Source organism: Rosa chinensis, chromosome 5, assembly GCF_002994745.2.
Source record: "Rosa chinensis cultivar Old Blush chromosome 5, RchiOBHm-V2, whole genome shotgun sequence".
Classification (NCBI taxonomy): domain Eukaryota; kingdom Viridiplantae; phylum Streptophyta; class Magnoliopsida; order Rosales; family Rosaceae; genus Rosa; species Rosa chinensis.
In genome coordinates, this window is record NC_037092.1 from 13338047 (window position 1) to 13481279 (window position 143233).

The 143233-nt window shown below is 38.2% G+C and overlaps 10 protein-coding genes and 3 long non-coding RNA genes across 15 annotated transcripts; 11 read left to right on the forward strand and 2 right to left on the reverse strand.

Annotated features, from left to right (window-relative positions):
* The first annotated feature begins 6273 nt into the window (after positions 1-6273).
* Positions 6274-8127, forward strand: LOC112168043. Its single transcript, XR_002924044.2, has 6 exons — positions 6274-6288; positions 6408-6501; positions 6581-6687; positions 7215-7272; positions 7524-7907; positions 7988-8127. It is a non-coding gene; the product is annotated as an uncharacterized LOC112168043 (long non-coding RNA).
* Positions 8128-8316: 189 nt separating this feature from the next.
* On the forward strand, positions 8317-9424 carry LOC121049435. The gene is made up of 3 exons (XR_005800227.1): positions 8317-8487; positions 8642-8765; positions 9250-9424. It is a non-coding gene; the product is annotated as an uncharacterized LOC121049435 (long non-coding RNA).
* Positions 9425-18360: 8936 nt separating this feature from the next.
* On the forward strand, positions 18361-29662 carry LOC112168041 (probable LRR receptor-like serine/threonine-protein kinase At1g56140). Of its 3 annotated transcripts, none has more exons than XM_024305159.2 (24): positions 18361-18904; positions 18991-19159; positions 19276-19347; positions 19507-19578; positions 19837-19908; positions 20159-20230; positions 20325-20396; positions 20492-20563; positions 20656-20727; positions 20905-20976; positions 21094-21165; positions 21250-21324; positions 21510-21575; positions 21665-21727; positions 22356-22400; positions 25255-25313; positions 26458-26822; positions 26931-27126; positions 27284-27448; positions 27692-27819; positions 27937-28147; positions 28364-28595; positions 28922-29072; positions 29153-29662. In XM_024305159.2, exons 1-24 carry the CDS (start codon positions 18790-18792, stop codon positions 29555-29557), a joined length of 3093 nt encoding a protein of 1030 aa, XP_024160927.1. In that variant the 5' UTR covers positions 18361-18789; the 3' UTR covers positions 29558-29662. The 3 variants fall into 3 exon arrangements, with proteins under 3 accessions (XP_024160927.1, XP_024160928.1, XP_040362904.1); XM_024305160.2 differs by having other exon boundaries at positions 27701-27819; XM_040506970.1 differs by lacking the exon at positions 20656-20727.
* A 7272-nt stretch (positions 29663-36934) lies between these two features.
* LOC112165724 (probable LRR receptor-like serine/threonine-protein kinase At1g56130) lies at positions 36935-45190 on the forward strand. The gene is made up of 24 exons (XM_024302348.2): positions 36935-37165; positions 37274-37457; positions 37563-37634; positions 37759-37830; positions 38137-38208; positions 38633-38704; positions 38815-38886; positions 38996-39067; positions 39142-39213; positions 39299-39370; positions 39494-39565; positions 39665-39736; positions 39913-39978; positions 40453-40515; positions 40761-40802; positions 40955-41013; positions 41464-41849; positions 41945-42140; positions 42239-42403; positions 42616-42734; positions 43070-43280; positions 43759-43987; positions 44269-44419; positions 44504-45190. Exons 1-24 carry the CDS (start codon positions 37033-37035, stop codon positions 44903-44905), a joined length of 3126 nt encoding a protein of 1041 aa, XP_024158116.1. The 5' UTR covers positions 36935-37032; the 3' UTR covers positions 44906-45190.
* Positions 45191-46611: 1421 nt separating this feature from the next.
* LOC112202701 (probable LRR receptor-like serine/threonine-protein kinase At1g56130) lies at positions 46612-53218 on the forward strand. Its single transcript, XM_024343710.2, has 19 exons — positions 46612-46819; positions 46932-47115; positions 47206-47277; positions 47760-47831; positions 48075-48146; positions 48685-48756; positions 48904-48975; positions 49074-49145; positions 49252-49323; positions 49412-49483; positions 49610-49681; positions 49774-49845; positions 50171-50236; positions 50664-50726; positions 51287-51331; positions 51525-51583; positions 52031-52416; positions 52526-52721; positions 52845-53218. Exons 1-19 carry the CDS (start codon positions 46666-46668, stop codon positions 52958-52960), a joined length of 1989 nt encoding a protein of 662 aa, XP_024199478.1. The 5' UTR covers positions 46612-46665; the 3' UTR covers positions 52961-53218.
* A 2109-nt stretch (positions 53219-55327) lies between these two features.
* Positions 55328-63071, forward strand: LOC112203196 (probable LRR receptor-like serine/threonine-protein kinase At1g56140). Its single transcript, XM_024344194.2, has 22 exons — positions 55328-55576; positions 55728-55835; positions 56191-56260; positions 56671-56728; positions 56839-57022; positions 57113-57184; positions 57655-57726; positions 57970-58041; positions 58584-58655; positions 58803-58874; positions 58970-59041; positions 59148-59219; positions 59308-59379; positions 59506-59577; positions 59670-59741; positions 60069-60134; positions 60623-60685; positions 61237-61281; positions 61475-61533; positions 61980-62365; positions 62475-62670; positions 62794-63071. The coding sequence occupies exons 7-22, from the start codon at positions 57707-57709 to the stop codon at positions 62907-62909; spliced, it is 1527 nt and encodes a 508-aa protein (XP_024199962.2). The 5' UTR covers positions 55328-55576; positions 55728-55835; positions 56191-56260; positions 56671-56728; positions 56839-57022; positions 57113-57184; positions 57655-57706; the 3' UTR covers positions 62910-63071.
* A 13259-nt stretch (positions 63072-76330) lies between these two features.
* Positions 76331-76931, forward strand: LOC112167044. Its single transcript, XM_024304000.2, has one exon. The coding sequence runs from the start codon at positions 76491-76493 to the stop codon at positions 76710-76712; it is 222 nt and encodes a 73-aa protein (XP_024159768.1). The 5' UTR covers positions 76331-76490; the 3' UTR covers positions 76713-76931.
* Positions 76932-78869: 1938 nt separating this feature from the next.
* Positions 78870-79520, forward strand: LOC112201379 (pathogenesis-related protein 1). Its single transcript, XM_024342262.2, has one exon. It carries the CDS (start codon positions 78896-78898, stop codon positions 79424-79426), a length of 531 nt encoding a protein of 176 aa, XP_024198030.1. The 5' UTR covers positions 78870-78895; the 3' UTR covers positions 79427-79520.
* A 3399-nt stretch (positions 79521-82919) lies between these two features.
* Positions 82920-87868, forward strand: LOC112166928. The gene is made up of 8 exons (XM_040505726.1): positions 82920-83192; positions 83406-83671; positions 83789-83926; positions 84064-84182; positions 85786-85836; positions 86396-86415; positions 86761-86820; positions 87633-87868. Exons 4-8 carry the CDS (start codon positions 84121-84123, stop codon positions 87866-87868), a joined length of 429 nt encoding a protein of 142 aa, XP_040361660.1. The 5' UTR covers positions 82920-83192; positions 83406-83671; positions 83789-83926; positions 84064-84120.
* Positions 87869-94083: 6215 nt separating this feature from the next.
* Positions 94084-95199, reverse strand: LOC112165923. The gene is made up of 2 exons (XR_002923064.2): positions 94660-95199; positions 94084-94482 (listed from the first exon to the last, which is right to left on the reverse strand). It is a non-coding gene; the product is annotated as an uncharacterized LOC112165923 (long non-coding RNA).
* Positions 95200-101919: 6720 nt separating this feature from the next.
* LOC112167625 (E3 ubiquitin-protein ligase WAV3) lies at positions 101920-111975 on the forward strand. Its single transcript, XM_024304667.2, has 2 exons — positions 101920-102245; positions 109643-111975. Exon 2 carries the CDS (start codon positions 110282-110284, stop codon positions 111407-111409), a length of 1128 nt encoding a protein of 375 aa, XP_024160435.1. The 5' UTR covers positions 101920-102245; positions 109643-110281; the 3' UTR covers positions 111410-111975.
* On the forward strand, positions 103008-105514 carry LOC121049149. Its single transcript, XM_040505727.1, has 3 exons — positions 103008-103152; positions 103217-103271; positions 103325-105514. Exons 1-3 carry the CDS (start codon positions 103008-103010, stop codon positions 104304-104306), a joined length of 1182 nt encoding a protein of 393 aa, XP_040361661.1. The 3' UTR covers positions 104307-105514.
* Positions 111976-120625: 8650 nt separating the features above from the next.
* LOC112167199 (wall-associated receptor kinase 2) lies at positions 120626-123776 on the reverse strand. Its single transcript, XM_024304179.2, has 3 exons — positions 122849-123776; positions 122588-122755; positions 120626-121990 (listed from the first exon to the last, which is right to left on the reverse strand). The coding sequence occupies exons 1-3, from the start codon at positions 123774-123776 to the stop codon at positions 120762-120764; spliced, it is 2325 nt and encodes a 774-aa protein (XP_024159947.1). The 3' UTR covers positions 120626-120761.
* Positions 123777-143233: the final 19457 nt, after the last annotated feature.

The following is a 143233-nucleotide window of genomic DNA, read 5'->3' on the forward strand; positions in this document are numbered from 1 at the left end:
GCAGCACCATAGGTCATTTAGGATCGGGAAGATTTGAATGGTATAAAGGTTGTGTAATTTCGCTTTGCTTCAAAAGAGATTGTTAAATTGCATGACTAGTTGGTTTCTTGGTAGCTTCACCAAAGCACTAAGGGGAAATTTATTAAAGCATGTTGTTACATTAATTTGGGGTTATATTGTGTGCGTGAGTAAGGTTAGGTGTGATGCCTAAGTCTCTATTTCTCTCTTACATCAAAGTCTCTATTTTTATTTGCTTACTTTATTTTAGTGCAACTTAATTTACTTCTTAATAATTAAAATCAACAAAGCCGATTTACTACTTGACCGTTGTAAATATCATTATTGATAGTTTTGGTTTCCAAAGGGCCGAGACTATTAATTTGTAAAAAGATAGACTCGCATGTGTTTTCTAGGTTTTATTTTCGCGGTAATCTAGCTTAGGATAGAGTTACTCAATCCCTTGGGTACGATACTCTTACTTTTCCCCTTTACTAAAACTTGACCTCCTAATCTTGGGAGTAGGTAACATCACACAAATTTGCACATATTTTCGTACTCATGATGTCTCCAACATCTGCAGGCGTAGAACATGGGGAGCTCCTCCTGGACCTCTAGCCGGACAATGGCGCAGCTTACCGCTGACTGAGATACCGCTAGGTATAGGTACACTGTCTCTCCGTGCACTGGAATGGAAAGCAGAGGGACTGCCGCCAAGTAGTCCTTCAAGCTCTGGAATGCCGCCTCACATTCTGGGTTCCAGTCGATTACTTTTTTGTGGGTTGTTTTCAATACTTTGAAGAATGGGAGGCACCTATCAGTGAGTCTGGAGATGAACCGGGAGAGAGCGGTTAGCTTGCCTTGGAGGCTTTGAACGTCCACCTTCTATTCCGGAGTCTTCATGTTGAGGATGGCCTGTACCTGGTCAGGATTTGCCTCTATACCTCGCTCACTGACGATATAGCCCAGGAATTTGCTGGCAGTGATGCCAAAGAAGCACTTTTCTAGGTTGAGTCGCATGCCATATGTCAATAGGATGGTGAATATGATGCGAAGGTTTGCAACGTGTCCGCTGGCCTTAATGCTTTTGACAAGCATGTCGTCCACGTATACCTCGATAATTTTTCCGAGATGCTCAGTGAACATGGCATTCATTAACAGCTGATATGTTGCCCCGACGTTCTTCAAACTGAAGGGCATGACATTGTAACAATATAGGCCCTTGTCAGTTGTGAAGGTGGTTCATTCTTGGTCGCCGGGGTGCATTTTGATCTGGTTGTAGCCGGAGAAAGCATCCATCATGCTGAGCAGCTCGTGTCCAGTGGTTGCATCGACCAGTTGGTCTATGCGAGGTAGCAGGAAACTATCCTTGGGACATGCCTTGTTTAGGTTCTTGAAGTCTATGCACATCCGCCACCTTCCGCTGGGCTTTTTGACCATGACCAAGTTGGAAATCCATTGTGGGTAGTTGACTTGGCAGATGAACCCAATGTTCTGGAGCTTGGTGACCTCTTCCCCAATTGCACGATATCTTTCCTTGTCAAAGGCCCTTCGCCGCTGTTTGACTAGATAGAACGATGGTTTGATGCTCAACTTGTGTGTGATGATGTCAGGGGAGATGCCTGACATGTCAACATAGGACCATGCAAAGACGATGGCGTTGTCACGTAGAAACTGAGTGAATTCTGCCACTATCTCTGGTTCTAGTTGAGCGCCTGTGAGGACTGTCCGCTCAGGATGTTCGTCGGAGATGCTGACAACCGCCAGGGAAGTTTCTGGGTTGACAGGCTCCTTTTTTACATACTTTTTCTCCTTGTCCTTGGGGTCTTCAAAAATGTTTGGCGCTGGTGCAAGGCCGCCCACTGTCAAGATCTCATAGCGGCGTGCTGACCGTACCATAGTCGTTGAATAGCATTCGTGTGCCAACTGCTGGCTTCCCTTGACACATCATGTCCCGTTGGGTGTGGGGAACTTCATGAGAAGCATGTATCTGGCTATGATGCATTTGAGTTTGTTGAGTGTCGGCCGCCCAATGATGGCGTTGTATGAACTGAAACAATCGACCACGATGAATTCGGTGTGTACCTCCGCTGTGCGTGGACTAGTGCCGATAACTAGCCACATATAGTCAGAACCGAGTGGCTGTGTTATGTCGCCGGAGAAACTGAGGAGCGGCTCATGGTCCTGAACTAATTTTCTGTTCCGCTGGAGTTTGTTGTAGCAATTATTGAATATGACATTGACGGCGGACCCAGTATCAATAAGGACCCTTCCCACTGACCATTTATCGAGTATGGCGTCGATTAATAATGGATCGTCGTGGGGTAAGTGCACTCCGCGTTCCTCTTCTTCCGAGAAGGTGATGGACTCCCAACCTGATTTTGGGAGTTTAGCGAGGCGGTGAGGACCATGAACACTGCCTACCGCTGGGAGGACTCCGTCCGTTTGTCACGGTTATCCCTCTGGGACGAGCGGTTACCCTTGTAATAGTTTTGGTCCTTCTCCCGCTTACTGTGACAATTGCCCTGTTGCCATTCCCTCTTCTTATCTGTTGACGGCGTAGCAGGGGTTTTGTTAGCGGTCTCTTGGTGGCTGGTGGAGGGTTGATTGGGCTTTGCTGGTATTGGTGGTGGCGGCGGGGTCTCCCCATATGTGATGAACTCCGCCTGTGCGTGAATGACAGCTTCGCTCATGACGTGGTCATATGCGGCATTTGGATGATTGTAGTTGAGGTGGTATAGAAATGGACCCTTTAACAGTCCCTTCTTGAAAGCTGCCAATGCCATTGACTTATCCAGATCCCGGCATTGAGATACTGTCGCCCGCCATCTGGTGACAAAAGACTTTAGCGGTTCCTCTGTTCCCTGTATGACGTTGAACAGCTGAGTTGTGTTGTGATGTCCGGCGGCCAACAGGATGAACCGAGAAAGGAAAGCGTTTGATAATGCCTGGAACAAATCGATGGATCCTGGCGGGCACTCAAAGAACCAGCTCATTGCCTCACTGTCCAGCGTCTCGTTAAACAAGTGGCAGACTATAGCGTCATCGAATCCCTTGTTGTTGGTGACCTTTTTGAATGTGTCCATGTGGATGAAGGGATCTGATACGCCGCTGTAATGTGGCATTTTTGGAGTCTTTACGTATGCTGGTCGGACAGCCTGCAAAATCCTGGAGGTGAATGGCCCTGGTCTGGATGCGAAGAACGGATTTGGAGTCGGCGCTGGGGCGCCTGCCTCTGCCGGGATTAGCCTTTGCTCCAATTGTTGCATCCTTTCCAAAATTAGAGCGGTTGCATCTCTAGTAGATCCTGCCTGGAGGTTCTGCTGCGCCAGTTCCCGCCTAGGGGCTGGCTGGTGGCCCTCAGTTCTCGCCCTGGTTGCGGAGCGGCTGGCGTGCGGCTGTGACTCCGCCTCTTGCTCTATCATAAGGCGGGGCGGAGGAGGCGGACCCATTCCCAATAACTCTGGCGAGTTCGGCGGTACTTGCATATGTACAACTGATACTGGTACCAGTCCGCCTGGGTTGGGTGGACTACGCCTGGTGCTCCACGATTGCTCCCTCTGTGCTGGGTTGGCATTTGCCTCCAGCGCCCTCTTTAATTAGTCGAATTTGGACATTAGCGTGGCCACTTGCTTTTGGGCCTCAGCCTTCTCTCTGCTCTCTTGTTCGCACTCTCTGTTTGCCTTGTGGAGGTCCGCCAATGCCAACTCATACATGGCGGCGAGGTCTTAGACCGGTGGGAGGCTGCCGCCTGGTCGGGTTTCCGCTGCAGTTTGGGTTAGCGGGACCTGGGATGACCCCTAGGGTTCCGCACTGGGGTTGGCCAGGGTGTTGAATAGTGCACGGTTAACATTAACCGCTGGGTTAATGTTAGCCGCGGGGTTGGTAGATTGTTCCGCCTGCTCCTCAGCGTTTCCCCCGCTATAGTTAGTCATGGTAGTTGTGGAATGACCTTTTGTTCAAAGGTTCCCACAGACGGCGCCAATGTTGATGTCTGAAGTTCAGCAGTAGCTAAACTTCTGATTAACACTGGTCTGAAGGGTGGACCGCTACTTCTGATATTCTTGATACCTCTGCTACCTGTCAAGTAAAATACAAAGGGAGTCAGAGGGAGACCACGTTGGGCGGTCTTCTCTTCTCCGATGCCTAAATTAGCCAATGTATTTATGTTGACATAATAACAGTGGGCAAGTAGTGAATGTGTAACCTTTTATAGATGATGAGAGGATTGATCTTCTCCATGTTTTCGATGTGGGACTGATATGCATCAGTCTCCAGTTTCTGGAGCTTCTAATGCTGTCTTGGAGCGGCGCGTGGCGTCGCGTCAGCAGAGATCTGGGGTGATCCGGGGCTTAGGCGGTAGCCTGCTTAGTGGTGTTTCTGTAGGTCACACCATTGGCGGTAGTTGGTACCACTGGCGGTAGCATGAGCATGGCTCATTATAGCTGATTATGCTTGCAAATGCCTATGTAAGTACACTTCCATAGAAGTTAAATTAGCTCTACATGTTGATAGATCAAGCATGCTTCTTGACTTCAGAAATATAAAGATTCGACAATAAGATTCTATTAGAAACAAGGCTTATTTATAAATTTGGGAAGCAATAAGCTAGATATTCTTCCAGCAGTTTAATATTATACTTGTGATTGACGATCTTCTCGTAGAAGCATGTCTTCATAGTAATAATATATATACTTGGTGAAGCTTTTCAGGTCTTATACTTATTATACTCTATTATGTTTCTTGTTTTGCTATTTTGACAGGATAAAACTTCAGGCTTCCCAGGGGCTTCATCTGCTCAGGTACATGTTTGAGCTCTGAGAAAAATGTAGGACTAGAATAAGATACAGAAACAAAACTCAAATTTTGCTTTGTTGGTCTTCATGAAACGAAATTGACATATGATTCATGAACTCCAAATCTCGTTTTCCTTCAACTACCAGACCTTAACCTTTGTTTGGAACTTCGTTGCTGAGAAATTGAAATGTTAGTGGAAATCAGATTTAAATTTTGATTCTTGGAATCTTAAGTTGGGCTTAATCATTCAAATTTTCAACCCATGATTTGCAATTTTTTAGATTATCTATCAAGTTTGGCTGTGTCATGTGATCTGCACTGTAACTCTGTTAGAGGACATTATTGTTGATGTCTTTATAACATGATAATGATTTCGAAATAATAGTTAACGTGTAAGAGAGGTACATTAATTTTTGTCTTTCACTAGTTACCCCAAAATGATGTCGTTCAATCATATTCTAGCTCTTATTCTAGCTTTGGCGGCAGCAGCAGCAGCAGTATATACTTGCACCTTTTTTTTCAAAGTGTTGTTGGGTGTATGTTAAGTTTTGTTATTGTGTTACTCATGTATAATCTATAATGTATTTATGTGTTTCTGCTTCTACTAATGGAGATTCTGAAACACATGCACCTTGATCCCTACTACTAGCTACTACTTATAAGGTCCTGGAAGAAACTTTTATTTGTTTTTAGTTTGGTATTGCTCTCGTACTATTTCTATTGTTATGGATGATGCTATTTTTCCTATGTATTAAGACTATGCAGTTTGAATTTAATAAATTACTCAAATCTTCACTTTGTATCTATTTGGTGAGAAAATTTAATTTGTGAGAAAATTCTAATATTTAAAATTGAATGTAATTGCATTTACTATATTTATTCCGATTGTCGGTGAGCCATTTCCGACAACATTTTATGAATAAACCATATTCGTTGGTAAAAGTTATCTGTATAGACGGAAATATCCCACAAAGTAAATATGTCATTGAAAATACTCAAATTATGATTCCCGCCAAAATTCGTTAGTCGGAAATATTTATTCCGACGAAGGTATTGGTCGCAAATATGTTGTAGGAAAAAGTTTTCCGACAACTCTTGCACTACTAGTAGCAAACTTCTCCATACTTCTCCATACTTCGCTGCCCCGCCGAATTTTTTTTGCACTACTACTAGACAAGAAAAAACCAACTCTTGCACTACTACTAGACAAGAAAAAACAGGAGCAAACTTCTCCATACTTCGCTGCCCCGCCGAATTTTTTTTGCCAAAAGTTAAATTTCCCACTTTTTTTTTCCCACACCAATTCGCACTTTAGGTTGGCCGATAAAATTGGCCTCTATCATTTTAGTTGACCTCTCTCTCTCTCTCTCTCTCTCTCTCTCTCTCTCTCTCTCTCTCTCTCTCTCTCGTCTGCATCTCTTCCTCGTCGAAGAAAACAAATTCGAGCTCAGATTCTTTTGCTCTGAGCAAACCAAATTTACTCACCACGGATGGGTAATTATCCCTCCTTCCCGATCTGTCTATGGCTTTTTCTTCTTCTCGTCAAATCTGTTTGGTTCTGGGTAATAGTTATGGGTACTGGTTCATGATTTTTTGTCGGGTTCTTTCACCAGGATGTACGAGCTCTCTCCATTGCCTCTAACGAGGATCGATCTAAGAGCATTGACTGGCGGTGGCTTTGTTCTCTATCTAGATCTGAATCAGATGGTATGCTGGAGGGTTCATTCAGAATCCTTAATTGTGTGCGTTTCAGTAATTTTATCCTTAATTTTATTCTTCTATTCAGTAATTGAACAGATCTAGAAGTCTCTCAGTCTGCCTATGGCTCTCTTAGACCAACATCATGGATCCTGATTCCCGACCTATGCCGCTAAAGCTACAGACTTGAATCAAGTAATTTTTTCTCTCCAATATCAATTTAGGGCTTTTGAGTTTTATGAAATTAAGGATCTTTAATTCTGGGCTTTCGAGTTTTATGAAATTGGGGATTTTGAAAGCTCGTTCTCGTTCACCCATCGAAGATGAGATTTTGCGGGGACAATATTTTCAGATCTGGATATTTATTTATGTTTTCATTTTCTCATTTGCAATATGGAATTAGGTAGGAATATTGAAAATATCAATTTAGGGCTTTTGATTTTCTATGTAATTTGGGATTTCTGATTCTGTTTCTCAACCCCAAATCGAAATCGAAACTGGGAGATTATCTACTCATCCTGTTCAGGTAAGATTATCCAAGGGTTTCTCAGATTCTGCTGTTCTGTTTCTCTTCAACTTCTTCATTATTAGATATATATAAATTAATTGGTTGGATGTATATTCAAGTTTGTTTGAAATTTTACTTTGAGGAAGGTGTTTCGTTTTATCATATGTAGCTGTTGATTTTGGTATTTCTATTTTTCTCGCTTTCATTTATTTAGGTGCTGGTTTGGTTGCCAAGATGAGCAGAGGCACCCTCTTCTCTCATCTGTTTATCAGGTATAATCTTCAAACTGTATCATTTTCTAGGTTGTATTTCATATAGATTTGGATATTGAAGGAATTTTGAATGAAGACTTGATTGTGCAACAGATTGGAACCTAATAATGAGTAGCTTGATACTTGAGATTGTTAGTTAATCAAGGCATGGTAACTTTTTTCATTATCAATTTATATTCACTAGGAATCTCAAGTAGATGAACTGTAATAGCTAGTCTAATTGTTTTTTTTATTCTCTTGTCATTCCACAGGACCCAACAATGTTTGAAGCAACGACTAGAGCAATATTCTGAAAGTGATGTTTGAGAGGTAATTATTTTTATCAAATAAGCAGTTTCTGAAATGGGCTGCCCAAGAAATTAAAAACCTTTGAATGTAATTTTGAAAGTAGGAGAAACATTTTAACATGTGTTCTATATCTATCCTTGGTACAGATGATATATCCTCGTTTGAGAGGTAGACTACATGTCATACATCCTTTACATGGCCTGGTGAGTGATGTTGGGTATAATTTTTTCTTTTCTCTGTTTTTTTTTTTTTTTTGGTTAGTGGATTTTTTAACAGATGAATCTCAGGATAATGATCTATGATTTAAGAGGTGGAATTTAAATGGGTATTGTTGCATTTACAGTATTGTGAAGGTTATCGATCTTCAAGAAGTTTTTGATGAGGAGGAGGTGATTATGCCTGAGCTTAATTAGAAAGATGATTCAAGGTGAGCCTTGACATGTTTACCTTTTGAAACAAAACTAAAGTTTACCTTCTGCGCAATTTCACAAAGAGAAGACAAGCTACAATCGTGTATACTTACGTGTGTGTGTGTCCTTTATATTCCATTAATATCAGAAAAATGATTAAAAAAAGGCCTTCTTCATGGCCTTTTAGGATCTGGAGCAAATACTATCTTTAACCAGTTACAGCCTTATATTATAACTGATGTCTTCAAATATTGTCTAATGTGTTCATCTACTTGTTTCTTTGCAACTTGAAATCTTAATTTTCCTTTAATGAGTCATTTCAAAATTTAGTGTTGTAATGCACATTCCTCATTGGTTGTAAAAGGTCAGGACTTGCCATCTTAATGGTAAAGTATGAATACTTATTGTTTCATGGAGAGTTGCCATCATGTATTAACATACATTTCTCATTGGTTGTAGTTATGTTGCAGTGGAGATATGTGGGCTGCTATTGATGGTGTATCAAAGGCTTCTCAAGGTAAGTTATTTCCAGTTTTTGTCTTTCTTTTCTTTGGTATTGTAGCAGATCAGGCATGCAACATTAACTTGATACCATGATGCATAATATACCTGTCTTAAAGAATGACTTCATTTGAATATTGAAATACTTGGCCTTTTGGCAATTGTATCAGGTAGTGAATATTGGCAATCAGTCCCAGTTTTGCATGTCTGCACAGTACTGTACGATGAAGCATTACCTACATTTCTACCTTTTACACAGTACTGTACGATGAAGCATTGCCTGCTATTTTACAGGTACCCACAACGTCTCTCTGTTTTTTTTTTTCTTTTCCTTTTTTTGGTATACCATAGAGGTGTAGTCGTATAGATTGACAGGTTTACAAGTGACACTTTCCAATGCAAGTGGATATGCTTTTCATCTTGATCTAAAGATGATTTGATGTTCCATTTATATTATGAATAATAAATTCTATGTCATCTCTCTACACTTATGCAGGTCTATTTGATATGCTTTGATATTAGCTTTTAATTTTTGGTTGCTGATGAGTTTGTTTGTGTAGTTTGCAAGTACTGAGTAATTGATTTTTATTTTTCATACTTCTGTTGCAATTGTATATGAAATTAGACGTTGTAATACAGACTAATTTGAATTATATATTGTTGGTTGGAAGACCTGTTGATAAGCCCTGTGGTTGGATTCTAGTCTTGGCTCAATCTAATTGTTGAATTTCAGGAGTGTTAATATGTACTTGATATTGGTTTGTGCTATATTTATCAGGTTATGATTGAAGATATTGGGAAGCAGATTAAGTAACTATAAACCTACAAGGTGCAGGACATTGATTTACTTGACTAGAATTGTTGAACTGTAATTTGTTATACTTTATAAATTTGTTTGCATATGGTGTATTTTGATTCAGTTAATATTGCATTTGGTGGTGTATTTTGAGGGGTGTACAATTAGAGAAAGCTTCCTTTTATTATTAATTAATTTTTTTTTTGGGTTTTTTACAAGTTTTAAGGACACGTTTTGAACGTCCTCTATGACTCTTTTAAGTGTCCTGTTTTAGTTTTAAGGACACATATGAGTGTATTTTTTGTGTCCTCTTATGGTTTTAAGGACTCCATTTTCAGAGCTTTTAGGACACAGTTTGTGTGTCCTAGTATAGAATAGAGGACACCTATTAGAAGATGTAAGGATGCAATTTAGGTGTCCTCTTATGGATTTAAGGACACTGCATCTAGAGCTTTAAGGACACACAAACTGTGTCCTCATATAGAAAAGAGGACACGTTTTCAGTGTCCTTGTTTGAGACTTATAATGACTGCTGGATAGAGGACTCTTTTTTAAAGAGTCCTTGTATGTATTTAAGGACACAGTTTCAGTGTCCTTAAATGGTGTTTTTCTAGTAGTGTTGGGGTCTGAAAAAATGCGTCGGAAAATATTATTGCGACCAAACGAGTAGTCGAAACTAAGTTGTCGGAAATAGTTATTCTGACGAAAAATATGGTCGCAACTAATTCGTCGGAAATACAATTATTTCCGACGGAAAACTTTAATTGCGTCGATTTTTTTTTGGAAGAAACAAACATTACTTCCGACCAAAATCCGACGGCCGTTTCCGTCAGAAATGTCCAAGAATTTCCGACAGTTGATCGGAAAAACCTTTTTTCCGACCAAGGCATTTCTGACGACTTCCGACGACACCTTGTTCGTCGGAAAAACGTATTTCCGACTAAAAGATCCCATTTCTGACCATTTTTCGTGGTCGGAAATTACTATCTGTGTTGTAGTGAGGGTCATAGGTGAACCAACGGGTTTGGGCTGCGAACGCGGGAGTGGCTAGCTTCGTTAGGAGGCGGCGGAGGATCTCGGCAGCATATGGATGTTCAAATCTAAGAAGAGCGCCGTGGCGGATGCCGGTAAGGAGCAGCCGTCGGCATCGGAGGTGACAATGGCACGCGGTAATTTGGAACATAAAAAATAAAGGTCTTTCTAAATGTAACCAGCAAATTTTTTACACCCAGCAAAATTATAAAATCTCTCAGTACACCCAACCAATTTTTCAATAATATCCTTTATTTAATAAAACTTTGCAAAACCTATATGGACTAAAAAAAATTTGCGAACCAAGCAAACCTAAACTTTCTTCACGATATCCTTAACGGCACCCAGAAGTTTTTTCTTTCTTTGACATTAAAAAAACCCTTCTTCTCTACAAATTAGTTTTATTCGGTGGTTTCTTGCCGAATAAAGTAGTTTTATTGGTGGTTTCTTGCTAAACAAAGAAGTTTTATTCAGTGCTTGTTGATCGAACAAATAATGTTCCTTCGGTCATTTACTACTAAATCAAGTAACTTTTTAATGTTAAATGATAAATAAAAATATACATACCTTATTAGAAGCCTCCGAAATCATGATTGCACTCACAATTATGTGTATTAAACCTAATAGATGAAGTAATTATAATGAAAAGTGAAATTTGAGTTCAAGATTTTTGCTGGAAGAAAACGATGTTGTTACATGAACACTATGAAGTATGTGAACTACTGGGTACAAATAGAAAACATGATTTCAAATTTTATGTTTTTTTTATTATCATATTTTAATACCATGACTTTTAACGTCATTTGTTACAAGAAGCATAAATGTCTTTTCATACAAAATTGATTTGTTGGAAATAGTTAGATATTTGTTGGATAAGTGGCATTTAGAAAGACCATAAAATAATTACTTTGAAAAGGAGTGGATCATTTGAAATGACTTTTTACAATAAAAACCAAAACAGTTACCATCCCTCTTATTCTCTTTCGTTTGGAATATTGACCAGTCGACAGGCTTGTTAGTCAAGTCGTCCAACTGAGACCTTCTCATCACTCCATATTTCCTTTTTTAATATCTTAAATTTTGTCTTTTTGTAATGCGGATTGTAAAAATGTGATGTCAAGATATTATAAGAAGAAACATTGGGTGTGAATTGTAAAATGGAGAGTGTAAAATAGTATTGATAGCTAGCGTTTTATCTTTCTTTACAAGAAAGATAGCCCATTAAAACTGAATTTGTTTGATACGTTTTACCTTTTATATAGGCAAAATTGTGAAAAGATTCTCGCTCTAAATCTCTAGTACTCCAAATCAACCAGATATATCCAAACTATTTGGTGCATATTTCTCTCCTAGCGTGGAATAAAATTTTGAACCATTCAGATCCACTGATTTCTAATTATGAATTAACGTACTAATCGTTGCTTCTCTAGTCGTGCTAAAAGTAGGGTTTGCATAGAAAATGCTAGCGTAGCGGTACTAGCTAGTCACTTGCCCTAAGCTCTGGTTCCATCACTCTCAAACATGTTTCCAAACCTATATTTGAGTCTATCAATATAATTAGATAGTTTTTTAGATAAACTGTTTGGACCAAGTCTCAGGCATTTGGTTCTCGTTATTTAGGTCACGATCAGCAACTACTGCAATTTGCCCAACTTATGTTATGAAGTCCTCCTTCCACAAGTGTGTTTGGATGAGGGAAAAAATAATGGAATTTAATTGAAATTGAGGATTTCATAATTCGTAAAAGTCAATTCCCTCATTTAGCATTATCAGATTGGAAATTTTAAATTTTCTCTGTGAAAAAAAAAATGAAGGAATTCATTATTTAAATTCTCTACTTCAATTTCCACCAAAATATGTGTCATTTATAAATTCATTTGCAGTATTCAATTTTTGTTTCCAAAACAAGGCTTTTTTCTATTTTATTTTTTTATTTGTTTTAAATTTTCTTAATTTATTACACATTACAACTAAACAATAGAAATTGCAATTAATGAAATTTTATATTGATAGAGTTAAAGATTCCATTATTTATAAATTTTAAATTATTTTATAATTTCCTCATCCAAACGCACTCAAGAATAGGCGTGTGGAAATAAATGATCAAATAGACGAATTGTTTCACTTTGGATTCTATAAATTCAAAATCATGTGAGCTACAAAATTGATAAGTCAATATGTCAATGTAGTCTCTGTCTTTTATATGCAAGTATGTACCGTCTGTGTTTTTTTTTTTTTTTTTTTGGAGAAGATATATTATCTGTGCTTAGAGAATAAAAGATATAAAAATATAATGGAACTGGTGTTAATGAAAAAACAATACATCATATTTGTGATGCTACCCCAACAAGTTAATTACAGATGTAATTATTCAATATATCAGTTTTTTTTTTCAGGTACATGGGGCGGCAGCAAGCCCGAAGTAACAAAAACTACAAGAAGTCAGCCAAGATGGCTGCAGATGACCTTTCTAGGACGAGGAATCTTCATAATATCATCTAAAAGGGCTTCAATCACCAAAGCAGAAAGATCATGCAATTTTACTACTATTTATGTTTTTTCTATGTATGTCAGCTATAATTTAACTACTGGCTGCCCGAATTCAATTAGTTACACCGGCCCAATTATGCGATCAGATATTACCTTCTTTTGTTTTTTTTTTTTTTTTTTTGAGTCGTTGTTGTGCATTGTTTGAGAGTTATTTTACTTGAATAACTTCCAGTGGGTAACTTTTTTAACTTTTTGATTAGTAAATGATTGTATTAAAAAAAAAAACCAATGTTCCCTGCCGATAATCACTTTGCAATTTGGCGCCTGCATTGCTTCCAGAAACGCGATGATCAAGTAATTTGATCAGATTATCCCTTGGTTGGTGTTTGTTGATGCATTACCATCGCAATAAGCTAGTTGTAACTTCTTTAATTACATCATCAGGATTCAGCAACCATGCATGCATGCCGGACCAAAAACAAAATGCATGCATCAACCCAATTGATGCAAGGGCTAGTGCAGAATAGCAGTTCAATTCAAAAAGATAATTAAATAGACACATCTGTCGTAGCTCTCCGTCTGAAATTAACTAATAAGATCAACTCTGTAAAACCCCTCTGTCCGTATTGTCTTAATACCATAACTTTTGACGTCATTTGTTATAAGAAGCATAACTGTCTTTTCATACAAAATTGATTTGTTGGAAATAGTTAGATATTTGTTGGGTACGTGGCATTTAGAAAGACCATTAAATAATTATTCTGAAAATGAGTGGATCATTCGAAAAAACTTTCTACAATAAAAACCAAAACAGTTACCATCCCTCATAATTGTCTTTCGTTTAGAATATTGATCGACCAGTCGACAGGCCTGTTAGTCAAGTCGTCCAACCGAAGACCTTCTTATCTAGAGATGACGAGAGCTACATCGAGTCACAGTAAAACTACAACTTGACTCAATTTACAATGATCGCAAACTAAGCCTTAAAAGCAAAGTCCCCGCTCCGACTGCGGTTTTGTCAGTATTTAGCATGTACACAGGGCCGGCCCGTGACGAAGGCAGACAAGGCGGTGGCCTTGGGCCTCAGTTTGGGGAAGGCCTCGAATCAAAATGCTCATCATATATACATATCTTTTTATTTTGGAGGGTCGGCCAAGCGTGAAGTCCCTGCACTCCTGCAGGCATGCAGTGGTCTTGTCGTCTTGATATCCATGCAGGCATGTGGTGCTCACCAATCAAGGGTGAGATTGTGAGAATGTCTTGATATATATATACAGATCCTATCTAGAGCGATGCCTCGCTTTGAAATTTCAGAGCGAGGTTAGGGTTGAGGGTCACTTTTTGGTCTCATATCCACATCTCGACCGTTCAGTTTTTAGGTACTAATGTATAGATCATTTATACAAAATTTCAGACAAATTGATGATGTTTAAGGTATCTAACTCACTTAAACCAGTGGACGAACTGAATCTGTCCAACCTAAACCGTATTAGCTTTAAGACAGTTTTCAATGCCTTAACGACCATCAATTTGGTTAAAATTTTGCAGAGATGATCTATACATTAGTAGCTAAAAACTGAACGGTCAAGATGTGGATATGAGACCAAAAAGTGACCATAAACCCTAACCTCGCTCTGAAATTTCAAAGCGAGGCATCGCTCTAGATAGGATCTGTATATATATATATATATATATATATATATATATATATATATATATTAAAAAGAAAAATTCAAAACCTGCGTCTTACAATTGCACTGCATTCTTCTGGACTGTGGGACTGAATACACTCCTTGAGGGCTTGAGGCCTCAAAATTTCCTCCTCTTATTTTGTACTGGTAAAACAATAAACACCCAAAAGTCTCCCCTTTCTTCATCACTCTGCTAATTGTATTGTTCTTTATCTTTTTGGAAAGGTTGAATACTTGAATTGTTCTCTTTGTTTTTAGTTGGAATTTGCTTGTTTTTTGTTGGAATATGAAATTCTTGTTCCTTTTTTTTTTTTTTTTTATTAGTTTAGACTTTAGAAAAGCCTCTCTAACCTACGCCTTAGGCCTCACTTTGTCACGGGACGGCCCTGCATGTACATGTACAATCCGAAAAGCCTTTTTCTTAGGTAAATAACTCTTCAGGTTAAGGTGAACCTTCTAATCTTCCAAGTTGCACACATACGAAAATAGAAGATTGAAGTTGGGATATAGGGTGCTTTTGATTCTTTTCTCTGGTTCCTGTCCTGGAATTACCATTTTCTTCATCTTCTTCAGACAATTGCTGCCTCGTATTTCATTTTTCATTTTAAAAAAAAAAATCTTAGAAAATCTGAATTTTCAGTTTCTAGAAAAAGAATACATGCTGTTGTACACCCTCTTCCCTTTGCCAAAGTTGGCCAGCCACTCAATTTCCAGCAACATCCTTCTATAATCTTTATCCAGCCAGTCCAAACTACCTTTCTAGAACTTGCTTAATCAGTTAATTACCATGTAAGAAACTTGTGTACGTATGTTGGTTCCAATCTTGAAGCCTCCTTATTAGAGCTAAGAGAACTTGTGGATGGACACCATTTCGGTTCTATTTAAACCGTCCTGCGCATGTGTTTTCAAAACACCCAAAACTGCTGCAGTCGACCTCTGCAGATTCACTTCATGCTTAATCTAAATTCCAAGTAAGGACCAAAATATCGAGTTTTGAGAAAATATCAATGGTCCCGGAAATGGAAATTTCGACGGAAATATTGAGGATATATCGATTTCGGTAAATAATCAAGAAAAATGATAGAAATTTGAAGAAAAACATGAAAATTTTAAGTGAAACTTTTAGATATGTTTATTTTATCAATTGTCTACTTTATATAGAAAGAAAACCTTAAATAAACATTATTATATAGTAATTTGTAATCATTTAAGATAAAACGGTAAATGTTGAATCGCCGATAACTCTGAAATTTTTTGAAATAAATATTTAATTTTTTTTATGGAAGGAAACCCAATGGGAGGCTAGGCCATCACGCCTTATATACATTTTTTGTACATATCATACATTACACATTGAATTACATGAGTAACTTAGAACCATTTAGCAGACCTATGAGGTACAAAATCTTCAGTATCTTCATCATCTCTATCTGTAGAGTCTTGAATGTATTGTGAAGAATAGTCATTAAATGATACCTCCCCTTTGTAGATTTGCATGTATTGACTTACATGCCAACCATATGGGTCCGAGGGGATTGGCTATGGGTTTTGGTGCTGGTAGTTATAGCAGGGATCATGCATTGCTCGACTTTCTTATCAAAATATCTTGCATGTAAATTAAGTAAAGTTAAACCCTAAACCCAAAATGCTAAAAACTATATTATTATAAATATAAAAATATCCTCCATGTATTCATAAGTCAACCTTAAGTTTGCGTCTTGAGATAACAGATATGCATGGACTTGGATTAACTTATTTTTGTTAATATCTAAATACTTTACTAATCTCCTATATAATGTAGGAGTGTATTGAGATAATGTAGGAGTTTATTAATTTAAGACACCAAATATTAAAAGCAGTAAATGTCATTAATTAGAACAATAAAATAAACAATAAGAACTAAATGGTTAATAATATTAACTTATTACTTACAAGAGAAAAATTCATTGGAAAACTTGGAAAGCGTTGTGTGATCCTAAGGAAGAAGGTGGTTTAGGGTTCAGAAGTTTGTCCAATTTTAACTCTACAAAACAGGCTTGGCGTGTTGTGAATAATCCAAACTATTTAGTTGCTCGAATTTTCAAGGCCAAATATTTTCCGGATACTTCTTTCTGGTTGGCTAATTCTCATGTTACTCCTTCTTTTTCATGGAGAAGTTTATTTTCCACAAGAGAGCTTTTACGGCAGGCCTCTTATTGGCAGGTCGGTGATGGAACTAATGTGAATATATGGTCTAATTGTTGGCTGCCAGGGGTGCTAGATTACAAACCAATGGAGAATATTGTGGTGGCTGATGAGGTTAGATAGGTCAGTGACCTTATTGCTCCTGCAGGGTTGTGGAATGTCACCTTGGTTAGACAAATTTTTCCTTTAGCCGAGGCAGAAGCTATCTTGAGCCTTCCCTTAAGCACAAGAGTTGCTGAAGATAGAGTTGTGTGGAGGTTGGAGAAAAATAGTAAGTTTACTGTTAAATCAGCTTACCGCTTTGATCGCTAGCTCTAATGTTAGAAGGCCTTTCCAATTATCTGTTGGAATGAGTTTTTAGAAAAAGTTATGGAAGGTCCATATACCTAACTCTGCCAAGGTTCATATCTAGTGAGTTTGTCATAATATCTTACCTTCATTGGAGAGGCTTGCTTCAAAAAGGGTTATACTGGACTCCTTAGTGTGTGTTCTATGTTCTTCTTCGTTGGAGACTACATTGCATATATGTAGGGATTGCCCCTACACTAAGCAGTTGATTCAGGCTAATGGAGTCTTGGCTCAGGTGTGTTTTAATCCTCATACAGCTCATTGTGATTTACTGGAATGGTGTAGCTATTGTGTCTATGACCTAGCTTTGAAAGATTTGGGTGCCTTGATTTATATTCTTTGGGGAATATGGAAGGAACGAAACAATAGAGTTTGGGAAAATAAAAGTCTTCCTGCATGTGATGTTCTGCTCAAGTCTATGACTCAGTTGCATGCATACAAATTTTATAACTTGAAGGTGGGAATTGGACGTTCTGTGAGGGTTGTTCGATGGTCTGCACCACCTTTGGGTTGGTGCAAGATCAATGTAGATGGATCCTATGATCAATGTAGATGGATCCTATAATCACACAACAAAGAATGGAGGTATTGGTTTTGTTATTAGAGACTATCAGGGTGTGTTACTTGCTGGTGGAGTACAACCACTACATGGTCTTCTTTCGCCTGAACATGCAGAAGTGCTTGCTTGTAGTATGGCAATGCATTTTACTGTAGAAAATGCTTTTGTTCCAGCCATTTTGGAAACAGACTCTCAACTTGTGCAGAGGCAGTTGATAGTGCTAGATGGGATTAATACTTCTATCTTGGGTCGAGTTTATGAGGACCTGAGGCTAGCTTTGGAAGGTCAGAATAATATGTAGATTGTTCATATCAATAAGAGCGCAAATAAGGTTGCACACCTTATGGCAGCAAGAGCTTGTTTTGAGCTGCAAGAGTTTTTTTACTTTTCATCTTCCCCTTCATTTTTGTTAGCTGCATTAGTAGTTGAATCCAACTCTTTGTAACTTCCTAAAGTTCAATAAAAGTTCTGACCTATTTTCTCTCAAAAAAAAAAAAAACTTATTACTTACCATAATATTAGAGTGAAGAAGTAGTATCCATAAGAAATGAAGAAAGAAACTAATAGTTTTCTTTGGTGCAAGGAATGAATGAAATTTTGAGCCATTTATAGAAGTTATAATTTGAAACGTTGTTGTAAAATTTTTGAACATTTGGTAAAAATAATTCAATATAGTAATTGAGTGTTCTAAGTTAGTTATTGATTGGACATGCCTAAGTTTTCAGATTTGTAGGCAAATGAATATATATTAGAAAGTTGTGAACGATACATAAAGGTATATGCAATAGAGTTGGTCAAGGCTCTCAAAGAGCAATTGGCTGACCAAGGTTCGAGCCTTGGTGTCGTTGTTGGTCTTTTGGATTGAATTTCATGTCAACATTCATCCATCACGTGTTGGGCCCATTAAGTTTGACTTTGCATGTCAGAATGGATGGTGGTTCTGGTAACGGAAATATCGGGCCTTAAAAAAAACGAAAATTTCATCGAAATTTCGCCCATTTTTCGATTTTTTAGTCCTTGATTCCAAGTCATCATGTGAACATTGAAATTTCGAAATTGGCAGCCACACCCGTCGACCGTCGTTGTATTGCAAGTTTGCAATCTTTGAATTTTGAAGCTGACCCGCCCCCACGTTTTGGTTTAAATGCCAGCTAGCTAGCTGCTTCTTCTTCAGAGCATGTACTTGGTTACTATTCATCATCAACATTAAGCTTGAGGATGAAGCAATCTTCTCTTTCATTACTATGCTTCTGCCTAGGCTATCTGGGTTGTTTCTGGTTTCACATTTCCATGGCTCAAAATGCAACTAATGCTACTACGGACCCATCTGAAGGTAGTATATAACTATATATCCTCTTTGCTTCGGTTTTAGTCAATAAAAGTGATGAACTTTGAGCCTTAATATGTGTTATTTTTCAGTGTCCGCTTTGAACTCGATCTTCCAACAGTGGGGAGCACAGTCAGTGGCGCTGTGGAATATCAGTGGAGAGCCATGCAGTGGATCAGCCATCAATAGAACTAATACTTACCCTGACATTAAATGTGATTGTACCTTTGACAATGGTACCACCTGCCATATTACCCAACTGTATGTTACCTACTGTGCCAAAGCACTCTCTGACTCTGTTCATTAAGCTAGTGAAGTATATACTATACCCTTAGCTTGATGCACCTGAAATCTTCGATCTTTTTCTTTCTTTTCAGGAGAGTTTATGCTCTAAACCTAACAGGACGGTTTCCAGAAGAGCTTCTGGCTTTGAAATATCTGAACGTTTTGTACGAGTTCTAATTTTCATTTCCTTCTTTGGTTTGTTTGTTCAAAAGTGAAGCATATATATAAGCCTTTTTCACTTACCTGTGTAAATTGTCACATGTGTTCATGATGCTAAGAGTTTAAGAGTTGGTAATTACATCTTTGTTTTAATTTTTTTGTAGGAAAATAGATAAGAACTTTTTCACAGGTCCCTTACCCGCATGGATTGGCAATATGTCTGCATTGACGTTGTTGTAAGTTGTCAAAAGCTATCTGTTTTTAAGTTTAGTACATCCTTGTTAACTGTCTAGCACTGCTGCTTTTTTCTTCAACCCTTGTTCATTTTCTTTCCTCAGTGAGTTCTGCTGCTTCCTTTTAGATAAGCTAGGTATCCTTCTAATCATGGCACAGCGATTCTCCTGCTTCACCAATTTTGCTGATTTAATACCATCCCAGTATTTCCTGGATTATAAAGGATATGCTACTATCTTTACTTTGATAATTTGTTTCAGGTCAATTGCCATCAATGCATTCTCTGGGCCGATCCCCAAGGAACTCGGAAATCTGAAGAACCTAAATATTCTGTAAGACATTAATAACTGTGTTGTAGAAAAATGAGAAAATCTGATAAAAGTATGCATTAGATCTCAAGGGCAAATAAACTCTCTCTCACTAATTAGTTAACAGACTCACTCCTCCTTTCACACATAACATATATACATGCCTGTGTTTGTGCAGACACATGCCAACACATTAGTTATACCGAGATCGCTTCTGATAATAATCATTTTCGAGTAATTTGATACCTACCTATGTATCATGAGTTACATGCAGGTCCTTTGGATCAAATAATTTCTCTGGAACACTCCCTCCAGAACTTGGTAATCTAATCAATCTCCAGCGACTGTAAGTTTTTGTTTACTTAATTGAAGTTTATAACGTGGGGAGAACGATTATTTGGATGACTAAGAAAGGTGAACCATGTACGTGATTTTTTCAGTTACGTAGACAGCTGTGGACTTACTGGTGAAATTCCTTCAACATTTGCTAAACTTCGTAACATGGAAGTCCTGTAAGGATGTCTCTAAGATTATTGTGTTTAAGAGTTATATTTTCCTAAGTACTTTAAGATTATGAGCTCACCATAGCTATAATTTGTGATTTTAGTTGGGCATCTGACACTCCTTTCTCCGGAAAGATACCTGATTTCATTGGGAATTGGACGAAGCTAAACGAACTGTAAGTATATAAAACTTTGATTTTGTGAAGTTTAGGTGAACAGACCAGACCAGCATGGCTGAGATTATCAAGCCCTTTACATGTTACTTTAGGAGACTTCAAGGGAACTCTTTTGAAGGCCCAATACCAACCAATTTTTCCCAGTTGACCTCATTGAATTCTCTGTAAGTAGAAATACTTAACACGCAGGCGCACACACACACACACACACTCTCTCTCTCTGGAAGCAATTACCCCATTCCACTCGAATTTGCCAAGGCACCAAATTGGGTGATTTAAGAAAATGAAGAACTAGAGTTGAGTCAACTAGCTCCAGTTATGTATGTATTTTAATGATGCAGGCGAATCAGTGATATATACAATGGGAGCTCCTCTCTTGGTTTCATAAAAAATTTGAAGAACTTGACTGATTTGTAAGTTGACTTACTCATCCATTCAACATTGAAATCTAACTTCGTCCTTTTCTAATTGAAATCTAAGTCCATTTACTGGTGCATTTTTTGTATTTGTTCTAATTTTGTTGTGCACAGAGTTCTACGAAATGCATTGATTACTGGTAGCCTACCTTCTGATATTGCAGAATATCCAAGTTTATGGATACTGTACGTTCTTACGACATAGAAAAGAATATGAATTACTTTTCTTTCATTTTAGTTTTTCCTCTGAACTCATCATTCATGTTTCAGGGATTTGGGTTTCAACAATTTGACAGGCCAACTCCCATATGGCTTGTTCACCATGAGTGCTTCTCTTACACACTTGTAATAACACCTGCCTTCATTATTATTATTTTCTTGCCATAGCATGGTTTAAGTTATTAAATTTATAGCCTTCTCCAATCCAAGCTGTCCTTTACCACCTAAATCCAAGGTGTATGGGCGGTCATTCATCTGACCTTTTTCTTGTTCCTTTTTGGGGTTCCTTGCACTATCACTTGAATGACCAGATTTCTGGGGAACAATAGTCTGTCTGGATCACTTCCTAACCAAACGACCAGTATACTTCAGAACGTGTAAGTCCTAAAATCCTAATGTTACAGTAAGCTATTTTGATATTGACTGGAAACTCAATTTCTCACTCTCTAGTTTTATATATCTGCAGAGACTTGTCTTACAACTATTTATCAGGGAGTCTTCCTCCATGGGTAACCTCAACAGCGCAACTGTATGTCTCTTTTAAACATTTCATCTCTCTCTCTCTCTCTCTCTCTCTCTCTCTCTCTCTCTCTCTCTCTCTCTCTCTCTCAAGTCAATCTATAATTCTATATTAGTTCCCTGAATAAACAGAATTCTTTCCTTGTATCATAAAAACATACGAATTAATCTTGAGAACTAGTAATAACGTGTATGAAAGTTGATTTATAATCAGAAGGGATTGAATTATAGAGCTGAACATGAAACTTTCATTTAATTTCTGTGTCTTTGCCTTGGCCTACTGGTTACCAACCTACTTCAGATGAAAAGATTATTAAATATAACCATACAACGAACACATGGCGGTGCAAGTGCATAGGCAGAACACACTATAGTTAACCAAATAGAGGTATCATCTCCCAAAATCATATCCATAGGGTAGCACCCTGAAAGTCTCCCTTTTAAAACTAAATTTATACAGGCATGAAAAATCTAAGGTTGGCTGCCGATGGAAATATTGGGCAATAAACTTCTGTATGGTTGATTCTTTGGTTCCTAAACTTATTCCCCTGCCGCTCATATTGTTATCTTTCTCTTATTCTTGCATTCTGATAGCACTATCAAAGACTAATATGTGACTGGTTAATCAACTTATGCAGGAACCTAGTGGTGAACAACTTCATCTTTGACAGTTCAAACACAACGTACGTTGAGGTTACTCTTACTCTTCTATTGACAACTACTACTAGTATCAATGAGAAGTAAAACTTTTTTTTTTTTGAAATAGAAGTTGAATTCATTAGATCAACAGCCAAAAGGCTAGAGTTTACCATAACTTACATAAACAAAACTCGGCAAGAAAAACCGAACTAAACTATCTAAGCTAGAGCAGATAATTAAAATCTCTGGAACGCTCACATTTGAGCGAGCCTATACAAGAATGAAAAAACATCACCTCCTACAAAAAAGAAATCATTCAACTAGTCCCCACTTACTAATCACGCAATTGTGGTAAAAGCAAGACACTAGAAACGTCATAGAAAACTCATAGAAGTTAATCCAACCTCACACAGGCTCAATACCCTAATACATTAGGGCTTAGATTGACTTAACCTGAGCTCAAGCCCGTAGGCCCAAGCCCAAATCAAGTCCTGCCTAGCAGGAATACTCCCCTGCCCCATCAGCCCAAGGTTGAGCCCAGGCCGAGAGACTTAGGCCCAAACCCAAGCCAGCAGAGGAGGAGGATCACTGCATCGCTGCTCCATTTTTTCCACTGCCGTCATGTGACATGACTCATGTCCTCCAGGGGCAAGCTGTTCAACCACAGCTCTGGCGGCCGGCTATTCCAATTTCCAACTGTGCATCAACATCGAAGACCTGTTGCTCCAAGCCAACCAGTCCACCGTCGCAACAGGCAACAGATCAAATTGGCAACAATCGAAGTCTGGGCCGCTCTGCTCAGTGGCTAATCAGCAACACTATCCAAGCCGGTAACAAAACACAACTAGCCGGAACCAGAAACCTAAGCGCTGCGAAGGAGATGTAGACGTCGACGCCGACGCCGACGCCCTAGCTTCTGCCGCCGACGCCGACCCGCGATCCTCCGAGATCTGATCACCTTCAATCAACACAACCGCAGCCTCTCGTCGTGACCACAAAACCACTGCAGTCACACCTCTGGGCACGGTGCAATCCCACCCAAACGAGGGGTGCTGCCGTAAAACTCGGTTTATGTCGATTTCTTGGTCTAGGTTTATTTGTGATATTTCAATATTAATATGAGAAGTAAATTTTTTTTTTTTTTTTAGGGCAACGGAAGACTAATCCATTGATCGAAATCATGACGACCTCACTCGGTCAAGCATGAGGGGTACAAACACCCCCCATATTACAATGCGAGCTCATAAGAGTTCTGAAACCAAAAGGAAATCCAAAAAAACTAAAATTCAAAAGAAAACTACTAGCCAAAGCAAATAAAGAACAAAACAAAACTGCGAGAGCCTACATCATCGAGCACGAGACACTTCCTTGACCGCTTTGACACCTAAGACCTACTTGGTGTACATCGCCGCCATCAAGCAAGACACGTCACTCGCCCGAAGATGGAAGGGCTCGTCTCCTACCCGGACTGGGAAACAGGCTCAGCCAGCCCATTAGGCTTCTCAGGCATGCCAACAGAACCACCATCAAAGGGCCCCGACTCCCATAGACCCAGAGTCATCCACGGTGGCTGACACCAATGCCGCTTTGACTTTGTTTCGCGAACCCCGAGGCCTACCCTTCTTCTTGTAGACCTTAGGGCCTTGAGACAGCTTCCCACCTACCAAACCTGCATCAGAAAACTCGAACCCAAGATTTTCCGGTTGCAGGGTTACCGGCGCCAAAGCCAAGCCATGCTTGGCTCGCTTACCGTCCGCAGGAGCATCCTCAGCCCTGGGCCGGCGCATCCCCACCACTTGAGTTTGGGTGGAGGTACCCTCAGTACCAGACAACGCAAGCGCAGGAAGCTCACGAATCTGTACCGGTTTCTTCTTCGACAAGCCAGGGACCTTGAAAGTAGAGATCAATGGAGAAGAGATAGAGGGCTGAACGTTTGCCCTAAAGACAAGGGCTGGAATGATCGGTCCACCAGCCGTTTGTGATCCCTGCTCCGCCCCAGCATCAGCTGCCAACTCGTCCACCCTAAGGCATCGTTGGCCACCATGATTCAGCATAGCACAGGAGTGGCAGCGCCCAAGGAGCCTTTCATACCTGAATCTTAGGGTTAGGACGTCAGAGGGAGAAACCCTAACCCTACGATCGAGATGCACCGGATCATGGATAGATAGAACAAGCCTAACTCGAGCATCGCCCCTACGCAGCGCCGGACGATCCACCTCTAGCACCTCGCCAATTGTCCCACCAACCAACCGGACGGTAGGTTCTGTCAAAATACCCGGAGTATGCCATCAAGTGTAACCCATATCCAAACAAAATCCAACCTCACTACAGAGAGCTCCGAAAACCCATCGTAGTCATTCAGGAGAATCATGGCACGTTGGAAGCCCCACGGTCCTCCCTTCTTTACTCTAGCAACATCCCTGTCATGGGTGAATGTAAACAGAAAACGGTCACCCCTTGGTTGTACCTCCACGACTCCAGTCAACCTCCACATAGATCTTACAGCGCTCCGGAATGAATCCAGCATCAGCCCCCTGCAAGTATTGAGCCTTCCTACCAAATAGAAATTCCGAGCCAAAAACTCTTTCCCCGGAACTCGGAGATTCCCCAAATCAACTGGTTCTTCTCCCTCCTTGAGCGACAGTTTAGTCGCAAGTCTGGCAGTCATGGATGCGATCGCTGCAGCCATGAAGGTAAGACGCCGCACAACGTTGTATACTCGAAACCCTAACCATAGCAGAGCAGAGAGAGAGGAGAGTAAAAGTCGCGGTATTATGTGTGCACTAAAAAATGAGAAGTAAAACTATTGATATCACACTTCTGTATTTTAATAAATTCTTTCATTATATCTTTCTATCCTGGATTTGCAAGTATGTAACAATGTTTCTGTTTTTGCAGTCTTCCTGGGCTGAATTGCCTTCAGAGAAATTTTCCATGCAATAGAATTGCCCCACGATGTAATCTGCTATTATATTTAACTAATGATTATAACTTGATGCTATATATTGAATGCTACAGAAAAATGCATAGCCCCTCATAAGAAAGTTGGGTAAAACCCTCATATAGTACCCGAATTATCAGAAAATGCACTTTTTGGTACCTATAAATTTTCAGGGAGTCTAGTGGTACATGTATTATCCCTTCGTTAACCCTTATAGTACCTCCGTCCATTATTCCGTTAAAAATGCCTATGTGGCGGTCATGTGATACTCATGTGAGTAAAATAATAAGGGTAAGATAGTATATTCATTCATAATTCAAATTATAAAATTTAATATCTTAAATATCTATAATTAAAAAATATTTTGACATATAAAAAAAAGATAAATAATACTCAATTTATTCTTCATTGTTATGGAGACACTTCGGTCAATTAATTTAAGTACTTTTATTTTTGTTTAAATTTTTTTTTATTTTATGAAAATTTAATATATACTAATTTAGAGATAACTTTTGTTCGAACAATTAATAGGATTAATCAATAGAGATGGTAGGTAAATCTAGATATTCACTAAATTCAATTCTAGGTCTTTCTTTTAACCTAGTCTAATTTAGTTTAATAAAAAAATTGTAAAAGAAATATGAAAAATAGGTGTTTTACGATTTTACCCATACTTTAACGGAATAATTGACGGAAGTACTAAAATGGCTAACGAATGGATAATATATGTACCACTAGACTCCCTAAAAATTTGTAGGTACCAAAAAGTGCATTCGTGATAGTTCAGGTACTATATAAAGATTTTACCCTAAGAAAGTATGTGTGAATATATTAATGTGTGTGTGTGTGGGCGCGAGCTTCACTGTGGGTGTGAAGGAATGTCATGATAAGAAACTTGAAGCTACGAAAAACTGAAAAAGAAGCAGGACAGGTCTTTTATTCTGATAAAAGCCGACTCAAGTTAGATATATATCATAAAGTGTTCTACCAGCATGAGTCTGCTAAACCTATATTGCAACAAATTGTATCAGCTTTAATAGGGAAATATTGAGTAAGAAAAAATGGTTAGCAAAATGTGATTCAAAAACATTAATGTGAGTTTTCGAGTTGAAGTTAGTTATCCTTGGTCATGACATCTGCTATTTCATTAAATTTTACAGATGCAAATTTTTCAATCAAGTGTGGTGGACAAGAACTTAGAGGAAGTGATGGTATATTGTATGAGGCAGAAAACTCAACTCTTGGCCCAGCTACATTTAATGTAACCAGTACAGAGAAATGGGCGGTAAGCAATGCGGGTATGTTTGCTGACAGAAATATTACAGACTATGTGGTGAATACAGATGTGACCCCAGAGCTTTTCCAGACCTCAAGATTGTCTCCCGGATCGTTGAGGTACTTCGGCTTGGGTCTGGAGAATGGGCCTTATACTGTAACATTGCAATTTGCAGAAACGGTTTTTTTAGATCGTGCCTTGCAAACATGGGGAAGTCTTGGAAGGCGCCTATTTGATATCTATATTCAGGTAACATTACTAGGAAAGAAAAATGTTTAAGATATTTGAACTGAAGACAACCTCAGCAATGATTGTCAATAGACTAGAATATTAACTATCTCCTCATTTTCTTTCTAGGGTGATCTAAAATGGAAGGACTTCGACATCTCGAAGGAAGCAGGTGGAGTTTTCAGAGCTGTTGCTAGAAACTTCAATGTTAATGTGTCAGAAAATTATCTTGACATTCATCTGTTCTGGGCTGGTAAGGGGACCTGCTGCATACCCGAACAAGGTCATTACGGTCCTCTAATATCAGCGGTTAAACTTGTTCCAGGTACACTATTATGTCTAGTAACAAAGATTTTATATATATATATATATATATATATACATACACTGACAAAGAAGTTACAAAGATTTGATATGACTGTTTTAGATTTAGTATCAGCTGCTAATTGACACTGAACAAAAAATTATATTTTATTGGTCAGAATTTACTCCAACTGTTTCTGGGATTCCACCAACTACTCCAGGAAAGAAGAGCAAGACAGGACTGATAGTTGGTATTGCAGTCTCTCTTGGAGTTGTGGGCTTGCTGTTAATATTTTCAGTTCTATATTTGAGGAGGAAAAAAGCAGAGAAATATGACGATGAAGGTAATAAGATATTTATCTGGTATTGTAAGTAACTTGCTCCCGGTTGTTCAAACACTTGAGGTGTTTTGTATCATTCAATCAGTTTTGCATGTGGTTCTGCCCTTCTAGGTCGTTTCTGTTGTTTGAGAAACATGGGACCTTGTTATGTAGTGCAGAGAAAATACTTATTATGTGTTGTGACACTAGCAGTCTTTTGCAATAGCATCTATATATCGTTTCTAAATTATTGTTCTCTCTTATTAGAATATGCAGACCTTCTAGCACTAGAGAACAGACCAAATACTTTCAGTTATTCCCAGTTGAAAGAAGCAACCGAAGATTTTAATCCTTCAAATAAGCTAGGAGAGGGAGGATATGGCCCTGTTTACAAGGTAAAACCTATTTGCATCATTACCATATATTTGAAGCTTTGAACCAGTGGTTTTCACTTTTTACAGCAAAAGAAAAGAGAGAAACCCTCTGATGTCATAAAGGTGTATTTTGTATAGGGTACACTTTCCGATGGGAGGGCAGTGGCTGTGAAGCAACTTTCAGTAGCATCTCACCAAGGGAAGAGTCAATTTGCTGCGGAAATTGCTACCATATCTGCAGTGCAACATCGAAATCTAGTGAAACTGTATGGATGCTGTATCGAAGGAAGCCAGCGAATTTTGGTTTATGAATATCTTGAAAACAAGAGCCTTGATCAAGCACTTTTTGGTATGAAGTAATGAATCTATTTTCTACGTACCATACCATCTACATCTAGGTTACATACACTTAGAACTCCACAGATGCAAGTACTGGAAAATTACATCCAACATTTTTGTTCAATCTAAACTGTGTTCTTTGTGCCAGTATCTGAGTGCTATTCCACATATAACAGTTTTTCATTGGATATGTAATTATGTAGTCACAACTGTAGTAATGTTTCAGGAACAAATGACTTGCACCTTGACTGGCTTACCCGCTTCAATATATTGTTGGGAACAGCAAGAGGACTTGCTTATCTTCATGAGGAGTCAAGCCCAAGGGTTGTGCATAGAGATGTCAAAGCCAGTAATATTTTGCTCGATGCAGAACTCTCCCCAAAAATATCTGATTTTGGATTAGCAAAGCTCTATCATGATGACAAAACCCATATAAGTACCCGAGTTGCAGGGACAATGTGAGCACTCTTTTATTTTTCTAGTCACCTACTGGGCCTTGCATATATAATGTACTCGGAACTGTTTTATGCTTTATATGTAACTAGCTTGTTGATCACTTGACCGGAAGACTGTTTTTGTGAAATCTACAATGCAGTCTTTAGAATGTTACTGAATTCATGTCGTTATAGAATATGTTATTCCCAATTATTGATACGTTTACCATTCACACCGAGTTAGAGATTTTCAATGAATGACAGATTCAGGGCATATACTGATAGGTAGATCAGGGCTTGGATATGATCCAATCAACATTCATGAGTAACCCAACTTGATTGTCTTGTAGAGGCTATTTGGCACCAGAGTATGCAATGCGTGGACATCTGACTGAAAAGGCTGATGTTTTCGGTTTTGGAGTTGTTCTTTTGGAGATTCTCAGTGGAAGACCAAATGCTGACAATGATTTGGATGCCGGAAAGACTTATCTCCTTGAATGGGTGAGAAAACAATTTTATTACTTTTGCTTCAGCATTATTGTGAAAATTAAATTACCTTAACTGTGCCATAATGTTTTCAGGCATGGACTCTACATGAAAATAACAGGACTCTGGAGTTGGTGGATCCAAGATTGACAGAGTTTGATGAAGAAGAAGCCATTAGGTTCATAAGAGTAGCTTTCCAATGCACACAGGGACCGCCAATGACGCGGCCATCTATGTCACGCGTGGTTGGCATGCTTTCTGGAGATATTGAAATAGGCAGCACTATCATGTCAAAGCCAAGTTATTTGACAGATTGGGACTATAAAGATGTAACAACAAGTAGCTTTTTGATTGATCGCGATACACCATCAACTGATGATAGGAGTGAGCTCCTTCAGCCCGACAGCACAACTGGTGCTAGCACCGATATTGACCTTGCGCCATCTCCTGTGGAGGTTAATCGATCAATGGTCACTGACATTATAAGAGAAGGAAGGTAAGAAGTACCTTCTCTTGTTCTTGTTGTATTATGTCACTCTTCCTACTGTAGTGTGCCTTCTTGTCTCTAGTTTCTTAGCACTGGACCAATGGATCGGAGATAAATATAAACAAGTACATGAGATATAATATATAGTTCATTTGTGTTTACTTACTTTTCGATAAATAAGTAAATTTATAAGAGAAACAACTTCACATTTATTACTATGAATTAACAATATTACAGATCTTGGATCGTTATACTGTATCAACGAGTCTTGGCTTATGTGATACAGATCTTCGATGGTTTGACAAATTATTTAAATCACAATCTTCTGCAGAATCGATACTCCGATTAGGACTGAACTCAAGTAATAAAGGACTCATGAACTTATATATATATATATATATATATAGAGGGCCCTTCCACTAAGGGATTCCTTTTTTTAGTCTTTTATAGGGATAGAGTATTAGACTAAGTTTTCGATCACATTTCGACATCTCAACCGTTCAGTTTTTAGGTCCTAATGTGTAAAACATTTTTGCAAATTTTCAGACAAATCGGTGATCGTAAAGGTATCAAACTAGATTAAATCAATGGACGAACCAAATCTGTCAAATTTGAACCGTTCATACTTACAATCTTAAGTCGCCGTTTTGAATGCCTTAATGATAATCAATTTGGCTGAAAATTTGCAGAAGTGCACATTATGACCTAAAAACTGAACAGTTGAGATGCCGAAATGTGATCGAAAAGTTGGTCTAATGCCCTATCCCTAGAAAAGACCAAAAAAATAATCTCTCACTAGAAGGGCTATATATATATATATATATATGATCATATACTTGTTTTTCTTATTATTGTTGGTCTACGTACTGTCACAATCCCATTAATGTTTTTGATGCATAAAACCGTGTCTTTCAGAACCTTGTGTGCTATGGGATTAGAGGGGCTATCTTAGCCGGGTTTAACTTTTTCTGATTAAAAACTAGAATTCTCATTAGTGCTAATAATATATATATATAAACACCAAATCACTAAGAGAAAATTTTAATACACCTTCTCAATTACTTAATACACATCTCTTATATTTTTTTGGGTTTTTGTCCATTTACCCCATTTCTAAGGGTTTTTTTCTCACTTACCCCATTAAGTTTTCCCTAATATCTAAAACACTCTAATGAAGTCTTCCCTAATATCTTATTAAGTTTTTTTTTGTTATTTTTGAGACTATTTTACCCTCACCCCTTTGTTACTTAGAGAGAGAGAGAAACCATAGGAGACTTCGTCGAAGCCCGGTCACCGGCCAACTTTCGCCGGAATCCTGTCACTGGCTGCCGGATTCCGGCCAACTTTGGCCCGAATCCGTAATCGGCCACCGCCCATCAAACTATTCTGAAAACCTCGCCGGAGGTCTCCAAAGAGGTCGTCGGAAATTTCATAGGTCGCCGGAAAGGTTTATTGCCCCAAAAGACGTCTATTGCCCCCTAATAGAACTTTCGGTCGCCGGAATGAGAAATAATTTTCCTAAAATTAGACAAATAAAACTTTGATTAAAGAAAAAAACGAAGAGATTATATCAATTCAAAACGTCTATTGCCCCCTAGTAGACGTTCAATTTTTTTTTTCTTTCCTTCTGTCCCATTACTTAAAAAAAATCTGATTTTGGCACCTGGAAAATGCTCTGGGCACCCAAGTCAAGAGTCTGACCAAAAATCACCGATCGAATCACCTTCGGAGCTCACCGCCGACCTCTCTCACCTCTCCGAACCTCTAATCCTCGTCGAAGTAGCCACTGGCACTTTTCTCTTCCTCGCCGACTTCGCTCGCCACATCCATCTCGTCACACTGAATCGTATGGCTCCGGCACCGAAGCTCGACGTTGATTTCTTCCGACTTGAAGCTCGACGTAACCGGCCGACACTTTTTCCTGGTACGGCGAGTCACCTGACCTCGATATGAAGCGAGAGAGAGAGAGAGAGAGAGAGAGAGAGAGAGAGAGAGAGAGAGAGAGAGAGAGAGAGAGAGAGAGAGAGAGAGAGAGAGTGGCAGTGCTGTAATTATTAATTAGGCTTAGGGCAAAATGGTCATTTAGCATTAAATTGTGTAGGTGGGAACAAAAATCTGTTGTTGGGGTAAGTAGGCTAATCTTTTCTTATTTTGGTGCTTTGGGTCAAGGACCTTATTTTTCTTGTCACATTTATTCACCAAACTTCTATCTATGCCCCTCCTCATTAAATAAATAGGAGATTCTATTCATACCTCCAAATTTGGCATTTGGACCTCCCTACTTAATAGACCTCCAACTTACTTTTACAAATAACCAATTTGCTATCTACACCTCTCTAATTTTCCTATAATGCCCATTGTCCAATAAAATCAATAAAAGTCCTTTTTTTTTTTTTTAGATTCTATTCATACTTTCAAAAATCAGTAGTTGGATCTCCTTCAGTTTTTGAAGATTTGAAATTGAGATTTTTTTTTTTTTCTGAAGTTCATCCTCCATATACGAGTAATAGAGGTGCTAGCACTTTTTCAATGAATTGTCGGCTCTTGGTTATCGTAGGCAACAATACCATGTTTGCTCATCATCTCGTACAAATATGTTTTCCAAGTATTATTTTCATTGCATTTAGGTGTCATTGTCCCTAAACTGATTATCTCCTACTTGTTTCCATAGCAACTTGAAATGAACATGCAATTGTCACATAATGTCAAATGGGCAGCAATTGTCAAATGGGCAGCAATTGCCTAAAAGACGTAAAAAATTTAAATTTCTCACTTAATTGAAAATGCGACAACTTTGTGTTGTCGCAACCAATTGTGGCCTAATGTGTTTTACTGATTGTCAAAAGTGATGAAATTACACGGTTGTCGCTTTTTCAATATGCGACACAATTGGTTCCTTGACGAAATTATATGAGACAAACAAGGAGTCTAGCATTTAATTTTCTGCAACAAATGTATATGTGTCACATATTAATATATGCAACAAAAATGAAACCTCACAGTTATTTTTTGCAACAAAAATAAATCTCACATATAAATTTTTGGTCAAACATACAAGCCTTGCAAACAAAATATGCAATGTAAATGAAGCCTCGTATATGAGAAATTGTAACAAACATGAAGTCTCACATATAGTATCCTATAACATACTTATGTGTGTCGCAAGATGTCATATGTGAGGAACGAATTGTGTCGCTTATTGAAAATGCGACAAATATACAAGCCCCGCATATGGAATATGCAATGTAAACGAAGCCTCATATATTAAAAATAGTAACAAATATAAAGTCCCGCATATAGTTTTTGGTAACACACTTGTGTGTCTGATAATTTGTGATATGTGAGGAACCAATTGCGTCGCATATTGAAAAAGTGACAACCGTGTAATTTCGTCGCTTTTGATAATCAGTAAAACACAAAAGGCGACAACTGGTTGCGACAACCCAAAGTCGTCTTGGAGGGTTGGCGATGTGGAGGGGATTCGTGGGTTTGGAGGCGGACTGGAGGTGATAAAATCGTGGCGGCGTGGCTTGGAGGTCTGACTGACCCAATATGGGTTCGATATGATTGGTGTGGTCCGATCTGGGTTGCAACGCATGATCGATCTGGTGAAGGGAAGGTTTGGAAAGGAGCGCGACTCTCCACGGCACTACAGGGAGGGAGTGATGTGGACGGCGGTCTGGAGGAGGTGGCTCTGTGGCGCTGATGGTGGTCCATCAGAGGTGGTGGGGATGGGCCAGGCTGGCTTAGCAGTCTCCAATCTGCTTGCATCATGGATTTCTGCTTGGTGGGCCAGTCCCACATTCTTGAACGAATCTTGGGCCTGGGCTCTGGTGTCGGGCTCAATCTGGGTTGGGTTGCTTTTAATTTTCAGCTACTTTGGTTTTTCAGTTCTCATTTATTTTAGGCTTTCAATAATTCCCGACCATTTTTTGGTTTGGAGATGCGGGCTTTGTCTCGACATGCGCATCTTGCATACCATGTTTGCTCTAGGTAGGCAGCGAGTTCCTTACTTTGTCAAATGGTCGCAACGTCCTAGTGGCAGAATGAAACTTAGTGCGCCTGGCTATATTTCCGGTGGCAACATACTGAGAAATCTGATAGTATTAGTAACTTATGGCTCTGCGTGAGCATTATCTTTCCAGTTTGTCACCACATTTGTAAAGTGAATAGAGTAGCCTGTAGAGCACTCTTCGCTAAATGATGCATGATAGAATGCATATTCTTAGGTGAGACACCTGTTATCATCTTGGGTGGTTCTCTTGTTGCTTATTGCAATTTGGGGTTAAGGTATTATGTCCCCCCCCCATGTATTCTATAGTTTCATTAATGGATAAGGTGTAAGGGCAGCTACACTAGTCATTTTTCAAATTTTTTTTCTTTCTATTTTAGCTGTGAAAAAAAATATATGAAGAAATCATTTGTTTTTATTCTATAAAAAATCATTCGTTTTTTAATGTTTTTTTTTCTGTATTTTTTGTACCACATGATTAATTATTTAAATATTTTTTTACTTTATATATATATATATATATATATATATTTTGCAAATATAATGGATTGACTTAGATTTAGGTCATAAATCATATGAGGATTTATTTTGTTTTCCCTCACCAATATACGTTCAACATATATATCATACATTTTTATTTCACATGATCTTAATCATATTTTTAATTCTTATTAAATATATATGAATGTTCTAATGAGTATATAGTGAAATTGGAAAATAAAAATAGATAAGGAAATAATAAAGAATACAATCTAATAATATAATATTTTTGAATTGGAAAGTCTACATAAAATAAATATAATATTTTTTTAGTATAATTATTGTCCTTAATAGTCATTTTATAGTAGGTTATATATGTCATTTAATAATTCATAATATAGTGAGGATCAAGTGAGCAGATTTGGAGGTTATAATAGAAACTTTCGTTTCCTATTCCACCTCATGTGTGTTTTCTAAATTAATTGAGCTTGCAGTTGTTTGGAGCCTCGAATAGATCATCAAACCCTATCGTCCCCCTCATTGTCCAAATCAAACAAGAACCAAGAACCAAAATCCCTCTCCCCCAATCCCAGTCTTTTTCTTCATCAAATGACAAAAAATCAAGAAGCCCATATTGGGTTTTTGGGGTTTCTTGATTGTAATTGGTGACATGCACCATGTGCTTACTACTTTCACGCAAGTAGAGTGCTCTGTTCTCAGTGGGCTTTAGGAGAAGATAATGATGACGACTAGCAGCAACCTGCGCCGGTTATGAAAGTGAAGAGAGAGAAATTTTTTTTTTTTGTCAAAATAACTTCATTCATGGAAACCGAAGAATACAATGGAGAAGAACAGAACTTGAGGCATGCATGACATGCGGCATATGCAATGAACTATTCAGGAGAAGCCACAAGTCCCACAGCTATTTCTGAATGTACGTCTTCATACATGTAAGTCTTTCTCTCTTTTCATCTCTGCTTTTGAGATCTAATCTTCATCGTCAGGCACTTTTGTGAGGTTTATTTTTAATTTGTTCCATGGAAAATTGCTGGATGTTTGGTATTCTTCGTCAAAGTGTAGAGGTTTGTTGGGTGTACAAGTTTGCTGGGTTTAATTGGCTAGGTGTGGTTGAAGATTTTATAAATTTGCTGAGTGTACATAGATATTTACTGGGTACATTTACAAAGACCCCACATTTAATCATATCTTGCTTAAAATTTAAGCCATTGCAAGGACAAAGTAGGGCAGTGGGTATTGCAATTCTTTTGTTCCAGAAATTTGAAAATATCCATACCAGCTCCTATTTGAAAAGTCTCAGACATTTAATTCGCTGTTATCTGGATTATTTGACAGTTCAACTCTTGAAAATTCCTGATTCCAACAACATTTGGAATATACCACCATTACTTTCCACAAAATTGAAGTCTAATTACTGTCAGAAACTGATAATTTGATTGCGATGCAAATGCAATGCACTGGGCATTTGCCCTCCTAATTTAATGTCACTAGCTAAAGTTTACGATTAGAAAAATGGTTAAGGCTGCAATACACCAGAGATATATCGCACCAGAGGGGAAGATGCGGATGTAGCACATTCTTGTCCAAGAATTTGGACACCCTTTTAGTTGGTTTGTTTTTGTTTTGCTTTCTGCATGTGGTGGGGCGTTATTATTATTGAAAGAAGAATTGGGAATAATTAGGACCCATGACTCCATGAGCCCTATGGTAGCGTTTGTATATTATATGGATTAGATGATGATAATCTAATCTGGTGTTCAGTGATCCAGAGGTCTTTGCAAGTGGCATGGTAAAAGCATCAATGCTATATAGTATATTAGCTTTCTTGCACGTGCGTTGTAACTCTTTTTATTGTTTACATGTTTTTGATATAATTTTTATTTTATTACAATTTATACACTTATACTTCATTTAGTTAATTTTAATAAAAAACTTTGCTTGTTATAATTCTACTACTTGCAATTTTTTTTCTCATGGTGAAAAAAAATTTATAAACAAAATAACTGTATTTATTTTTGTGCCATCTCAATTTCTTTCAGTAGTCTTTTCGTTGAAATTTATTTAAAATTAAAAAAATAATGACCCTAGCAGCAATTTTTTTTTTTTTGGGGGTGTGATGATTTGTTGGGCAAGAAAATTGATCATGACCAATTTGAAAATTTAAAAAAAACACCAAAAATAATACAACAAAGAGAGCCCAATGGCTTAAAAAAAAATTCATAAAAAAAAAAAAAAAGAGACTAGATAGTTTGTTGGGTATTATTCAAATTGGCTAGAGCCAAAATCAGAGGTTCAAAAATTTGACCAAATACTGTTCATGAGTTTGCTTTATTTTGTTAATAGAGATAAGTACGGTGTAGGGCCCCTGTCGAGCTTCTGTAATCGTGCACAATGGTCATTGGTTTTGGTTATATTTGTCAAAGTTTTTGGCGGGTTGTAATGATTTGTACGGCCTCAGATTTCCAGTCAAAACGGCAAAGCCTTTTGGACTAGCAACGTATACTTCCGAAGGCATTTTGGAATTTGGAGAGATCAATGGGGTAATGAAAGGTCTTCTTCAACCGATCATGCAATGCGTTGGATGGGTCTTAACTAAACAGAAGCTAATGCAAAATTATTGATATGTTTTCTTAATTAATTGTCTTAATTTATCTTTTTTCTCTAATTACCAACTAAAGTTATCAGATTTGTTTTCGACCGTTCAATTGTATCGAGGTAGCCTCTTTTTCTCTAGTGACCATGACATGATTGAGCTGCATGCATAATGCATTGATGCATTTTTATTTTTATTTATTTTTTTTTTTTTTGAGAATTGGAATGAACATTTATATGCATTTAATAATTTCCATTGATGCATATATAGTTATATACATTGCAAACAGCTTCTTTTTTATTGACTGCCTCCCAGTTCTCTATGTTTATCGTCATTCTTCGTTTATATACGTTCGCGCGAAAGGCCACTACCTACGAATTTGAGGATGAAGCAAGTAGCTAGCTTCTCTTTCGGTAGAACATGTGATGACTACTTCTTCTTCTGTCTTATCTTCTTCCTGGGTTGCTTCTGGTTCCATGCTTCCACTGCCCAAAATGCTACTACGGACCCAACCGAAGGTACTCCCTCTACTAAATTTAGTCCATATTTAACGGCATAAATTTTGGGGATAATTTGTGTATACGGCTTATATATATGATATGTATGTATTACTTGGTGGTGTTCAGTGGCGGCGTTGAACTCTATATTACTACAATGGGACGCGCCAGCGGTGCCTCTGTGGAACATCAGTGGAGAGCCATGCAGTGGATCGGCCATCAATGGCACCGCCTTCGAAGACGGCCTCAATAACCCAGCCATCACTTGCGACTGTAGTTTTGAAAGTAACACCACCTGCCATATCACTCAATTGTATGTTACCCTCTCTAACTGTGTTGTTGCAACTTGATTCTAAAGGCTGGTGAACAAGTAGTCTTTACTTAATGCAGTTTCGATCTGTTTCTTGTGTCTTTGCAGGAGAGTTTATGCTTTGGACAAAACAGGAGTGTTACCTGAAGAACTTGTGGCTTTGAAATATCTTACTCTTTTGTATGCATTACTCGCTTCTTTGTTGTCTGGTGTATTGAAGATTTGAAATTGACGATCATATATAATGATGGCTGCATTTCAGTTTCGAATTAAAATTGTTGTCGACAAATTCAATTTTTTGTAGCAAAATCGATCAGAACTTTTTCACCGGTCCCCTCCCAGCATGGATTGGCAATATGTCTGAGTTGAAGGAGTTGTAAGTTTATTAGAACCTTTGTTACTTCCCTAGTTCCCTTTGATTTTTCAAATTTTCAGTTCCTCTGTCAGTGTGCTGGACTTTGCTTTCATATAAGGGCAGTCAGCCGTCTAATAAAAAGACGGCCATTTTCCCACTTGAGCTTTGTTGATTTTAGACCAAATTATAGACCAATATATTCTGTCCGTCTTCAATCCAAAGAGCAAAAATTATCTGTCACCAGAATCTATTGCGTTTGTGTGTACTCTTTTTACAGAACAATGATGCCAATATGGCAATAGCTTAAATTGATATTATTTCTTACAGGTCGATTGCCCACAATGACTTCTTTGGACCCATCCCCAAGGAGCTTGGAAACCTTCAGAAACTAAATCTGCTGTAAGATCTGATCAAAACCACTGTATAATTGAGCATCAACTTTGTCGCTTAATTTTGGGATAGCATAGCATTGAATAGATACTGTGATGTAGAAAACTGAGGAAACCTTATGATATAGAAACACGCATTAGAATGTAACATAAATTAGAGACTAGCGTACGTATATATCCATCTGTAACAATTTTGGCTATTCTGTTTTCAAGAACTGTTCTGTTGGGGAAATAATTATCAAGAAGAATTACAGATTGAAAGTTTATGTTGGGAAGGACGACTGTCTGTGAAAACTACATGATTAACACAACACCTAGTGACACACTCACAATTTGTTAGGAGAATACAGTAGAGCATACTATATATGGATCTCCCCCATATCATCTCTGATTGCTTTCAAGTAATTTTATGCCTTTTTATCATGACTTTGAAGGTCCTTTGGAATAAATAATTTCTCTGGAACACTGCCTCCAGAACTTGGTAATTTAGCCAATCTCGAAGAGCTGTAAGTTCTTTGCTTGGTTAATCATAGTTCATTTATGTGTTTCTAATACGTACTTTTGATGAGCAGTGTGTTCACATGAAATGGTGGTAATTCAATTTTGATTGTCACAGTTACATAAACAGCTGTGGACTTGGTGGTGAAATTCCTACAACATTTGCTAAACTTAAAAAAATGCGAATCCTGTAAGAATATTGTGTTTTTATGGGTAAATTGTTCCTCCAGAACTTTTATATACATATGTATATATCTATTATGAACTGATCTTACCATATTCAATGGGTGGAATTTTAGAGGGGCATCAGACAGTCCTTTCTCAGGAAAGATACCAGATTTCATAGGGAATTGGACAAAGTTAACCTCCTTGTAAGTGTGAAAACCTTTTTCTTTGTGAAGGCAGAATTAGTATTTTGCTCACAAGCCTCTTAAATGTTTTTTAGGAGATTTGAAGGGAATTCTTTTGAAGGCCCAATACCAAGCAGTTTTTCTCAGTTGACCACAATGAATTCTCTGTAAGTACAAATGCTTACTATAATTCTTTCATTCTCTTTATCAAGACTTAACTTCAGTTATGTGTTCACATAATTAATGATGCAGACGAATCAGTGATATCTATAATGTGAGCTCCTCTCTTGACTTCATAAAGAATTTGAAGAAATTGACTGATTTGTAAGTGGTGCACATACTTATCCCCTCATATATTGCAAACAGTTCTTTTCGTTTTCAAACCTGCTATCTAACTCCATATGCTCGTCCACTTTTTTATTTACTATTTTATTTGTGGCCTGTCAGAGCTCTTCGAAATGCCTTAGTCACTGGCCGCATCCCTTCTGATATTAGAGAATATCAAAGTTTAAATATACTGTATGTTCCAAAAGACAGAATTTTTGGTCTCAAGTATGTATATGAATTAGTTTCTTTCTTTCTAACTGTTCCGCTTGGTCTCCAAAATTCATGTTTCAGGGATTTGGGTTTCAACAATATAACAGGTCAACTCCCAAGTGACTTGTTCAACATGAGTTCTCTCACATCCTTGTAAGAAGCCCTACCTTCATTATCACTATTCTTTTTCTTTATTTTGTAGATCTATATTTTCCGGTTTGATTGAGATCTTAACTAAAGCCATAAGATTTCTGCCCACAGACTTGGTGACATTTAACATCTGACCTTTTTCTTTCTGGGATGCTTTCAACTATCATTGAAATTGCCAGATTTCTTGGAAATAATAGTTTGTCTGGAGTTCTGCCTAGCCAAAAGAGTGATCGTCTTCAAACCATGTAAGTCATGATTAATATCATAAAAGCATGTTCTATTGAATCCATCAGAAATTTAAACTTGTGTCAGTGTGTGCATCTGCTTGTGAAGTAATGCATGAAGATTGAAGAGTTTCTATTACGTGAAGATTTTTTTATATTTCTTTACAATAGCATATTTGAGCTTGCATAGAAACTTCTTTTCAAATGTCTCTTTAAAGCACATTCTATTCTTAGAAGTATGGTTTCTTCTGATCACTGGGATGGCAATTTTTTTTTTTTCCAAATCTTGAAGATTTTTACTAGAACTAGAGGCAAAGATAGTGTATATATATTCAGCACTTGACCCAATCATAGCCATATTAATGGGATGCAATAAAATCTGAGTCAGGAACTTTTCAATTTCCAATTGACTGATGAAAGCAATACATTCCTTTTTCTTATTCAAACTCTACTTCCATACATTTTGCAACTCCTCATTCTTGCTCTTATGTGCAGAGATTTATCTTATAACTATTTATCAGGAAGTCTTCCCCCATGGGTAACCACAATATCGCAACTGTATGTCTCTTTTATCTTCATCTCCATTTTACAGTATAAAATCACCAGATTGTACTTCCACAAAGTGTCTTGCCTTGTATTATTGTGTGTGTAAGACACATGAATGAATTTGAGGAAACAGTAAGTGAATAATGACCCCTAAACCACCCATTCCCTCCCAGTCCTTATTTTAAATGTCTCTCATTCTAGTATCCTGGTAAGTACCATCAAATTTTTTATGTGATTGGTTAATAAACTCAATGCAGGAACTTGGTGGTCAACAACTTCACTTTTAACGAAAGTTCAATGTGAGTTGAGGTTCCTCTTACCCACTGTTAGAGCAATAATACCATCACACGTCAAACACATCACTTCTAGGATATATGATAAGCAATTGATTGATGTCACAATTCTGCAGTTCAGTGGATACATAAGTAACAATAGTTCTCTGTGTTTGCAGGTTTCCCGGATTGAATTGCCTTCAAAGAAATTTTCCTTGCAATAGATATCCCCCGCGCTGTAATATGCTTTTATTTGACTCATACTTTAGTTTAATTTCATTTTATCACGCGATAGAAATGGATTGCTTGCCTAAGTATATGAGCAAGCAATGCATTTTAAGAGAGAGCATACTTAAAAGTAATGACACCCTTACCCCGGCTTGATTGGGAAGCTATATATGGCTCGATAAAAACTTAAAACTAATAAGTAAGCAAAGCAAGGCCTGCTTAATACTACTGGAGATATAGTACTTAAAATGAAACTTTTTGAGATTAGAGGGTTCTTTGTGAGTTCTGAACCATTTTCATTTCTGATATCAGCTGGCTTGAACTTCAGCATTTATAGGAAAAAATGAGTAAACAAACCTGGCTATAAAAAAAAAAAAAAAAAAAACCCATTAATATGAGTCTTCTCCCTTTAGTTTGTGTTATTCTTGTGACTTGTGCTATTATATATATCAAATTACAGATGCAAACTTCTCAATCAACTGTGGAGGACCAGACATGAGAGGAAGTGATGGCATATTATATGAGGCAGAAAACTCAACTCTTGGCCCAGCAACATATAATGTAACCAGTACAGAGAAATGGGCTGTTAGCAATGTGGGTTTGTTTGCTGAGAGGAAGAATCCAAGCTATTTGCTAACCTCCTTGGCACAGGTTACTGGGTCGGATGTGACCCCAGAGCTTTTCCAGACTGCAAGATTATCTGCAGGATCACTGAGATACTACGGCTTGGGTCTCCAGAATGGGCCTTATACAGTAAAATTACAATTTGCAGAAATGGTTTTTGATGATCGTGCATCACAAACTTGGAAAAGTTTAGGAAGGCGAGTATTTGATATCTATATTCAGGTAGGATTAGTGGAGAAGAAAACTTTAGGCTGCTATGTACTATCCATTATTTCGTAAGACCCAAATTATGTTACATCTCTTCATTTTCATCCTAGGGGCATCTAGTAGTGAAGGACTTTGACATATCCAAGGAGGCAGGTGGTGTTTTAAGAGTAGCAGCGAAAAACTTCAATGTAAATGTGTCGGACAATTATGTTGAAATTCATTTGTTCTGGGCTGGTAAGGGGACCTGCTGCATACCTAATCAAGGTGATTATGGTCCACTAATATCAACTGTCAATGCTGTTCCAGGTATAGTATGTGATGTTAAGTTACAAATATTTCGTATGCATGCCTGGTGTGGTGTAAATGTACTTGTGCAGGCACTGAAATTCTGTTTTCTTTCTCAGATTTTAAACCAACTGTTTCTGGGATTCCACCAACCACTCCAGGAAAGAAGAGCATGACAGGGGTGATTGTTGGCGTTGCAGTCTCTGTCGGAGTTGTGAGCTTGCTATTAATATTTGCAGTTTTATATTTGAGGAGAAAAATACCAGACAAAGATGACGATGAAGGTAAGAGCACAATATAAGTATAGTTGCATGCGGTTCAAGGTTCTTCTGATATTTGAGAATCATGCATGGAACCTTGGTAGTTGATATGATGTGCAACAAGTGCAGATGACCATTTCTGAGAAAGTACTTACATATTTTGACATTAACCTTAGTTTCGCAATAGCATGTATTTATGGTTTCTGAATTTTGATTCTCCCTTGTTGCATATGTAGAACTTCAAGGATTAGACCCGCGACCAAATACATTCAGTTATAGTGAGTTAAAAGCTGCAACAGGAGATTTTAATCTTTCAAATAAACTAGGGGAGGGAGGATATGGCGCCGTTTACAAGGTAAATCTATATAGTTTTACATCATTATGATGGGGTGTGTCTATAATGCTGAATGTTTCGACACATCAAGTAGACCAGTTTGATAAAGAGGAGATCGGGTCCATTCATTGGTAAGTTAACTCAGCATGATCACGTGCTAGTATCCAACTGTAGTGAGCTGGTCTACTGTTGTAAGGAGTTATTCTACATTTGATGCACTGATTCGTTAATGTACTTTAGACTTATTCCGTTATCATGTTCTATTGAAATAAGTCAGTCACATCTACAGAAAAAAAGTGAGCAAATATTGCTTCTATTTTCACTCTGTTCATGTCATTATATGGTATACTGTATAGGGCATACTTTCTGAAGCAAGGTTAGTGGCTGTGAAGCAACTTTCAGTAGCATCTCACCAAGGGAAGAGTCAATTTGCAGCAGAAATTGCTGCCATATCTGCAGTGCAACATCGCAATCTAGTGAAACTGTTTGGATGCTGTGTCGAAGGAAACCAGCGAATTTTGGTTTATGAATATCTTGAAAACAAGAGCCTTGATCAGGCACTTTTTGGTACGTATAATCCTATCTTCTACCAACCGTACACTCTGTGCCTTTTACTTTTATATTGCATACAAAAAATACTCTGCAGCTGCAACTACTCCACATTCTACATCTTACATTTTTTATGCAGTCCTTTCTCTCTTTGCAGAAGAGTGAAGACTAAAGAAAACAAAAGGCAATTATGTGAATATTAAGAAATTGCAAACCTGCTCGGAGGTTTTTCAAACAAAAAAGAAAATTACTGCTAATTAAATTTTACATGTGCTGTGTGTAAATCAATTATTTGTAGAACAATTAATATAAGAGTCCAATTTGGATTTTCAACATCAAAAGCAATTTTGAACTAGTCCAAGTCTCATTTTCTTTTTCTTTCTCTCTGATTTTCTTATTAAATCTTAACATGCATTGCATTTCCCAGACTTAATTTGATGTTCTTGTATTTGTCACATAATAAAAGTTTGTTACTGGAATAATGGATGTACTTCAGGAAACAACATGCATCTTGACTGGCATACCAGATTCAATATCTTGTTGGGAACAGCAAGAGGACTTGCCTATCTTCATGAGGAGTCGAGGCCAAGGATAGTACATAGAGATGTCAAAGCCAGTAATATTTTGCTTGATGCAGACCTCTCCCCAAAAATATCAGATTTTGGACTGGCAAAGCTTTATGATGATGAGAAAACCCACATCAGCACCCGAGTTGCAGGGACAATGTAAGCCACTGTTACTTTTATAGATCCGTCCTTGTACATTTTACTCTCTAAATATTCTAATATTTCCGTTCTATATATGTACCATGTTATTAATATCTTGTTCTGTTGGAAGACTATTTACATATACCAAAATATTCTTCCACATTGTTAATGATGGAATTGAGTTCATATTCGTACTAGCTGATGAATTTTCGATGCACATATAGTATATGGCATGTTATAATGTAAATAATGGCTAAACCAAAACTACATTTTCAGTAATCAACTTGATAATCATGTAGAGGCTATTTGGCACCGGAGTATGCAATGCGAGGACATCTGACTGAAAAGGCTGATGTATTCGGTTTTGGAGTTGTCATTTTGGAGACGCTTAGTGGGAGACCAAACACTGACAATGACTTGGATGCCGGAGAGATTTATCTCCTTGATTGGGTTGGATTTTTATTCTATTTTGTTATTTCTTTATTGCAAAAGTCCTTCTTCTCTCCCTTTTAACCTTGTCATAACATTTTTTAGGCATGGACTCTACATGAAAAAAATGAGCGTTTGGGGCTTGTGGATCTGAGACTGACCGACTTTGATGAAGAAGAAGCAAATAGATTGATAAGATTAGCTTTCCTGTGTACTCAGGCATCCCCATTGATGCGGCCATCTATGTCTCGTGTGGTGGCCATGCTTGCTGGAGATATTGAAGTAGGTAATGTTATGGCAAAGCCAAGTTATTTGACAGACTGGGATTTCAAAGATGTAACAGGGAGCTTCTTGATTGATGGTGATACCCCCTCAACTGGGATGACTCACTCCAACAATCAGTCTACTGGCATCACAACCGGTGCTAACAGCAGAATTGACCTGATGCAGTCTCCTGTGAATCCTAATCATTCATTGCTCACTGGGACTATAGGAGAAGGAAGGTGATCCAAGTATATTTCTTCTTCTAGCTGGTAATATTGTACCCTTGCTGGTTTGATCTTCTTTGGCTCAGGTCACACTATCCATCCTAAGCCATGTATTACTCTTTGTATCTTTCTGTCTAGTAATGATGCTGTATAAGTAAAATGAGAAACAATTTTAGATAGGATCCGGTTGTTTTCACCGCGCATAATGGTAAGTTCTATACATCTGTTAATAGTGGCACTTACACCGTTGAATATATGAATCCCACATGAGAAAATGAGGACCTTGCTTATGGGTTTGTGATCAGATTATTAATTATTTTATCATACATATGCTTAAGTTCATTTAGTGACTTTGATGATTCACAGGGCAACTTTTGTGTCATTTTGTGCAAGATTTTGTCTATGAAAACTTTTCTTCTATGATGCAGCATCCCTTTTATTTCTGTTTACATTGTGATTCAAACTCGTACCATCTCCTACGATTTTTCTACTTTCATTCACCACTTGGACTGACTTCACAAGGTTCAGTATTATCTGTCAAATGCTCTGTTTTTCGAGAGATGGACATTGATATTACATGGTTTGCTAAATCCTAAATAAAGGCTAGAAATGTAAAGAAAGTAACAAAATTTGACAGACAACTTAACTGACCACAAACATAGAATGAAATTCAAATCCGGAAGGATTGAGAATCTCTCTCTCTCTCTCTCTCTCGTTTTCCCTCTCGAAACCCTGATAGTGCCGTCTTCCTTTGGAGCCGTCAAGCATGGAGGCAACGGACTAGTGGATGGCCTCGTGGCTACCTCAGCGTAGGGAAGTCTTCGAAGCTTAATAAAATTGTCTAACAAATGATCCAACCATTACTCGAACCCATGACCTCTTGGACACAAGTCACAACGCATAGAGAAGTATTAGAAGCTTTATATATAAATAAATTGGGATTTGAACTTGGCCTGGTCCGATTCACTTCATTGGTAGTGTCAAAGTTACTTGGTTTACACCGATGTCTAAGGTGTCCTTACTTAGAGTTCTAGACTTTCTACATCTTTAGGCAGTAGTTTGATTCTGACGAGCATAATATGAGTGAGTAAAGTTACAGTTACTGTGTATTGTATACCTCTTTCTCTTATTTATTTTAATAAATAGACACCCTTTTAATAAAAATAAATAAAAATAAGAATAAGAATAAAGAAAGAAGGAAAAGAGCCTCCATCAAACTTTTCTTTCCACTTGCAGGTTCAAACGGCTTGATTAGATTAAGTCAGCCAATTGCAACGACACAATGTGGGTAGTAATTTGGGCGTGCATTGACAATTCATCAGTTATTGTCATATAAAAATTCCAACTTTTGAAAACTCACTTTTGGAAACTTCACGTTCTTTTCAGTCTTTACATAGTCATGCAGTTTATGGTTCTGTCTCGTTTTTAAGAAAGACTTTCATGTTGGTGTCAGACCCGCCACATTTGACTGAAAAAACATCCGACTTTGCTATTCCATCGCTGTCGCATTGTCTTGTTAGATTTTTTTTTTTTTAACTCGACATCAAGGTAGTCTTTAGTAAGATAATTGGATCATTAGATTTGTTTGACCGTCTAATAAAATGTCTCACGACTTCTAATGTACGATGTACAATGTACGACGTAGGAAAAGAAAATTTTATTTACCACTGAAAATTAACCATCCAAGTTTGATATATATTATATCCCAATTCATTCACAATTTTTCTCTATGGTGCCTTGGTGGTCCATCGCACTCACGCGCACTGGATTCTTGCTTAAATGGCTATACGTTTTCCCAGTTGGCAACTACCTATGAATTTGAGAATGAAGCAGCAAACATCTCTTTCAGTCTTCTTGTTCTGCCTCTGCTTCCTGGGTTCCACTTGGTTTCAAGTTTCCACGGCTGAAAATGCCACTACTGACCCATCTGAAGGTACTCTACTCACACATGAATTTCAACTCTTTTAGCCCATGAAGTTGAGTCCTGGACTCTTGAACTGTCTCTGTATCTGTACATGAATTTGTTCTTGTTATTGTTTTCTCAGTTCGAGCGTTGAACTCAATATTCTCACAATGGGATACTCAAGCGGTGGCGCTGTGGAATATCAGTGGAGAGCCATGCAGTGGATCAGCCATCAATGGAACCGAATTTGAGAGCCCTCCTAATAACCCAGCCATCATTTGCGACTGTACTTATGACAGTGGCACCACCTGCCATATTACCCAACTGTATGTTCTTCACTTGCTGCTAATACTGAATTTATTAACATTACCTTTACTGAAAGCACACTAAGTGTTCCCATCTTTTTTGTACTTCAGGAGAGTCTATGCTCTAAACAAACGAGGAGTGTTTGCAAAGGAACTTTTGGCTTTGAGATACCTGACCTTCTTGTATGCTTTTCTATTTTGTTTTTTCTACTCTGCTGTTTCTTTTATCAAGTTTTGATATTGCATATAAAGATGTGAACTTTTTAACTTCAGTTGAAATAATCTTACTGCATACTTGGGTTCTGGATAGCCAGTGATTGGAGCCTCTTTATTGACCTCATAATGGCTTGGGATTATGGGTTCAGATTGCTTGAAATTAATATAGACTCTGTCAAGTTTTTCCTCAATCCTATTGACTCTTGTGATCCTCCTTTACAGCCTGGTTTCAGTTTGCAAGGAGTTTTAGAAAAATACCGTTTGTTGTGGATGTTGTTTTGGCTACTAATTTCAATTTGCAATTGATTTGTTATGCTTTTCTCTAGCCTCCTAGAGAGTTAGGCTGTTTAATTCCTAAAGCAGAATTTCTATTGAAAATTATCGCAAGTATTCATGACATACTGAGAGGTTAAGAGTTGATTATTACACTATTTGTTTCAATTTTTTAGGAAAATCGATCAGAATTATTTCACAGGTCCTCTACCAGCATGGATCGGCAATATGACTGCATTGACATTATTGTAAGTAATGAGACAACATCTGTTAAACTTTAGTATAATGTTTGAAGTGTCTAATACTTCGCTACTTTCCTTGGTTCATAGTATTATTCAATTTCTCTGTCAGCTTGTGCTCCTTGCTTTCTTATACTGGTCTCATTCTAATAAGAGAGGCATACTCTTACTTTAGCAATCTGTTGATCAAGACCATCCCAGCCCGGTATTTTACAATCAATTACATCTTCAATTGATGATGTTTCCTTTCAGGTCAATTGCTCACAATGCATTCTCTGGGCCCATCCCCAAGGAGCTTGGAAACCTCAAGGACTTAAATATGCTGTAAGACATAAACAATAGTGCAACTACCTTCAACTATTTAGTCTATCTTGTTTGAAAGCATCAATAGTGATTAATCAAGTTACATATTGTGGGAAAATGAGTAAACTGATAACAATGGATATGCATTAGAATCTATAGAAACTTAGCACAATTGTTTTTGCAGTTGTGAAATAGATATCTACTCATTGCCAAACTGCCCAAGTGGTGACTAATGCATGATCCGAGGAGCTTAAACATGATAAACAACTTTATATCCATTGGAAAATCGTGAAACACAATCAAAACCATTGGTATATGTTACTGGGTTGTCTTATGAGCCTTCTTGAAACATGTCATTCTTACAAGGTTGTTATAAGATGGATTAGTTAGTTAACTGATTACTTTTCACATCTACTATTGCATTCCCAAATGCACATGGGCTGCAAACCCAAAGTATTCATTTATCAATTGTGATTTAGTGCCAGTATCTGCACACATGTACTAATGTTTCACATAATTGCTTTAAAGTAATTCTATGGCTATTCATCATGGCTTGCAGGTCCTTTGGAATAAATAACTTCTCCGGAACACTCCCTCCCGAACTTGGTAATTTGGTCAAGCTTCAACAACTGTAAGTTCTTTGTTTAGTACATTGAAGCTTAATTCTGCATAAAAGTGTGGTTTTCCTTAAGGATCTTTCTTTCATAATTTATTTTTGATTCTTAAGGAATATGTTTATAACAAGAAATAGATGATAATAAGTTTTTGATCATCACAGTTACATAAACAGCTGCGGACTCGGTGGTGAAATTCCTTCAACATTTGCTAACCTCCGCAATATGCAAGTCCTGTAAGAAGGCTCAATTGTGTTTTAATTTCTGTTTCCTTCAGTACTTTTAGATTCCTATATTGGGCTGAACTCACAAGGGTCAATGTGTTAAATTTAAGATGGGCATCAGACAGTTCCTTCTCAGGAAGGATACCTGATTTCATTGGGAATTGGACAAAGATAAACTCTCTGTAAGCAAGAAAAGCTCTCTTATTCTTTTTTTTTTCCCTGAAATTTTTGAAGGCAGACCAGCATGGCTGAGGTCCTTGCTCACAGTTCTCTTAAATGTTTTTGTAGGCGATTTCAAGGGAACTCTTTTAGAGGTCCAATACCGACCAGTTTTTCTCAACTAACTGCCTTGAATTCTTTGTGAGTACAAATTCTTAACACAACGTAGATTCTCTCTCTCGTTCTTTCTCAAGACTAGTTTCATTTATGTTTGTACATAATGACGTAGGCGAATCAGTGATATCTACAATGTAAGCTCCTCTCTTGATTTCATAAAGAATTTGAAGAACTTGACTGATTTGTAAGTGGGCATGCTCATCCATTCATATAATTGCTATCAACCTTTTTTTTTCCTTTTCAAATTTCATATCTAACTCATTTACTTGGGCACCTTTTGTCGTGTTTTCTAAATCTTGTGGTCTAACAGAGCGCTACGAAATGCATTAATTACTGGTAGCATCCCTTCTGATATTGGAGAATACCAAAATTTACAGATACTGTATGTTCTGGAAAACATATATATAAGCTTCAATTCCATGAATATGAATATTCTTTTTCTAACTATTCCACAACTTATCATTCATGTTTCAGGGATTTGAGTTTCAACAATTTAACAGGTCAACTTCCAGGTGGCTTGTTCAACATGAGTTCTCTAACATACTTGTAATAAGCCATTCTTTCATTTCATTTTTTTTTGTTGATATAATGATTAGTATTATTATGATCACTGTTCTTATTATTATTTGCTGTTAGCATAACTAAATCTATATCAGACCAAGAAAAAAGTTTAGAAACCTCAAAACTTCCCCAATTCAACCGGAACTTACCACTAGCCCAATCTGTATGGGTGTATTACCCAGTCTGATTGAATATATGGACTAATGCCATAGATTTCTGGCTCAGGAGATTAGTCATATTTATCTAACCTTTTTCTCTCTCTCTCTCTCTCTCTTTTTGGGGGGTGCTTTCCACTCAATGAAATGGGAAGATTTCTTGGAAACAATAGCTTGCAGGGAGCTCTTCCTAGCCAAAAGAGTGATATTCTTCACACTATGTAAGTCTTATTTTATAAAGGTACTATATAAGTCTTATTTTATAAAGGTTTATTTTATTAAATGCTCTCTCTCTCTCTCTCTCTCCTTGGGATATGGCAGTGACAGTGTTTCTAAAGATTACTGTGCTATTTAAGGGATGACAGAAACTTGTTCTGAATCCTAATCGAGAAATTTTTCACAGTACACTGCTGGTCCACAACTGTGAATCATGACTATTGTAAACATTCTAGGTCCAATATGAAGCCAATCCGTACTAGTATTTTGATCAGTTAAGCTTAGACACACTAGGTTCAGTCAGGATCTTTTCCATTTCAGATTGATGAAACAAATATGTACCTGTTCCATGTGTATTTGTGCATCTTCGAGAAGAAAATTGTTAAATATTCATGTGCTTTCCCCCTCCTCACTCTGGACTTTTATGTGCAGAGATTTGTCTTACAACTATTTATCAGGAAGTCTTCCCCCATGGGTAACCTCAATATCACAGCTGTATGTGTGGTTTTTTCATCTTTCAGCTTTTTACAATTTAGATCACCTGCATTTGATTTGCCAGAGCTTCTTGCATTGTTTATTGTGTATATCTAATAATACATGTATGAATGAACATCAAGGAATAAGTAATAAGAAATCTGTGTTTGGCTAGCTAATGAACAATCAGAGTTCCAGAGTTTGAAACCGTGTCTAGAACTTGAACATAGATTTCTTTTCTTGGTGAGGCTATATATCTTGGCCATAGATGAAAGAAATATAAAATGCACCACACTATGAACACTAAATTTTCGTAAGAATCATTGCTCAAATTCATATCCATGAAGCTAGCACTCATAATTTTCCGTTCTGATGGTATATAAATACATGCATGAAAATCTAAGGTTTGTTTCCCTATGCAAAAATTCTTTGATGTAAAACTTCTTTGTGATCAATCTTCTTGATATCAGTATGTCAAGATCCCTAAATGTATTCCCTTTCGAGTCAATTATTCTTGCATCTTTGTTAGATACTAATACTGTCAATGATTTTCATACGTGATCGGTTAATGACTTATGCAGGAACTTAGTGGTGAACAACTTCACATTGGACAGTTCAAACATAAAGTGAGTGTGAGGTTTCTGTTACAACTTTTTCTGACAATTATATTTTCATTGGCAAAAGATGAAATAAACAATACTATCTGTAGTCCTAATATGCATGTGAAACAAAGTGCTTCATATTCCACTTCTGTAGTTTGATGGATTCTGTCATTATATGTTTCTGTGGATAAGTAACAATGGTTCATTGTTCTTGCAGTCTTCCTGGATTAAATTGCCTTCAAAGAAATTTTCCATGCAATAGAAATACCCCAAAATGTAATGTGCTTTTGTTTGACTAATAGCTTATTCGTTTAATGCCATCATGCTACAGAAAAGGCATTGCTTGTCTACTTGATAAAATATATACAGAGATACATGCATGTGCATCTATGTGTGTGCGTGTTTGATAAGAAACTTAAACTTAAGTAAAAGAAGCAGGGGACACTTTATATAACATTAAGAGTTACTGTTATAACAGAACTTAAAAAGAAATTATATGTGCTCTGGGGAAGGTCTGAGTGATTTTCATTTCCTTTCATTCTTATTTTAGCTGACTTGGATTCATCCCAATAGAATCCTACCGGCCTAGTAAACTATTTTTGAAATATAATTAGGAAACATTGAGTAAGCAAAGCTTGAAGCAAATACATTAGTTTGAGTCTGTCTTTGGTTTATGTTTTTATAATTGATCATAACTTTGTGCTATTATATCAAATTTCACAGATGCAAAATTCTCAATCAACTGTGGTGGACTAGAACTGAGAGGGAGTGATGACATATTGTATGAGACTGAAGACTCAGCTATTGGCCCAGCAACGTTTAATGTAACAAGTTCAGAGAAATGGGCTGTTAGCAATGTGGGTTTGTTTGCTGACAGAAAGAATCCGAGCTTTGTTGTAAATACCCTGGCACAAGTCACTGGGACAGATGTGACCCCAGAGCTTTTCCAGACCTCAAGGTTGTCTCCAGGATCACTGAGATACTATGGCCTGGGTCTCGAGAATGGGCCTTATACTGTAAAATTGCAATTTGCAGAAACAGTTTACGATGATCGTGCCTTGCAAACTTGGAAAAGTCTAGGACGGCGTATGTTTGATATCTATATTCAGGTAAGAATACTAACAAAGAAAGAACCTCATTAGACAGGTTTTCAACAGCTAGTTTTCAACCAATTTCAGCTGACTACAACTGCTAACTATCTCTTCATTTTGTTCCTAGGGGAACCTTGTATTGAAGGACTTTGACATATCAAAGGAGGCAGGAGGGGTTTTAAGAGCTGTTGTGAAAACCTTCAGTGTTAATGTTTCAGAGAATTATCTTGAAATTCATTTATTCTGGGCTGGTAAGGGGACCTGCTGCACACCTGATCAAGGTCATTACGGCCCACTAATAGCTGCTGTGCATGCTGCTTCAGGTGCGTATTAGTTAACTTATATAGATTTCATATTAATGGTCTAAACGTACTTGCTGCTGCTAATCGGCACTGAACAATTATTCTGGTTTACATTACCCTAACACATTCCGTTTTCTTTCTCAGATTTTACACCTACTGTTTCTGGTGTTCCACCAACTACTGTAGGAATGAAGAGCAGGACAGGGCTGATGGGTATTCTGGTTCCTGTTGGAGTTTTGGTGTTGCTAGTTATAATTTGATGTAGAACATGTGGATGGATTGTTTATGGTTAATGGAACCGCCATAATTCGAATCAGAAATGATGATGGTTGATTGTATAATGAAGATTCATTATGCATTACTTCATTTTTGATGAAGAAAGTGTATTAGTCGTTTAAGATATTGGTTACATTTAGTCATTTAGATTAAGGGGATGAACCTAAAGTTTAATTCCTACAATAAGTTTACGTACTGATCAGTTCTAGTTTTACCCTGATCACTCTCTACGTAATTCTCTCTGTCACAGTTTCTCCATGCAGTTTTATATGTGGGGAAAAATTGGGAAAAAGATGACGGAAGGTAAGATGGAATTGGGTTCTGTGAGAGTGTGTAGCAGTGTGGGTTGTTACCCAACATGTTACATGTCGCTCCGACATTTGAGTCTGGATTGTTACATTGAAAAATGAAGCCTTTCTTAAGAGTTCATAAGGTCTCAGGCCTCCCAATCTATAACTAATTGGTTTTGAGTCGGATATTCTAATTCCTTCAAGATTTTCTGTAGTACTCTGTCCCAAGATACTTAGGGTAGAACTAAAAAGACAATACTCGTTTGTGTGGCGATATTAGCAAGCATCTATGGACAATGTACTTAGCTCTGCTGAGTTGACAACTGCAACAGGAATCTGTAATGCTTCAAATAAAAGCTAGGAGAGGGAGGATTGAAAATTAATACATTAACTGCAGGCATTTCCTGGGAACCTCTTCAGGGAACCAGGTGCCAACATAACATCACATTCAAGCCAAAAACCACAATCAAGGGCCAGGTCCTAGCTGATTTTGTAGCAGAGTTCACCACGCCTGAAGAAGGGGTGGAAAAGTCGAACGAAAAGGTGGCATCCCAGGATCCTGAGCAGTGGACCGATGGATCTTCAATTCTAAGAAAAATGGCGTTGGAGCAGGACTCGTGCTGATCACCCCAGATGGAACCATAATGGAGCAAGCCTTAACATTAGGGTTCAAGGCGTGCAAGCAACAACGAAGCTGAGTACGAGGCACTACTGGCAAGATTAAGACTTGCAGCAGAATTGAGGGTTCGAAAGCTGAGTGTATACTCTGACTCATTGCTCATCGCCAACCAGTTACTGGGAGAGTATGCTGCACACCACCCGGTCATGGCAGCATACTTAGTCCAAGCACAATCCATGACCGAGGAATTCTACGAGTTTAGTATATAGCAACTCCCTAGAGCTGAGAATACGCATGATGATGCACTGGCCAACAGAGCAATCCTCTATCGACTACCAGTTGACCTGGGTCCTTCTTGGATGGATGAGATTCTAGCTAACTCCGACAGATAGAATGGAAGCGAAGAAGCTAATCAACAAGGCGTCGAGGTATACTGTCAAAACTGTGGGGCAGGCATGGGGCATTGACTCAGTCTCTGACTATGTCTACATACAGTTGAGAGCTGGCTGGCTGGCTGGCTAGCTACATGAGAATCGTCAAGTTTCGAACAAAGTCTCCTCTATGTTTTAAATTTTTCGCTATAATCCCACATCGAAAAAGAATCGTTGTGTTTGTTCTGTTTAAGCACTTACACTCGTACAGTATACTTTGTTATTGCTGAGCCTAGTAGCGTGGGCTTATCACTAAGCAGAGCATTAAAGTGATTGGTTAATTGAGTGAAACTTAGTCTTAGAAGCTCAATGTAGGGAAGTCTTAGAAGCTTTATATTTTGATTTGAACTTAGCCCGGTTTGATTCATTTCCCTATATTTTGATTTTTTTCTACTTTAGAGAAAAATAAGTCTCTTTTGCTCCAATAGATTCTCTATAACTATCTCTATTTTAGAGAAAGTGAGGAAAGAGAAAACCAAAATCCCTATATTTATAGCAACTCTAAAATTTTAAGGAAGAATATGGAGATTTTAGGGATTGTTGTAAAATAGGGAATCTGTTGAAGTTGGAGAAGAAAAAGAGACTAAAGTTTTGATTTTTGCTGTTGGAGTTGCTCTTAGAGTTCTAGACTTTCTACATCTTTAGGCAGTAGCTTGATTTAAGGAAGTCTTATAAGCTTTATATATGAATAAATTGGGATTTGAACTTGGCCTGGTCTGATAGTGATACTACCGGGAAGTGAGTCAAAGTTACTTGGTTTACATTAATGTCTAAGACGTCCTTACTTAGGGTTCTAGACTTTCTACATCTTTAAGCAGTAGCTTAATTCTGACGGACATAATACTCACTCGTTTGTATACCTCTCTCTCTCTCTCTCTCTTTCTCTCTCTCATTTGTTTTAATGAATAGACACCCTTTTGATAAAAAAGAAAAAGAAAAAGAAAAAGAAAAATAATAATAAAGAAAGAAGGAAAAGAACCACCATCAAACTTTTCTTCTTTAGTAAGGCAATTGGACAAGTGTAATAAAAGGTCTCACGACTTGTAATGTAGTATGTAGAGGACGTACGAAAAGAAAACTTTATCTACCACTGAAAAAAGACCCCAATTCATTCATAAATTTTGTCTATGGTGCTCCATCGCACTCATGCACACTAGATTCTTGCTTAAATGGCTATACGTTGTCTACTACCTTAACAACGACGCATGTCTTGCGCCGAACTGCCATCTCCTTCTCACTTTTCAGACGAAACTTGTCCAGGTATTTACTTCTGTCTTGTCCAGCTCAAATTTCATGCTTCTTCGACTCAAAGGTCGCAGGCCTGTTGTTCTTCATCCATTATTGCAGTCTTATTTTATCTGGGATTCTGGGTGATGATAATTTTATGTTAAGACTTAATCTTGTTCTTCAGTTCTTCTTTCATTTTCGCATCTGGGTCTGTGGGAGAGGGAGATGAGTTCTTTAATTTGTGTTTGGGTACTCGACTACTCGGTAGGACTATAGGAGAGGAAGAACACAAGTACGTCTCTGGTTCTCCTTTTTTCTTTTTTAATCTCAAATTCATTGTTTGTGCTACCCTGCTACTGAGACTACAAAACAATGAACTAATCAACAATCAACTTGACTAGTTCACTATCAATTCAAAATTGTTTTGCTTTGCTGACTATCAATTGAAAGTGGGTTTAATAATGGTCTTGTATAGTGGTTGTATCAATTGAAAATTCTTCTACTTTGTTGACTATCGATCATTTGGGTTTACTATTAGGATAATAGAGTATTGTATGGCAGTAAGTTTGAATTGAAAATGGTTTTGTCGGTTTAATACATATGGCAATATGTTTCAATCAAAAATTCCCTGTGTTTATCTTTTGCAGGTTGTTATCATGGCTCCAATTAGGAAGTGTCCTTCTGGGGCTAAAATCCAGCTTCAAGCTGGGTCTCTACGTAAGTACTTTAATGCACATAGTGAACAAGTACATGAGAATGAAACTGAGAATGAGACTGAGAATGTGAAAAGCTTGACTATTCAAGCTTAATTGAAACTCTTGCGGCCAAGAATGCAAGAAGGGTCATTTTTGAGTAATAAGAGTACTGATTATTGTAATTTCAATACTTTTATTTGAACTAATATACTATTTTTTCAAATGATATTGAGATCGCTATATTGTTATATTACTTTCTAATTTTATGTTGTTTAAAATTACACAATTTTTTTTTATAAATATATTTGAAGGTAGGGACTAGGGAGCCCCAATTTTTTTTTTTCGCCTAGAGCCCCCGAAATCCCAGGGCCGGTTCTGCTACTGACCCATCTGAAGGTAATTTCAGTCTTCTTGTTCGGCCTCTGCTTCCAGGGTTACACTTGGTTTCAAGTTTTCACGGCTCAAAATGCTACTACTGACCCATCTGAAGGTAATCACACATGAATTTCAACTCTTTTAGCCCATAAAGTATTGAGTCTTGGGACTCTTGAACTGTCTCAGTATCTGTACATGAATTTGTTCTTGTTATTGTTTTCTCAGTTCGAGCGTTGAACTCAATATTCTCACAATGGGATACTCAAGCGGTGGCGCTGTGGAATATCAGTGGGGAGCCATGCAGTGGATCAGCCATCAATGGAACTGAATTTGAGAGCCCTCTTAATAACCCAGCCATCATTTGCGACTGTACTTATGACAGTGGCACCACCTGCCATATTACCCGACTGTATGTTCTTCACTTGCTGCTAATACTGAATTTATTAACATAACCTTTACTGAAAGCACTCTAAGTGTTCCCATCTTTTTTGTATTTCAGGAGAGTCTATGCTCTAAACAAACGAGGAGTGTTTGCAAAGGCACTTTTGGCTTTGAGATACCTGACCTTCTTGTATGCTTTTCTATTTTGTTTTTCCTACTCTGCTGTTTCTTTTATCAAGTTTTGATATTGCATATAAAGATGTGAACTTTTTAACTTCAGTTGAAATAATATTACTGCATACTTGGGTTCTGGATAGCCAGTGATTGGGGCCTCTTTATTGGCCTCATTATGGGTTCAGGTTGCTTGAAATTAATATAGACTCTGTCAAGTTTTTCCTCAATCCTATTGACTCTTGTGATCCTCCTTTACAGCCTGGTTTCAGTTTGCAAAGAGTTTTAGAAAAATACCGTTTGTCGTGGATGTTGTTTTGGCTACCAATTTCAATTTGCAATTGATTTGTTATGCTTTTCTCTAGCCTCCTAGAGAGTTAGGCTGTTTAATTCCTAAAGCAGAATTTCTATTGAAAATTGTCGCAAGTATTCATGACATACTGAGAGGTTAAGAGTTGATTATTACACTATTTGTTTGAATTTTTTTAGGAAAATCGATCAGAATTATTTCACAGGTCCTCTACCAGCATGGATTGGCAATATGACTGCATTGACATTATTGTAAGTAATGAGACAACATCTGTTAAACTTTAGGATAATGTTTGAAGTGTCTAATACTTCGCTACTTTCCTTGGTTCATAGTATTATTCAATTTCTCTGTCAGCTTGTGCTCCTTGCTTTCTTATACTGGTCTCATTCTATAAGAGAGGCATACTCTTACTTTAGCAATCTGTTGATTCAAGACCATCCCAGCCCGGTATTTTAAAATCAATTATATCTTCAATTGGTGATGGTTCCTTTCAGGTCAATTGCTCACAATGCATTCTCTGGGCCCATTCCCAAGGAGCTTGGAAACCTCAAGGACTTAAATATGCTGTAAGACATAAACTATAGTGCAACTACCATCAACTATTTAGTCTATCTTGTTTGAAAGCATCAATATTGATTAATCAAGTTACATATTGTGGGAAAATGAGAAAACTGATAACAATGGATATGCATTAGAATCTATAGAAACTCAGCACAATTGTTTTTGCAGTTGTGAAATAGATATCTACTCATTGCCAGACTGCCCAAGTGGTGACTAATGCATGATCCTAGGAGCTGAAACATGATAAACAACTTTATATCCATTGGAAAATCATGAAACACAGTCAAAACCATTGGTATACGGTACTGGGTTGTCTTATGATCGCCTTCTTGAAACATGTCATTCTTACAAGGTTGTTATAAGATGGATTAGTTAGTTAACTGATTTCTTTTCACATCTACTATTACATTCCCAAATGCACATGGGCTGCAAACCCAAAGTATTCATTTATCAATTGTGATTTAGTGCATGTATCTGCACACACATGTACTAATGTTTCACATAATTGCTTTAAAGTAATTCTATGGCTATTCATCATGGCTTGCAGGTCCTTTGGAATAAATAACTTCTCCGGAACACTCCCTCCCGAACTTGGTAATTTGGTCAAGCTTCAACAACTGTAAGTTCTTTGTTTAGTACATTGAAGCTTAATTCTGCATAAAAGCGTGGTTTTTCTTAAGGATCTTTGTTTCATAATTTATTTTTGATTCTTAAGGAATATGTTTATAACAAGAAATTGATGATAATTAGTTTTTGATCATCACAGTTACATAAACAGCTGCGGACTCGGTGGTGAAATTCCTTCAACATTTGCTAACCTCCGCAATATGCAAGTCCTGTAAGAAGGCTCGATTGTGTTTTAATTTCTGTTTCCTTCCGTACTTTTAGATTCTATTGGGCTGAACTCACAAGGGTCAATGTGTTAAATTTAAGATGGGCATCAGACAATCCCTTCTCAGGAAGGATACCTGATTTCATTGGGAATTGGACAAAGATAAACTCTCTGTAAGCAAGAAAAGCTCTCTTTTTTTTTTTTTCTTTCCTGAAATTTTTGAAGGCAGACCACCTTCGCTGAGATTCTTGCTCACAGTTCTCTTAAATGTTTTTGTAGGCGATTTCAAGGGAACTCTTTTAGAGGTCCAATACCGACCAGTTTTTCTCAACTAACTGCCTTGAATTCTCTGTGAGTACAAATTCTTAACACAACGTAGATTCTCTCTCTTGTTCTTTCTCAAGACTAGTTTCATTTATGTTTGTACATAATGATGTAGGCGAATCAGTGATATCTACAATATAAGCTCCTCTCTTGATTTCATTAAGAATTTGAAGAACTTGACTGATTTGTAAGTGGGCATGCTTATCCATTCATATAATCGCTATCAACCTTTTTTTGTCCTTTTCAAATTTCATATCAAACTCATTTACTTGGGCACCTTTTGTTTTGTTTTCTAAATCTTGTGGTCTAACAGAGCGCTACGAAATGCATTAATTACTGGTAGCATCCCTTCTGATATTGGAGAATACCAAAATTTGCAGATACTGTATGTTCTGGAAAACATATATATAAGCGTCAATTCCATGAATATGAATATTCTTTTTCTAACTATTCCACAACTTATCATTCATGTTTCAGGGATTTGAGTTTCAACAATTTAACAGGTCAACTTCCAGGTGGCTTGTTCAACATGAGTTCTCTAACATACTTGTAATAAGCCATTCTTTCATTTCATTTTCTTTTTGTTGATATAATGATTATTATTATTATGATCACTGTTCTTATTATTGTTTGCTGTTAGCATAACTAAATCTATATCAGACCAAGAAAAAAGTTTAGAAACCTCAAAACTTCCCCAATACAACTGGAACTTACCACTAGCCCAATCTGTATGGGTGTATTACCCAGTCTGATTGAATATATGGACTAATGCCATAGATTTCTGGCTCAGGAGATTAGTCATATTTATCTAACCTTTTTCTCTATCTCTCTCTCTTTTTTTGGGGGGGGGTGCTTTCCACTCAATGAAATGGGAAGATTTCTTGGAAACAATAGCTTGCAGGGAGCTCTTCCTAGCCAAAAGAGTGATATTCTTCACACTATGTAAGTCTTATCTTATAAGGTACCATGTAAGTCTTATTTTATAAAGGTACTATCACTACTATGTAAGTCTTATTTTATAAAGGTTTAGTTTATTAAATGCTCTCTCTCTCTCTCTCTCTCTCTCTCTCTCTCTCTCTCTCCCTCCCTCCTTGGGATATGGCAGTGACAGTGTTTCTAAAGATTACTGTGCTATTTAAGGGATGACAGAAACTTGTTCTGAATCCTAATCGAGAAATTTTTCACAGTACACTGCTGGTCCACAACTGCAAATCATGACTATTGTAAACATTCTAGGTCCAATATGAAGCCAATCCGTACTAGTATTTTGATCAGTTAAGCTTAGACACACTAGGTTCAATCAGGATCTTTTCCATTTCAGATTGATTAAACAAATATGTACCTTTTCCATGTGTATTTGTGCATCTTCGAGAAGAAATTGTTAAATATTCATGTGCTTTCCCCTCCTCACTCTGGACTTTTATGTGCAGAGATTTGTCTTACAACTATTTATCAGGAAGTCTTCCCCCATGGGTAACCTCAATGTCACAGCTGTATGTGTGGTTTTTTCATCTTTCAGCTTTTTACAATTTAGATCACCTGCATTTGATTTGACAGAGCTTCTTGCATTGTTTATTGTTTATAATTAATAATACATGCATGAATGAACATCAAGGAATAAGTAATAAGAAATCTGTGTTTGACTAGCTAATGAACAATCAGAGTTCCAGAGTTTGAAACTGTGTCTAGAACTTGAACATAGATTTCCCATTTCTTTTATCTTGGCCTCAGATGAAAGAAATATAAAATGCACCACACTATGAACACTAAATTTTTGTAAGAATCATTGCTCAAATTCATATCCATGAGGCTAGCACTCATAAATTTCCATTCTGATGGTATATAAATACATGCATGAAAATCTAAGGTCCGTTTCCCTATTTAAAAATTCTGTGATGTAAAACTTCTTTGTGATCAATCTTGTTGATGTCAGTATGTCAAGATCCCTAAATGTATTCCCTTTCGAGTCAATTATTCTTGCATCTTTGGTAGATACTAATACTGTCAATGATTTTCGTACGTGATCGGTTAATGACTTATGCAGGAACTTAGTGGTGAACAACTTCACATTGGACAGTTCAAACATAAAGTGAGTGTGAGGTTTCTGTTACAACTTTTTCTGACAATTACATTTTCATTGGCAAAAGATGAAAGAAACAATACTATCTGTAGTCCTAATATGCATGTGAAACAAAGTGCTTCATATTCCACTTCTGTAGTTTGATGGATTCTGTCATTATATGTTTCTGTGGATAAGTAACAATGGTTCATTGTTCTTGCAGTCTTCCTGGATTAAAATGCCTTCAAAGAAATTTTCCATGCAATAGAAATACCCCAAAATGTAATGTGCTTTTGTTTGACTAATAGCTTATTAGTTTAATGTCATCATGCTACAGAAAAGGCATTGCTTCTCTACTTGATAAAATATATACAGAGATACATGCATATGCATCTATGTGTGTGCGTGTTCGATAAGAAACTTAAACTTGAGTAAAAGAAGCAGGGGACACTTTATATAACATTAAGAGTTACAATTATAACAGAAGTTAAACAGAAATTATATGTGCTCTGGGGAAGGTCTGAGTGATTTTCATTTCCTTTCATTCTTATTTTAGCTGACTCGGACTCATCCCAATAGTATCCTACCGGCCTTGTAAACTATTTTTGAAATATAATTAGGAAACATTGAGTAAGCAAGGCTTGAAGCAAATACATTAGTTTGAGTCTGTCTTTGGTTTATGTTTTTATAATTGATCATAACTTTGTGCTATTATATCAATTCTACAGATGCAAAATTCTCAATCAACTGTGGTGGACTAGAACTGAGAGGGAGTGATGACATATTGTATGAGACTGAAGACTCAGCTCTTGGCCCAGCAACATTTATTGTAACAAGTTCAGAGAAATGGGCTGTTAGCAATGTGGGTTTGTTTGCTGACAGAAAGAATCCGAGCTTTGTGGTAAATACCCTGGCACAAGTCAATAGGACAGATGTGACCCCAGAGCTTTTCCAGACCTCAAGGTTGTCTCCAGGATCACTGAGATACTATGGCCTGGGTCTTGAGAATGGGCCTTATACTGTAAAATTGCAATTTGCAGAAACAGTTTTCGATGATCGTGCCTTGCAAACTTGGAAAAGTCTAGGACGGCGTATGTTTGATATCTATATTCAGGTAAGAATACTAACAAAGAAAGAACCTCATTAGACAGGTTTTCAACAGCTAGTTTTCAACCAATTTCAGCTGACTACAACTGCTAACTATCTCTTCATTTTGTTCCTAGGGGAACCTTGTGTTGAAGGACTTTGACATATCAAAGGAGGCAGGAGGGGTTTTAAGAGCTGTTGTGAAAACCTTCAGAGTTAATGTTTCAGAGAATTATCTTGAAATTCATTTATTCTGGGCTGGTAAGGGGACCTGCTGCACACCTGATCAAGGTCATTACGGCCCACTAATAGCTGCTGTGCATGCTGCTTCTGGTGCGTATTAGTTAACTTATATAGATTTCATATTAATGGTCTAAACGTACTTGCTGCTGCTAATCGGCACTGAACAATTATTCTGGTTTACATTACCCTAACACATTCCGTTTTCTTTCTCAGATTTTACACCTACTGTTTCTGGTGTTCCACCAACTACTGTAGGAATGAAGAGCAGGACAGGGCTGATGGGTATTCTGGTTCCTGTTGGAGTTTTGGTGTTGCTAGTTATAATTTGATGTAGAACATGTGGATGGATTGTTTATGGTTAATGGAACCGCCATAATTCGAATCAGAAATGATGATGGCTGATTGTATAATAATGTTCATTATGCATTGAATCATTTTTGATGAAGAAAGTGTATTAATCGTTTGAGATATTGGTTACATTTAGTCATTTAGAGTAAGGGGATGAACCTAAAGTTTAATTCCTAAAATAAGTCTACGTACTGATCAGTTCTAGTTTTACCCTGATCACTCTACGTAATTCTCTCTGTCACAGTTTCTCAATGCAGTTTTATATGTGGGGACAAATTGGGAAAAAGATGACGGAGGGTAAGATGGAATTGGGTCTGTGAGAGTGTGTAGCAGTGTGGGGTGTTACACTGTTACCCAACAAGTTACATGTCGCTCCGACTTGTACATGTGGGTACATTGTTACATTGATAAATGAAGCCTTTCTTAAGAGTTCATAAGGTCTCAGACCTCCCAATCTATAACTAATTGGTATTGAGTCAGATATTCTAATGTCTTCAAGATTTTCTGTATTACTCTGTCCCAAGATACTTAGGGTAGCACTAAAAAGAAATTTCTCGTTTGTGTCGCGATATTGGCAAGCATCTATGGACCATGTACTTAGCTCTGCTGGGTGTCAACTGCAACAGGAATCTGTAATGCTTCAAATAAAAGCTAGGAGCGGGAGGATTGAAAATTAATACATTAATTGCAGGCATTTCCTGGGAACCTCTTCAGGGAACCAGGTGCCAACATAACATCACATTCAAGCCAAAAACCACAATCAAGGGCCAGGTCCTAGCTGATTTTGTAGCAGAGTTCACCACGCCTGAAGAAGGGGTGGAAAAGTCGAACGAAAAGGTGGCATCCCAGGATCCTGAGCAGTGGACCTTGTACGTTGATGGATCTTCAATTCTAAGAAAAATGGCGTTGGAGCAGGACTCGTGCTGATCACCCCAGATGGAACCATAATGGAGCAAGCCTTAACATTAGGGTTCAAGGCGTGCAAGCAACAACGAAGCTGAGTACGAGGCACTACTTGCAAGATTAAGACTTGCAGCAGAATTGAGGGTTCGAAAGCTGAGTGTATACTGTGACTCATTGCTCATCGCCAACCAGTTACCGGGAGAGTATGCTGCACACCACCCGGTCATGGCAGCATACAGTTGAGAGCTGGCTAGCTACCTGAGAATCGTCAAGTTTCGAACAAAGTGTCCTGTATGTTTTAAATTTTTCGCTATAATCCCACATCGAAAAAGAATGGTTGAGTTTGTTCTTTTTAAGCACTTACAGTATGCTTTGTTATTGCTGAGCCTAGTAGCGTGGGCTTATCACTAAGCAGAGCATTAAAGTGATTGGTTAATTGAGAGAAATTTAGTTAAGGGAGTTGTGGTGAGTCTTGATTTGTTGACTTCGGTGAAGTCACCTTAAGCACACTCACACACATGCCCTCCTTCTCCAATAGGATTGAGGTGGGGTTAATTTAACTGCAGACCAAGATATATCACGGCAGCTCAGTGTGTTTCCTTGACATGAAGATCTCATAACACAATCACTTTTTGTATTAGAGGATCCTCCTCCATGAGGCAAGGTGGAGGAGGACATGAATCATGTGATAGAGTACATCCTTCCCCCCCCCGCCCGAAGAATAATAGGATGGTTAAAGTCGTCCAGGTTCACCGGCCACGCAGGAGCGTTGTTGCCTGTTGTGTTCTTCCTTGGACGGCCACTCTTGCGCTTCGCCGGAGGGTTGGAAGAAGAGGCTTCCTGAGGTTCGTTGTTTTCTTGGTCAGCTTGCATTTTGGATCACCACTTCATTAAATATATGCTTCTGTTTTACATACAGCAAGAGAGATTGAGTTTCCATTAGAAACCAAACATTTCATATCTTTATAATATAAGGTTTTTATAATAGGTGGGTTTTGAATTTTCTTCAACCGGACACAAAATGATACCTAAACTCTAAAAGAAATGATCAAGGTACTTCCATTCAATTTCTGTTAAATAAGAACATGTGTCATGCACATCATGACCAAAATTTCAGGGATAAATGTGTATTTTCATACCCTATCAGACCTGATTATGCTTTAAAGGCAAAACCATATCGTTTCACAGGAACCCAATGCTCCTTTCTAGCGAGTTCACCATTCCCATAAGTGATTTGCTGTTTTGAGACAAGTTGTGAAGATTTTCAAGTGTAAAGCTTTAGACCTACTTTCATCCTCCTTAATCCTTATTGTTGAATTACAAATAAATAACCACTTCTTTGTTGCATCATTCAAGATTTCAAGTAAATACATATCGAAATCATAGAAACATGAGCGTGTGATATATACCTACCCAGCTCCAGACCTTGATTTCGGACGAGTATACACGAAGCTCATATTCCTTCTACTTCTATTGGAATTCCATCAAACACAATAATTTTTGGTGTTCTTTTGCAATGACGGTTGAGTTTTCAAGAGATTTTGGCTGTAGAAAACTTCTTGCACTATTTTCGAATGATTGTGGATTCATATTTTGTGATTTTATACCCAACTGCTTCTTGGCCTCACAAGATTCTTGTCGGAGCGCTTGGAGTACAATTGTAGATCTCGCTCTTTCCCAACTCAAGGTCGTGGTTGTCATTCAACCTTGTCTCATATGTTGAGAAACAAAGATGAATGAAGTTCTCCATAATTCTAATTCAATCCACTCTAAACAACTTTTTGACTCCATCTTGAGCCTTCGCACATGATAATTACAAATTGATATGACCTCCTGGAAAGAAACAACTCTTCAAAAAAAAAAAATCTTGATCTCAAATTTTCTTAAGAAAATTCATGCCCAATTAATTATGCCGAACAATAAAAATAATTTTTGGATCATTGCTTTGGAACAAGAATGAGGAAGGGCAGCTTATCTTTGACGAAGCTGGGATGAGGATTAAGAAACTGAGAGATACTTCCTGATTAGGGTGATCGAGGTCATGCAGAGATGGAGAAAATTGAGGAAAAAATAAGATCTCTAAAGGGCAAATAAATCATTTCAAGATAAAAGGTAGTTTTTTTTTTGAACGAAATAGGTCAGCCCTTTCATTAGATTCAGCAAGCAGTATAAAAACGAAACACCCTTATGGGGTCGACAGAAAGCAATCGTTTCTTAGAACCTCATGACACCCTATTCTAGAAGAATAAAATCCCAAAAAATCCCGAGTACACCCACCTTTTAGGAAATCCACGCACCATTATTCTAACAAAAACCAAGAAGCCTCGAAGCAGACATAAAAGGGAAACAACTAAGGCACTGGTTTTTGCGACCCAAGAACAAAATTAAATTAAACTATTGGTAGAAGGTGGAACCTCACCTTCTACCACTCCCTCTGCAACCGGAAACTCCACAATTGGAGCCGCCTCAGCTTCTCCTGTTTGCATGATTCCATGCCCAGTCTCCCCCTCAGCAGCGACAGCTAATGCTTCCAAAGTTGAGTCAAAACACAAAGCTTTGCCCCTCCTCTTATACTTACGAATCTTCTTCTCTTCCTGGTCCTCTGTAGCTTTAACTTTATTTTTGCTTCCCTTTGGACGCCCAATCTTCTTCTTCCTAGGTGAGACCAGTAATTTTCCATTTTTGTGTTGCACAACCAAGGAAGTATTCGCTCCTTCCTCCAACGACGAGTCCGGAAGTGTTAAGAGCTTCTTTCCAAACCTGCTCAAGATTGACCTAGCCCTTCGTTTCCTTCCAGTTGACGTCGCCTGCATGGAAGAGAATTCCACACAAATAGTCTCCTTCCCGTTCCCATGCATTACTGGACGCAAAGCCAAGGCTTTCGACCCCACCTCCGACGGAATGAAAGGCAAAAGATCATGAGTCTTCAACTGTTGCAGAACCGGCTCCATCCCCAGCTGTCTTCCCATCACCTTGGGCCGCAAGACACCACTGGACTCTCCAGCTCTAGGTTCCTTCCCAGTCCATAAAGACTCAACACCCTGACCCTCCGAACCCGATCCAGTCTCCAAACAAACCAGTGCAGTACCGCCCTTTCCCGACTCCATCTCCAGCACAGGATCGCCCAAGGCGTTACCCACAGTCAATGACAGACCCTCCATAGCAACCACTGATGCCCGTGCCAAAAGCTCCTCCTTTTCTTTGATCAAAATTGTATCACAGCCCATCGCATCATGGATAAACAAACCACAATCACGACAATAGCCCTTAACCTTCTCATATATGAAAGTTAACTCCGGTCGCACCACCGGCGAAAATTCAATCACTTTCCAGGATCGAATCCGGTGGCGAACATCAAACACGACCTTAATCCTCTGCTCCTCTTCCTTCCTTTTCAGAGCTGTCAGATCCATCCTAACCACCTGCCCTAGCGTCGCACCCACCATATTGAGCGCTACCTTGTTCCGCAGGGCAAGAGGAAGACCCCGCACTACCACCCATGTCTCCATCATATTCAAAGCCACCGTCTCCGGTGGGCAAAGTCCATCATATTCTCCCACAACTAGCATCGTGTTGCGATAAAACCAAGGACCCCCATGCAGAATGCGATTGCGCACAGACTCGTCCTCAAATTGAAACACGAACCTCTCACCAGCATCTTGGATGGTAAGGCCTGATCTGAGATGCCAGATATTGGAGATGGTACCCTTGAAACCTGGAAAACCCGCTTTCGGTGCCAACAATCGTCCCACCATGTACCAATGGTGATCTTGAAACGCTGCAGCCCCTGCATCCCCGAGGGCCACCAGAGACGAGTCTGCATGCTGCAACGATGCCACAGAATCATTCCTGAGGCCGGCCATCAGAGGAGATCAGTTGAAAAAGATGAAGTTTGGGAAATTTTATCGATGCGAAGGTGCACCGAGAAACCCTAGCTGTAGAGACGGCTAGGTCAAAACTCCCCTCCCTCAATACTTGGACTAACCCCAAGGGATTGCTTTTCTTCTATGTGGTGGTTGAGATGGCTGTGAGGTAACAAATTGCCTGATCAGATTGATGAAGCGATGATATACAGGAATTAAGCTATAAATTGTTCTGGTTCATTTCGGGAACCATCCGAGGACAAATAATCAAAACAAGACCTCATTTGTAAATTCATTTGAATGGTTCTAGAGATATACTTTTAGAGTTAACAGAGATATGACGAAATACAAATAGATGTACCTCAATGATTCGTGTTTAAGGGTCTAGGTACCTATTTGATTAATGCTTTTATAATTTTGGTACCATTTTGTCTGGTTAAAAAAAAAAAAAAAAAAAAAAAAAGATCATTTACCCAATTTTAACAACAAAATTGCCCACTTGCTCCACTAACAGTTTTTTAACCCATTTATCCAAAACATTCTAAGAGATTATTTCCTTACTACCCAATTAATTCTTTTTTTATTCTTTTTAGAACTTTTTTGCCCTCTCCTTCTTTCTCAGTTAGAGAGAAAAGTCATCCTCCATCATGCTGTGCTCCGGTGACTAGTGGCCGGCAGCGGACTCCGGCGACCCGTGATAGAAATCCTGCGATCGATTACCGGAATCCGGTGACCGGTTACCGGAATCCAGCGATTGGTGAACGGAATCTCGAATCCGGCTACCGGATAGGTGACCGGATTCATGTGTCTGATTTTATTACCCCCAATAATACCCAGTAATTATATTATTTCCCCCAATAATTATATTATTGCCTTCCAAAAATCATATTATTGCCGTCCAGGGAATTGTATGAACTCCCAAAACCAAAATGAACACACTATAGGCACAATTGATCTATTTATTATCATATTATTGTCCCCCAATAATCATATTATTGCCTCCTAATAATCATATTATTGCCCCAATAATCATATTAGTACCCTCCAATAATCATATTATTGCCCTCAAATGAACCAAAACGAATACATTACAGATACAAAAAAATAAAATAAAATAATCTCATTATACCAAAAAAAAACAAAAAAAACTCCTCTAGGCACCCACCGGATTGTGAGGTAGATGCAGGAGTTGTCGGGGCGTGTTTTAGGGTAACTGCGACGTTAGAGCAGAGTCGTTTCGGGTTGGGTTCGAAGTCGGATCGGAGTTTGGGGCTGAGTTGTGGCTGTGGGCCTTTGGATCGGTGGATCTGTGGTTTGGTTGTTGGTGACGCCGGAGGTGGATTGATCGAGGTGTTGGCCTGAAGCCGAAAGTGGGGTGCCGGATTAGCCATGGCAGTGAGAGAGAGAGAGAGAGAGAGAGAGAGAGAGAGAGAGAGAGAGAGAGAGAGAGAGAGAGAGAGAGAGAGAGAGAGAGAGAGAGAGAGCCTGGTTCGGGTGACGGCGGCGCTCGGGGGTTGAGTTTCGAATCTGGATGCAGTGCTCCGATCTTGGGGGACCCATGACAGTTGGGATCGTCTCTGATGGAGGTGGTGGCCTGAAGCCGGAGGTGGGGCGCTGGAGCAACCATGGTACAGAGAGATAGAGAGAGACTGAAGCCGGAGGTGATGCGCGACACAGAGAGAGAGAGAGAGAGAGAGAGAGAGTTATTATATGGGGCAAAACTGTCACTAGAGGTTAGATTGGGTAAATGGGGTTAAAAAAACTCTTGCTGGAGTAAGTGGGCAATTTTTAGTCTAAAATTGGGTAAGTAGTCACGGCCCCTAAAAAAAATTCAGACCTTGTCCATGATAAAAACCCTAAAATATATATGCACCATACTATTGCTAGGACTTCATTGGTGCTTAACATTTGTCTGGGTTTATAAATCTAGAGAAAAGATTAAAACGCCATTAAGCAATATAAACGAGTAAAAAAAATAGTGCAAAGAAAAGATGAAAAGATTGTCAATGAATCCCATGTGTAGTCAGAATTTAAAAGTTGCAACTCCCTATTGTACACTACTGGTTTATACTTTGTGCAGTTGTAGTAGACCTAATTATGCATAGACGAATTCTAAAATATATATATATATATATATATATATATGCATATACGAGGAAAATTACAGCATTTAGAAATGAATCATTATATATCGAATTAGCCTAAATAATTCAGCCGGTTTGGTACCTAAAAAAATATAATTGGATATGCTGATAATACATAAGATAATACTCAATTTGTTGGATTAGTTATTGGACTTGATGCTCTGAATTTGATGTGAAAATGTTATGGGGTCTTGTGAATTTTTTAGGCTCTCAACCGGACTAGTCGAGGTGTGTCTGAGCTAATAACAAATTAACAACTGAAGACTGAAACAAAATGTTAAAGAAAAGGTTCGGTTTCACTCCCTCCTCAGAAAGTAAACAGAAATTTCTTGACAGATGGGAAGCATTAAGCTGCATAAAACAGAGCGATATTGAAAAATGGGATGCACTAAGAGGCATAGTCGTCAATGTCTCACTCCTCCTAAGAAACTAAACAGAAAGAAGCGAGTTTGCTTTGTTATAGATCACTGTAGTGGCGGAACCAGGATCAAATTCCTGTTTAGGCTAATTAGAAGGGCACAATAAATTTATTTATTTATTTATTTATTTTTATTTTTTTTTGAGGTTTGGAACCCAAAACATCATCAGAAGCCAAGATCACAACTTGATTTTTTTACCCAGTAATTTATACAATCATGAATCATCATAGATTCATAGCCTCACTGCACCTATCCACAATCCACCGACCATCAGAGTATCAGACCATGAGTCCATGATCAACAAGACAACAAAGACATCAGTCGGTAATTCTAACTAAATTCGCATTCATCAATCATCAATTCATCATCTAACTACAAATCCACCGACTGAGTGACTGACCTTCACCCAGTGACTGACTCACTGTCACCGACCATGAATCCATGATCAAGAATCAAGAATTCAAGATCCTCAATTCCTCAGCTAACATGGAATCTCTCTCTCTCTCAGTCTCTCTGTCTCTCTATCTCTCTCTCTCCCCTAAATCTCAACTCATACACAAAAGCCCAACAGCCCCAACTCATAACCAGAAGGCCAGACCTCAGCTAACATGGAATCTCTCTCTATCTCAGTCTCTCAGTCTCTCTCTCTCTCCCCCAAATCTCAACTCATACACAAAAGCCCAACAGCCCCAAGTCCCCAACTCACAACCAGTGGTAGCAAACTAGCAAACAGAATCGATATTCGGCAAAAGGAGATATGAGATTTTTTTGAGGAAAGTCAGGAAACCCCGTTGGGAAAAACAGAGCAGCAAGAAGAAGTGAAGAACACATGAGATCGATAGAGGCATAGAGCTTCATACCTTGTTTCAATCGATAACCTTCATAACCTCCATCGAAATTTCGAAACACTAGAGGTCTAGAGTATGGGACTGGGAGCTGGGAGCTGCTGTGCCGCTGTGGGAGCTGGGAATACGGGACTTCGATCTACATGTAATTTTTTTTTTCTTTGGGCTGGTATGGGTTGGAGGTTGAGATATCTATATACTTAAGAGTTTTTAGCCCAAAATGTTGTCTAAACTTGAGCCCATATAGCCCACCATGTCCTTCCGCCACTCATCACTGGTTAGAGGTTCTGCACCTTGTTGAACACTTTACTTTCAACTATAAATAAGTAAAATATGAAATATTGATCCACCTTCTTCAAGAAGTGAAGGTCTAATAATTTGTGCAAATGGCGAGGTAGCACAAGCATGTATTCATCAGCGGTGCTTCTCCTCCTCCTCGTGTTTGAAGATCGAGTGCTTCAGGGGCTGCATTACCTGAGAACCCTTTGTTTGCCACAGGCAATTGGGTCCCTGTGTTAAGTGGTTCTACAGCCTCGAAATTTCGAGGTGATCCCTCTACAAGTAGTAATGCCAAGTCAACGTCAGTCCACATCATCTTCGAAACCATAAGAGGAATGTAGCGATTGCATATAAGCTAGTGAAGGTAAAAGGACATTGTCCGTGTAGCATAATATATATCCTTAAACAACCTATAGATATATAGTAGACACTGAGTTCCCCACCTCAAAATGTTTTGCAGGCATTGACATTGATGGGTTTACGGGACCTGATAACCACCACAATAATTTTTATTTAAGCGTATAGTTTACTTTAGAGTTTTATGTAAACAAATTTGATCAAAGAGTTATTTATTTATATATTTTTTATATCAAATGAATATGTACAACAACTAGTTTATTATGAACCAAACTCACGACTTTCCACTTACAAGGAGATTCTTATGTCATTAGAACAAATGGTATTAGATAAAGGGTGACGAAAAGTTTTATGTAAGTTGTAGACCTTGTTAGAGTGTTAGAGATAATATATATCTAAAAAAATGAAGGAAAAAAAAATTCCAAATCTCATTACAAAATATCTCACTTCTATATATGATTCAAAAAAATTTGACCATCAATCAACGACTATAAATTATCAAAGTTATAAGAATACAAGCCGATTTACAAAAAACAAATGAATAGAAGGTAATACAACTTTTCATTGCACCATGAAAGAACAAGACAGTGAATAACAACATAACAACCTTTCGGTGATAAATAAATAATCTTTAGTAGTTTAACAAAATCAATTTTATAATAGAAATGGAACATCGATATCGATGTGATTTAGAACTAATTTTAAATTCAATCAAACTTTTATTTTGTTATTTTTGAAACATGCATTTATAAAATGTTAGACTTTGATAGGCCTCACATGAGGGTTGTAAAAAGCAAGCCTTTGTCGTTTCAGGCTTGAGCAAACCAGCTTGTTATGGTATCTATGAAATAAACTAAAATACAATATAGCAAAAATTAATGACACAAAAAGTTGAAATATACCTTTGGTAAGTCGTTGATTCGATTACTGGGCAACCTTCTGCATGTTCGGCATCAGCATCGTCTTCATCTTTATCATGGTTTTCTGCAGCCACCTCACAAATCTCAACCACGGATATCTACTATTATTTTTCTCACTGAATTGCAAACGCTACTAAATAGCTAACCAGTTGTAAGACGAGTTTTGTTTGTGCATCTACTGCAAGAGTGTATGCTCAATTTATAGATAGGACGACCGTTTCCAAACGTTATTGGTTTTGGCAAAATAATGGGTTAAACAGGCTAACGGTTTTGGCTAAACAATGGGCTAATTAATATTGTGCGTGAAACCTCATGAGTTTTTGAATTTTAGGATATGGTTATTATCTTATCCTCTTTTTAAATTTTATTACTTGTATTTATTGTTTGTCATTTTGGCATGTTGATCCAGAAATTTTGATGTTTACCTAATTATTTTCTCATTATAATTACTCAATAAGCTAATAAAATAAGGACCAACAACAACTAACAGGTATAAAATTGCTATTATTTGCACTTGTAAAAATGTAAAATGTTTGGTACTTTTTTTTTTTTTTGAATAGAAGTTGATTGTTATTCAAAAATCAACAGCCAATTTGGACAAAGCTTACAAACTTACATAAGAATCCCGGCAAGAAAATCCGGTAAAACCTATCTAAGCTAATGCAAACTAATTAAAAACATTGGGAAGCTCACATTTAAGCAAGCCTATCCAAGAGTAACAAAGCTTCGTCTCCTACGGAAAAATCATTCAACTAGCCCTCACTTGCCAGGCACGCAATTGTGGTACAAGTGAGAGACTAGAAACGTCATAGAAGACTCATAGAAACTTAATCACCCTCGTACAAGCTTAGAATCCATTCTGAACAATTAAACAATAGCTAACTCCTTCCCATTTGAGATGGAGTTTAAATCCTCACCTATAATATTACCTTCTTCTTTCTCCTTTGCCGGATTTCGGCTTAGCGCCCAGGAGGACGACCCTTCTTCTTTGGAGCTGGCCCCACAGAAATCGGAACCTCCACCAACTCACCAAGCTGAAATTCCTGAGGAATGATCGCCAAACTAGGCTTAAATGGCTTCTTGCGTACACATAATTTGGTGTGAGACAAAAACCCAGCATCTAGCCCAACAGAACCCGACCTAGTAAAAAACAACCCAGCAGAAATAGGCCCAACAACACCCAGCCCATCAGTCCCAGTAGCCAAACCCAGCCCATGCCCAGTCAAATCAGCGGTCAACCCTACTGGGTTTCCCTCCGATTTTTCCGGATTCATCGCTGCACCTTCTGCAGCAGCCCCCGACGTCGTTCCAACCAATACCCCATTCGATCTAGCCACTTCCGGCCTCCCCTCCAACAGCCCAGAGGACATCACTGACCCGACGACCGCCGGCACAGAGACCGGCGACCACGACACCGAACCCGACATGCACTTCCGGATTCATCTGCACTCCCTCCAGGCTCGACACCGCTAATGGCAGCATCTCCACCTCCAATTTCCGATTACAAAGTCCACCTCCATGACCAAACAAGCCACATGCCGAACAGAGGCCATGACATTTTTCATATTGTAGCTCCACCAACACCGAGACCGTCGGCGAAAATTCAAAGATCCGTCACCCCCGGATCCTCCGCTGGATGTCCTGTACCACACGAATCCGCTGAACCAGATCCTTCCACTGCACCGCCCCTTGATCAACCCGAACGAATTCTCCCAGTGCTTGGCCGATTAAGGTTAAAGCCTTCTCATTGCGCATAGCAATGCGTAGTCCTTTCACCGCCACCCAAACCTCAAGGAGGTCCAGCGGCGCCGCCTCAAGAGCAGAGATGCCGTCGTAGTCGGCTAACAGCAGCATTGAATTATTATAGAACCATGCCCCCCCCCCCCCCCCCCAGCAAGAATCTGATTCTTCACCTCCCGTTCCTTGAATTGGAAGACGAAGACATCATCTTCCTCCTGTCGGATCAACACTCTCTCCTTCAAACCCCAAACATTGGAGATCGCCGCCAAGAACGACGGGATCACCACCACCTTCTTCGATAGAAGCCGGCCACAGAGATAAAAAAAAGAGTCATGGATAGCATCCTCTCCTCCATCAAGGCTCACAATGGCCTCCTCTGACGGTGTAGAAGGAGTCGTCGCTCTCCCCTCCGCCATCAAGTCACAGATCTCGATCAATTGAACGGCTAGGGCAGAGAAACCCTAGCAGAGCAAAGCCGACTTTTTTTTTTTTTCGGGCTTTTGGAGAAGATTTCTAGACTACAATTATGTTTAAATGTTTGGTACCTTATTTCGTCAATACAATTTTCAATGCAGCCAGTTCTTTACATCAGTTGGTGATTCCTTCTTCGGTAGCATAAGATTTGAGTGCATATGATCTGTCACCTACTTTTTTATTTTTATTCATTGAACCATAAGTTACATATTTTGAGGGAGATTGTACTTATTGACTGACTATATTGATGCATTATCATTTTTTTTTTTGATAATATGATATGTATGAGAAAGTTAAAAAAAAAAGAAAAAAAAGAGACATTCTTTGCTTTGACACCTATAACTTTTTTTTTTTACGAAAATAAGAAACAATGCTTTACTGAAGTAATACGACTATAATAATGAGAATAATGACCGTATGTTCGCCACAACTCCAATCAAAGATGAGAAATTTCTCATATCCCTTATATATAAACTGAGGTTGGGGACACCATGAACCAATAAGGTCCAAAGTCTAATTACAAATGTCGCCATTTTCCATAATCTACTGAAATTCCAATGATTTCAAGAGCCATGATCAAACCTTGCAGCCATCATCCAAGATAAATATTTCACCCTCTTCATTTCAACACTATATATGTCCAAAAATCGTTGAACCACATATAAGGATAGTTCACCATTCTATTGACAACAAGCAAGCATCGAGAATAGAACACATAGTCGAAACTGAGTAAAAAAAAAAATGATAATACACTGTGCTCAGTGCCTGATTGTCTCATCGATTAAAAAACTCACACGCATATTGTTTTGAATGTGTACTACTTTCCTCTACCTTTACACCAAATTTAGTCGCCAAATCCATATAATCTCTAGTATCACAGCATACTGCAGCAAAGTCATGGCCAAAATTAGATTGGGGAGAAGATAAATGGGCAAGGTGTGTGTGTTTGTGAGACAGAGATGGTCTTCTAATTCGCTGTTTATTCCGTTAACGTTTCAGTTGGTTTCTATTTGATTCTGATTTTGAATTATTACATACCATTGGATTGTTTTGATGATAGAAATCATGCCACGTCACGATTTTTTAAGCCAACGTCACTATTTCTATAGCTGGTAATCCAGGCACCAAGTGCCTTTCCGGAATTTCCCACATTTCCTGAAAGAAAAAGAAAAAGAAAAAAAAAAAAAAAAAGGAAGAAGAAGAAGAAGAAAATTAAAACCTTTTTTTTTTTTTTTTGGGGTGTGGGGTTACAATTAAAGCTCGTGAGTTAGAAGCTTAAATGTGTGACCGAGTATTTACATGTTTTATTTGGAAGCATATTCGTAAGTGGACCCATCCAGATCACTACGCTTCCTTTCTATTGGCCCAGAAAAAGTGACCGTTTGAAATTTGAACGTTAAGGTTCTTCCTTTTCCCTTCCCTACATATTAAATCATTGTACTGGCTTTGCTATTCTGGAGAGAATCAGAAACCTCCGGATCATATCCCTCTTTTGTGCTCATATATAATCTCCCCCAGTCTCATCACTTAGTGCACATCTCTCTATCTCTTCCTCTCTTGAGTCTTCTTCTGAAATTAGCTAGCTACCTGATCAAAAAGCTAGAAGAGAAAAGAAAAGATGGGTATGGTGGTGGTGATCTCTCTGCCTTTTATTCTGTTCACCATACTGCTTGGTTTCGGGTGTTACTTCTTTGGAAGAGCGAGAGGCCGAAAGGAGGCGATGACAAGTCCTCAAGTTTATGGGGTGCCAACTCCACCACCAGGAGCTAATAGCACTTCACACCCTTCATCTCCTCAGCCACATCCTTATTTCAAACCAGACAACTCTGCCAATGTTTAAACCTTCCTCTGTTCTTCATCAAGCTATATATTATATCTTGTACTGTCCTTTGAAAATGTGTGGTTTCTGTTGCTAATTTATTTTGTGTGAATTTTTTAGCTATGATACTAGAAAGGGGGTGAATCCCCCAATTGAGCATGTGGATAAGTGGATTGTTGTATACCTATTTGTTGTGACTTGAATCTATAAGTGATGGAAAATTCATTCTTTCTGGTGTTATCTTGGGTTTGTTTTTACTTGGTATGAATCTTTCATAGTCTAGTAGCTTTGCGGCCATGAATAAAACTTATTGAAGCCTAACTTGTACATGTGCTTAAGCATGTTGATCTGTATATGAAAGAGATATATATATATTGTTTCATATGTACCAAGGATCATAAGGTTGACTCTGTTTTAACATAGTTCAGTGATTGACTAGCTACCCCACCTGGTCATGATCGAAGCTGATGCTATCAATGATTAATTTACTAACAGTCTGGTGGCTCACTCTCTGCCTCACATGGTCTCATGTGTTAGAACTTGAAACTAGCTGCTTAATTAACAGATTGATATGTCATTGTCCCCAAAAAAAAAAAAAACTGCCAAAACACTGCAGAGGGCGGATTGAAGGGCTAAGCAACTGCATGTGCATTTTGGGTATGCTAAAATGTCTGAGAACAGTTTAGGCAAGGGAAATATTTGGTGAGAAAGCGAGAGGCATTGAAGAGATTAAGATAAGATGTTAAATTGCCTTACAAGAGACTAAAGCAAGGGCAATTGGAAAAGCAAAGCATACCGGTGTTTGGATCCTTAAACCTTCGGTTAAGATAGCACTTGGAATGGATTGAATATGTCTGGATTGCCAAAAGAGTACTAACTGATCTGACCAAGATGCTCTCTATATCTAAATTGCTAATCAAAGACAACAAGTCAACAACAAAATGGTTGGATAATTATGATTGGAAGCCTCTTCCAAAGTTTGTTTATTAATTTTATGATCAATCCTTCACATTCCTTTACAGTTTACACCTCATGCCTGAACATGTGCAATGATTCCTCTCAACATCATATGCAAATGAACAAATTAAGAGGAAGAAAACACCACGATCATGTGCAATGATTCTTCCTAAACGTCATACCCCATGTATAAGAAATGCAGACAACAAAGAGAGACATGATATGAACACTGATCTACAACAACAATGTATATCAAACTATGAGATCACTTAGAAGAAAGAAAAAAGAAGAATAAGAATAAGGGTTTCAAACAATGTTAGACAACTAGTAAATTCCAAACGTTTACTGTTACAGAATAAGGTAACAATGTATATCGAGCTAATCAACTCCACGTTTAGTCGTCAGTTACATGATGATGAATACATACCAGTTTGAATCTCCCCAAGTTTCGATGATCATTTAGTTTTTTTTTTTTTTTGGCTGAAGTCAAAGGTTAAGAGAGGCAAGGAGCCACCTTAACCTTTGAGAATTTATTAAAGAAGAAAGAAAAAATACACAAAGGGAGGGGGAACAAAAACCAAAACCTCCCATACCAAACAGAAAACAGCTATAGGAAAAAACAACTAACAAAAACGGAAATTCGGCATTCCCAAACTGTCACTCTGACAATGTCTGTCAATGAAAGGAGGAGCTAGATCCCACCAAGTCAGATCACTTGAAGTCGCACCGTAATTCGCTAATGCATCTGCAACGCGATTCCCTTCTCGAAAGATATGTGAAGAATGCACAATGGTTGATTGGTCAGGGTACAAATATATCTTTTTGGAGGGATAATTTTATAGGGAAGCCTATTATTGATTTCTTTGGACCTCATACTATCGTGGACAATCTGCAAGGGTATGTGGCTGATTATATTAGTAATGGCTCTTGGGTCATTCCTGATCTCCTTCATTTACATTACCCGGCGTTATCCTTCAGTGGAGGATAAGGTAATTTGGTCTTCTGCTGCATCAGGGGAGCTCACGGCAAAGAATGCTTTTCAGTTTCTACGCCAACCTTTTCCATCAATCATTTAGTTCTTTTGTGAGAGTAGTTTTTTATATCTATCTTGCATGTGGAGAATTCGAGCCCCACAATTATTGTTTAAAGTACAACAATAAACAATTAATCCTCTATATATACCACTAGATTATATGTTAATCTTCACAAACACCCATAACACATTGATCGATCTCTGTTTTTCTCCCATGGAAAACAAATCATTTTCAGTTGGGTTACTAAGAACGTTCCTCCTCCTTTCCACACTGTTTTGGCCATCTTTCTCACGCAGCTCACCCCATAAAACCTCCCCTACTCCCTCTTCTAACACCATTCAGCAGTACTTGATCCCTCACAACACTGAAAGATCAAAGCTCGGCCTCCCTCCTCTCAAATGGAGCAATAAACTCGAGAGCTACGCTTCCTGGTGGGCCCGCCAACGGCGAGAAGACTGCTCGTTGATTCATTCGAACAGCGAGTTCGGGGAGAACCTCTTCTGGGGGAGTGGACATGACTGGAAGCCGAGTGATGCAGTTAAAGCATGGGCAACAGAGAGTTGCTACTACAACCACAAGACTAACTCTTGTGATCAGAAAAAGGATTGCTTGCATTATACTCAAATGGTTTGGAAGCAGAGCTCGAAGATTGGTTGTGCTAAAGTTATATGTAGGAGTGGGGATACAATTTTTGCTTGTGTTTATGATCCTCCAGGTAATGTTATAGGCCAAAAGCCATTTTGAACAATGTTCATGTTTTAGAACAAATGTTCTTTCAAATGTACATGTTTATAATAATCGCTAGTTGTGTATGTTCCAATTTGTAATAACTAATATATAGATTTATGGTCGTTCTATAAAGTCACGTGATTCAAATTCCATTATGGCACTTTAGGTGTATGATTGAAGCCAGTCATATATTATTAACAAATAACAGTATAAGTAGCATACAAATTTTCTTTCAACCGAACTTGACCCCTCTCGTGTCAAAATGTCTTACTACTAGTATCTTTTTCATAAAAAAATCACATTTATATTTATATTTATATTTACATAAAGAAACAAATCCAGAACGAAACTAAGAAAAATTCTAATGAATTATATGCCCTTACAAAGTGAATGATACCACCTAGTGACGAGCATGACCCATTTAAGACCAGTGATAATGGGTTATCTGGCATGTTGAGCCTTGTTGACATTTTTGCTCGGTCGATTGAGATAAATATGGCTGGATCACTAAATAATCACGAGTGACTGAGTGAGCCTAACTTTGAAGGATACCCATAAACCTCACGCCAGGCAAGATGGATGATAGTTGTGAGATCATACCTATTGCAGATATGAACTAGCTATTATATTCTGTATGCATCAGTTAATGTAAATAAGCTATTTTGAATTCAAATATAAATACATTAACCAATATATATAAACTTATTAAGTAATCGAATTTAGTTTATATATTAGAATATCTGTTAAAGAATTTGAAATTCAAATGTGTGGTTATCTAGACAAATCTACTAGGATAGGAAGTTATTTTGACAGTTCCTTGATGGAAGGAACTGCCATGTAACTGCTGTGTTCAACAGCTTTATATATAGAATGATATTTGTATTTGATCCCTGCTAGAAGATAAAAAACGCTCTCATTGAGTATGTCCCATCAAGCAATAAAGAGAGATACGGTGTGTATCTAGGAGAAGATCAGATAGATAACGGCAGCAGATCACCAGATGGATAACGGCAGCAATCCACCAAGTTAGTTTTATGATTTTATTTCATAACATTGATCTAACATTTGAGATAGTATACTTGAGTTATATGTTTATGTTTCATATTGAATCTAACAATTGGTATCAGAGCAACTATGCTCAGATTTAGATCAATGTTATTATAATGCAAATTTATATATATCCTGGGACTTGATGATAACATGTTGTTGTTCGTATAAATATATCTGCATATCAATTAAATACAAAGCGATAGTGACTTTTACTGTTGTTATCTGTATAAACTGAGTATTGTTTTTATCGAATTATATAATGATTATTTGTTATATATATACATGTGAAAATTTTATCTAACTTCAGAAACTACTGCATATTTCATGTATATTCATATTGTTGCCAAAGTAGCCATGATTATACTGATATATGCAATAGGCTAAGTAGAATTTTTCTTTCTGAATGTGTTCTGCATATGTATTCAATGCTATCAAAATAGTTGTAATGTATATGTATGAACATACATTCACAGAAGAAAACATGAAGAAAAATTGAAAATTTAAATTACAATCTAACTTCCAAAGCGGTTGGATATCAAGATTAGGCTTTCTGGTATAACATATGTATGATAATGAACATTCATAAATATATCGTTAGAGATAAGTGTATCACAAATGATACCAGCATCTTGAACATGATATATGTTTATTTATCTATCTGTATGTAATTCATTTAAAATGTTTATTCTTTATGAATTAACATTTGGGATATGTATATGATTTTAGTATATAGTCAAACTAGAATATATGTTGAATGACTGATTTAAATTAATTTCATTCCAGCCATGCATTTTCCAATGAGCATTAATCAAATTGAATTGCTCAATGGATTGAATTTCAAGAAGTGGAAGGGAGACATATAACTCAACCTAGGCATACTAGACTTTGACCATGTGTTGAGAGAGGATCCACCAGCAGAACTGACTGCTAATGCATCTAAGGAGGCCAAGGACAGGTATTCACAGTGGCATAGGCACAACATGATGGCACTGATCTGTATGAAAAAGAGCATGACTGATGCTGTGAAGGGAGGCATTCCAGATTCTGAAATTGCGAAAGTTTATTTCAATTCCATTGCTGAGAAGTATAAAGTTTCTGACAAAGTTGAAGTTAGCACCCTGATGAATGCACTGACGGGAATGAAGTTCACTGGACATGGAAGTATAAGGGAGTATATAATGAAAGGGATAGATATTGCTGGAAAATTGAAGGGCCTGAACATGAACATTGATGATCCTTTCTGGAGCACATGTTGCTGAACTCTTTCCCAGATCAATACAGTCACTTGAAAAGCCTTTACAACACATAGAAAGAAAAATGGAGCCTAAATGAATTAATTTCCATTTGTGTGCGGGAGGAAGATGAAATGATCAAGAGGGGAAAAACAGTCAACATCAATTATGTTGCAAAGCCAAAAGTTAAGAAAAATTTTGGCAACAAGAACTTTAAGGCCAGTTCATCTAAATCTGCTGCTGTGAAAAATGACCTGAATAAGAATAAGTCTCTCAAAACCAGTGGTCCAATGAAATGTTTCTTTTGCAAGAAAACAGGTCATTTCAAGAAGGATTGTGAGGGATTCAAAAACTGGTTGAACAAGAAAGGTACATTTTTATTAAAATCAGTTTTTAACTTAGAGTCACATGCATTTGTTGATGATAATTCTTGGTGGTTTGATACTGGCTCACCCATTCATATTGTTAATTCATTACAGGGATTATCAAGCATAACAATCCCAAACAAGAATGAAACAAGGGTATGCACTACAAGTGGCCAAAGGGTGGCAGTTCAAGCTGTAGGAATTGTTAAATTAGTTTTCAAAAATCAGTTCGTATTAGTACTAGAAAATGTGTATTGTATTCCTTCAATAAAGAGAAACCTAATATCTGGCTCTCAATTTGTAATGAATGATGGTTTTAGTTTCTCCAGTAATAATAAGGCTATGTTTTTCTTTAAAAATATGTCTTGTTTTGGTGATGCAACATTAATCGATGGCTACTGGCAGTGGCGGACGCACGTTGGGACGAGTGGGGGTAGCTGCCCCCAGTGGATTTTTTTCATTTGCGCAGCAGCTTCATATATATATATATATGTTATGTTCATTGGTTTGCCCCCAGAAATTATGCTGCCCTGCCCCCAGAGGTAGTGTAATCTGCTGCCTCACAACGATTAAACTAAAGAAAGTTACACGTGTAAATGTGTTCAAACATTTGGCTTTTATAATCTTACACGGGAAAGTTAGCTGCTTTTTCTGCATTACCAAGTTCAAATTGAACAAAGCATTAGATTAATGGGAGCTTCTGCTATCCACCTAGGTGAGGGTCACCTGCCGTCCCTTAACATCACGTGCAGTACACGCGCTGACGGTACAGTGCTGAAACCAAAAAACCTCTTTTTTTTTTACAGGTCGTTGCAAGTAAAAAAAAAAATTACATTAGGGCTGTTTTGAGTTTATAGCAAACTCTCCGTTTTCGTTTTCAGTTTTCATTCGCAGTCACCATCCAGCCACGGCTCCAAACTGCAAAGCGAAACCGATCATTAAGCCAATAACAGACGGCAGCAAGAGTAGATCTTCGTCCACAGCAAGAGTAGAGTTCCACAAATCCCCTCCATTGGAATACCGCTTTTCTGAGAAAGCCCCCGTCAATTTGGATCCGATTGTTTGGTTAGGAGGCGGCGCTGAAGAATGAAGAAGGACTGGGCTTGAGAAACGAAACCCGAAATCGAAATCGAGGTAGGTGTAAACGTAGAAGAGGTAGGGGATTTGATAACGTTTCCCAGGTCACTCGTGCCCGTCACTATAGCATGTCTCATCATATTTAGATTTGTTAATCATGGTTTAATCTGGGCAGGATTTAATGCATCTTCGGTTATTAATATACAACTGTGTGATTCTGGTTGTGAAACATGAAACTTAATCTATATCTGCTGGTTGTTTTGCTAACAGAATTGGTAGAGTTCCACAAATCCCTTCCATCGGAATACCGCTTTTCTGACAAACCCCCCGTCAATTTCGATCCGATTGTTTGGGGAGGAGGCGGCGCTGAAGAAGGAAAACGGACCGGGCTTGAGAAACGAAACCCGAAATTAAACATGGCCTTTGGGAAGAGGTCGAAATCGAGAGGTCACCGACTTCCAGACGAGGGGACGCTGCCCAAGTGAATTGCGTATAAGTAATTTGTAATTATTCAAGTGGAGATTTGGATGGCTGTGGTAAATATATGTAGGATTAAATGATATTCAAGTGGCGGCTTGTATGGCAGTGGTGATTGTATATATATTTGTCGCTAATTTATGTGAATAATTGCACTCCAAATGAACGTTGCATAGGTGAATAGAAAAAGGTGAGATCGACTAGGGTCGGCCATCGGCGTCCATCAGAAGACCGCAGATCTGCCATAGCCCCCTTCAATTTCTATCCGACAGTTTGTGTAGCAGACTAGCAGGCAAGGTGACGATGGCAATAAGGTAGGGGCTCTTGAATTAGGGTTTTGGGTTGGTGGAGTTGAGGGATTGGGTTTGTTTTTGTGTTTTTTGGTGGTTTATTTTGCAAATTAGGGTTTTGGGTTTGGTGGAAATTTATTGAATTTGGTGCGGTTTTGCAGCTATTGTGGTTGGACAGGGTGACCGGAAGGGTTTGCACGTCGATTTCTGCAAAGGCCATGGCTATAACAGGGATTGAGGATTGGCGATACTGGAACTGGATTGCTGCTGAAGAATCAAGGTAGTGGTTTGTTCATGCTTTTGTCCTATGATTGGATCCTATAGTAGATGTGTTATGGATGCTAAACTTATGATTTGCAAGTATATTTTCACTGTTTTTTTAGCTCAGATTTATTGCAAATTAAATTTCTCCTTTCTGTTGTTGCAAAACATTTCCTTGCTTGGTGGGTTTATATTGGAACAGATTTCTCAATGAAATCTTTACTGCCATTGGCCGGGATGTCATTCTTCTTTTCATTATTACGTGTTTCATGGAAAAACGTAGAAAACTAAAGGCAAAACCATTTGGAGTTCCATCAATTCTGGAGGTCAATTGACAGCTCATTATTCTAACGAGTGGGGGTGACATTGATTGTTTCTATTTTAGAATTTTCTAAATTGACGACGTTTTTCTAGAATCCCCACCTTTGTATCCCTTAAAAGAATGAATTATGTTATAAGCAGATAATAAGTGCCACTTCTGTATGCTGCCGTAGGATTCCAATAATTTCTCAGTGATAGCAACTCATGTATGCCTGTCCTATTTTCTGATACAATCCCTTCTATCTCAGAATTGTGGATTTTCTGGCTATAGAGTACTTTTCTTGGTTTCTGTTACTTGAATTTCTGATTAAGCATACTCTGATATATTATTCGATATTAAAAACATTCTTGCGTTAGCTTCTGTTCATTTGGATATCATATAAGCCGTATACTATTATTATCTTCAAAATGAATACATTCCTCTAAGAATTGCGAATTATAGTTTCAGTTGAAAAATGCAATTGAAATTATTTAAAGCTTGTTACAAATGAATATACTTGTCTCACAACATTTTGAAGTACAAAAACAATTCAAGAGAAATAGTTCCCCTTTATCAGACATTAAGCAGGGTATTATGGGCTCAGTCTTTGCTGATAGAGCAGAACTGAATACAAGCAGATGTAGGAAATATGTGTACCTCTAGCACATAACAAGCTTTAAAATGGAGGTATACTAGAGAGGCCCTAAAGAAACAAAAAGTACATAAAGTAACAATCAGACTCCGGAAAGTTAGAACATCAAATGATATCCGAATTCTCCTTGACCTGGTTGATGTGAGTCATCAGTAGCATTTGTTCAAGAATTGATTGCTGTGGATGCCAATGGTTGGCTTCACTTGCTTCACCAAATGCTTGAGAATCTGAACAATGGTTTTGTAAAATAGGCTGTACTCAATTTGTTCTTTGAATACTCAAAACAAATCTAGTTTGGCTTTATCAAACTGAATGGGGATAATACATCACAGTCCCCTTTAATCTTTTCCCTTATTCTCTATTCAATTCAAATTCCAGACCTTTAAGCTTCTTGGGTCGTCGCAATTGTTGCTACTATTATATATACGATTTGTGTGTGAAATGAATAAAAGTAACCTTGCTTTGTTCTGAGATTTAGATCAAGTGTGTAATTTTGAAATCATTTTTCATACAGTATTATATATGTGCAGCCTATCAGCGTTTTTGGCATGGCTAAAGTTTTCTCTGAGCCATGAGTATAGTCTAGAACTTCATAAACAAGTGTTAACAGTCTTAAGAATTTCATAATCTTTTTATGTCTCATATTACTGCTTGCTGGTATTTTGACAGGAGTCAAAAGTGGTATGAACCAGAATGGTGGAAGTTTGGTGATATAAAATCGTAAGTTGTACTTCAACTTATTTCATCATTTAATTGAAAGTAGATTATATCCTGATTACTTGTAACTTCTTATCAAAGAATTATAATCAAATGTTTAATTAATGGGAGCAATTCAGATGGACTGAAATTCATAAAAGCTATAAATTATTAGTTACATCCTGTTGAGTAGATTAGTAGAACATCCGATGTATCAGTTCGAAGATGTGCAGTTTCTGAAAAAATAGTCTTTGTAAATTTGCTTGGGAATAGGTTTTATTTTGCATAGCTTCATGAGATATGCAAGCTCTTGGAGGTTTATGCACATTCATTCCATTTTAGATAGTTTTATACATATTTGTTTTCTGTATTCTCATAGCAAGAACAACCGACAAAATTTTATCAAGTTCAGGAACCACTCTTGGTTTGTTAAATCTTCGGTGATCCTGCCAACTACATATAATAGTCACATCTTGACATAAAATATGCCTAAACTAATGGTATGAGTCACAGATTTACAGCCATGCATTTCATGCCAAATCTTGAAGATGTTATACTGAAATTAAGTTTCTGCATCCAACAGATATTTTTGCCATGCTTCAGGTGAGATGTATGTCATTTCTCAAGGTCTGGCCAAATTTGTTTGAATAAATTGGTGAGTCTTCCTTCTGCTAAACTATTTTTTGTCTGAATTCTTTCCGATAAACTGGTTCCTTCATTTATCACTGTGCAGAGCACTAACTAACTTGAATTCTGGTGAGTTGTTCTGCTGAGTTCCTATTAGCCAAATTTTCGTATCAGGTTTATGTTTTGTCAATGACTGATAGTATTTTTGAAATGCATGTTTAGAAGTAGAACCATTTTGTGTTGTTTGTTAGAAAGATTTGTTTTTAGTTTTGTTTTCTCTCTTCTCTTCACTAAAACTTGTCTTCATTTATTTGTCTACAGCTCCTATCATCATTAGTTTCATCAAGGTACAAGCACTACAAAAAAGAATTGATGTAATTGGTGAGTACTATGTCTATATGTATATGCATCTGGGTTTCTATATGAACTCTTAATTGAAGATGTTATGCAGAAAAGTCTGTTTTCTTAACCAAACTTTCATGGGGTGAAGCTTTTGTTTATATTTCTTACGTGTTCCTAATTTTGGGTCTTGGTGGAATCTGTTTGTGTGCGTGTGCGTGCGTGTGTGTGTGTGTGTGTGTGAATATTATGGTCATGACTGGCATCAAAGATATGGTTACTTTTCTGTAGAATTGTGAGTTTGATATGGGGTTTTAGTGACAATGTACATGTTGTTGATGGTGTATATGCATCTTTGCATATCCATATGTAGTTGCCAAGTATATTCATGATTAAGATTAAAGATGGTTAGATTTTTCTGAAGAACTGCAATTTCAGCAAGCTTGATTATATGGGATTTAAGCGATAGTGTTGTATATGGGGTTTTGCATACGCATAAAAGTCTATATGCAGCTGAAATCAAAGATGGTATACTGAAATTATGTTTCTGCATCCAACAGATATTTTTGCCATGCTTCATGTGAGATGTATGACATTTCTCAAGGTCTGGCCAAATTTGTTTGAATAAATAGGTGAGTCTTCCTTCCGCTAAACTATTTTTGATCTGAATTCTTTTCGATAAACTGGTTCCTTCATTTATCACTATGCAAAGCACTAACTTGAATTCTGTGAGTTGTTCTGCAGAGATATTCTCCGTACCTACGTCCATGATGATGTCAGTGTCGGATCTTGGTTTATTGGGCTTGATGTTAAACATGTTAATGACGCCAAGTTTTGCTGGTTCTCTTGGACAGGAGGTCTGTCTCTCTCCCTCACACATATACACAAGTTACTATATAAAATTTGGTGCCAGCCCATGCCGATTCAGTTGATTTACTTCTTAAGGTGTTTTTTGTTACAGAAGCCATTTGTGCTGGTGTATGATTTATTTGCTTTGTGGTGGTGGATCAAAGTTAAACCAGATGTAGGGAGGTGGTTTAAAAGACATGAATCCAATATCCATGAGATGTTTGCAGCCTGCACAATGTAGACTGTAGAGTATGAAGATTGAGGAAAAATCATAGCTGTGATTGAGAATTTATTCCAAGAATCTTACCGTAGGTGAAGTAGCTTTGTTCCCATTACAGTACACTGTAGATAGGAAAGAAGGGATTTCAACAAACTATGCCTAGAGAAGGCGGTCGGTATAGCTTTATAGGTTTAGTAACACAAATTTTACAGTGTAATAGAGGGTGTTCTTATTGCAACATAATCACACATTTCTTTATTCAGAGCAGTAAAAATTTTGGATTTCCTTTTGAAAATATTTACTCATCTCTGGAATGAGGGTCAAGATTGGTACATTCTTGCATTTGTATTCCTCTTTGTGCCCCAAGTTCCTCTTCATTTTGATGAATCCTTTGCCTATTAAGGATAGACCTTTGCATTGATACTGGGATACCTAAACTAATTACCTTAATAGACCTTTTCTGGAACCCCGAGAACCCTTGCTGATATTACCATACCAAAATTCTTAATTGTTTGCCTAGTTAATTATGATTTTATGACAAACAAAAATATGGATTTCTCAATCTTCCTCCTCACGGATTTCTCAATAAACAAGCGTACAGATCTAGAGCTTGTACGTCTAATATTTATCTGTAGCACCATTCAATTGTCAATATTTAACTCAGAATATACATCACAGGAGTGTGCACCACAACATGGAAAACCTAGAATTAAGACAGAATTATGGCGACTATCATATGTGAAGCCCAAGAGCAATTCTTTACAATCAGAGTGGAACAACAATAATACAACTTAAACATAACAGAAATTTGGAGTTTGGGGTTTTGTTTAGAGTCAAACACATAACAAATTCGGAAACATGATCGCACTAGGCCAACAAATGAATCAAACTACAGTTTTTAACTGTAGTCTGATTACCATGTTTGCTGTTGTGATAGGTTATGCCTTTCATTTCAACCATCCATGCTTCAAAGTTAATGTCATTTGATTCTACACTTTCTAGAAAAAAAAACTAGGGTTTTGATAGTTTCATATAAATTCAGAAAGTAGAAATTACGTCTTGAGCTGCATTTAAGTGCTCGTACAACATTTGATTGACGCTTGAGCATTTCTGATCTTTCCCCTCCAGTCTTTTGAATGTTTCATTGCACTTCCTACAAAGCCTGAAAATAGAACAAGTTTTTGCATTAGCAACATGCAGCATGCATTTATCCACAGAAGAGACTCTGAAAAAAGGAGGATTTGATGAGCTTACAAGGTCAGCAAGTTGACCAGATAACCAAGCTCAGAAGGAAGAGTGCCAGAAAATTGATTGACTATTAATTATTAAATACAACAAGTCTCTTCGAAACATAGAAGATGAACTTCATGCTAATCAATCTAACAACCCAAAATATGAGGAAAAGCCCATAATGCAATGCATCAGAGACCCAGATCAAGTCCATAAAACTGATTTAAGATTCAGCAGTAAGTAATTTCCAAAAGAAAAGCAAAGCTAAATGATTAAACTGTAATGAGTAAAGGGTTTCATTATCTGGTGCTGCATATCACAAAGTTCAAAACTTTAAGAGCCCAGATCGAGCAAACTTGAAAGAGAAATAGGGTCTAACCTCAAATATGTTCTTCAGCAGCTCATCAACTATAAAGTTAAAAAGCCAAAAAAGACGAACAAAAAACAGAGATCAAATTTCAGATCAAACAAAAGGATGATCCATTTACATAATTGAAATGGGTTGTTCAAACTCTACCTTCCTCCATTGTCAATTGAAACTGCTTCATCACTACTGGATTATGAATACCCATCTTCTTTTCTGTCAGTTCCCTTTAGTTAAACTCCCGTAAACCCAAAACAAATTGCAGAAGCATTTCAATTCCGTATTAATAAAATTCATAGACATCCCAAATTCAATCAATCTAATGCTTTTATACATCAATTCTGTATATCCATCTCCACCACAAAATTACATATATAATTAATCTCAATATCCCAACAGAAACACATTCACAACGCAAAGGCTTGGAATTCTTACCTTGTACCATTTCTGCCGAGACTTCATGCAGTCCTCCTTAGTTCCTCATCATCCCTTTAAAAATCAATCGAAATCAAGACCAGAAGCTCCCCTTTACATTTCAATTTCCCCTGTTTCCTCCAAGAACGAAATTCAAGAACAACAATCAAAAGAACTGAACATTAATAACTCCGTTAGAGTGAAATTGAAACTCACTAACTCAGCCTATTAACGTATGAGAGGCTTGGGAGAATGGGTTACCAGAACGAAGAGAATAATCTGGCGGCGTCCGCGGCGACTCTAGTTGAAATCAGAAGTCGGGCCATTGGTTTTGATAAAAGGAAAGGCACTGACTCTATTCTTGGAGGTATTGGAGCTCGATTCGATTTGGAGAAGGAGGACCGGAGAAACCCAGGGTCTAGGATTCCGATGATGGAACGTGCGGGGTCCTTCGAGGTACGGCCGGCGGCGAGGCTTCTGGATTTTGATGTCCGGCTTCCTCTGAGCACGCTGATGGCGGGGGTGTGTTGAGGAAATGACCGAAACTTGATGAGAGCTAGGGAGCAGCGCCGTCGCGACTTTGATGGTCGCGTGATGAGGCAGGCGGCGTGGATGGCAGTGATCTTCTTGGGTTTTGATCGCAATCGGGTCCAGAATCGATTGGCTGTGGCGTGTTTTGAATGGGTGGCCGGAAACGGTGGTCTCCAATGATGGCAGAGAGAAGTGGAAAGGAGAGAGGAGAGAATTAGGTGTGCGGCCGATGAAGAGAGAGAGATTGTGTTGAGTTTCTAGGGTTAGTTTCTATAAATACTAGTGGACATAAAGGTAAAATTGGTCCGGTGGAGGGAAAGAATTAACATTGAAAATTGAAAAATGCCGCCGATTTAACATTTTTTTTTTAAAGAAATTAATATCAACATTTTTATTTAATTCATTAATTACTATAAAATAATGCACGGTTTGTGTCCACAATCGAATAGAAATTCGACAATTTATTCATGTCATACCAATTTACTACTAACGATATAAATTAACAAAACTATAAATAAAGATATGGTACATCTCAAACATTTTCAGCAATTTAAATATAATTTGTTTATTAGGGTTATTCAAAACTAAAACCCTCCATGAGCAAAATGGGGGAGGAAATGGAATTTTAAAAAATTCACCGTTGGATGTTGTCCGCATAAGAATATATGGTAGTGGTAGAAATTTCAGCGATTTCCGTCTTTGGTTGGGCCCTGATCTGCCTGGTCAACTCGATACCCTAAATAGAACATAAAACAAATATGCTGGTAACCGGTTCTTGGCAATTCACTTTTTTCGATCTTTCAGCTCCCACACTCTCGTGGGTAGGGGGTCTACTTACGGATGTCAAAATTCTGGAACGTTTGTCCTAGCATGGTGCCGCTCCCCTTGGGGAAGTTTGCTTGTGCAAGCGTTGACTGCTCCGTTGAGTGCCTTATTCACGGTGGATCGGCCTAATTTTTTTACACAATACCTATCACTGTTGTATAAACATATGGAAATTTTTGGATTGATCGATTTCCATTTTAGAATTTTTGGATCGCACATAATCCTTATATGCCTAGTAATGTAGTATAACTTGTTTATTAAGCTTGTTACCCTCCATGAGCAAAATGGGGGAGGAAATGGAATGTTTTAAAATGCACCGTCAGATGTTGTCCGCATGAGAATATATGGTAGTGGTAGAAATTTCAGCGATTTCCACCTTCGGTTGGGCCCCGATCTGCCCGGTCAACTCGATACCCTAAATAAAACATAAAACAAATATGCTCGTAACCGGTCCTTGGCAAGTCACTTTTTTCGAACTTTCAGCTCCCACTCTCGTGGGTAGGTGATCTACTTACGGATGTCAAAATTCCATAACGTTTGTTGTGGCATGGTGCCGCTCCCCTTTGGGAAGTTTGCTTGTGCAAAGCGTTGACCGCTCCGTTGGGTGCCCTATTCATGGCGGATCGGCCTAATTTTTTTACACAATACCTATCACTGTTGTATAAACATATGAGAATTTTCATATTGATCGATTTCCATTTCAGATTTTTTGGACCGCACATAATTCCTATATGCCTAGTAATGTAGTATTACTTAAAACTAGGCTTGTTACCCTCCATGAGCAAACTGGAGGACGAAATGAAATTTTTAAAAATACACCGTCAGATGTTGTCGGCATATGAATATATGGTTGTGGCAGAATTCCAGCCATTTCCACCTTCGTTTCGGCCTCGATCTACCCGGTCAACTCGATACCCTAAATAGAACATAAAACAAATATGCTAGTAACCGGTCCTTGCCAATTCATTTTTCCGATCTTTCAGCTCCCACACTCTCGTGGGTAGGGGGTCTACTTACGGATGTAAAAATTCCGGGATGCTTGTCCGCGCAAGGTGCCGCTCCCCTTAGGGAATTTTGCATGTGCAAAGTGTTGACCGCTCCGTTGGGTGCCTTATTCAAGGCGGATCGGCCTAATTTTTTCAGACAATACCTATCACTGTTGTATAAATATATCGGAATTTTCAGATTGATCGATTACCATTTCAATTTTTTTGGACCGCACATAATCCTTATATGCCTACTAATGTAGTATAACTAGTTTATTAGGCTTGTTACCCTCCATGAGCAAAATGGAGGACGAAATAGAATTTTTAAAAATTCACCGTCGGATGTTGTTGGCATACGAATATATGGTAGTGGCAGAAATTTCAGCCATTTCCGCCTTCAGCTCGGCTTCGATCTACCCGGTCAACTCGATACCATAAATAGAACATAAAACAAATATGTTTGTAACCAGTCCTTGCCAATTCATTTTTCCGATATTTCAACTCCCACACTCTAGTGGGTAGGGGGTCTACTTACGGATGTAAAAATTCCGGGATGCTTGTCCGCGCAAAGTGCCGCTCCCCTTAGGGAATTTTGCGTGTGCAAAGCGTTGACCGCTCCGTTGAGTGCCTTATTGAAGGCGGATCGGCCTAATTTTTTCAGAAAATACCTATCACTGTTGTATAAATATATCAGAATTTTCAGATTGATCGATTTCCATTTCAGTTTTTTTGGACCGCACATAATCCTTATATGCCTACTAATGTAGTATAACTAGTTTATTAGGTTTGTTACCCTCCACGAGCAACATGGAGGACGAAATGGAATTTTTAAAAATGCACCGTCGGATGTTGTCGGCATATGAATAAATGGTAGTGGCAGAAATTTCAGCCATTTCCTTCTTCGGTTCGGCCTCGATCTACCCGGTCAACTCGATACCCTAAATAGAACATAAAACAAATATGCTCGTAACTGGTCCTTGCCAATTCATTTTTTTTGGTCTTTCAGCTCCCACACTCTCGTGGGTAGGGGGTCTACTTACGGATGTAAAAATTCTGGAACGTTTGTCCGCGCATGGTGCCGCTCCCCTTAGGGAAGCTTGTGTGTGTAAAGAGTTGACCGCTCCGTTGGGTGCCTTATTCACAGCGGATCGGCCTAATTTTTTCAGACAATACCTATCACTATTGTATAAACATATGGGAATTTTCAGATCGATCAATTTCCATTTCACAAATTTTTGATTGCATATAATCCTTATATGCCTAGTACTGTAGTATAACTAGTTTATTAGGCTTGTTACCCTCCATGAGCAAAATGGGGGAGGAAATGGAATTTTTTTTGCCGTCAGATGTTGTCCGCATACAAATATATGAAGGTGGTAGAAATTTCGGCGATTTCTGCCTTCGGTTGGACCTTGATCTACCCGGTCAACTCGATACTCTAAATAGAACATAAAACAAATATGCTCATAATCGGTCCTTGCCAATTAATTTTTTTACATCTTTCAGCTCCCACACTCTCATGGGCAGGGGGTCTACTTATGGATGTCAAAATTCCAGAACGTTTGTCCTGACATGGTGCCGCTCCCCTTAGAGACACATAGTAAAAATATTAACGGCTTTTGGCTTCATTTCAAAATCCATCAACTCAATCAACCATAATAACTTTAATATAACTAACAAAAACACACAATTTTCCAATCTATCAGTAGACTTTGTTCACGACCATCTTGCATAAGCTCTAGCTTTGTGACTTGTGTACAAAATCTAGAAAAAATAATTGCTTTGTGACTTGTGTACAAAATATAGAAAAAATAATTCCTACAACCGTTCGACGTCCACTTGGAGAGCTTTAATTATACAATTTCTCCATTTTTTTTTTTTTTTTGCCATTTTAGTTTTATGTCACGGACAAATTTGAGATAACAAAGTGTAGTTTATTTATTCATAAAAAATAAAAATACATACAAAATAAATAAAAACAATAAAAAACCCCAAGCCCATGGCAAACGCCTAGGCCCTTCGAACGTCCAGGCCCATTTCGAACCACCAAGTCCAGGCCCATTTCGAGTTCTGCAAGGAACGCAGAACCACCGAAACTGACGATGGCCACCAATCCTCGATCCAAACCACCACCTGTCATCCAACTCCGATCCGATCTTTCACCTCACATCAAGTATCTGCATATTAACCTCCTATGGCCACGAAACCTTGCCGACAAGCAATAGATCTCAACCCAGTCAACCAACCATTCAACCTGTATGGATTTTCCCGTGCTACACACGATTCTGTTCATCCAGAACCAGAACCAAAATCAAATACACCAACTTTTTCGAGATATCCCTAATCCTATATCAACTAATCTTGTTTATTGCTGCAACTCAGAAACCCGATTGACCCAATTGGAAAACCAATCAAAGAACACAAATTCAAGGTAAAAAGCAATCAAAATTTAAGATGGGTACCTCAGTTTTTGTGACAGTTTGAACAGATTTCTGCTTGGAATCAGCTCCAAGCTTGGAAGCGGTCTTCAACATGCAAAGGGAGAGGGATCGTCGAATGCCTTGAATGATAAGTTGGAGGGGGCTGATTCTTTAATCTGCACCAGTTCTTCTTCGAAATTCTTCGTTTTTCGGCGGAGGCGAGAATGGGATTAACCGATCCCATGATCGGTGATATGGCTTTGGGAAGGGTACCAGAGGGAGGTACCTCGACTTCTTTCTACCTCAATCCTCAATGAACTGAGGCTTTTACCCCCTCGTTTCTACCTCAATCATAGAGATGAATTTTCGGGTTTGGGGAGCTTGTATCCGAGCACGGGGGCGGTGAAGAAGAAGAAGAAGAACAATAGCTCCAGAGATGTCATTCTTTATTATTGGGATTTTACCCACTTTTTACCCGTTCTCTCTCTCTCTGTCTCTGAATCAAAGTTGCAATTTTTTTTTTCTTCAAACCCGTTTCTAAGAAGACGGTAACGGAGACTTCCACGTTAGTCAAATTGGGTCTGACCAGCCTGACATATGGCCTGGACCAACCGATCGGCGGCTGTCGTTCTGCCACGTCACCAGGTGACCCTCACCTAGGTGGATAGCAGAATCTTCGTAGATTAATACCCATAACTCCACAAGGCACGCCTTTTCCAACAACAAATGAAATAGAAACTTCATCAAGGACTAGGCTAGCTAGCTAGCTTAGAGTACGTGCTAGCCTGATACCTATGGAAACTTACATGAGCAATCTCATGACTAGTTTGAATTACTTTGAAATATCTTTTACTATTCTCAAAAAAAAAAAAAAAAAATCTCTTACATTGTTTGGTTTTTATACAAGAAGATTGGATTGCTTGTATCCGGTGTTTTTTTTTAATGCACGCTGATTTTGTATTTTTTTTTGTTAGGAAAAATAGAGTGTATTTTACAGTAAATAGATGGAAATAAATTATGTATCAAAAAATATATTACTTTAAAGTCATTTTATCTGTTAGAAAGTTAAAATATGTATTCATTGAAAATATTATCAATATCGAAAGATTGAAAAATTATGCTTCATTCATTGTAGTATTTTATATTTATTTGTTCAACCTTGTTTTTTTGCCCCCACTCACAAAAATTTCTGGGTCCGCCACTGGCTACTGGTGTGTTAATTATTCTAATATTGCTGTTGTTACTCAAGTACAAAATCATGATATTTTCAACGTGTCCAAATCTTCTGGTGTTAAAAGGAAAAACCAGCAGCATGTATCTTCTTTTCTTTGGCACAAAAGGCTAGGACATATTTCTAAACAAAGATTGCTTGAGTTAGTCAAACAAAATATTCTTCCTGCATTGGATTTTAGTGATTTTGAAACCTGTGTGGATTGCTTGAAAGGAAAAATGACAAATTTGAGAAATTTCAGTTCCAAAAGAAGTGAATCATTGCTTGAGCTAATCCATACAGATGTTTGTGGTCCATTCCCAGTAAACACTATTTGTGGAAATTCTTACTTTGTGACTTTTATTGACGATTTTTCAAGGTATTGTTTTGTGTATCTGATTTCTGACAAGTCACAAGTTTTAGATGTTTTCAAAATTTTCAAAACTGAGGTAGAGAGACAAACTGAACATCTTATTAAAGTAATCAGGTCTGACAGAGGAGGGGAGTATTATGGAAAATATTCAGAGAAAGGGCAACATAAAGGACCGTTTGCTACATATTTGGAACAATGTGGCATTGTTGCTCAATATACTACTCCATACACACCTCAGCAAAATGGTGTTTCTGAAAGAAGAAACAGAACTTTGATGAACATGGTTAGAAGCATGTTTTCCAGATCTTGTTTACCAAGATTTCTATGGGGAGAGGCTTTGAAAACTGCAAATTGCATTTGCAATAGAACACCAAGCAAAGCAATTAAGAATACCCCATTTGAAAATTGGTGTGGCTATAAACCAAGCCTAAATCATCTACATGTTTGGGGTTGCAAGGCAGAGGTAAGAGTATACAATGGAGAAAATGACAAGCTTGACTCAAAATCAATAACTTCATATTTTATTGGTTATTCAGAGAAGTCAAAAGGACTCAAATTTTACTGCCGTTCAAGAACCAACAGAATTTTTTAAGACACATAGAGCAACCTTCTATGATGAAATGTTTGATCAGAATGAAGATGTAAGTGAAGGGACCAGTGTTGATCAAATATATAATAACATGGATGATTGGTTCATTTTTCTAGAATTTGTGTCACCTGAAACACGGATGATTAGTGAAGCACTCATACCAGCAGCACAAGGTGAAGCACTCATACCAGCAACACAAGGTGAAGCATTCATACCAGCAGAACAAGTTGAAAATCAATCTCAAGCAGTCAATTTTGGAAATCAAAATTATCCAAACGACGATGTTCATAACAGTGGAAATGCAGAAATCCCAGCAGCAGAAGCACATGAAGTCTTGAGAAGATCAGAAAGATCAAGAAAATATGCAATATCGAGTGATTATCATATATATTTGACTGTAATTGAGTTTGATTTGGGGGAAGAAAATGATCTTGTTTCATTGAAAGAAGCTATGCAATCTAATAACAGCCACAAATGGAAGTTAGCAATGGAAGATGAACTTCAAAGCATGTCAAAGAATGGAGTTCGGACATTAGTAGATAGAACTGCAGATTTGAAACCAATTGCCTGGAAATGGGTTTATAAAACAAAAAGGGATGCAAATGGCAAGATTGAAAGATACAAAGTTAGGCTTGTGGCAAAAGGATACAATCAGAAGGAGGATATAGATTACAATGAGACTTTTTCACCAGTCTCAACTAAAGATGCCTTCAGAGTTATAATGGCTTTGGTTGCACATTACAATCTAGAATTGCATCAAATGGATGTTAAGACAACATTTTTAAATGGAGACTTGCAAGAAAACATCTACATGCTTCAACCAGAAGGGTTCATTGAGGATGAAAAGAAAATCTGCAAACTCAACAAGTCCATTTATGGACTCAAGCAGGCATCCAGACAATGGGACTTAAAATTTGCTGCTGTGATTTCAGATTTTGGCTTTGAAGAAAATAAATTAGATGAGTGTGTGTACTGCAAGGTTAATGGGAGTCATTTCATATTTCTAATTTTATATGTGGATGATATCTTATTAGCCAGCAGCAATATTGCTTTGCTGAAAGACACAAAAGAATTTTTGATGAAGAACTTTGACATGAAGGATATGGGAGAAGCTCACTATGTACTTGGAATAGAAATCAGCAGAAACAGAAATCAATGCATGTTGGGGTTATCACAAAAGAATTACGTAGATAAGATGCTGCTGAGATTTGGTCTAGAAAAATGCAGATCAGGAAGTGCTCTTGTTTCTAAAGGTGATAAGCTGCACAAAGGGCAATGTCCTCAGAATATTCTAGAGAGAAAAACCATGGAGAATGTACCTTATGCTAGATTGGTTGGAAGTCTCATGTATGCACAGGTTTGTACCAGGCCGGATATAAGTTTTGCTGTCAATATGTTGTCCAGATATCAATCAAATGCTGGACATGAACATTGGGTTGCTGGAAAAAAGTTTTGAGATATTTGAAATCTACCAGAGATCACATGCTGGTATACAAAAGGATTGAAGATCAAGAATTGAAAGTGGAATGTTATACAGATGCTTCATACAAACAAGACTTGGATGACTTGAAATCAACATCTGGATATATTTTCATGTTTGCTGGCGGAGCCATCTCATGGAAGACTAATAATGTCAGGACCCACCCCGGAATTACCCTCCTAACTCCTAGGTGGACCTGCGGGGCCCACTTTTCGAGAAAATTCAACAGAACCTCCCCTAAAAATGGGCAACCCTAAACCTGCTGAAACACTTCTCAAAATAATTTAAGTTCTACGCTTGAAGCCGCCCTGCTTCCTAGCAACAATCCAAAAATTCTCCAAATAAAAACATCGAACTTCACAACCAAAACATCTTAAACAAATACAACCCCGCAACTCAATCGTTCAACAATCTCCCAAAATAAACCACTCTCTTACACACATAATTATACAAATGTATAAATCCACTATTAACCTACTTATTGTATTATATTCCGAGTCTGTTCCTTAGATTGCTCTGAATACTTGTTGAGAGTGGATTTATACATTTGTATAATTATGTGTGTAAGAGAGTGGTTTATTTTGGGAGATTGTTGAACGATTGAGTTGCGGGGTTGTATTTGTTTAAGATGTTTTGGTTGTGAAGTTCGATGTTTTTATTTGGAGAATTTTTGGATTGTTGCTAGGAAGCAGGGCGGCTTCAAGCGTAGAACTTAAATTATTTTGAGAAGTGTTTCAGCAGGTTTAGGGTTGCCCATTTTTAGGGGAGGTTCTGTTGAATTTTCTAGAAAAGTGGGCCCCGCAGGTCCACCTAGGAGTTAGGAGGGTAATTCGGGGGTGGGTCCTGACAAATAAGCAATCATTAACTGCTACTTCAACCTTTCAAGCAGAATACATTGCAATATTTGAAGCTACTGCACATGCTTTGTGGTTAAGAAATTTTATTTCAAGAATGAAAGTGGTGGATTCAATTGAAAGGCCATTGACCATTTACTGTGACAATGCAGCTGCTGTGTTCTTTTCAAAGAACAACAAAAGGACTTATGGATCTAGAAACATTGATGTTAAGTATTTCTCTGTGAGAGAAAGTGTGAGAGACAATGAAGTAGAGGTGACCAAAATAGGTACAAAAGACCAACTTGCAGATCCATTGACCAAAGCATTGCCGGTTTCTGTGTTCATCAAACATGTGGAAAATATGGGAGTTTTAGGCAGTATTGATGGTTAGTTATGTATTTCACTAAGTTACTAGTATGTATTGCAACTATTTAGTAATGCATTGTTATTAATCATCTCAGTCATTATCAAGTTCATTCATATAATTTTGAATGAAATTGTTTTATTCAAATATAGTACTGCATAATTTAGCGTGTATATACATTCAGACGTTGCTGATTTCACATCAGCAAATATGCAGTTTGAATAACTCCATCAGGATCACTAATGCTTGTGAAAGTCGATTATTACATAACAAGCATGATCACACTTGAGGTAATCAATGTAATTTTGATTACTATGATGTGATTATAAAAGACTGGCAACTTGCTAATTTGTCATTCTCTTCTATGATTCAGCTTAGTAAATCTTAATTGAAAGGGTTTTGTAAAACAGATAGTATTTTTGAATTCAAGTGCACAATTAAGAAATAGGTTATTTACAAGGTATACATCATATAATATCTAGTTTAGTGGGAGATTGTGAGATCATACCTATTGCACAGCAATAGATATGAACTAGCTATTATATTCTGTATGCATCAGTTAATGTAAATAAGCTATTTTGAATTCAAATATAAATACATTAACCAATATATATAAACTTATTAAGTAATCGAATTTAGTTTATATATTAGAATATCTGTTAAAAAATTTGAAATTCAAATGTGTGGTTATCTAGACAAATCTATTAGGATAGGAAGTTATTTTGACAGTTCCTTAATGGAAGGAACTGCCATGTAACTACTGTATTCAACATATAGAATGGTATTTGTATTTGATCCCTGCTAGAACATAAAAAACGCTCTCATTGAGTTTGTCCCATCAAGCAATAAAGAGAGATACAGTGTGCATCTAGGAGAAGATCAGATAGATAACGGCAGCAGATCACCAGATGGATAACGGCAGCAATCCACCAAGTTAGTTTTATGATTTTATTTCATAACATTGATCTAACATTTGAGATAGTATACTTGAGTTATATGTTTATGTTTCATATTGAATCTAACAATAGTCTCCTATGTGCTATGTCTTGCGGTTGGGTGTAAACGAATTCGACCCAAAAGCCGCAATTTTTTTTTAATTCACACCCTACCCATCTCATAACACTAGCAAAATATGATCCCGTGAGGCCGTGACTTCCACATATGCTCACCAAACTAATCATATTTTTTTTTTAAACTTTTCTTTTGTTTTTGTAAAATAAATAACTCGATTTGTTTACTACATGTCTCCTCCTCAGCCCAACCCAGAACAAAAATAAAAATCCAGTTTCTGAATTTTTCTTGGGCCTTGGATAAACTCTCAAGTCTCATTCAAATGTTCAATGATCAATTCCGTTAAAGAAGCGGGGGTTCGAAGTGGCGCTCCGATTCTTCATCTTTCGAAACCTCCGGACTAGTCCTCGCCGACGTTCTCTCTCCTCTTCCACTTCCAACGTCAGCTTAATCCCTAATCCCGAATAGAGATTTGATCATTTTCTGCGTTGTTTTGTTCTGTGCAATGTCGTTTTGTGGCCGCTGGGGCCGTCACTTTTCCATGACTAAGATACCCCTCCCGTCCTTTCTTATTTACGTCTCTTATACTCAGGTCTGGTCTCTGGATTTCCGGCTCGTTAGTGGTAGATTGGGAAAATCACAGTTCCGAATTAATCCGCGTTAAACCCACGCTTTTTTTGTTTTTGGCAAATGCGTTAAACCCACGCTTTTTCCCAATCTCCCAAGGAAACCCAAAGGCTCTCCGCTCTCCTTTAAAATAAGTGCCCGTATTTCCAATACTAAACGACATTGTTGCTGCTGGGATAAACCCTTCTTCTCTGACCTAGATTTTGGTGCGTTAGGACTTGTTTGACCGATCCAAACATGAGTACGACACAGGCGTAGATGGTAAACATATTGCCTAATTAGGACCAGTTTTGTGCTTGTGCTTGGCTAGATGGTTGTTGTGGACATTCATGACACCACACCAGAGAAAAAAAAAAAAAAAAAAAACACACACACACACACAAACACAATATAACGTGAGACGACTGAATAAATGTTGTATTTAAATCTAACTTGTAACTCTTTTATTTATCTAATATAATTTTTTCTACAAAAAGAAAACAAACAATAATAAACAGATCCATTTAAGACACAATATGAATGCAGAAGAGTTTTATTATGCAAGTTGGATAATGCTATTATTTTCGCTTTATATGGTGATACAAGTACCATGACATACATGAATGAGCCCTACGTTCCACACCTCGATGAAGAAACTGACAAAAGTGACTTGAAAGCCTCATTGTGTGACATAAACTCAGACTACGATTGAATTTTGTGTGTGGAGATAATCTGATTTCTCCATTAGCATTTAGTTGGCAGAGGCTGCAAGCGTCGGAAATTGAAAAGAAAAATTAAAAGAATCTATATCTATATAATAATCGATTTCATTTTCAGACGTGCTTCCTTAGCTTAGCTCAATCGAAGTCTACTCAGTATTGCTATTTCGTTTGACCGACTCTTCATTTAACTCTACAAATCGCACAGACCTCTTCTCCATCTTCACCGAGCTTGACTCTCATGTCTTGACCCTCTTTCTCTATAAAACTCTCTCTGTGTTTTGTTGAATCATTATTAGATTATGTTGCCACTGCGTTGAGGAAGCTGAAGCATCAACCTTGCCACTGCGATCCTTCTCCTTCTCTGTTCTAGTCTTTGGTGCGTAAAGACTTGTTTGACCACTCCCAACACCATGTCTTCTCGGACTGCATCTGATCAAGTAAGTAACTCTGTGATTTTTTGTCAGAATCTTGGCATGCATCGATCACAAATTGCGAGAAATGATCAAGATTCAAGAATCGGAAGATTCTGAAGTCTGTAGTCGACTAAGGGTTTATGAGGATTTTCAGATTAACAATTTCATTTTGTAAAGGGTTTTAAATCTTTCTTATGAGAAAAATATTAAGAATCTTATAGGAATATTTGTGTGTGGGTGCGTGTGCGTGTGTGTATCGGTTGATCCTGTTTCCATTTGAGAAAGTTACCCTTTTTTGAAAATTTAATTCTCAAATGCGCCGTCTCACCTTTGTGCATATTTAATATTTGCCAATTGATAATGAGAGAGAGTGAGAGACAGAGAGTGAGAGAGAGAGAAAGCGGGGGCGTGAGGGGAATCAGAGAAGGAATAGAGTCTGAAGCTTAAGCCTAGTGTATTTAGAGTGGAGTCCAAAAGTTTTTTCATTGAGATTGACAAGAAATCTCATGGAGAAACGATTATCATCACTGAAAGAAGCAGATCAAAATGCTTTCAGATTGGTTTCGGATTGGTTGTGCGGTTTGGCTCATAGATCAGCTAAGAAAGGCAAGTTTTACAGGGGAACAAAATATCTGCAGGGTGTTCAGAGGAAATAACTATACTTTCTGGGTGGAGAACTACAGAAATAAAAATGGATCCTTCATGAAACTTTCTCGATGTGGAAGATACGAAGCTGTCCATTCCATCATTTTACCGAAAGGGGAAGGAAATGAAGGCTGGCAACGGATGGAGGAGAATCTAAACACTTTCATGTTTGGGAAAAGCAAGGAGGAAGTGAAGCAAGTCCAAGAGAAAATGATGATTCAAAAACAAAGGGAGCGGTTTCCAGAAAAGCAGCTGGAAAGCAATCGTAGCTTCATGAAACAAGGAGGTACTATGACGTAGAAGCTGGCGGATACCAAAAAATCTTGGGCTTGTACAGTGATTTGTCAAAGGCAGGCTGTTTTTCAATCTTGGAAGAACATTGAAAGAGGCTTATCAAAGTGGCTGGGCAAAGAGATAGAGCTTTATCCTTTTCAAAACAACAGAGCTTTTTTCGTCTGCGAAAACTGTGAGGAGGCAGAACAGATTGCTAGTCATGGAAAACTCCCATTGCTGGGGCAACCAGAGGTCCTTCTTTTTGAGTGGGCACAAGGATTGACAAACAATCTGAAGAAGGTGGTGAGCTACGGAGGATGGATAGCAGTGAAGGGACTCCCACTTCAATGGTGGTCGCAGAAATATTTTAAGCAGATCGGCGATACTTGTGGTGGCTTGCTTGAAGTGGATAACAGGACAGAAGGCTTCAAACATCTGTTCGAAGCTCGGATCAGAGTCAGAGAGAACGAGATTGGATTCCTGCCTGAACTAGTGAAGCTGACTGAAGGTAATCAATCTCATATTGTACGTATCCAGTCAATTTTGCCAGCAAGACAACCTGCCAAGGCAAGAAGAAAGGAACTACAATTCCACTTTCACTGTAAGAAGAAGTTGACAGAGGCTGCTGGGGATTCTATCTTTGAAGATGAAGATAATCGGAATATTGCTGGACAGTTTTGTGTAGGCAATTTTCCGGCGAGCTCCAGGTTGCCGGAAGCTGACTCACCAATAACTGATATGACACGTGGCAGTCCTCAAAATATAGAGAAACAAAAGGTCCCTGAAGGTTTTAATGAGAATACATGGGAAGCTGCAAAGATTTCTTGGGAGAATGAGGAGCCGTCATTGGACGTGGAGAGGGTAGATACAGAGAATAATACTCAACTGAGTATGCCTGGCGCTTTAATTACTGGTGGAGCTCAATTTTTGAAAAAGAGCATTAATGAGGGTTCAATGAGCATGGGGCAAGTTGGGCCAACATCTTTATTGGACTCAAACTTAAACTTTAATATACTACATCAATTGTTTCCAGGTTTCAAGAAGGCTCCACTTGAGCCTGAAGGTTTAGAGGCCCAAGGGGAAGTTAATGCAGTGGCCTGCAAACAGGGTTCTTTTTCTGGAAAAAGAGGAACACATAAAAGTCACAGTGAAGACAGGGGAAAGTAAGGAAAACCAGGAGATTTTAAGTCCTCAAGCGCAACATCCTTGTTAGGATTGAAAATTTCAACTAATCCTGTAGAAAGGAGAATTCTCAGAAGATACAGTGAAGCCGACTTGAGGAAAGGCAATTGGTCTACTGGGTTGGGCGGGTCTCGAAGCTCGAAAACCAATTCTCCTGCAAATTCTGGGAAAGTTTCAAGAGACTTGCTTAGGGTGTTGAAGCCTGAAGACTTTGGAGGTAGAAGATACTTGCAGACAGAACAATCCTTGGGAGACAACAGAGTAAGCTGTAATTCGGTGTTAAGAGGAGGAGACGAAGATGAAGATAAGGAGGAAGATGAAGATGAAGGTGTTGTTGAAGATGAAGTTGAACAAGAAGATGAACAAGTAATTCTTGGAAATAAGCAAGGAGGAAATGAAGGAACTTTTGAAGAAGAGCTAGAAAAGGAAGAAAGTAACTGGAAATCAAATCAAGAAGATATAGAAGATCTCATCGAAAGAGATGGGGAGGAAAACTTGTCTGTAGGTCTTGCTTTGGATGATTTGCTCAGTTCAGATAGCTCAGATGACGAGTGCAGTGATGCGGAGTTCTCCTCTGTTGAAGGAAATCTAGACAGAGATCCGTTGGAGGATGAGGATTTCAGTTTAGAAGGTTTTATGGAAGGACAAACAACTAGTAATAACCTAGCAGCAATTCAAGAAGATGAAGGAAAGGTGGAAGATGGGAATAATTTTTTCCCTCTAGAGGGGACAAACAAGGTTGGAGCAGTTGCATCTTGAAAAAATGGAGAAATTAATCGAGCAACGAAAGAAGTTCAATCTTTAACCAAGCAACCTAAGAGAAAAGAGGGGACAAACTCAACCAACGAGAGATCACATCAGACTCAAAAAAATGTCACAGGCCTACAAAAAATAGGTAAACTTGGGAAGTTCCTAGCGCCTATGAAGCTGAAAGTGTATGCAAGGAAAAAGCAGAAGAGTAAGAACAACCTTGATGCAAAAGCCAAGAAGGACTGGACAAATATGCAGCTAAATGCCAATGTTGAGATGGGAGAATCCAACAATTTAAAATGAAGATTCTCAGCTGGAACGTAAGAGGGTTGGGGAGTAAGAACAAAAGAAGGGTGATTAAAAATTTGTTGATTGAAAGTGGGGCTGATATAGTAATCTTACAGGAAACAAAAAAAGGCGAAATAGATCGAAGACTAATCGGAAGCATCTAGGGAGCATGACACAAAGATTGGGTAGCAATTCTATCGTGGGGAAGATCTGGTGGTGTGGTGGTGGTTTGGAACACCAGATGTGTTTCTGTGACATAATCCGTAGTTGGGATTTATTCTGTATCAATAAAGATTGCTGGAGTTGATGGCATGGATTGGTGGCTTTCAGGAGTATATGGCCCAAACAAATACAGAGAAAGAGTAAGGTTTTGGGAGGAACTGGCAGGGCTATATGGGTTATGTGGAAGTAGGTGGTGCATATGTGGGGATTATAATGTAGTCCGATTCCCTTCCGAAAAATCAAGTGGTGGCAGAACTACCCGTAGCATGCAGGCATTCAATGATTTCATAAGGGAGGCAAATCTTTGTGATCCAAGTCTTCAAAGAGCAGAGTTCACATGGTCCAATTTAAGGGAGAATGCGATCTGGTGTAGACTTGACAGATTTCTATACTCTACAGATTGGGAGTCCTTGTTTCCAAACTCAAGATAACTGGCTCTTACAAGAGTAACTTCTGATCACTGCCCAATCTTGCTTGACACAATTAGTGTTAAATGGGGTCCTACACCTTTTAGGTTTGAAAACATGTGGTTGGAACATCCTTCCTTCAAAGAAAACTTTAGAAAGTGGTGGGATGAAGGAAACTGTGATGGCTGGAAAGGCTTTAGATTCATGAGAAAGCTCAAGAATGTGAAAGGAAAATTAAAGATATGGAGTCGAGAGACTTTTGGTGATATTGGGAAAGAAAAGAAAGTGGTGGAAGCAAGAATAAACGAGCTGGATGAGGAGAAAAGGAGTGCAGGTATATGTGTGGTCAAAAAAAGGGAGTGGGAAGTTTTAAGAGGGCGACTGGAGGAGATAGCCCTGAGAGAAGAGATTTTCTGGAGGTAAAGAGCTAAGCTAAAATGGGCCAAAGAAGGAGACAGCAACACAAGATTCTTCCACAAGCTAGTCAATGGCAAAAGAAAAAGAAATGTTATTGAAAAGCTGGAATTAAGCAACGGCATTGTAGTTGATGAAGAGGCTTTGATAGAGGAAGAGATCATCCGCTTCTACAAGAATCTCTATTCAAGCAAAGAGGAAGTGAGTTTCGGAATTGAAGGCCTCCATTGGAACGCAATAAGCATAGAGAAGGCAAGATGGCTGGAGAGACCATTTGAAGAAGAAGAAATTAAAAGAGCAGTGTTCGAGTGTGACACGGATAAATCTCCAGGTCCAGACGGATTTTCATTCGCAGCTTTACAAAGAAATTGGGAAGTGGTCAAAAGAGAGGTATTAGATGTTATGGCAGAATTTCACACAAACGGAGTTGTGAATAAGGTGACGAATGAGACATACATCTGCCTTATACCAAAGAAAGCAAATTCCCTAAAAGTGGGGGATTACAGACCTATTAGCTTGATAACAAGCTTATATAAAATTATACAAAGGTATTAGCTTGGAGATTGAGAGAGGTTTTAAGCGACACCATTTCTGGTGCCCAGGGCGCTTTCATAAAAGGGAGACAAATATGCAGTTTTGGTGGCTAATGAAGTGGTTGATGAGACGAGGAAGAAGAAGAAAGAGGGTCTGGTGTTCAAAATTGACTTTGAGAAAGCGTATGATCACGTAGAGTGGAACTTTTTGGATTATGTTATGGAGAGTAAAGGCTTTGGAGACAGATGGAGAAAATGGATAGGGGGTTGTCTCAGGTCAGCAAATTTTTCTATTCTGATAAATGGGAGACCAAGAGGAAAATTCGGTGCTTCTCGGGGATTAAGACAAGGTGACCCCTTATCATCTTTTCTTTTTACCCTAGTGGTGGATGTTCTGGATAGACTTATGGAGAGAGCAAGAGATTGTAGACTAATTGAAGGCCTGGTAGTCGGGAGGGAAGAGGTTGAAATCACTCATCTGCAATTCGCTGATGATACAACATTCTTTTTGAAGGATGATGACCAGAATTGGAATAATTTAAACATGGTCCTAGAAAGTTTCTATTTGTTTTCAGGGCTGAAAATCAATAAATCAAAATGCTCCGTAGTTGGAATAAATACTGAGGCTGGGAGATTAGAAAGGATGGCTGATGATCAAGGCTGTGAGATTGGAGTTTGGCCTATGAAATACCTGGGCCTTCCCTTAGGTAGTAACCCAAAGCAAGCTTCATTTTGGAACCTAGTTGTAGAGAAAATTGAGAAGAGATTGGAGGGTTGGAAAAAAGCTTTTTTGTCGAGAAGCGGTAGGCTGACATTGATTCAAGCAGTTCTAAGCAGCCTCCCAACATACTATTTATCTCTTTTCCAAATTCCGGTGGGAGTGGCAAAGAGATTAGAATCTCTTCTGAAAATTTTTTTCTGGGATGGAGTCGGAGAGGGTAAGAAAAACCATCTAGTTCGTTGGGAGATAGTGTCGAAAAGCAAAGAAAGAGGAGGGCTGGGAATCGGGAATCTACTAGCAAAAAATTAGTCTTTCCTAGGGAAATGGCTTTGGAGACTTCCTTTGGAGAGAGAGTCCTTATGGCATGCTGTAATAAGGAGCAAATATGGATATGATGTGAATGGGTGGGACACAAAGCCAAGTTTGGGTGGATCAAGTAGAAGCCCTTGGAAGGATATTTCAGCAGGAATAAGCCAATATTCTCTCTATCATAAACTAATTGTGGGCAATGGCAAAAGAGTGAGGTTCTGGGAAGACTCTTGGCTAGAGGATCAACCCTTAAAATTCTACTTTCCAAGGTTGTTCAGACTATCAAGACACACCAACTATTCAGTGGAAAGGTTAGCTATCCCTCTCAATTTTCCGATAAGCTGGGATTTTGGGTTCAGAAGAAACTTAAATGATCAAGAGATTGAGGAGTTTGCCTCGCTGATGGTTAAGCTAGAAATGTCCGATTAGTGGAGTCCAAACCAGATGAAAGGAGGTGGAAGCTTGGGCCTAATGGGAAATTTTCTTGCAAATCTTTCCATAGCTTCTTAATTAGTGGTGGATCAGATCCAATTTTTCCTCCTGCAAAGTTTATTTGGAAGGTCAAGGTCCCTACTAAGGTGAAGATTTTGGGATGGCTTGTGGTACTGGGGAAGACAAATACATGTGATGTTCTTCAAAGGAGAAGACCAGGAAGTTGTTTTTCTCCTCACTGGTGCATTTTATGCAAAGCTCAAGGGGAAAGTGCTGATCATGTCTTCGTGCATTGTGACGTGGCTAATTTCTTATGGAAAAAATTATTTTGGGAAGCAAGAGTGGACTGGACAACTCCATTAGAGAGAAATGACTTGCTAAGAGAAAACCCCATAGCGTTTGGTAAAGGTAAAAAGGCCAGAACCCTTTGGGGTTGTGGGGTGCTAGCTGTAGTTTGGGTGGTCTGGATGGAAAGAAATAAAAGATTATTTGAAAACTATGGAGGGGTGGAGAAGGAAGACCTATGGGAGAGAGTCAAGTTTTGGGCATCCTTATGGGTTTCTATTTCTAAGGAATTCAAGGATTATAATCTTTCTTCCATTATTCTTAACTGGCAAGCAGCTGTAGTATAAGCCCCCTTGATTAGTATTATTAGACGAGATGCTAGGCCTATTGCCCTAGCTGCCCTCTTTAGATCATTAAAGCGGACTCCTTGTCCGCCTCCTTGTATCTCGATTTTTGCTTTTTTAATAAAAAGCTGTTTCTTCTAAAAAAAAAAGAGTACTTTGACCATCGTGGTGTATGCATAATGTGATTGCTCCTTTTATCATGATAAAATGTTGCAGAAGATAGTCCGTGTCATATTCATTATGACTTATGAGTTTTGATTGAAATAAGTTGTTTCTTGTTGTACTGATGCACAGAAGTTCATCTATGCTGTAGAATCCCCTTTCTCTGTTTAAATGTAGCGGAGTTCCTTTCTTGATAATGCCTTACCATGTTGCACAAGATATGTTTCTATCATGTTTATTATGAAATTGTTGACTCAAGTGATTGTGTCTTGTTGTACTTGTGCACATAATCTTATCCATCCCTTTTTCTTTTTTTCTGTTTGAATGTAGCAAGGTTCTTTTGTTGATAAGTCATTTTCCTTTTGTGTGATTCAGGAGAGAAAACTGTGCACATATGTGTGAACAGCATTTGCATTTGTCTTTGATTTAACATTACCTATACGTATTGGTGCAGAACAATTGTGGCATTTGTCTGAGTAGCATGGCAACCCCGAAAGGCCAAGCCATCTTCACTGCCCAATGCTCACACTCCTTCCACTACCCTTGCATTGTCCAGAATGTTCAGCATGGAAATCTTAGTTGCCCCATTTGCCGAGCAATATGGGATAAGCATAATGTTCCTTTCCAACCAAACAACTGGACTAGTACTTCCCCCTCTCAACATAACAACTCAGGTGATCCCCCTCACCTATGGGGTGTTTTCCCTCGGCAAAACAACTTGGGTGGGAACTCTCCTAACATCTCATTCTCATTCCAGCCGCAACAGCCACCCCATCAAACTTATCATCAGTACTCGTATCAGCAACCTAGTTGGAATTATCCTTCCTTCCCATTCGTGCAGCAAACCCAGGCCCCACCCCAGCCACCTAGCTTCTCTGATGATGAACCTCTTTTGTCCACCTCACCCATGCAATCCAATGACCCCCTAGGGTATAACAATTAAGACTCAGACCGAGTTCTTGGCTATCTCTGCTGCAGAATCTCATCCAGATATCCTATTCTTGTCAGCATTTACGCACCATCTCTTCAAGATACCGATGGCCATGGGAGTACCCCGGTCGACCTTGTGACAGTCCTGGATGTAAGTGGCAGCATGAGTGGCCTAAAGCTTGACCTTGTGAAGCGCGCTGTCAAATTTATCATACAAAACTTGGGGCCTTCAGACCGCCTTTCAATAGTTATATTCTCAACAACTGCTAGAAGAGTCTTTCCTCTCAGAAGAATGTCTGTTGAAGGCCGTGAAAGTGCTGTGCGAGCTGTCAATTCTCTTAGACCAGATAACATGACCAACATTGTGGCAGGACGCGAGATAGGAATTCGGGTCCTTGAAGAACGAAGGGAAAGGAACCCAGTTGCTAGCATCATGCTTTTATCCGATGGTGTGGATTCTTACTGTCATAGTCCAAGCCAACTGTTGGGCCAATTGCCTGCTTCGATTCACTCTAATTGTATGCAACATGAAATTCCAGTCCACACATTTGGGTTTGGCAGCGACCATGATCCAAATACTATGCATGCTATATCTAATGCGTCAGGTGGCACCTTTTCATTCATTGAATCAGTTGGCATGATACAAAATTCCTTTGCTCTGTGCATTGGTGGTCTTCTCAGTGTTCTGGCTCAGGAAGTTCGCCTCACAGTAAGGTCAGCATCACGTGGTGTGAAGATTGTAGCAATACCATCAGGGAGATATGTCAGAAATATATCTGATGAGGGCTTGCAAGGTGTGGTTGATGTTGGGAGTCTCTACGCAGAAGAGGAGAAACAATTTCTGGTCTACCTCTTAGTTCCACAATCCTCAGCTTCAAATACAAGGACATCATTGTTAGATGTGTCATGCGTGTACAGAGATCTAGCTGCAAATGAGTTAATCCAGATGCAAGGTGAGCTAGTTGAGATACCGAGACCTGTGGTTTGTTCCCCTGCCGATCAGGTAGTCTCTTTAGAGGTTGATCGCCAGCGCAACAGAATTTTGGTCTCTGAAACTATAGCAAAGGCACAAGGGTTGGCTGAGATTGGAAATCTAGAGGCTGCACGGGCCATTTTGACTCAACGAAGAGAAACTCTCTTAACAACACCAGCAGCCCGAGCAGGGGATGGTCTCAGCAATTTGCTCGAAACTGAGCTTCAAGAAATCATGGATAGAATGACAACTATGGATTTGTATACTCACACTGGGCGTGCTTATGCCCTCTTGGGAATGAGCTCTCATTCACTGTAGAGAGCCACAACTAGGGGTGACACAACTACTTCATGCCTTTCCGCAAGTTTTGGTGCCGCTCAGGCTTCATATTCCTCTGGGGGTATCAATTACCTGCAGCGCGGTGGTATCTTTCAGCAGCAGCAGTCTCTCTCTGCAGGTGCCACTCCATTTGCGAGTCCAGCATCATTGCCGCTAGGTGGTGCTTATGAAACATCTTCTATGGTTAGAATGGTACAAAAATCAAAGGATCTTGGCACTAGTTATACAAAATGAAGCTCGACATTGCGTTACGTGAAGTGAATGTTTAGAAAAATATATGTTTCCTTTTTCTATTCTGTAATAATAATATACTGATCTCATCTTTCTGTATTCAATTCTGCATATCATCTCTTGTATTCAGAATAAAACTTTTTATGTAGTTCATGGTTTGCTGATGTAGCTTCTATTTGCTTCTCTTGTATTCATAAACCTCATGTCTCTCTGCCATTGCTTGTCCCACCAGTGCTTCATATGATGAAGGGGATTTTGAGGGTATCTCTGCATATTCCACCTTAGTTGAGGGTCCAGTAGTGTTTGCCTGGCCGCAGTGTTGTCTTTCCACAGGTGCTATGCAATTGTCTGCCCCGGTTGGTACTTACAAAACATCTTACAATGGTACAGAAATCAAAGCACTTGGTACTAGTAGTTATATATACTAAATGAAGCTTGATTGCGTTGTGTGCAAGTAGTGTGAATATGAATAAAAGAATTGGAATTGTATGTTTATTATTGATAATAGGAGCCCTTTAAATAGAGAGTTACAAGGTACCCAAAAGGTAAAAGAATCCGAATACAATTGAATACCTAGAACACTTTCCTAATATAGTTCTAAACCCTAGTTTGATGAGGCACACATTATGTCGACATCCTTCAACACTCCCCCTTGTGCCGCTCAAACTTGGTGATGACGCCTTGATCGTTGCCTCACTAAAAACTTGCCAGGTAATAAAAACTTTGTGGGACAAAAATAAACCTGGTCGAAGGACAAAAAGAGTACAATACGTCATTCACTCTTCGAGATTGAACATGTAGACATCATACCTCCCCCTGATGTCAATATCTCCCCCTGATTGCTACAATCATGGGAGTTCAGATAACTTTCTTAATCCGATGCTCTTCACATGTTTCTCAAAGGTGGATTTTGGTAACGACTTAGTAAATAAGTCCGTTACATTATCCTCTGATCGGATCTGATTCACTTTAATATTTAGAAGTGCTTGTTGTTGCTGATTGTAAAAGAATTTAGGCGATATATGCTTGGTGTTGTCGCCCTTGATGAAACCTAACTTCATTTGCTCAATACAAGCTGCATTGTCTTCATAAATGCATGTAGGTTCATCTGTGGTAGACTTCAAACCACAAGTTCCTCGAACATGTCTAACTACAGACCTTAGCCATATGCATTCTCGCACTACTTCATGTAGAGCAATAATCTCTGCATGATTCGAGGAAGTAGCAACAAGGGTCTGCTTTGTAGACCTCCAAGATATCGCAGTACTTCCCATGGTAAAGACATAACCCATTTGGGAGCAACCTTTGTGAGGGTCAGAGAGATACCCTACATCAGCAAAATCCATCAAAACATCATCATCGTTTTGATGTAAGGGAGGAGGATGACGCTGGCCACCCTTGGTGGTGGCAGCTTTGCCGGTCATGGCGTCTTGGACGGCGCCTCTTGGGCTAATGAGATCCGTTCTCATTATTCCGTCATTCTTTTCTCTCTGTAGGGATAGAACAAGCCTATATCTATTGTACATTTTATGTAACGAAAGATTGTCTTCATACCAGTCCAATGACGTTGCGTTGGCGCAGGGCTATATCTAGCCAACAAGTTCGTAACAATTGAGGTGTCCGGTCTTGTATTGTGATAAGTACAATCATGTGCCTATTGTACTCAAGTAAATACTTTTGCTATTAACACATTTTCGTCATCATCCCTGGGACGAAATGGATCCCTCTTAGGGCCAAGACTACGGACGACCATGGGAGTGCATCTTTGACTTAATCAAAATGCAAAGCATTTATTGACACGGTTACAAGTTCTAAATCTAGACAAAACCGTGTTCTCCCAAGTTCCTTCATCTCAAACTCGGATTTCAAGTGTTCAGTGGTTTCCCTTAGCTCTCAAGGGTTCCAATTATGTTTATCAACATAAACCGTGACAATTGCAAATCCAGAACTTGTCATGAAAACGCAGGGGCATAGTTCATCATATCCCTTCCCAATCAAGTAATCACTTTAGTAAGTGTTTCACCCTCATTGCAAAGGAGCTCCGTGGTCAAAAGCCACTTGATTTGGGTAAATGAAGTCCACAAGAACCTTCATTATATTTCGTTTCTAGATCCCCATAGAGATAAGTAGTGACCACATTCGTAAGCTGCATGTTCAGTTATTCGGAAACTACTAAACTGACAAGGTAGTGGAGTGCAATGACATCCTTTACAAGAGAATATATCTTCTCGTAGTCGATTCCATGGCGTTTTGTGAGAAGCCTTGCGCCATAAGGCGAGATTATCATCTCTTTTTCTCATCACGCTATGTAGTGAAGACCTATAAATGTCAACAGGTTTTATGTTAGGAGGTGTTGGCATCTCAGGACTGAAATCCTTCATTTTCGTTAGTGAATCCAATTCAACCTGGATCGCATCTTTCCATTTAGGCCAATTTTCTCTACGTTGGCATTCTTCAACGGAGTAAGGTTCGATGTCATTGATTTCAATAATTCCATGTCCTCATGTACATTAGTGTAGTTCGTAGAGATCTCTATATTCTCAGGAATTGGTTCTAACATTGAGGCGTCCCCCAACCTTGTCTCTTGGACATAACCACAATCCAGAATATTTTCATGAGACGGATTTTGAGTATCAATGATCAATGGATCAAGTTGTGCCAAACTCGCTCTCTTCCTAGGGTTAGAATCCATCGAACTTATGAGTCTCATACACTCTCTAGCGGAACCCATGGCCTATGACGTCATTATGCCACTTTGTGGTGTCACCATACCACCATCCATGGTAGTGGTGCCTTACCCATCTTCTCTAGGTGGCACCATGTCTTCTTGTGGGGACATCAATCCTTGCAGGCATGTTTGCAGCAGGGTATATGTGATCTCGTCACTTTTAGGGGATCAAGATGAGACATAGTGGGGACAGACCACGACAATTCATGTCGTTCCTTAAGAACATTGACGTTCTAATCTCCCCCTAACGATGGGAAGACTGTCTCATCAAAGTGACAATCTGCAAATCCAGCGAAAAAGAGATCGCCTGTCAAGGGTTTTACATAGCAGACTTATAGTCGGAGACTTATGTCCAACACAAATATATACATGCATTCGTTGCAATGACTCATGTTGATGCGCTGTGGCGGCGCAATTGGCACATAAACCGCACACTCAAATATGCATAAGTACGAGATTAGACTCGAACCCAGTCACTAGCTGTGACGCAAATAAAAGTTGAGTGGCTACTATGAGTCATAGACGAATTAGCATAGCTACATGCGATATTGCATAACTCAAGCAGAAATATTGGTGCGCATTACCAATGTCCGGGCTACCATTGTAGTTGTTTAATGGTGGCTTTTTCGCGAGACTAATTGGGTATGTACATGGGAATATGAGACTTGATATCAATACCCAATTATATGCAATAGTCATCAAAAATTTTCGATGTAAACTTTCTAGCATTGTCAAGTCTAATTGACTGAACGAGATGATCCGGGTAATGAGCCCGTAGCCATATGATTTGGGCTAGGAGTGCATCTTAAGCGGCATTACGAGTGGACGATAGTGCGACATGTGACCAGTGTGTCCACATATCAACCAACAATCAAACATCTAAGCAGTCCACAAGTTGGTTGAGTCGATCCACAGAATCCCTTTGGATTCTCTGAGAACACATGTGTCCTTTGCATAGGATGGTCTCGATCCTTAAAGAGCAGGCTTTGGAAAACGAGCGATGGGCCTTAGAAGCAACCAATGAGGATTTTGGTTGAGCCACGAAATCACAATTGACTTGAGAAGTAGAGAGAGGTGGCACATTGCCACTCGTGGCGTCAATGCCAAGCTCTTTCCGTAGGGGTGACGGCATGGTCCTTCTCCTTGTATCAACTTTTGATTCATACTTCTTTTCACTCAAAAGAATGGATGTCCGTGTGAAGTCTTTAATAAACAGATCATCATATCATGACCTGGATGTCCCAATTGGTCATGCCAAAGCCTATATGTGTCGATGTCCCAAAGTCATCTCTTATGACGTTATTGGACTCAATTACTCAAATAGTGGTTACATATAACTCACTAGAGCAACACATGAGGTTCTCTAATACTCGTAGTCATTAGAGATAATGCAAAGGAACTTATGTCCATTCTCGCTATGTGTTTCCACATGAAAACCATTGTCTCTTATATCTTTCAAACAAAGTTCGAATTAAGGTATGTCCAAGACATTAAGTAAAAGAATCGACACTTTATTAATAGCCAATGATTACATCAAAGTTTCTTAACCAAAGTCTAATCCAAATAAAAGTCAAACTTAGACAGATTGTAGTCACTCAATCCGTTCGGTGACTCCAATCAAATATGACCAGGAAAGTAGGAAGAGATGTCGGTGGAGCGAGGCTCTCTTAAGTACCGCTAATCTCAATTACTTTCATAGACATCATACTTAATTAGGTGAGCCAAGTGAGAAAGAGTTAAAACAAAATGTCATTTATTGATTTAAGGCATAACTGCCATTACATAATTCTTGGAAATAAAAGACTACTCTAAAAAAATCTGCGCATTTTGTCTTCATCGCCAGATTTAAAGTCTTATTGAACTCGATGTCTTGATCACTATGAGGCAGTTACCTTCTTAGGTACATTTCAAACTCAGGCCCATTGATCAGATGTTCCATATCAGAAATAGATACCATGAAGAGGATTCTCCCTTGATTGAGGCGCATTGGCGCAATGTGCATGGTCCCTAGGACCTGAGGCGTTAGAAGATTATGACCATGGCCAACGTTGGCTCTATGGTTTCCAACCCTTAGTCCCTCAAAATCACGGCTCCTACGGTGGCGTGATTGTCGCCTTTGGCGAGTACCTTCATGAGCATTTCGATCATATGGATCATGACGTCTATGGCGACTTTCTCTAGCCATGGGACGATGCTCTGGATAGCTATCTCGAATCCTATCAATTTCTCTTCTCACAAGCTCGTCGCCTTGCCTTTCAGCAATTTCCATAGCTTCAATAAGCTTTTGAAAGCTTGTGATCCTCTTGCATTTATATGAGTCCGAAATAAATCACAGGACCTCATAGCATAGACAGGGAATGTATTGAGGGTTTTCTCAATCAATTGTTCTTCTGTGATCGTCTTGCTACAGAAGCGCATCATTCCTGTGATGCGAAGAGCTTCCGAATAAAATTGTATGACTGTATCAAAGTCAGAGAAGCGAAGATCATTCCATTCTGCTTCTAAATTTGAAAGGATGGAGTCACGAACATTGCCATAACGTTCACGAAGCGCTTGCCAAAGATTTATGGCGCTATCCTCATTCATGAACTCAAACTGGAGGTCTCTATCCATATGACGCATCATTAGGGCAAGTGCCCTGGAAATGTCAATCTCAGTTTGAGGGTCTGGAGCAGTTCCTTTAGAACAAAGCTCTTGGATTGTGTGCAATAGATCACGGGAAATAAGATGGAGCTCAACGTCCTGAGCCCACAATAGGTATCTTTTGCCTGCATAATCCAATGGAACAAAATCGAGTATGTTCGAGTTTGACATCCTGAAAAAGGGTGAAACAAGATCGAATTAGTTTCGGAGCTAAACTTCCACGAAAATTAATAATAATAAAATTTCCGAGCTATGCTACCAAGAAATCAATTTCCAAGAATAATTAGATTAGACCAAACAATGATGTTTTAATATGGTCACAATTTGATGCTTACGGACGCTCTTAGTCCGAGCATTATGAACACTCTTAGTTCATACGAACGCTCTTAGTTTGTTTATTATGAACACTCTTAGTTCATACGAATACTCTTTGTTCGTTAAGCGTGAATCCCCACAATTCCACTTATTAAATTCTCAAAACCATGTTCATATATTCCAAAATTCTGCAGGAAATAAAAGAAATTTAAAAGACAAGAAAGCAGGAACTTTAATCGTAAAAACTTACTTGGTAATTTGAAGCTTTGCTTCACGATTCTTTATACACGCGCGTATTGATGCAGGCGTGTAGCTAAATTAGGATTGCCGGAATCTGGTCAGAAATTGGCCGTTGGTGGGCAGCCCTTCTCCCTTCCTTTTTTTTTTTTTTCTCTTCTCTTTTTTTTTTTTGTTTTCGCGGCCCAGGCCTGCTTCCCTTTTTTTTTTTTTTTCTTCTTTTCTTCTTTTCTTTTTTCTTCTTCTGGGCCCACTCCTTCTCCCTCCTTCTTCTACGCGTCTTCTTCTTCTTTCTTCTGTTTTCTGGGTTTGAGAACACGTGACCGAACGGTGAGCAGCAGCAGCGGCAGATTTGGCAGCAGCATGAAACGGGCTTGGGCGGTTTGTGTAGCAGGAAGGGGCGGTAGGGAGGTGTGACTGGTTCAGCAGCAGCAGGCAGCGAGTTTGGCAGCAGCAGGCAACGGGTTTGGCAGCAACAAGCAACGGGTCTGGCAGTAGCAAACAGCGGGCTTGGCTGCAGGGATGCGGGGGCGTGTGCGCGGTTGTGCAGTAAGGTGTGCATGCGGATTGCAGGGCTGCAGGGCTTGCGGTAGGTGCTGCAGGTCATGCAGCATGAAGCTACAGGGGAGCTTTCGGTAGGAGGCTGGAAGATGCGACAGGAGGCTACAGGGGAGGGCTGCAGGCTAGGCAGGAGGCTGTGTTGTGTAGGCGGGTGCGCAAGTGTGCAGGGCGGGCTGTAGTAGGCTGGGGCAGCAGGAGGCAGCAGGATGCAGGCTTGCTGCAGGAGGGGAGGCCGAGCTAGGGTTTTTATGGGCAGGGAGAGCTGCGGCAGGATTTTTGTGAGAGAGAATTTTTAGGGTTTTTTCTTTTAGGCTAGGGTTAGAACTCATGCTGATAACGTGTTGTAGAAGAATTGGAATTGTATGTTTATTATTGATAATAGGAGCCATTTAAATAGGGAGTTACAAGGTACCCAAAAGATAAAAGAATCCGAATACAATTGAATACCTAGAACACTTTCCTATTACAGTTCTAAAACCTAGTTTGACGAGGCACACATTATGTCGACATCCTTCAACATATAAAAAGATATGTTGCCCTTTTCTGTTATGTAATATACTGATCTTATCTTTGTATTCGATTCTGTGTATCATTTCTTGTATTCATGATAAAGCATTTTGTGTAATTCACAGTTTGCGGGTGCACCTTATGTTTTCTTGTCTCCATATAATGCAGTATATAGTCCAATTTGCCAGCTTTTTTCTTCTCTCTTTGTACGTTGATGCCTTTGTGTTCAATCCAATTCCTATATGGACCAATTAAATCCCAAGTGTGGAAAATATTAATGGCATACATCCTAATCGGAGAGGGTTTTAGATGGTGAAGTATTGAAATATGCAGTGAGGACTGAGGACTGACTATAAAATAGCAGATCAGAAAATGATCATTTACCTAATTTTTGGGTTAATTAACCCCACTTACCCAAACACTCTAAGAGATTTCCCATTTACCCAAACACTCTAAGAGATCATTTCCCTAATACCCAATTAAGTATTTTTTTATTCCTTTTTATTTATTTTGGGGATAATTTTGCCCTCTTCTTCTTTGTCACTTGGAGAGAGAAGTCATAGGAGACCTTGCCAGACTCCGATGACCAGTGGCCGGCCTCGGACTCCGGTGACCGGAATCCCGAATCTGGCTACCGGACTGGTGACTAGATTCCGGTGTCTGAATTTATTGCCCCCTAATAATACCCAGTAACCATATTATTGCCTCCCTATACTCTTTTTATTGCCTCCCAATAATCAAATTATTGCCCCAATAAACATTTTATTGCCCCCCAATAATCTTATTATTGCTCCCAATAAAATACCAACAAGTCGATTAAAATAGTTAAACATTAGTATAGGCAGTCACCAATCTACAAAATCTACCAAACAAATGCTATTCGAGTACATAACTGGAATGAAAACATCTTTTCTACATATTTTCACATACTAGACAACTTGTGGCCTATGTTCTGCCCCAAAAAAGAAAAAAGAAAAAAAAAAAAAGACAACTTGTGTTGGGCTTGAGGTCGTGGTCCTCCATACTGGCCACCAGATCCAGCATCTCAGCCGGAGAGGCTCCACTCCACCTTCTTATTTCTGTCTCAGGACCCGAATTCAAAGCCTCAACGAAGCGATCCCTATCGGACGACCTGTCAGACCCGAAACTGTCGCTATGATTGACTGGGAAGAGAAACAGCCTCATCCTGGTGGAGGTCCGGTAGAGGCGATCGTACTCGTGCATCATGTGCTTGAGGTCGTCGTCGTTGGTGACGGAGATCAAGGCGTTGAGGTCTTCCCCTGGGAGCTGGTACTTGAACGACACGTCGCTGTCGGAGAGGGCGGAGAGCCTAACGACGAGGGCGAGGAATTTGATGGTGCGTTCGACGGTGAGGTGAGCTGGTTGTCGTGGGGGCGTGTGGTTATGGTGGTTTTAGATCTGGATGAGAGAGAGAGAGAGAGAGAGAGAGAGAGAGAGAGAGAGAGAGAGAGAGAGAGAGAGAGAGAGAGAGAGAGAGAGAGAGAGAGAGAGAGGGGAGTCGAGATAGAGAGAGAGAGTCTGAGGGGTTTGTTAATTAAAATGAGGGTAATATTGTCATTCATGTTTTAATTGGGTAAAAGGGATTAAAAAACTCTTAGTGGAGTAAGTGGGCAATTTTTAGACGGGTAAGTGGTCACGGCCAAAGTAAGTTGAAAAGTTACAGCAAAATTGGAAAATTGACTCTGTAACTAATATAATGCAACTAATATCTTAATCAAGATTACATTTTATCCTTGCAACTTATAAGTTTTTTGTTTTTTTTTCCTTTTCTTGAGACGAATACAACTTTATTGGATAAAGAAGTACAACAGAACGATGAAAAACTCATCCATTACGAGAGGTGGCTATATCAGCCTGTTCGCAACTAACTAACCAAGATAAGTTTAGCTTCATGAATTTCATAAACGAAGATAATTTCACACAACATATTAAAATCACATTACATGCAGCAGTTCAATAAATAGACGAGACACGTACTGTAGGTACATACTAAACTGATGAAAGCAAGTAAAGCAACCGAAGCAAACTAAGAACAATTCAATACATCAATAGCTATATATGAAATATCAAGAAGCTAATATTAGTCAACTATCGGCCTCCATCATAAGGCTTCATCATCAGGGGTTGAATCTGGATGCTCCGGTCGTAGTCAATACTGGTTATAATTTCACCTTCATCACCTCTAACATCAACAACGTAGGCTTTTGAATGTGACGCAAGCTGCAAGTAGTCAGTCTCTTTTGGTGAGGCATCAGCCTTTCCCCATGGATGCTTTGCCATAACTTGCAATACTCCCTCTAGCTTCATTGCTACTTCTTTCATGGTAGGCCTATCGCTCCCATTCAAACTTAAACAACTTTTCGCCAGATGGGCTACTTGTTCAGTTGTTTCGAAGCTCCCCTCTTTGATTATTTCATGATCGAGAATCTGATCTAGGCGATTCTCTTCTACAGAAGTAACAAAAAATTTTGCTAAGCTTCTCTCCGCCTCAGGCTTCTGATAAGAAATTGCCACTTGACTTGTTATTAGCTCCACAAGGACAACGCCGAAGCTATATACGTCACTTTTCTCTGTCAGTGTGTTTGACTGAAGATATTCAGGGTCCAAGTACCCTATCGTCCCTTGCACTAAAGTAGACAGTTGATTTTGATCTTCGGGAACCAATTTTGAAGCTCCAAAGTCTGACACTTTCGCTGTGAAATTCTCATCCAGTAGAATGTTTGCTGCCTTCACATCTCGGTGCACAATTTGCATCGAAGTAGAGTAGTGCAAGTATGCTAGTGATCCTGCTGTTTCTGTTGCTATCTTCATTCGTAGCCCAAAGGAAAGCGGTCCCTTGCCATTCTTTTTATGAATATGCTCATAAAGTGTGCCGTTGCTGACGAACTCATACACTAATAAAGGCGTTTGGGTCTCCAAACAACAACCTAAAAGCTTCACCACATTTCTGTGGTTGATCTGAGAAAGAACAATCACCTCATTAATGAACTGATTACTTTGGGTCATTGGGGCACTACTTTTTGACACCTTTATGGCAACCTCATTTCCATTTGATAGCGTTCCTTTATAAACAAATCCATAGCCTCCTTCACCAATTTTTAAACTGTCATGAAAGTTGTTTGTGGCCTTCTTAAGTTCTTCTCTAGTAAATATTTTGGCTGCTTGAGGTCCATCGAAATTCTCCAATTTTTGTTGTAACAAGTAGCCACCATTGTGTTTGAAGTACTTCTCTTTGAGTATCTTGAACTTTCTTCTCTTCAGTCCGCAGTATATCCAAAATGTTACAAGCAATGCTCCTAAGAAGCTCAGAGAGACACCTACACACGAATTCAACCAATCACTATAATTAGGGATACCAAGGTGTCATGAACACCAAAATATATACATCTACACACAGACACACTAACCGTCGGAACAATTCGAAACTGCAAAAAGAATACAACACATGCTAGGTAGCTAATTAACATGTAAATCAAATTGCTATCTAGTGCAAAGTGCAAACCAATGAAATTTGCAGTTCTTTATTCTTTTAGTTGGAAGTTTCATTAATGATTTTGATAGAAACTTTTTTGGTTATTTCCTTGCTTTTGGTTATAGTGAGTGGAGGGGGATCGAATCCCTAGGCTAGCATAATCCTAAGTTCCTAACCTTGTTTCATAATTCATACCCTCCTTCATCACTTGGACAACCCCTATAAGAGCATTGTCATCATTCATTGTCTCGGTTTATATTGTTCTTGTTTATTTTTTATATTTAAGAAAAAAAAAATGACCATCAAGTTTTTCAGATTATTACATAAAGTCAAAAATGCATAATTGTTCAAAAAAAAAAAAAAAAGAGTTTAAATCATAGCTAGGTAGCTGACATAAATACGTGATAAGTACATATTTAGCAATTGTAGAGGAAAAACATACCCAAGGAAACTTTCAGGGACTTGTTCTTTGATATAGGAGTGTTCTGTATGCAACTCTTTGGGTTTTCGTTTCTGAAACCTTTGTTACATGTACATGTGTAATCTCCATCTGAATTTGTGCACGTTCCATTGTTGCAGGGGTTCGTTGAAGCGATGCACTCATCAATATCTGATAAATTCAAGTAAGATAAACTAAGTAACCAATTTCGAGCCGCAAAACTGACCTGCATAAATATATATATGAGAGATAAGGATCACGCACCTTGACAACCATCTGGGAGATATGGGTTCCCTTGGTAGCCTGGCAAGCACTGGCAATAATAACCAGACGGTTTAGTCTTGATGTCGATGGTCCGGTTGACACACTTGCTATGAGCCTTGCAAGCATAATCCTGCCTCTTTTGAGCTTCAGCACATGACCCGTCCGCGATTTCCCAATTAAGAATCAGAGGAAGCAGTTCATTGTTTTGCAGTTCTTGAAAAATTGTATTCGGGTTAAATGTGAACTTGCCTTCTTCCACAATGAAAGCGTAGCTGCACGGGTTGAAATTCCATACAAAGATATGGTTAGAGTAACTGCTTATCTCGATAGTATAATTTTTGAGTCCGTCAGGGATTGAGGTTTGGCAACACCCAATGCCTTTGCATGGCTCGTTAGCAGCAGTAGTGGTATTGTCAAGAATGTCACTTACGGACATGCATCCAGTTACGTGCCTAGCCTTATCATTAGGGGAATGGCGGTACCCTCTAAAAACGGCATAGGTGTCATAGCCAACGGCAATGAACTTGTTTCTGGTACCAGAGACGGTGAACGGAGGAGAGACCCATAGCCATGGGAAATTGTACATGCCTTGATGACCCGTTTGGTCGTAACAATCACGGGCTATGTTAGCCAAAATTTGCAACTCACCTTCGGCCACGGATATGTTAGTAGTAGTGATACCACCATCCGCCCAGAGTAGTGTTGGAGGTTGGCTGGATTCGTTACAGGTGAGGCTGAATTTTTTTGTAAGGTAACAGCCGTCGCCTATGCCGAATGGATAGGGGACTGTGAGATTGCCACAGTGGTCAAGGCATTCAGGGAGGGCTTGAGGAGGCGGGAGGGCTTGGTCGGCTATTGCTACTGCAGCTATGGCCACCACTACCAATGAGATCAGCTGCGAAATGACCATTCTCCGGTATAAGACCATTATGTTAATCGCTCAATTCCTTTCGAGTGATTTAGATGTTTAATGCCTCGGTACGTCTTTATATGGATTTGGAAGGAAGACCAGCCGGGTATTAGGTACTGTGGGGTGGCTCATAGGAAACGACTTGACTTGCCTTTTCCACAAGTCACTGGACAAATTGCAACGCAACTCGATGTAAGTTGAGGTTGTATCTTTTAATTATTTCCGGTAGGTTGGTAATATGCAATTTGCACAAAAAAAGAAGAAGAAGAAGAAGGAATAAATAAGAACTCGGTAATGAACTAATGGTTGTTGACCGAAGACTTTGTGGTCGGAATTGTTTAAGACTTTCTTTTTCTACCATCAAGCAAATGGGTAATATACATACATGCAAGTTGACGTGCTTTGATTTATTCGTGGCTTATATTAATTGGAGTCTAATTATTTTAACAGTATATACCCGTGTAGTTGTGTGCAGACTATAGACACTGACATGCACTTCATGCGAACAAATTTCAAGAGAAATTTTGAAAAATGACATTCTTTGGAAAGGGAAGGGGTTGAAAAATGACATTCTGTTAAAGAAAAAATATATTATGTGACTTTGTCAAAGCGACTGACGGAGAGGAAATCAGCGATTACCATCAATTAACACAATTACAGATCAATCAGCATTTAATGTCATCATTTTAATTGATATTTCCGTTGTAAGTCTCTCTCTCTATATAAAGAAGCTATAAAATAAAATGAGTAGACCAATTCCAGTTCTATTTTACTTTTACACATTCTGTTTTTTTTTTTTTTTTTTTTAGTATTGAAATTGATTTATAACTCTTTTTTTTTTCTAAAGGTTGAAAAAAAACCATTTAGAAGGATAAAAAGTCGCAATTATCCTTATTAAATTTTGCTTAAATTTCTGCAGTTCCATATTTTCTCATTCTTCCCACTCACAATAGGCTCCCTCAAAGCTTTTCTTACGCCGTTGTTCTTCTTATTCTCCTCAACAAATGAAAAGATTTACTGCAATTCCAACGACAAAGACTTCCTCAACACAATTTAAGAATACATTCGAATCATATATTTTTTATTATCCCAATTATGGTCTAGGGTGTCCTTTTCAATAAAAAAAGAGTTATGGTCTAGGATTTCTGTTGTTTTTGTGTCAAAGATATTTTTGATTTGGGTTGTTTCTACTATAATTTTCTGATTTTATTGAGCAACAAAGGATTAGTATCGCGGTTCTTTTGCAATGAATTAAAGTTCTCGTTCATGTGTTGCATAGCATATGAATAACAATACAATAAATAAAATAATTTAGACATTTTCTTAGGAAGGGGTTGGATTTGTGTTGGTACTAAAACTCCAAAATATTGTATATTAATTGACTTAATTAATGGAGAGAAACATAATAGTCTATGGGGAAAAAGAGATCGAAGATAAGAGAGAGATTAGTCAAGGATTGGTTTTGAACATTTGAAAGAGAAAAGAGAGACGTGACAGATATTTAATCAACAATACGTATAAAAACATTAGAAGTGAGTGAATGTCAGGGAGGAGTGCAAAATTCAACCCCAAAAATAGAAGAAGGCGAGGACAAGTGTTTGAAGGTTCTTGTATAAAAAAGAAATTTTTTTTGACGTAAGGGGGGGGGGGGGGGTGTATTCATTTAAGAGTCTACAAGATTTTTTTGTATTTTAAAAGTTTATGAGTATTCAACTGAGATTTTAAATAGTCCTTTAAAATCTTGATCTATTCAATTGTCACGCCCCTAATTTTACACACATGAAAATCGATATATATAACCCCATAATTATATATGCGTGAACGTCCAGTCATCAATACAAAATACCTGAAATCTTTTTCCCTTAAACTTACACACATATTGATGTCCTGAACCCTCAAAGTAAATATACACTCGCATCCAAAGAGTTATATATATTACACAAGCTTACGAATTAAATTGTCAACAACAAAATAAAACGTAAAGGCTGCTCAGAATAATTATACAACGGAAGTCCTTATCAAAAGTAAAGTCACAAAGGTGGCTTCCTACCGTAAAGCTGCTAGCTCGCTGCCTCAACCTCGATTATCCTAACCTGCAGGATTAACCCCTACACCGTTTGAATGGTGTACCGGGTTGCCACACAACAAACCCGGTAAGCTTTTGCAAGCCCGTATGAGTAACTCAAAACCACACATGCACAACTCGCCTAACGAGGAAACCCATCAACTCGTAAAAAGGAACACACACCAAGTTTTCCCAAAACAGCACATTCTTTTCCCCAAAGAAACAATAAAGGTCACACCGTGACCAAATCATATAAATTGAAACTCTGACAATTAAATATGATAAACAAGTCCTCCCAGGACATTTAAAAGAAAGAATCCCCGAAACTCCCTTTTAAAACACATTCTCAAATCAACACAAGTCACCCCGTGACAAAATCATAATAATTGAAACTCTGACAATTAAATATGATACACAAGTCCTCCCAGGACATTTAAAAGAAAGAATCCCCGAAACTCCCTTTTAAAACACATTCTCAAATCAACACAAGTCACCCCGTGACAAAATCATAATAATTGAAACTCTGAAAATTAAATATGATACACAAGTCCTCCCAGGACATTTAAAAGAAAGAATCCCCGAAACTCCCTTTTAAAAACACGTACTCATGAGCATCAGATAGCTCCCTGCTACCCCCCATGATGTACTATGGCAACAGACTAGAGCTCTAACTGATCGTATCCACAAACCCGGCCAAAGGCGTGAAGTCCCGATATATATGCCTGAGGTTACTCCCAGCAACCCCAAATCCTCAGACCTCCCAGGTCGTCAGATCAAAACCTTTCAAAATGGTCACTCAAGACCCAAAAGTTACTCAACTCACACAAAAGGAGATGTCACCCCGTGACCTCCAATCATCAGACCTCCCCGGTCATCAGATCAAAATATTAAATCAAACCAACAGGAGAAATCACAACCTGTGACTCTCAGATCTTCCGACCCCCGGTCGTTAGATCAAAACATTCAAATCACATCAAAGCAACTCACACCAAATCTTGACACTTTTCAAAACAATAGAAATTCCCAATTCCCACAAAATGTTTCCCGAAAAGTCAAGCCCCCAAACAATAGAATGAAACCCATCAATACTTATTGCTTCAATTCACTCGTCAACCCACAAGAATATACATATTCCACATAAATATATATATATATATATATATATATATAAGTGGTCATTCACTCAGAAAGGCCACTAATACCAACTATAGTTTGCAGTTAACTAAATAACTCTCAAAACAATAAGGTCAACCCGTTCGTGAATGAACTTCGTGAGATTACTCACCACGAACTCCTGCTGCGTCTTCAATACAGAACCGAACCAAAACTATCACCAACAACTCGTTCAAATACTTCGTCAAGTACCTAATCACAATCGGTTTCCACTTAGTAATAATTCACAAACGATTTAAGTCCGAAACCCCTGTTTTGAACTAAAATCCCCAAAGTGGCGCCAATCGAGGCAAAACCACATCCGAGACCTCCCAAAGTCTCCGGAATACGTCCACGATCGATGTGACCAAACCACAAGTCGATCGGACGCTCAAATCCTCACAGATAGAATAAATTGATCGGTATGAAACTGCAAAAATCATAACAATTCCAAACGAACTCCAAAACTTGCATATTATATATCGAAACGCTCGTATCGACGAGTAGAAGACATATAATACCAGAAAAAGTCCCATACACGGCCGGAACGCCGCCACAGACGGTGGCGCACCGCCCCCGCCGGCCAAAACTCAATATTTCACAAAACTCCCAACATCAAAGTTCTTCATCTAAGCATGCTTGTGAACATTCATAACAGGCTCGAAGTCAGAAAACAAGCTTAAGGGATCGAAAACTACCTCACAAGCCGTGAACAGTAATCCAATCCGAGTTGATCGAAGTTTCACGTGAATCGATCCAAACAACCACCAAGGATCGATCAACGAGGCTGCTCTGAGCTCAACCAAGAAGACTTGAAGCCTCGCCGACGTCGGAACAAGGATTTCCGACCGGGTCCGATTTCCACAACCTGTGCCACCTTGCAGCGCCGCCGTGAAGGAGAATCACTGCTAGAGACCACCACAGAGACGACCGGAGCAAGGAGGCGAACTGATCTGGGCTCGTTTCACCGGAAGAGGTCGCCGGAGACGCAAGTTCCGACCGGGTCGGATCGCCGGGTTCAGGTCGGGTCAGAAGGAAAATTTTGTTTCTGAAGGTAGCAGCCGAGAGAGAAGAGAGAGAAAGGAAAATTGGTTTTCCGGAAAAGGAAACCAAATGAAAATAGTAAGTTTCCAACTTGGGAAACTTCTATTTATACCAAAATGGAAATTCCTTCCAATGGCCATAACTTCCTCATACGAACTCCGATTCTCGCGTTCCACATGTCCACGAACTCGTATCGACGCGCTCTACAACTTTCGTGAAGGAAGTTTTCGGAGAATCCCTACAAATAAAAAGTCAACCTTTGGGCCACCCCTAAAGTCACACTTTTCAATTAGAATTTCGTCCGAAACACTTCCGCTCCGTCCACGAGCCACGAAACCGTCCAACAACTATAAATTAGATTCCGGAAATTCCTCTGAAAATAATTACGAATTTCCGGGGCATCACATCAATTAAGATTTAAAATTATCCATTCAAATCTGCTGATATTCAAAAGTATACGGATTTTTAAAGATTTCATTAAATGCTGGATTTTGGAGGATTTTATAGTGTTTTTTATACATATCAAATCTCAAAAACAATCAACCACTTCCCAAAAGATTTTGATGGATTATTTCTCACTCAAAAAATGAAGAAGCTCTTCGCCAAAAAAAAAAAAAAAACAGGTCTCAATAAGTGACACTCATCCATTTTGTCTTAGACCTATTTTCCACTATCTTCCTCTGCCTATGCTCTCATCTAATAATTTTTATTTTTATTTTTATTTTTATCACTATGGCTCTAGAAGCCTTAATCCTTCTAGCTAATTAAGCTCACTTTCAATGGTATTATTTAGATGATACATACACACATGATTCTTTTGTAAATTAGATATGAAATAAATTACGTCATTAGTTTACTACTTAATTTATTTTTTGTGTAACATTTTGGCTAGTTAGTTTTCTCTTATTGTTCATATATCATTATCATTATACACAACATAAAGAATGGTAGATTGCCATACTTTCTTGTCATTGATATAGCATTATAGTTGGATCCATACATCCATTGCTTAATTAAAGAAGAAGAAGAAAAAAACCTACCAAAAACATCATAAAGATTTGTAAAATCTAAACAAATACTAGTAAATCAATCTATTAGAATCAATTAGAGTCCATATAGAATTTAAACAAGAGAGTTTCTATTAGAACCTCCAAATTTGCTCATCTGACCTCTCTACTCTCTACACCTCCTTATTGCTTTTAAATACCCAATGTTTGCTCACTAGACCTCCTTTTGAATTCCTAAAATAACCTTGGTTATATTATTCACATACAAAACAAGAAATTACTCATTATACCTCTAATTCACTCACTACATCTACATTCCTTGATTTTTTTTATTTTGCATGCAAACACAAACTTGGACCATATTTTATTACTAAACAAAAAATAAATCATGATCCTAGCTAGAACCATACTTGCAGCACACACACATAGTTTGACTACAATATTTATATATAAAAGTTAACTTATTAACTCCTATGCTCCTATTAATCGAAACGAATTCATATGCTCCTATGTGGTGATTAAACATACTGAAGGCCATTAAGAAGATTGATAATGTTAGAGTCGAACACAAACGCAGAAAGAAAAAAAAAAAAAAACTAAAAGCCATCGTCTCCCATCCAAAAACTCTCCTCCTCCAACCAAACCTTAAACAAAGTCTAGATTAAGAACTTAATTAGAGTTCTGAAAAAATTTCTTAGCCTTTTAATCAACAACAAACTTTATACTAGTATTCAAATAATACCTTGCTTGGAAGCTCTGAAACATTGAATTGTGTATCCATTAATAACGTTATTTCAAATAGTTGCAATAGCTCTTATGAACGTTGCTGGCTTTAACGTTGTGATCAGAACGGGAACGTTATCATGGATGAGAGTAAGATCACAGGTCTAGGATTTAAACCACTGTATCGTGAAAACTAGCTAGGTAGAGAGGTTTGTAAAGAAAATATTAGTTAATTAAAATTCACTGTCTATAATTGTCATTTTATAAGAGGATATATATGTAATTCAATAATTCAAAAGGGGTGGAGGTCAAATGAGCAAATTGGGAGGTCCAAATAGAAAATCTCTTTAAACAATCCGTGGATTAAGAAAATCCATGGATTATAAAAACTCAAATAAAGTCTTTTAAAATCTGAATTGAATACACCCCCCCCCCCCGGTAGAATAGTGTACTGGAGAAGCTGAAGAAGAATTCATCGATAAAAAAAAGAAGAGGTAGAAGAAGAATATGGATGTGAGATAATTAAGCTTTGAAATTAAGGTTTTCAAATTTTCAAAGCTTAATTATCTCACATCCCCACTCTTCTTCTTCCTCTTTTGTTTTTTCTCAATGAATTCTTCTTCATCTTCTCCAGTATTCTACGCTTTTTATTTTTTTATTTCTTTTTTGTACAAGAACCTTCTAACACTTGTCCTCGTCTTCTTCTATTTTTGGGGTTGAATTTTTCACTCCTCCCTGACATTCACTCACTTCTAATGTTCTTATACATACTATTTTTTGTATTGTTGATTAAACATCCCTCATGACATTCACTCATTAAATTACCTAAGAAAATTGCAAAATTAGTTAATTAACAGTGTGCTTGTGTCAGTATTTAGTATGTACATGACAATAAAATGACCAATTTACCCTTTATTATTAATTTTTTTCTTACTTTGTTCCATATAATACAAAAAGTAAAAGAAATTTTTTTTATGGGCATTGTTGTTTTTGGAGAAGAAAGTTGCAATTGCAGAATTAGGTGTGAGGAAGAGGAAACAAGGGAAGAAGCCCAAAGAAATTTTTTTCATGGTTGTCACCTACTTGTCGATATGAGCTTGTCGATATATCATGAGATCATATTGTGATAAATTGAAGCATGCTAGATTTACGTAATTTCAGTTTTCTTGGTTTGCGATCCGTGAGGATCCGACCTTTGGATCATCTTATAATTTTGAGAAATTGATCCTAGAAGTGTTCCGAAGACCTTGGGAGATCTTAGAGGGAGTTTTGTCTTGATTGACGAAATCTTCAGTTTTGGGTTCAAATGCTCGGTTCGAACTGTAACCGCTTTCGTTTTAATCGTTTACTAAGTTGAGACCTTATTTTACTTAGGTGATTGACAGAGAGTGTTCTATACTTTATCTCGGCTATAAGAGAAGACGCAGCAGGATTTAGAGGTGAGTTAATCTCATGTGGATCATTTATAAACCGAGTTACATTATTCTTCAGTTTAATCGCTAAATTGTGAAATTGTTTTCTAGAAATAAATATTTGTTTTAAATTATATGAACTTGATAGGCTATGGTTCATAGGTAAGTAAAATGAAATTTTTAGTATAAAAATGATTTTTTCGAGTTTTACGATTGTGTACTATAATTGGTATTAGTGGCATTCCTGAGTGGATGACTACAAATATATATATATATATATATATATTTATATATATTTACATGAAATGTATATCTTGATGGCGTGACATTTTTGATGTGCATAATAAATTATGATTTTATTCAAGTTGTTGTTTTGAGCATTTAATCTTTGCGGGAATACAATACATCATGTAATTGTTGATTTTATTGTGTTGAAAGAGTATTTGAGTTTTAGAGTAACATTTTGAGTCATGTGGGATTTTTTTTAATGTTTTCAGTCTACAAACTAGTGTCACAGTATTGACAGAGGCAATTATATGGGGAACCATGCATTTGGCCTGGTGAGTGGTTACTATCCGTTAGATCTCTAGTTTGGCTGCCATTGCATGGCATGGGGGTAACACGTGGGTTACTTAAGGCCCATGAATATGCGTTTTTAAAAGAGAGTTTCGGGTGGTTTCTTTCTTTTAATTCCATTGAGGGACTTGGGTTCTTACTAAATTGTGGAGTTGGTTTCGAATTGCTTTAATTTTATTCTTGAGTGGAGAAATTGTCAAGCATGTAGGTTGAGTCATTTTATTTGAGTTTACTCATACGAACTTAAAAAACTTACCGGGTTTGTTGTTTACAATCCGGCGCACTATTCCATAGTGTGGGGGTTATTCCTGTAGGTCAAGACCACCAGGATTGAGATCATGGCGTGTAGTTGTAGCAGAGTTAGGTTCATAACCTATTTTGTTATCATTCTGCCGTATGTAGTATATATGCTCTTAGTGAGCGTTTACATTTGTACTTTGATGCTTTCGAGTTTATGTAAACACGTGGTGATGTAATATTTGACTCTAGTGATTGAGCCTATTTTAACATTTGTGATTTCAGTTGTTTTGTTTCTTAGTTTAAATGAAACAAAATTCTAAGCATTTAGGCTTTTGTTGAGTTATCGCTTTTTGGATTTGAATTCTTTTATTCAAAATTTAGGGAGTGACATAACTATTGGCTACCCGAATCCAATTAGTTACACCGGCCCAATTATGTGATCAGATATTACTTTTTTTTTTTTTTTTTTTTTTTTTTGAGTTGTTGTTGTGCATAGTTTTAGATTTATTTTAGGGAGGGTCCTTGACCCAAAGCCCCAAAATGAGGGAAAATTATCCCACTTACCCCAACAAGAGATTTTTGTTCCCACCTACCCAAATGAATAGAAAATGACCATTTTGCCCTCAAACTAATTAAAGAATTACAATGACATCATCAACATCAACCCCTCTCTCTTTCTCCTCCCGATCTGAAACTCTCTCTCTCTTTCTCTCTCCACCTCTGGCCGGCGTCGATTCACTCCCCGATCTCTAGCTCAGGCGCGGTTCGACATCTAGCCCAGATTCCGTTGCAGCTCACTGGTGAGTTTGGCCCCATCCAACCGCTGTCGCACTGACAAGGACAGACAAGGACAACCAGACGACGTCGTCGATGGCCTCTGAATGCCTCGCCGATGATGAAATTGAAACAGAGGACTCCATGGCCGATGTAGAGCCGCCGACAATTCACAATGAGGAATTCTAGTGGCAGAGAGTGGAGAAGCTCTGAGAAGATGTGAAACAGTTCGGCCAGGAAATGATTGACGACGGCGGAGGGGCCCAGATAGCTTAGACAGCAGGAAGCTTCTTCTTCTTCATTCATCAGGTTCCGAAATCGTGTCTGGAGTAGAAAAGGAGTTCAGCAACAGCTTCTCTGCGGCAAATGGTCGAACACCTTATATGCACTTTTTTGGAGCTACGTAGCAGCTCAGGGGAGTGAACCTAGTAGTTTAGCCATTGATAGGTTTGAATAAGAATGTTCTTGTTTATAATGGTGTGTATCTGTTTTTGAATTTTCAGGTGTTTTGGATTGGTTTGCTTGGTTTTGTGTGTTGGGTTTTGATTTAGTATGGTGTTATATCAGTGGAATATTTAGTGAATTTCTAGCTTTTTTTCCCCTTTTTTTGGTAATATGGGGCAGAAGGCCCAGAATGGAAGAAAAATGAAGGAAAAAAAGGTTTTATTGGGCCAAAAGAAGTGTGTTAAGGGTCTATTGGGGGGCAATAGACGTTTTGAATTGATGTAATATTTTCATTTTTATCTTTAATCAAAGTTTTATTTGTCTAAATGTAGGAAGATTAGTTCTTATTCTGGCGACTGAAAGTCCTATGAGGGGGCAATAGACATCTATTGGGGGGCAATACATGGCTGATAGTCGTTTATTGGGGGGCAATAGACCAAAAGTTTTATTGGGGAGCAATAGACCTCTATTGCCCCTTTATTAGTGGGCAATAGATGTCTATTGGGGTAATAAACATTTCCGGTGAGGTTTTCTGAAATGTTTGATGGGCGGTGGCCGGTGGCTGGTGACAGGAATCCGGCGAAAGTTGGCGGGAATCCAGCCATCGGTGACTCAATTTTGGCGAAAGTTAGCTGGATTCCGGCTACCGGTGACAGGATTTCTGCGGCTGGTAATGGGCTCCGGTGAAGTCTCCTATGGTTTCTCTCTCTTCTATTTTTTTTTTTCTCTCTCTCTCTCTAAGTAACAAAGAGGTGAGGGGTAAAATGGTATTAAAATAAAAATAAAAACATAAAATAAATCTTAATGGGGTATTAGGGAAGACTCCCTTAGATTGTATTGGGTAAGAGGGAATTAAAAAACTTAATGGAGTAAGTGCGAAAAAAAATCCCTAGAAATTGAGTAAATTGTCAAAAACCCTTTATTTTACTTGAATAACTTGCAGTGGGTAACTTTTTTAACTTTTCGATTAGTAAATGGATATATGAAAAAAAAAAAAAAAAAAAAACAATGTTCCCAGCCGATAATCACTTTGCAATTTGGCGCCAGCATTGCTTCCAGAAACGCGATGATCAAGCAATTTGATCAGATTATCCTTTGGTTGGTGTTTGTTGATGCATTACCATCGCAATAAGCTAGTTGTAACTTCTTTAAATACATCATCAGCAACCATGCATGCATGCCAGACCAAAAACAAAATGCATGCATAAACCCAATTGATGCAAGGGCTAGTGCAGAATAGCAGTTCAATGCAAAAAGATAATTAAACAGACACATCTGTCGTAGCTCTCCTTCTGAAATTAACTAAGATCAACTCTGTAAAAGCCCTCTGTAGCACCGTCGTCTATTGCGGATCAACCGGGTTACCGGGGAAAGAGACCGACTGAACAAGGAATAAGACCAACCAATTTCTATATCCTGCAAGTGGTGGAACTACTTGGTCTGGTAACTATCATCAAAAAGTGCATACGTGCATTGATTATGAACATTGTTCCATTAATATAATTACCATACAACACTAGCACGTGATAATTTGGTACATAAAAAATAAAGGTTTTTTTTTTTAAATGTACTAAGTAAATTTTTTACACCCAACAAGATTATAAAATCTCTTAGTATACCCAACAAATTTTTCAATAATATCCTTTGTTTAATAAAACCTAGCAAAACATATATAGACGTACTAAAAAAAAATTGCGAACCCAGCAAACCCGAACTTTATTCGCGATAACCTTTAACGACACTCAGAAGTTTTTGTTTCTTTGACATTAAAAAAAACCTTCTTCTTTACAAAATAGTTTTATTAGGTGGTTTCTTGCTGAATAAAGTAGTTTTATTCAGTGCTTGTTGATCGAACAAATAATGTTCCTTCGGTCATTTACTACTGAGTCAAATAACTTTTTATTTTTTTAATGTTAAGTCATAAATAAAAATATGCATACCTTATTAGAAGCCTCTGAAATCATGATTGCACTTACAACTTTGTCGCTATTATGCGTATTAAACCTAATAGATTAAGTAATTATAATGAAAAGTGAAATTTGAGTTCAAAATTTTTGCTAGAAGAAAACGATGTTGTTACATGAACACTATGAAGTATGTGAACTACTGGGTACAAATAGAAAACATGATTTCAAATTTTACGTTTTTTTTTTATTATCATCTTTTAATACCTTGACTTTTAACGTCATTTGTTACAAGAAGCATAAATGTCTTTTCAAACACAATTGATTGGTTGGAAATAGTTAGATATTTGTTGGATAAGTGGCATTTAGAAAGACCATGAAATAATTATTTTGAAAAGGAGTGGATCATTTGAAAAGACTTTTTACAATAAAAACCAAAACAGTTACCATCCCTCTTATTTCTCTTTCGTTTGGAATATTGACGAGTCGAGAGGCCGGTTAGTCAAGTTGTCCAACCGAGACCTTCTCATCACTCCATGTTTCCTTTTTTAATATCTTAAATTTTATCTTTTTGTAGTGTGAATTGTGTTTTTAGTTGAGATACTATAAGAGAAAACATGGGGTGTGAATTGTAAAATAGAGAGTGTAAAAATATTGATAGCTAGTGTTTTATTTTTCTTTATAAGAAAGATAGCCCATTAAAACTGAATTTGTTTGATAAGTTTTACCTTTTATATAGGCAAAATTGTGAAAAGATTCTCGCTTTAAATCTCTAGCACTCCAAATCAACCAGATATATCCAAACTATTTGGTGCATATTTCTCTCCTGGCGTGGAATAAAATTTTCAACCATTCAGATCCACTGATTTCTAATTATGAATTAACGTGCTAATCGTTGCTTCTCTAGTCGTGCTAAAAGTAGGGTTTGCATAGAAAATGCTAGCATAGTGGTACTAGTCACTTGCCCCAAGCTTTGGTTCCGTCACTCTCAAACATGTTTCCAAACCTATATTTGAGTCTATCAATATAATTAGATATTTTTTTGGATAAACTGTTTGGACCAAGTCTCAGGCATTTGGTTCTCGTTATTTAGGTCATGATCAACAACTACTGCAATTTGCCCAACTTATGTTATGAAGTCCTCGAGTAGAAGTCCTCCTTCCGTGGGCAGTGTGTTTGGATGAGGGAAAAAATTATAGAATTTAATTGAAATTGAAGATTTCATAATTCTTAAAAATCAATTCCCTTTGACATTATCAGATTGAAAATTTTAAATTTCTCTGTGGAAAAAAAAAAATAACGAGGCAATTCATTATTTAAATTCCCCACTTTAATTTCCACCAAAATATGTGTTATTTACAAATTCCTTTGCAATATTCAATTTTTGTTTCCCAAACAAGGCTTTTTTCTATTTTATTTTTTTATTTGTTTTAAACTTTTTAAATTTATTACACATTACAACCAAATAATAGAAATTGCAATTATTGAAATTTTAGATTGATGGAGTTAAAGATTCCACTATTTATAAATTCCCATAGATTTTATAATTTTCTCATCCAAACGCACTCCTTAGAATAGGCGTGTGGAAATAAATGATTGAATAGACGAATTGTTTCGCTTTGGATTCTATAAATTCAGTATCATGTGGGCTCCAATATTGATAAGTCAATATGTCAATGTAGTCTCTGTCTTTTATATGCAAGTATATACTATCTGTGTCCTTTTTTTATTTTTATTTTTGAGAAGATATATTATCTGTGCGTAGAGAATAAAAGATATAAAAATATGAGAAATTTTATGGACACACCCCTATATACTAAATACACATTCTTTCTTTTACACACTCAACATCAAATTTCATGGGTTGATAAATTAATAAAAGAGGCATTTTTATTAAAATATAGTTTTTTGGAATTGGATATATTCTCCTAGCCTCTGTTCATTGTTAGAGATACCAATAATCATATCTATTGAGAACATAGTTCTTTTTGGTAAACATATATATTGAAACTGGGAACAAGCTGCTCATATCAATTGAAGGAACTATGTTCAAATTGTTTATGCAATCGTATTGGGAGAATTATTGACTTGATACCCATTTTTTGATCTGCTTGCTGCAAATACTCCTACATATATCATAAATAGCATCTATTCTACGCTTTGGTTTGGTTCAGCTTGGTACATAATTATATGCTAATTACAATCATCAATATCAACTACGATTATTATACATCATCGATTAAATGGAAAAGAGTAAGATCATTATCATATTCATTAACCTAGACTCAGATTGTTTTCTTTACAGAAGCAATGTTAATGTTCTAACAAAATGACATGGATGACTTTGCTTGTTTTAATTGGAGTATTTCACTCTTTTTGCAGCCTTGCTTCCATCAAAATTTTTGGTAAACCATATAGAGTGAGGGAGAGAATTGTTCTAATCTAGAAAAGTCATGCTTGATTCATTTATGACACCACAGTATTATGAATGAGGGTAGTTTAGGAAGTTTAGGGTGGTGTTTTTTTTTTTTTTTTGATTGTTCAATCACACAGTGTCCTCAAAGGCTTCCTAGGCCCAGAGACTAATCCGTGCTCGGGGGATCTTGTCAGAACGCTTCCTCTCCCCTGGCCACCAAGAATATATTGGGATTTAACTCCAATAAGCGTCGGCGGGATAGGGTGGTGTTTCTAGTACAATGTGAAAATAACAAAGTTATTAGTTGGTGTATTAAGTATGAGATGTGCATTTAGTATTAAGCAATGTGGGAATAAAATTTCTCTAAAAATATAATGAAATTGGTGTTAATGAAACATGGTGTTTGTGATTCTACCCCAACAAGTTAATTATAGATGTAATTATTCAATATATCAAGTTTCTTTTTTTTTTTTTTTTTTTTCCGGGCAGCAAGCCCGAATTAACAAAAACCAGATGAAGTCAGCCAAGATGTCTGTAGATGACCTTTCTAGGACGAGGAATATCATAATATCATCTAGAGGTGGCAAATAGGCCGCTAAGCACGAGCACGGCATGGACCAAGCCCGTTAGTGGCCCGGCATGGCCGCTAAGCACGAGCACGGCATGGACCAAGCCCGTTAGTGGCCCGGCATGACCCGAGCTAGGCCTGGGACTTAGAACCGAAAAACTGGAGGATCCGCACCAAACCAGACCGAAAAACCCAGTTCGGTTCGGTTCTCAAACAATTTGACATCACTATTTTACTGTTCGGTTCTTTATGTTGCATCACTGGTTCGGTTCAGGTGCTTGTGTTTAAAAATTTCTGGGAACCGAAGTGCATGTGTCGTTCTGTAATTAGACATTTGACTGAGCTTATTTCTATAAAATAAGCTAGGCCACATGAGATTAACCCTCTCATCCTATCTCAAACTCATCATGTGTCGTTATGTGATTAGTACTTTAACTGAGCTTACTTCTCTAAAATAAGCTAGGCCACAGGAGATTAACTCTCTCATCCCATCTCAAACTCATCTTTCATACCTAGAAATCCCGATCAATTCTTCATCCCCAAATTAAACCCTCAAACCCATCTCAGTATCCCACACTTATTCCATCCCTCACCCATCTCAGTTCTCTCTTCTTCTTCTCTCCAAAACACTCTTTCTCTCCCTCTCTCTCTCTCCCTCCCTCCCTCCTTCTTTCGGACTCTTCCTCTCTCAAATCGACTTGGCTCTGTCATCACACTCTCCCACAACATTGTATTGATGCTTCCGAGATATAGACAACGCCGCAGCCGCCGACAACTCATCTCCACTGTCAATTGACTCGATTCTTGGCCTCTTAGAGACCCGAATAGATGGAACCGGAAAATGGCAACAACCGAACCGATTGAACTCGGTTTGGTTCTACAGCGGTTATGGGAATTTTCACCTAAAACCCGAAACGATTTCCTAGCAGCAGTTTCGGCAATGGTTCCTTGCAATTTTAATAGGATACGAATCGATCTCAGGCCTAACCCAAGCACGTTAGAATAACAGGTCGGGACAATGATGAGATTTGAAATATTAGACCTCTTTATTTAAAATCTCATGACAATTCCACCAATGCTATTTCTTTTATGTTATCAAAATAGTGAAATAAAACATTATATCCTTGTTTTGATATAAAATATTTTTTCTAAATATTAAATATATGTTTATTAATAAAGACTAATCTTATAATAATACAACTATTTTTTTTTTTAATAAGGACGTCAGATTATATTTAGACAATAGAACTATTGTGTACATAGTGTGGCTAAGAAGCCACTGATCTCCATGGGAACAAACCCACTCCAATACAAGTTAAAGTTCGAAACTAGTGCAAACTTGGCAAGCTTATGGGCTACCTTGTTAGCATCTCTATAAATATAAGTAAAACTTGAACTTGGTAAAGTCTCCAAACAACATGAGATGTCATCATAGATCCTTCCCAATGTCGAGGTATTCCCGCCTGAAGAAGAAATAGCATTGACTACTCCTTGACAATCAGATTCAAAGCAAACCGGGGAAAGCCCATATTGCTGCACTAAATGACCGGCAGCTTTGCATGCCAAAGCATCTACAGTCTGTTGGGACAGGACAAACCCAACCTTTGAGCAAACATCTCCCAACACAGCACCATCACTGTCCCTGATGATCACCCCAATGCTACCTGTACATGAAGACGATCAAAAGCTCCATCACAGTTGGCTTTGAGCCATTCAAGTGTCGGATAATGCCACTGGGCAGGACTGCTAATTCGAGACACCCTCTCTACGGATCTTGTAGACCGATGAAGATGGTAAAAAGAGTTTATTTGAGAGGCTAATTGAATAAGAGTCCCTTGCTTACCAGACCAAAGTCGTCCATTTCTTTCCTTCCAAACAAACCAAAGTGAGGTCAGAAACAAGGAGGACCCTACCTTGGATAATAACCTCATACACATAGAAAACCAATCCACCACGGTGCACTGGGAAGTAGAGGTGGCAAATGGGCCACTAAGTGTTAGCCAAATAGCCACCCTCAAGTATAAGGGGTACAAGTAATAGTATAGGGATTTAAAAAAAGTTGTCGAACCCACGAGGATTGGATTCCTTTCACTAGCTAGGGTGTTAACCTAAGGAGAGCTAGAATATGCAAATGTACAATCACAAACCTAAATTCACAAGGAAATCTAGGCTCATGGTGAGTATGTGCATTGTGGTGATAGTGAAATTGTTTGTTGGATAGAGTAGTGAACCAAATTAAATTAAATGCTCAAATGTAAACTAAATTACTCTAAACTAAACTAGTAAAATAATGGATGAAGTTAGGGGTTGGATTGTCTACCACTAACCTCCCTTGCAAGTATTAAAGTTCAAATACAAGTGATGCTATTCTAATTTCCTAATTACCTCTTTGCATCCGGATAAGACTACAAAGGCTTAAACTCCTTTTATTTTATCAATTTCCACCAGATAAGTGCGAAACTAACTACCCAAGAACAAGTTATATTACCGGATAAGTATCAATTTCTTGCTCCTAGATGCATAAAGATTTGAGTTTAGATAATCAAGCAAGCAAACCAATCCTAGATCTAGGTGATTTTAACTCACCACCCTCACATGCACATAGAGGATGCTATCATGCTATTAAAGTTCAAGGTTAACTACTCCCTAAACATTTTTTCATGAGATGATAAACACAACACATTCAAAATAGTTAAGTTTGAATGAATGCATTCACTTCTTGAATTAGCATATGAAGATGAAAATCACAAATAACAACAAATGTCAATTAAAACATCAATTCATACAAGTTTGGCTACGGCTTTCAACCCTAGCCCCAACAAAGTAACTACTCACTCATAATCATACAAATTGGCATCAAATCTATAAAGTAAATCAAGGTAAATTAAAGAGTTAAGGGAAGAAAGAACTAGTTAAAGCTTGACAAATCAATGGGTAGCTTCTCCTTCATTTTTTTCCTTCAATGCTCCTTGATTAATCCTCCTCGATGGTGGAATGGATGGCTAATGAACTTCTTGATGGTGATGATGAATGAAATGATGATGAAGATATGATGCTCCTTTGGCTAACTTTGAGTGGTGGTGATGAAGTTTATGGTGGTGGAAGATGGTAGTTGTGGTGGTGATGATGGAGTAGATTGGGTATTGTGGGTTTGGATTTTGGGAGGTGGAGATGGAGGTTTTGTGAAGGAGATGAAGAGAGAAATCAGATGTAATGGGATGAAGGACTTGGTGATTGAGAGTGAGAGGAGAATGTATTTAAATAGGGAAGAAAAAGAAGAGTGAAATGATGAGAGAAAGAAAAATAATGAAAGTGGAGTATGGGAGTGGTTTGTAAAATAAGTAAAAGATGGGGTAATGATGAAATGAAAGCAAAGCATGAAGGTGCAGAAACATGGAAGTGATGATGATCTATTAAAGAGAATGGAGTAGAAAAATATATCCAAGGAAAAAGAGAAAAGCATCTAGCTTTCTTCATGTGGGTAGGAAACATGAACATGTGAATATTGAGCTGGTTTTAGGTCAGTTTCTGCCCCTTTATTCCTTCAATTATTTCTCCACCAAAAGTTCAGATTTTGCTCGTTACTTCTTCATAAAAAATGTTCCTTTATGAGTGTAAATCATCCTGCTAGAATTTCAGAGCTTTTGGAATAGTGGTTGGGCCGGAAATGCTACTGGACTCCTTACAGGTCCAGTTTTCCAGTTTTGCTTCTGCAGAAAATTGGACTGATTGTTTGAAGGCCTTCCACTTCTATCTGGCTCTTGTACTCTTCATAAGAAATGTTTCTTAGGATGTCTATAATTGATCTACAGAGTTTCAGCTCATTTGGAGTTCATTTGTTCAGGCGGCCTCTCCTTCTTCCTTGTCTAGCTCACTTTCTCCTAGCCGGAGTAAGAAAATGTTCTAAGGTTGACTTTTTAGTGCATTTCCATTCTTCTCCATCATTTCCTAGCATGATAAGGAAAACATAATAAATATATATAAATAAACACAAAGGTTAAGCAAAAGTATAAGATTAGGGAAATAATGAAATTGGATTAGTCAAAATTAAATTTGGACTTTAAAACAAGTAATTTCCATGTTTTAGGGGACAAATATGTATATGAATTATGATCTAACACTAAGCACGAGCACGACACGGGCCCGGCACACTTAAAAGAGGCCCGGCACGGCCCAAACTCGTTAGTGGCCCGGCACGACCCGAGCACGTAAGAATAACGGGCCGGGTTGGACCTAGGAATATTGGCCCATTGGCCCGGCCCTGCCCGAGCCTGTGATGGGCCCGGCACGGCCCGAGTACGACATATTGTGGGCTGGCCCGTTACAAATACAAAATTTCATTTTTTTTTTAAAAATATTTAAAAACCACATTGATGAGATTTGAATATTAGACCTCTTTTTTAAAATCTCATGACAATTCCACCAATGCTATTTCTTTATATTGTCAAAATAGTGAAATAAAATGTTATATCCTTATTTTGACATAAAGTAATTTTTCTAATCTCATAATAATACAAATATAGAATGAAAGAAAGAATAATATGATACTAAATCTTCATTATATTAATAAAGATTAATCTCACAATAATATACTACAAGCAATATATTTTGAGTTATTTTTTTCTTTCTTTCTATCTTGTAGTGGAATATAAAAAATATTAGAAAACTAATCTTAAAAAGCTAAGATTAAGAAAAATATTGTAGAACTTAATTTATTTTAATTTTCTAAATAGTTAAATAAAATAATTTTTATTTATTCAAATTAAGATTTTAAAATCGTGCTTTATAGTGGGTAGGCACGAGTACGGGCCGTTTATTGACCCGGCACGAGCATGGCCCGGCACGATATGGGCTCGGGCCATGGGCTGGACCGGGCTTAATGTTTAAGTAAATGGGCCGGCACGAGCCCGACACGATAATAAATGGGCCGGCCCAAGCACTGCGCGAAGCACGACTAGGCCCGCTTAAAATGGGTCTGGCAGGGCCGGGCCGGCCCGTTTGTCACCTCTACTAGGAAGGCAGGTTGAGCTGCCGTACTGCCCATAGAGCCAGAAACAAGCCTAGTAGTTCTTTCACAAAAGGACACTCCCAACAAATATGTAAAATCATTTCCTCCTTTGCACTACAAAGAAGGCACCCATCCTCCACAG

Coding starts and splice junctions, on each gene's coding strand:
- LOC112168041 (XM_024305159.2), top strand. CDS start 18,790: ATGAAGCAATCTTCTCTTTCATTACTATGCTTCTGCCTAGGCTATCTG. Junction 25,314..26,457: donor CAATAGAATTGCCCCACGAT/GTAATCTGCTAT, acceptor TAAATTTTACAG/ATGCAAATTTTTCAATCAAG. Junction 27,127..27,283: donor AGCGGTTAAACTTGTTCCAG/GTACACTATTAT, acceptor TTTATTGGTCAG/AATTTACTCCAACTGTTTCT.
- LOC112165724 (XM_024302348.2), top strand. CDS start 37,033: ATGAAGCAAGTAGCTAGCTTCTCTTTCGGTAGAACATGTGATGACTAC. Junction 38,887..38,995: donor CTTAAAAAAATGCGAATCCT/GTAAGAATATTG, acceptor GTGGAATTTTAG/AGGGGCATCAGACAGTCCTT. Junction 39,371..39,493: donor TTGAAGAAATTGACTGATTT/GTAAGTGGTGCA, acceptor GTGGCCTGTCAG/AGCTCTTCGAAATGCCTTAG.
- LOC112202701 (XM_024343710.2), top strand. CDS start 46,666: ATGGCTATACGTTTTCCCAGTTGGCAACTACCTATGAATTTGAGAATG. Junction 46,820..46,931: donor CACTACTGACCCATCTGAAG/GTACTCTACTCA, acceptor TTGTTTTCTCAG/TTCGAGCGTTGAACTCAATA. Junction 47,116..47,205: donor ACCTGCCATATTACCCAACT/GTATGTTCTTCA, acceptor TTTGTACTTCAG/GAGAGTCTATGCTCTAAACA.
- LOC112203196 (XM_024344194.2), top strand. CDS start 57,707: ATGACTGCATTGACATTATT. Junction 59,042..59,147: donor TGGACAAAGATAAACTCTCT/GTAAGCAAGAAA, acceptor ATGTTTTTGTAG/GCGATTTCAAGGGAACTCTT. Junction 59,380..59,505: donor TTGAAGAACTTGACTGATTT/GTAAGTGGGCAT, acceptor GTGGTCTAACAG/AGCGCTACGAAATGCATTAA.
- LOC112167044 (XM_024304000.2), top strand. CDS start 76,491: ATGGGTATGGTGGTGGTGATCTCTCTGCCTTTTATTCTGTTCACCATA.
- LOC112201379 (XM_024342262.2), top strand. CDS start 78,896: ATGGAAAACAAATCATTTTCAGTTGGGTTACTAAGAACGTTCCTCCTC.
- LOC112166928 (XM_040505726.1), top strand. CDS start 84,121: ATGGCTATAACAGGGATTGAGGATTGGCGATACTGGAACTGGATTGCT. Junction 85,837..86,395: donor AAGTTTGGTGATATAAAATC/GTAAGTTGTACT, acceptor TGCATCCAACAG/ATATTTTTGCCATGCTTCAG. Junction 86,416..86,760: donor ATATTTTTGCCATGCTTCAG/GTGAGATGTATG, acceptor ATTTGTCTACAG/CTCCTATCATCATTAGTTTC.
- LOC121049149 (XM_040505727.1), top strand. CDS start 103,008: ATGGAGGAGAATCTAAACACTTTCATGTTTGGGAAAAGCAAGGAGGAA. Junction 103,153..103,216: donor TAGCTTCATGAAACAAGGAG/GTACTATGACGT, acceptor GATTTGTCAAAG/GCAGGCTGTTTTTCAATCTT. Junction 103,272..103,324: donor GAGGCTTATCAAAGTGGCTG/GGCAAAGAGATA, acceptor TTTTTTCGTCTG/CGAAAACTGTGAGGAGGCAG.
- LOC112167625 (XM_024304667.2), top strand. CDS start 110,282: ATGAGTGGCCTAAAGCTTGACCTTGTGAAGCGCGCTGTCAAATTTATC.
- LOC112167199 (XM_024304179.2), bottom strand. CDS start 123,776: ATGGTCTTATACCGGAGAATGGTCATTTCGCAGCTGATCTCATTGGTA. Junction 122,756..122,848: donor TCTCCCAGATGGTTGTCAAG/GTGCGTGATCCT, acceptor TGAATTTATCAG/ATATTGATGAGTGCATCGCT. Junction 121,991..122,587: donor GTCCCTGAAAGTTTCCTTGG/GTATGTTTTTCC, acceptor ATTCGTGTGTAG/GTGTCTCTCTGAGCTTCTTA.